The 144,179-nt window shown below is 34.3% G+C and overlaps 7 protein-coding genes, 1 long non-coding RNA gene, 1 other non-coding gene and 1 pseudogene across 15 annotated transcripts; 6 read left to right on the top strand and 4 right to left on the bottom strand.

Annotated features, from left to right (window-relative positions):
* Nucleotides 1–20,775: 20,775 nt before the first annotated feature.
* LOC121244778 (wall-associated receptor kinase 5-like) lies at nucleotides 20,776–21,942 on the top strand. Its single transcript, XM_041142988.1, has one exon. The coding sequence runs from the start codon at nucleotides 20,776–20,778 to the stop codon at nucleotides 21,940–21,942; it is 1,167 nt and encodes a 388-aa protein (XP_040998922.1).
* A 28,809-nt stretch (nucleotides 21,943–50,751) lies between these two features.
* On the top strand, nucleotides 50,752–69,960 carry LOC121244775 (annotated as a pseudogene).
* On the top strand, nucleotides 63,881–82,848 carry LOC121244116 (magnesium dechelatase SGRL, chloroplastic-like). 4 transcript variants are annotated; one of them, XM_041142165.1, is made up of 6 exons: nucleotides 63,881–63,933; nucleotides 79,956–80,182; nucleotides 81,036–81,212; nucleotides 81,327–81,485; nucleotides 82,001–82,147; nucleotides 82,439–82,848. In XM_041142165.1, exons 2-6 carry the CDS (start codon nucleotides 80,027–80,029, stop codon nucleotides 82,550–82,552), a joined length of 753 nt encoding a protein of 250 aa, XP_040998099.1. In that variant the 5' UTR covers nucleotides 63,881–63,933; nucleotides 79,956–80,026; the 3' UTR covers nucleotides 82,553–82,848. The 4 variants fall into 4 exon arrangements, with proteins under 4 accessions (XP_040998099.1, XP_040998098.1, XP_040998100.1 ...); XM_041142164.1 differs by having other exon boundaries at nucleotides 63,903–63,949; XM_041142166.1 differs by having other exon boundaries at nucleotides 63,915–63,939.
* LOC121244114 (probable methyltransferase PMT25) lies at nucleotides 72,446–78,491 on the bottom strand. Its single transcript, XM_041142161.1, has 9 exons — nucleotides 78,272–78,491; nucleotides 76,258–77,157; nucleotides 76,020–76,169; nucleotides 74,892–75,162; nucleotides 74,689–74,799; nucleotides 74,417–74,591; nucleotides 73,067–73,336; nucleotides 72,770–72,964; nucleotides 72,446–72,676 (listed from the first exon to the last, which is right to left on the bottom strand). The coding sequence occupies exons 2-9, from the start codon at nucleotides 77,119–77,121 to the stop codon at nucleotides 72,448–72,450; spliced, it is 2,265 nt and encodes a 754-aa protein (XP_040998095.1). The 5' UTR covers nucleotides 77,122–77,157; nucleotides 78,272–78,491; the 3' UTR covers nucleotides 72,446–72,447.
* Nucleotides 82,849–84,739: 1,891 nt separating the features above from the next.
* On the top strand, nucleotides 84,740–86,611 carry LOC121243900. Its single transcript, XR_005936322.1, has 2 exons — nucleotides 84,740–85,228; nucleotides 86,262–86,611. It is a non-coding gene; the product is annotated as an uncharacterized LOC121243900 (long non-coding RNA).
* A 2,348-nt stretch (nucleotides 86,612–88,959) lies between these two features.
* Nucleotides 88,960–96,230, bottom strand: LOC121244656 (TOM1-like protein 3). Of its 2 annotated transcripts, none has more exons than XM_041142818.1 (10): nucleotides 96,033–96,230; nucleotides 95,351–95,503; nucleotides 94,011–94,089; nucleotides 93,633–93,731; nucleotides 93,384–93,497; nucleotides 92,328–92,473; nucleotides 90,764–90,845; nucleotides 90,156–90,241; nucleotides 89,876–90,067; nucleotides 88,960–89,731 (listed from the first exon to the last, which is right to left on the bottom strand). In XM_041142818.1, exons 2-10 carry the CDS (start codon nucleotides 95,458–95,460, stop codon nucleotides 89,095–89,097), a joined length of 1,545 nt encoding a protein of 514 aa, XP_040998752.1. In that variant the 5' UTR covers nucleotides 95,461–95,503; nucleotides 96,033–96,230; the 3' UTR covers nucleotides 88,960–89,094. The 2 variants fall into 2 exon arrangements, with proteins under 2 accessions (XP_040998752.1, XP_040998754.1); XM_041142820.1 differs by having other exon boundaries at nucleotides 95,351–95,490.
* A 12,637-nt stretch (nucleotides 96,231–108,867) lies between these two features.
* Nucleotides 108,868–110,764, bottom strand: LOC121244957. The gene is made up of 2 exons (XM_041143210.1): nucleotides 109,732–110,764; nucleotides 108,868–109,182 (listed from the first exon to the last, which is right to left on the bottom strand). Exons 1-2 carry the CDS (start codon nucleotides 110,589–110,591, stop codon nucleotides 109,119–109,121), a joined length of 924 nt encoding a protein of 307 aa, XP_040999144.1. The 5' UTR covers nucleotides 110,592–110,764; the 3' UTR covers nucleotides 108,868–109,118.
* An 11,476-nt stretch (nucleotides 110,765–122,240) lies between these two features.
* On the top strand, nucleotides 122,241–123,598 carry LOC121244660. Its single transcript, XM_041142823.1, has 2 exons — nucleotides 122,241–122,885; nucleotides 123,166–123,598. Exons 1-2 carry the CDS (start codon nucleotides 122,528–122,530, stop codon nucleotides 123,246–123,248), a joined length of 441 nt encoding a protein of 146 aa, XP_040998757.1. The 5' UTR covers nucleotides 122,241–122,527; the 3' UTR covers nucleotides 123,249–123,598.
* On the bottom strand, nucleotides 123,498–123,568 carry TRNAG-GCC. Its single transcript has one exon. It is a non-coding gene; the product is annotated as a tRNA-Gly (tRNA).
* Nucleotides 123,599–135,157: 11,559 nt separating the features above from the next.
* On the top strand, nucleotides 135,158–142,023 carry LOC121244567 (ACT domain-containing protein ACR3). Of its 3 annotated transcripts, XM_041142693.1 has the most exons (9): nucleotides 135,166–135,378; nucleotides 136,033–136,138; nucleotides 137,621–137,805; nucleotides 137,906–137,951; nucleotides 138,589–138,703; nucleotides 139,189–139,256; nucleotides 139,405–140,022; nucleotides 140,667–140,771; nucleotides 141,553–142,023. In XM_041142693.1, the coding sequence occupies exons 3-9, from the start codon at nucleotides 137,735–137,737 to the stop codon at nucleotides 141,874–141,876; spliced, it is 1,347 nt and encodes a 448-aa protein (XP_040998627.1). In that variant the 5' UTR covers nucleotides 135,166–135,378; nucleotides 136,033–136,138; nucleotides 137,621–137,734; the 3' UTR covers nucleotides 141,877–142,023. The 3 variants fall into 3 exon arrangements, with proteins under 3 accessions (XP_040998626.1, XP_040998627.1, XP_040998628.1); XM_041142692.1 differs by lacking the exon at nucleotides 136,033–136,138 and having other exon boundaries at nucleotides 135,158–135,378; XM_041142694.1 differs by lacking the exons at nucleotides 135,166–135,378; nucleotides 136,033–136,138 and adding an exon at nucleotides 136,173–136,627.
* The last annotated feature ends 2,156 nt before the right edge of the window (nucleotides 142,024–144,179 follow it).

The raw sequence follows: 144,179 nt of genomic DNA, 5'->3' as shown, positions 1-144,179 counted from the left end.
AAATTTGTTTGTTAAGACGTTTGTGATTGTTGGTGTTGTTGTGATCAAAAGCTATTTGTGTCCTTTGAGATAACATTATATTGATAAGCCACCTTTGTGGACTTATATGTTCTCTAATTTGTGGCACTTGTAGAATATAATGATGGGGTTTTATTTCCTTATGAAGAAATTGACTGCTTTATATACTCGTTGATAATAAACTACTTTGTGGATTAATATTTGGAAGGATGTACTACTTTTCGTGAGCTTTTACTAAGATCTTAACATTTTTAAGGTCAAGTCCTGCGGTGAGGATTGGTATGTTAGAATGGATTTGTTGCAGGTAATGCATAGTCTTATGAGCACAAAACTTGCCCTAATATTCTTTTAGCATGATAAAAAAAAAAAAAAAAAAAAAAAAACCATTTAAATGTGTCATTTGTAGTCCAGTAGATATCAATAGCACGTTTTCGTTGAAGATTTTGGTGGAAGCAGTGAGATGCTAGGAGAGCAGGGGTCTTTGTTTGTCATTAGTTGTAACTTCTAGAGCTTCACCGTTTCATCATTCTTTCTTGAACAAGGCTTCATCTTGCTACTAGAGCAATTTTCTTTTCACCTTACTTTGCACTTTATGTGGGAATTGACTCAAACTTCATCATGTTATTTTCACTCCTGAATTTTTTCGTCACTACTATAAGGAATGGAGAGAATATGAGGTCCTAGTGCCATCACATTCTGATTTCAAGGGTCTTAAGATTTCTTGCTACTCTCTTATTTTTTTGAAGGTTTTCTGTTTTGAGTTTTGTTTTGTTTTTTTTCTTGTGTTTAATTTCCATTCTAGTTGTTTTTTTCTATTGGTTCCCATAATTGCTACTTTTTTTTTCCTTGTTGGTTTTTCCTTCTTTGGTCCCAACATTTCAAGCACAGCTAACTGTTGTATGGCCTCTTGTTGACGTACTAAACTATATTGTTGTGAACAATTTCTCACTTTTTTTCCCTTAGAAGCCATGTCTAGATCATGGCTATTAAATTCACATGTTTGTAGTCGTGTTTACATCGAAATGTTTATTGAAAAATTATATTTGTCATCATTTTTCATTATTATCTCTTACGTCGTATTAAGTGATTGGAATATAAGTTTAATATAACACAAGCAAATAAATATAGATGGTTTATTTCAGGGTAATTAACAAAACCCACATCAATGACTTTCCTCTATATTATTAGTATACTTTTATTTCTAGTACTACTCAAGCTTTCAATTCTTTTTTAACTCGCCAGTCAGCTTAATTCACAGTTTCATTTTAAGTTGGGAAGAGATTTATAAATGCATCCAAACAGAATAAGACACTCTATTTCTTCAGTTTTTTTATTTTAAGAAATCGGATTCACCCAAAATTTATTTACTAAAAAAGATCATTCCTTTTTTTAAACTATTAATAATTTGTCAACTAATTTATAACAATATTTTTTATTTGCTACACTCCTCTGGACTATGATATACATGTATGATATCATTTTCACATGGACCCTGATTCATTTATCATTTTTGTTGCCACGTATGATATACATGTCTTTGGATTTCATATCATATTATTAGCATTTTTACATGGACCCCGATTCCAACATTTCACTCGTTGATCGAGAAATATGGGCAGATGGAATGGAGGATGTCTTCATTGACATGATGTTAATTGACGCCCTTAATGGTGCACTGAGGGCTGACAAGATCACTTCTAGGCACCACGCTTCCTATGTTGCATGCCTTACGGCTTTGGGCGTAAGGACGTATGATGCGAGCCAAGTGAAAGAAAAAATACATAGGTTCAAAATGATGCAATGACTTTTCACAGACCTAATGCACCAAACTGGTATGAAATGGAACCCTGATATAAAAACGGTTCTAGGGAGAAACGAACATTGGGCAAATGCCATTAGAGTAACGAAGCTCTAACCACGCCATTTATAATATTATACAATAATCCCTTTATGGATTAGCATTTTTTTCCGCCTTAATCCCTCTCTAATATATAGATATTAAAATTTTGACCAGGCCAAACCACAATTGAAGAAGTTCCGTACCTCGAGCTACCCACGACATGCAGACCTCTATACTATTTTTGGCGCTTCTGTTGCCACAGGCACACTCCACCACACGTCCACTGAACCACCACCAACTTCAGATGAGGAGGAGCGTCTTGACACTGAGATGCAGCGTTAGGGCCCGACACTTGGCACACAAGCCGGTCGGAATTTTGTTTATGATAGTCCGTCGTAAGTTTCCGTGGACATGGGAACACCATCGACTCGCCCATCCCAACGGCGTCAAAAAGGAGGGTAAAACATCAAGTAGGATGAGGAGATATCAAACATGATTGCAGCGATCACGCATTCCTATAAGGCACGCCGAAAGTGTTATGAAGGCAGATGGGAAGCATCAGGTGAAAGCGTAGTAGAGGATCCACACAAGCCATGGACAATGATGACTCTTGGGATCATTTTTCACACGATGTGGCCTTGTTACAAGCACTTCAACCCCCACTACTGGACGATGTTTTCTCCCATGTGTTTGATCGATTAATTAATCCCCTGGCTCAACAAGGATTTCTGACGATGGATGATGTCCATAGGCGAGCATGGGCTAATCATAGTTGATTAGTGACTAGCTTTTGCATTAGGCTATGCATAGTTGCTATGCTGAGTTGTAACTTTTCATTGGCGTTGTTTTGTATTTTTATTTCTTATGTGTGCTTTGTTGTTGTTAATATTTGTTGGTTTGGAGACATCTTTGGACATGATTGAATGTTATTATGTAAAAAACAGTTTGATATGTTGCTTTTACATCTTTTTTTATTAATAGTATTATGTTATGTTATTACCGTTTGCTCTATATCTTCACACATTGTGGGTATTATTTCTTTTTTGTTCATGTAATTGTTAATGTTATTAGAGTTTGTAGAGATTACGAAAGCATGCCTCTTGAAGTGATAAAATGCTAGATAATGACAACTTGTCTTGTGTCGTATCTAAATTTTGTAGTCTTACTTCTCCATTGATTGGCCAACGGGCAGCTGTAGGTTTTGAACGTGATCCAGAGGGCATCAAACGCATCAAATTCTATCAAAGGTAGTTGATGCAACAATAAGGTTATTCTTCTCCAAAATGCTCTATCATTGCTGTTTATTTTATCAAAAAATTACTTTAACTTGAAAGAAAGATAGGAAGGAGAAAGCAAATAGTGTCTATGTTAAATATATTAAATGAGTTTGTGTAATTGAAAATAATGCTTTTAAATTAAGGTTGGAGCTACTACATAATATAATATTACTTCTGTTCTAGTTTTGTATATTTTTTGCTTAAGTTTCTTTTGGGGTAATGAAATTCAATGTTTCTATGTGATCAGTTGACTTGAACAATGCACCTTCTGAAAGTTTAAATTCTCAGCAATGTTCTCTATTATTCTATTCACAAAGTGCTCTTCTTCCTCCTAGAATTTTTGTGGCTTAGGTATAACTGGAGATAACAAGATTTCAGACAATGTGGAGCAGGTTGAGTAGCATTGCTCTATTCTTCTTCTTTTTTTGATAGGAGACCAGAATATCATTAATCAAAAGCATTACAAGCTATTTTTATCAAGCCATATAGCTTGAGAAACTACAAGTGGGACATTATCCCACCACATTTCAATACTTTCTACATTCCAAGCATAACATGCTAAAGCATTTCAGTACTTGCTCTATTCTAATTTCACATCTGTCCAAATTTCCAAGACAACATCATAGACAAAAGGCCTAACTGGTTTCTTGACTAATTGGTTTATCCAGCCAAAGCAGCCAGCAATCCCTAGACATCTGCCTGTATGAAGCAACCTTGAGAAATAAACATTAGATTAGAATTCCCTTTACATAAGATTGCATTATCCAGAGCAGTCAAAATAAAGCACCTCATCCCAGCACCCAAAAAAATATAAATAAAACAAAATAAATAAAGAGCATTGTGTTAGGAATCTAAAGGAGAACTTGATTAAAGTAGACAAAGAAGCTACTGTTCATATAGCATCCCTTGTGAGAATACATGCAACCATGTAGATGAAGCAGTGACTATCACAAGTTTTAATACAAATTATTCTAGACTTCACTTCCATAAGGAAAACATTACATTCTCAGGAGCTTCATCCCATAAAACTGAAAGAGAGTTTAATACCACAAAAGCTCTACTTTTTCTATCTGCTCTTACCTCTAATAATCCTCCTTTCCTTCTGTGCTCATAAATGTGTTAATTTAAACTAAGAACATAAAAAATAAATCGATGAGGTATTACTGAAATATAAAATAAATATTGCAGTAACCTATGCCTTTCATTTTAATGATGCATTTTACTGACGAAAGACAAATAAAATCATGTGCAGAAAGTCTGGGCAGTCAAATAAAGCCAACATGTATCACTCATATTGAGAACATCAGTATGATCTATATATAGTTTTTGCCAAGATGAAAGACAAATACACTAAGAACATATGAGAAATCATATGTATATATATATATCAGATAAAATAAAAAAAATAATATCATGTGCAGAAAGTCTTACTAGTTGGATTCTTGATGCATGTTGTTTATGTCTTAACTTGATGCATCTTGGCAAACATGATGGTTTCATTTTACTGTTGCATTAACTTGAACATTGTGGATTGTTCTGAATTATAAAAGAATCGGGAGGCTAATTAACCTGTCATATTGGAATGCCAGTTGGAATGCCTTTTCACTGATGCTTTACTAGTTGGAATGCATTACAAGTAAGCTAATTAACAGATACATTACTGATGCATAAATAGGTTGGAAACCCATTTTTCTGATGCATTTTTTCTAATCAATACTGATGCATTTTACTGATGCATTACTGAAGAAAGGCTGATTAACCTTTCATTTTACTAATGAATAAATAGGTTGGAATACCATTTTTCTAATGTATTTTTTCTAATCAATACTGATGCATTTTACTAATGCATTACTGATGAAAGGCTAATTAACCTTTTCATTTTACTAATGCATTACTAGTTGGAATGACTTTTACAGAGAACTTGTCATATTGTTGCGGCTGGTAAGCCGTTCTCTGTGTGGAATATTTGAGTTCTCTCAATCTAACTCAATTATTGCGCTTACCTTTTCACCCATTAAAAAAAGTTGTCATTTTCTATTCTTATACATAAACCAACATCTCAAGTTGAAGTAAGGGCTATTTTTTTCTGATTTACAGCTTGGGTTTAATAATGTCATTTTTAAGTCTAATTTTGAAGTTTAGATAGTCATTGGCCTTATCAAAATTTTTCTCCATCTTGTAAATTCTTGGAGATTTGAATATGATTTTGAAGTATTGATTCAATGGCCTTATCACAGTTCTTCACCATACAACCTTTAGGAGTCCATGGTTCCTACCTTTTGAATCTTGTCTGGAGTTTTTACCACAGTTCAACATCTTATATTAGAGAATGGATGATAACAATATTTGGACTGAAGGAAGTGATACTGATGATCTGATGGAGGTAATGGATATCTTGAACGTAATTAGGATAGTGTCCCACCGACAGAGAAAGAATCGCCCAATGTCACAACATAAAATAGGCCTCTGCGGGCATGAATATATTCTAGGAATTTTAAATGAACATCCAGATAACTACAGAGATACATTTTGCCTAGAGGTACCTACATTCTGATGTTTATGCGCATTGTTACATAACAATCACTTGTTATGTGATTTTCGAAGAGAAGTGATGGTGGAGGAACCAGTAGCTATGTTTTGCCTCCTTGCAGGCCATGCAGAAGGCCAACAAATTGTTGGGGACAGGTTTCAACATTCGATACAAATAATTAATAAACACGTTAGAAAGGTGATTAACGCATTATGTGAGGTTAGGAGACATTTGATTGTGCCAACACACAGGGATAGCGTGCACCCGTATATTTCAAGCAACCATCATAATTACCCTTGGTTTAAGGTAAGAAATAAAACTCAAACTTCCTTTACAAATAACATGTAACAATCACTTCATCTAAGATGTAGTTGTTTATTGATAAATTTATTTATGACTTGATAGGGATGCATTAGTGCAATGGACAGTACCATGATACCAATTGTCGTCCTAGCTAAGTTGTGTGAGGTATATAGAAATAGATTGGGGTGAGTTGCACATAATTTGCCGGCCATAGTTGACTTCGATATGAAGTTTATATATATATATATATATATATATATATATATATACACTGGATGTGAAGGATCCGTGCATGACACACATGTATTCCATCATGCTGCTAGTGATTCACAAGCCCGTTGTCCATGGCCACTAGAGGGTAAATAGTAGTTTTTTTGGAATTTTTTCAAATATTTTAAAGTTGGAATTGATATTGTTTTTCTTGTGCATTAATTGAACCGTGTGCTTTGAATTTAAATGGACTTCCAAGTCAGTATTATCTTGTGGATTCAGCTTATCCATGCACCACAGGATTGCTGCTATCTATCCAAGAGAACGCTATCACATGAGTGATCGTCACAACTAGAGGCAATTTCAGAGGTATAAAGATTATTTTAATTACCGTCATTCAATAGTTTGTAATATTATAAAATGAACTTTTGGTGTTGTAAAAGAACGGTTCAAAATCCTCTCGTTATTGCCTGCATATTCGGTTGGGCGACAAGGACTCGTTATAGCAGCGTGTTATGCGCTGCACAACTTCATTAGAACGGTCATCCCCGATGACTGGATATTTCAGAAGTGGAGTAGGATGCAACTATCAGTTATTGAGCCTGCAGTTGGTGACGGGGCATCCTCATCTCGTAATGTAGACTTGACGACTGAAGCACAAAATAGTATGACTGCGATTAGAGATGAGATTGTCATTTCTATGTGGGAAGTAAGAGGTGGCCATTGATGAAGTTATTTAAGGATCAACGTGTATTTAATATTGTTATTTTATTGTTGGCATTGAAATTTCCCTTATTTTTTACAACTGATGTATTTTATGCGGGCCAGGAATTTAAATGTGTTACGATTGTTGCTATTGCTCAATATTTCATCATGCATCCTAGTTGATTATTTATCTAATGAGAAATGGTAGATGAATCGAAATTTTGGATTCAATTATTTATTTATTTTTACTTGATATTTTATGAATGTATTTTTTTAAATCTGGTTGTGTTTAATTTTTACAAAATATTAGGAATGACTCAGTAAAATATTTGAAAAAAATATATATTTTAGGAATATTTTAGCATAATGTTCTTCAACCACGATCCAGTCACTGCTCAAGCCCTTCTCAGTTGGTCTCACTGCCATGAAACACAAAAGTGTTTTTTCGTCCCATGCAACCCACCATCATTGTTAACCTCTTCTGCCTCACTCCACCACCCTGCACCACCGTGGGACAGTCCCACTACTGCTATAGCCTAGCCAAGGCCATGCCAAGGAGAAGCACGGTTTCATAACCAGTGCCTCCAGGTCCTAATCTCCAGCAAGCGCGGGTGCAGCATTGGGGTCGCCGCTTTCCCCAGCCATAAAGCCACCCTAAAACATTGAGAACCGCCACCATGCTACCCTGCACCTCCATGACCAACCACCGATAAGCTTGGACATGAAGCGCTCTGTTTTTATACGCCGAAACAGAGTGATTGTTTTGCCTACTTTGAGCCACCAAGCCACCCTCACTCCTCGCCATGAGCCAGGCCAATTGCACCAGCTTGCCGGAATCAACGACAAGGAGTGACGCTAGAAGCCTCCCTCCAGCCCATATCCTCTGCACTATTCTCTCTCGATAGGCCCGAGTTTCTCTCTGTCCCTCTCTCCCTCACGGTTTATCTCTCTCTCTCTCTCTCTCTCTCTCTCTCTTAGTGTTCAGCCACCACCTCACCAATGTAATCTCCGCCACCTCCCAGTCCTTGCATTGCTCTTCCACTTTCGATGAGTATGAGCGTCTCCGTTGCATGTGTTTAGTCTAAGTTTTTCTTTCCTTTTTGTGTTTTTTTTTTCCAAATAGCACATAATTAAGACTTTATTTTCCAAAATGCCCTCATAACAAGATAGTTCAGTGGACATAAGTTTGCTTTTTAAAAGTTGCTTGTAGAGTTTTATTTGAGGTATAAGAATATATATAGAAAATATTTACGTTTTTAAAGCAACTAGTTTAAACATTTTACAACCAATTTTAGTCGAGAATAATAAGATTTTATTTTTATTTTAAATACTTTAAAACTAATTAAGTCTATTTTTTAATTAGATGGATATTGATGAGTTTTGGGAAGTGATGAGATCTTAGGGTTATGAGAAGTTTATTTTTTGATGAATTAAAATAGGATATTTCAACTTTTCAGGTTTACGTATTGAGAATACGTGTTCGATAAAAAATTTATGGGATTTACGTGTTTATTTTATAGGTGACAATTAATTTTTGTTCGGCATTGTTAAGGAGATTTTCGAAGGCTAAGAAGTCTAGGTAAGCGGGGTTTATAAACTAGTTTTGCACAAAAGAAATGAAATGAGATTGACTTTGAAAACATGCATGTTTGTTTTTTAAAAGAAATCTGAAAACGACCTCAGATGTTTGTCCTGCATATGCATAAATTATATACAAGAGAAAGTATTTTCTGTCATGACTGATGTAGACATGAGCTAATTTTGTGCATTCTGTTTCTAAACTATGCAAAAGGAGCGAATATGAAAATTTAAAAGTTTTTGCTATGAATAAATAAAGATGTTTTGAGTCTATTTATTTTGAACACGTGAAATGATCTGAAGCTGTTCAATTTTTTGATTCTGATATGATGTGGCATCTGAAAACCTTGGCATGAATTTCTGATATTGTATCTGAATATGATCTAGTTCCGATGTTGTTTTGTTATTTTTTTTAAGGTCCTGTCACAGGTATAATAGTGGTGTATAGCCTTACCACGAGGGTGAAACATGGTATAATGGTAGTTTATAACCGTATAACGGGGTTGAAACATGGTATACGGCCCAACCACGGGTATAATAGTGATTTATAACCCTACCACGGGAGTTAAACATAGTATTTGTCCCGATGAACGCTCTGATATGATATGAAAAAAATATCTCAGTTTATGATATGCTGAAGAATTTTTGAATAAGAAAGATTTTATGAAAGTTTCGCTCTGATGTTTCGTAACAAGTTTTGTTTATGCATTCTGAAAGTAAATGTTTTGTTCTGCATACCGAACTTTGTAAATGTTCATGTTTGCATGCTGGTATAATTTCTTTGCTTACTGAGTTGTTAATAACTCACTCAAGTGCCCTTACTAGTATATGAATTCATCACTAATGAAACACATTTTGACCACATACATGATATAAACAAGTCATTTTTGCTCTCGTAAAAAAAATGTTTAAAGATAGCAACAAGAAGCTGCAGGATCCCTTGCATACCTAGTCATTTCCTAGTTTCAATAAAACACTTTTTAATTTTCATTATTTAACTTTTTTATCTAAAAATTACCTAGTCATTACAACTTTTCTAAACTTCTAAATAAAATACAAAACTCTATACAACTTTTTCAAACTTTTAAAAAAAAATTATATTAAAAAATTATACTCAAATAATTTTTTAACACTTGAATATTTTTATTCAAATTTTTTCTCTCATTTTCCAAAATTCAATAAAACATTTTAACTCAGACTATTTCACAATTACACACAAACTATTTTACTACTATTTATAAATATTCTAAAACATTCTTAATATCTAAATTGTTGCCCAGATGACTAATACAAGGGGGTGAATTGGGTTGTATTTAAAAATCCGCAATTATAAATTAAATACACAATAAAAAATATGAATAAAATACAAAACATCAGTAAATATAAAGAGCAAGAGTAAGAGGAAGCAAACTTAGCATTTTAACAAGATGCAACCCCATTGCCAACGTCCTCGCCTCAGGCTATCCCTTAAAAATTCTCAAATTCACTATCCAATCTCCTCCAGATGGAGATAGAAATGTATTATACCTTTGAGCAATACTGCTACAAAGAACATATGTAAAATACCCTCTACACTTGCAATCACCTTACACGTTGTAATTCAACGTTTATTCTCTATGTAAAACACCTTCTACATATACGAGGGTTATACATATCATTTTTCTGATATAAGAGTTGATAATGGGTAGATTATCATAAAAAACTTATCAATGAGTAAAATAAGAACAATACAACGTAAAACTATATCTTTATCAAAATGAACAAGATTAAAACTCAATGCTTAGAGAAGAGAGATTGAAAGTTTTGAATGGATGTTGTAAAATGTGCAATTGATGTGAATTTGCTCTTGTTGTTGTGTATATTTTTGTGAATATCTCAATTGAGCTATTTATAAACATATGAGATTTTATTTTTAAATTTAAAAAAATTCATATATCAAATAGAAGCACCACTCACTTTCTAACAATCGTCAAAGATAACATCATGCACTTTTCAAAATTTTCAAATCAAGATTTTACTTTTCACAATTATCAAAGACAACATCATTCACTTTTCAAAATATTCAAATCAAAATTTTACTTTTCGCAATTATCAAAAATAATGTCATTTACTTTTCAAAATATTCAAATCAAAGTTTTCCTTCTCGCAATTGTAAAAAATAATATCATTTACTTTTCAAAATATTCAAACAAAATCATTTACCTTTTGCAAATGTCAAAAAGAGCATCAATCACTTTTGAAAAGTTTCAAACAAAACATGCACATGTGAAAGATGACAATCATTCATCTTTCAAAAATTTAAATTTCAAATTTTTAATATTCAAATATGTCCTGCACACGTGAAAAATGAAATTTGATGTTTTATGAGAAAATATTAATTTTGAGCCTTAATCCAATTTCGAATTTCATCAAGATATGTACAAAATTACTCTAAAAGTTTTATTTGCGAACTTGTTCTCTTTCTTTCTCATGCTTGGTTTATTGATGTGCTTGGCTTCATTGTATAGACAATTTGAGCTTGGCGTTCCTTTATGCTTGAATTCATTTGTTATGCTAAGTAACCCAATGAGTTCATTTACTTCAAATTTCTTGAGATATCTAATTTCTAGAATCGTCGTCACTTTTGATTCCCAATGTTTTGACACAGAGTTGAGAATATTTCTTACTATCTCCACGTTGGATTAGACTTTGGCGAAAGCTGTCAAGCTGTTTATGATCATAATATAATAAATGTACATACTAGAAATATATTCATCACCATTCATTTTAAAATTTCATATTCATGAGTAAGAATATGAATTTTTGAGTCATTGACTTGCAAAGTTCCTTAATAAGTAATTTCCAAGTTATCCAAAAAAATTTTTGTTGTCTTATAAATCATTATTCCATTGAATTCATTCCCATCGAGAGCATTATATAGGAGATTTATAACCGTTGAATTCAATGTTGTAATTCTATCGTCTTTACGATCAAACTCTTCTTCTTCATTTTTGAGCTTTACTCCATCAATAATTTTTTTGGAATATAAGGTACATTTATAACGCATCTCCAAATTTCTCGATCTTGAGATTGAAGGAAATTCTCATTCTAACTTTACAAAGTGTGTACTTATCTTCACAAAATAGTGGAGGCCGATTGCTAGATTGACTTTTACCAAATGTAACTACAATGTTAACCATAAGATCTTAACTCAAAAAATAGTTAATCTTATAAAAATAGCCATCGCTCTGATACCACATTAAAAAAGAGGATTTAAAAGGAAATAACAAAATTTACCTTGTGAAAAACGAATGGCTACAACCAGAAGACAATCCTTCATGAATTGTGCAAGATATGTCTCCATAAATTGTGCAACAAATCATGCAATGGTTAACACTTTTACAACGGCTAATTATGACAAATATTTAGTAAAACTTTGAAGCTTGTAGTAATACTTAAGCTCCTCTAAGAATGTGCGTTAGTTTTTCAAGTAATAGATAAATATAATTCTAAGCATATATAAACAAGTTTATTAACTCAAAGGATGATAATTTAAAATAAAGTATGACAAGAACATGTTAATGTTCTAATCTAAAACTTCTTCCCCTTTTGACATAATCAAAAAGGAATCATAGTAAGCAATGCCAATAGACTGATGAAAACAGTGCATTTATAAAAACTATGCAGAGTTAAATAATTGGAGCCTTGAGCCGCCTGGATCCCGACAAGTGCTACAAAATCCCTGGCCCCACCTCGCGCCCTAGCTGAAATACATCCCCTTCATCCAACTAAACCATTGCCAAAAATTTTAGACACCCACAAAGCATTCCCTAATTTTAGGGACTCCAACCCCACCACTCAAGAGACCAATCCCTTAATTCTAAGAAACCCTCTTGACTTATTTAATCACTCCACTACCCAAAGGATTTCTTCTTCTTGCCATTGTCGTAACCCTACATTCTTAAATTGCCTCCTACCCCACCACCCAAAGTAAAGCCTCGAGCCCCGCCCGATCTCGACAAGTGCTATAAAGCTCGAGCCACCTAGGTCCACAAAGATAGTGCAAAAAAACCATCATTTCACTCACTCCCATTATTTTTATCCATCATTTCACTCTCTCATCTCATGAGACTCCCTCTCTCCTCAAACTCTATCTCATCTCATCGGTCCTCTCACTGTCTCTTCAAATTCTTTTCAATTTTTTTCTTTTCTTCTCATTATACCACCTCTCTCTTTCTCTCATCATTTCATTCTCTCTCATCTCATAAGATTCCTCTCTCTCATCAAGCTCTCTCTTATTTTTTTTCAAGTTTTCTCTCATTTTTATTAATAGTAAAAAGAGAAAAAATAAATAAATAAGAACGTCATACGTCATACGTCATAAATAAAAGAGAATATTTTATACGTGATACGTCTTGGCTTTTTCTAAAGTTTAGTTTCAAACATCGCGTGACTCCTTTTCGTCCCTCGTGCTTTTGCCTCGAGATGTGAAATTTCCTTGGTCGGACCGTAGTCCTCATGTTTTCACGGTCCAGCACCTTTCTTCCGTGTTATAGTCTTTTTTTATTATTATTATTATATATCAGATTTGACAGAGTATCATTATTAATCGTCCGCATGCTGTAGTTAGTGTTCCATCTTATCCCGTTCGTACAGGCATAGATAAGACGAAAATAAAAAATTTAAAATGAGTTTGAAGGGACGGTGACAGCTGGCCTCCCATGGTGTAAATTTGTAATTCTTATTTTTATTATATATAATTTTATTAATAATTATTTCTTTAATTATTAAATAAAAAAATTAAAATATCAAGTCATAACTTTAAACAGTAATATTGAGCTTTCATCCCTTCACTCGAGCTTCATCCAAAAAAGAAGAAAACGAAGCGAATACTTCCTCTCTCTCACTCATGGACGAAACGAACATTTCACTCACCATCACATTTTCCTTTGTGAGGTATAACGAAATTGGACTAAAAACTCATTAATCTTCTTCCGTATGCTGTAGCTGTCGTTCGATCTTATCCCGTTCGTACAGGCATAGGTATAAGGGACAAGCTTTTATCAAGGGACGTGCCAGCGTGCCTGTAAATTTGTAATTCTTATTTTTATTATTTTTTTTTATAAATACTCTTTTACATTCTTACTCATTACAAAAATTAAAAAATTAAATCTTATTAATACGTATAAATTAAAACACTCGAACGATAACTTTAAAGTATAATATTGAAGATACTAAATAACATTTTCTTTTAATAATTGATATATAAAATATTTAATTAAATGAGTAAAACGTAAAGTTATATTTTTCTAACAGATTTTTGTATAACAGTTTTTTTGTTATAACAGATTTTTCTATAGCATATCTTTTGTGGTAGTAGAATTTTTACATGAGAGCAGTTTTTTTATGAGAGAAGTTTTTTATAATAAATGATTAAAACTGAAAAATCAGACTAAAACTGATAAAATTAAAAATATCGATTTAAAAAAATTATCAATACGTAATCGATATTTAAAAATATAAAATTGATTTATTGATTGGATCTTAAACTTTATTTAAAATCGGATCGAATCGATTATACCTTTAATCGATAGCTCTGGCTCAGTACTTGTCGGGGTAGCCCCATAAAGCCACCCCACAATAGTTATTTTAAGTAACTATTTGTTTTATTTAAACATAGATAATTAAAATATATATATAATTTGGATGGTTGTCAATGGTGGAGTTCATTCGGAATTATTCCTCGTTGAATCTTTCCATCAAAGAATCCAATGCCTTTTGTACCCATCATCCGCATATCCCTTAAAACTTTATACAGAGACATGTATGCACATTGGCGCCATATTCAAGATTTCTTGCTTAAAAAAGAGCCCTAGACTGACATATCGATTATCGATTGTGGGGTGATGATTTCTTCTTCGATCTATTCGTCTGCATTTAAAATGTTGAACAGAGTTAAATTGAAATAAAATTTAAATAAAATATTATTTTTTAATATTATTATTATTTTAAGATTTAAAAAATTAAATTATTTATTATATTTTATATTAAAATTTAAAAAAATTATAATAATTAAATAAAATAAATTGAGATTAATCAAAGATGTTTTTGTCCTGTTTTATAACAGTTAGGTTTGAAGAAAAAGCAATGTGGATACAAGTACTAATATGATAAATATATACATACCTGCAGTGAGTATTAATAATTTAGTTTTATTACCCCTTCGATCAGAATGATGTTTTGGAAGAAGATGAAATTATTTAGGCCACGATCACTTCAACAGTCCTCACCCTACATGCGTCACACGTCTATATATTGTTAGCCCCTTATTTTGACCAATATATATATATATATATATATGATTGATCTGCATTTTTGAAATAAATTATAGAATAATGCTATATATAATCGTGGAGTTCGTAAACGTCATATAATTATTTTGAAAAAAAATAGAGTTCACTATTAAAAAATTTATTTATTTTCATGTGGGGTTCTGTAATTATTTATTTTTTTTCAAAATGATTGCATGACGTTTGTATACTCACGACTGCAACTATCATTTCTTTAAACTAAAATATAGAAAATAAAAATCAATCACAAATCGGCATTGCGCGCTTTGCAAGTTTCAAACCCATTAATCCCCCTCCTCCGCTTTCATAGCACAGAAATATCCAAAGATCACAAGCGTTGAGCAGTAGTAGAGATGAAATCAATTTGGTTTTTGGAATTTTAGTTGGATGGATGCACAGCGGTTTTCATTGTAGCATCTAATCCAACTCACATTCTCTTTAGTTTCCCACTTTAGTTTAGCTTTACACATAATCCAGACTGAATTTAAAGCTAGCTAATCTTTTTTTGTTTTCTTTTTTAGGGTGGCTTTAACTAACTAGACACGAATGATTATAGCACCCAAAAGCATTGCAGCCCTTCAGGATTCCTGCAATTTCTCTAAACAAAAACCATCTTGGAGGTCACTCCCACCCTACCTTTCACCGAAAAGTGCAAGCACACCTGCATTTTTTTAATCTTGACTTTAGATTTAGCACATTATAAACACTCATTAAGGGATGGTTTAAAGTCATCACCACCCCTTGATCCAGCATGATTTCCTGTGACTTTAACCTCAGTGCAGATTTCTTTCTAGACAGAGAAGGTGGTCCTTAAAGAAACTATATTCCCAGTTTGTTGGTTTGTGACTGGAACGACAGAGCTTCTTGTTGTTAGGAGCTGAAGCAATTATATTCTTGAAAGAGTGGCAATTATTTGGGTGTTGGTGGGAGTTGTGCAGACATGGGTGTCGTTACTGCTGGTGATTTGAAGCCAAGCATGTCAGGGAAGAGGTCGTTTCGTCCAAGTTCCAGTATAAGGCATGCTGCTGAATGGTAATCTCCTCTCCTTGACTCTTGACATGTGATTATTTCTCTTCCATCTTCTCCTCCTTGTGGTTAGGCTTCATTTTGTGCAACGTTTCCCCAACAGTAGGTAAATATTATGATAAATCTGCATAGGAGTAATGCAAAGCCTAGAAGAAAAGCAAAAACCAAACATGTTATGGAATTTGTCGTTTTCTTCTTGGTGTTTTTTAAATACTTTACATAAAGAATAATGTTTAATAAAAAAACTAACGATAAAAAATTATAAAGTATAGTGTTATAAAATATATTTTGCTTTGACATCTCCAAAATATGCAAAATAATTAAATAAGTTATAAAGTGGGCTCGAGCTTCGATGTTTCACGTGATTCATGTCAGTCTCATTATGTAGTATTTTAGGGAAATTTATATTTTAATTTTATTAAAAAAACAGAAATACTGCCCATTATTTTAAATTTTATCATTGATTATTATGTGATATATTTTAAGTAACCATCTTGCATAAGCGCCAAAAGGTGCAAATGATTATATGTAGAACAATCATATCCCATACATAATGTTTGCAAAGTCAATGGTCGTTAAAAAAGAAGAAAAAAAAGGTACACCGAGAAAAAAGTAACGTCCTATCTCTAGATCAGTACTTGTGGTGTAGCTCTATAAAGCCACTATCCTGGAAAAGAATACTAATTTATTTTTTTAGTAATGTTAAGAATATATAATTATTTTAAAAAATAATAGAATCTATTATTAAAAAATTATTTTTTTTATATATCCTATATTTATTCATACTAGCTTATCACAAGCTATCACATAGGAGATACAGCAAATTATAACATAGACTCATACATAGGTGATTATTGATGTTACTCATCATTTCACATTACATATTTATTATAAGAAAATAAAATTAAAAAAAGTGTGAATGGTGAGAAAATGTGGGATCCTAATTTTTTTTTTTTTTTCTTTTTGGTTCTCAGAATTTGTCCCTGCCCCGTGCTCGTGCCTCATAGATCTCATATAGCCCACAAAGCGAGAACATGTGAAATAAAAATGAGTTTTGTTATGTATAAATAAGTTTACATATTAATTTGCATAGTAGTGTTGTTATCTTCATATTTTAAATTTAAATTAATATTATTTTTAATAACATCTACTTTTTAATTAATTATATTGAATGAATATATGTATTAATATGCAGAATTATTTACAATTAGATTTTTTCAATAAAAATCTATAGCGGATTAGAAAAGCTGAAATGTTTGTAAAAAGAAACAATATTGAGCCCACCAACTTTTGCGTCCTTGGAAATTGATTGCTGCCTGCTATTATATATTGAGAAGTAAAACTAAAGATTGCTAATGCTTCGAAAGTCAGGAAATTATGGCTCTGCCTGGATTTCCCAAGTTCCTTCCAAATGCATGCTCATTAAAACTTCCGCATCCATCTATCGGGAGCACTGCTTCGAACAAAACAGATGAAACCTTTCCTCCTAGGAGAGAGAGAGGGGGTACGTGTTTTTCAAAGATGATGCTCTTACAAGTGATCAACATGACATGGGTCTCTGGTGTCATATTAATATTAGAAATGGTAGTTTCTGCAGCAATTCTAGCAGTAGCAGCATCAACTCCATTAGCAAAGCCTAACTGCAACGACCGATGTGGAGATGTTGAAATTCCATTTCCATTTGGCACTTCTGAAGGATGTTATCTTGATTATAATTACTTCGTCAACTGCACATACGATTCCTCCAGTAAAACCCGCCAACCAATGTATGGAAATTTCATTGTTCAGAACATTTCCCTCGACGGTCATTTTGAATTAATCTTTAGGGACCCTGTCTATGAATGTTTCAACGAGTCGGGTACCCTTGTGTCTCGAAGTTGTGGTTCATTTGTAAATTTCTCCAGTTCATTTTCTTACACCCACAACTCGTTCGTGGCCATTGGTTGTGACACTATTGCTTACCTTAATGGTACCAAGAACAATAGCAATTTCTCCACAGGTTGCCACTCTGTTTGTGAAAACACTAACGATGTGGCCAATGGGTCTTGTTCTGGAATTGGGTGTTGCGAGGTAGAGATTCCAAAAGGATTGGGGGAGTCTAGTTTCGAAGTAGGGAGCTTTTCTGGGCACAAAAGAGTATGGAAGTCCAATCCGTGCAGCTATGCTTTCATTGTTAAAAGAGATACGTTTCGTTTCTCCACCGAATATCTGATTTCAAACGTATCCAATATGACATTTCCTGTGGTCTTTGATTGGGGGATTAGATATGAAACGTGTGAATTTGCTTTCCTAAAGTCGGACTTCCTATGCGGAAGGAACAGCTTATGTTATAATTCCTCATATGGATACCGTTGCAGATGCATTCCCGGTTATGAAGGAAACCCATACCTCCTCGATGGTTGCCTAGGTATGTATAATTCCGAGTAGAGAATCTTTTAATTACAAAGAGATTTTATAAATGTAAATTTTTAAATTGGCGTGATATGATACGATATATTAGATTATAGATCTACGTGCTATTTTTGCTATAAAATAAACCTAACGTTATGAATACATGTGAGTTTGTTGGTTTACTTTTGTGAGAACTCTAATTATAGTTGTAACACTTCTTCTCAGATTAACATTCTCTCAAATCGTTGTTTGAATTTGAGGACTTAAATGAAAGAAAGATAAATACAGGAATAATGATAGGGTTACTACTCTACTACTACTTATTTACTATCTTTTTTATATTTGATTTTTTTTAATTTTTTGTTTTACTTAATGATTAAAGAAGTAAGTATTAATAAAGTTATATATTTTTTTAATTTTTTCTTAATGATTAAGGATGCTAAAAAAATACTTAAAAAATGATAAAAAAAAAAAAAACTTGAAATACACTTAGGTAGTAAATGGGTAGTAATAGAATAGTAAGCCTATCACTACCCTAAATACAGAGTAGATTCTATAACATATATTATCCCAACTTTAATAATGATTGAAAAATTTGAACGGATGATAATAAATGTAGGACCTACTTTATGTATGTATCTATTTCTTTCTCACTAAAGGTCGTCAAGTATTTGAAGAAATAATAAGTTGTTGCTCAACAACTTGAAGAAATATTTTTCAGTATAATTAAAATCTCATCTGCACATTAGATTGTAGGAAAATCTGGTTGGGGCACAGGAAGGGCAAAATGATCTCCACAAGTTCTTGCCTGAATTTGATAGCGCCTCAATTGAGAGAGAATGTGAAATATGACGTGAATATTACAAAATATATATATATATATATTATGAAATTTATGAAATCTAAGAACATTCTCAATGACTTATGTATAACATAAAAAATGTAAATTATTTGAATAATTATTCATAAAATGAGTTCCACCCGATTATGTAAAACAACGTATAAAATACAAATCACAATAGTAACCCACTACATGTAGTGGGTACTGTTTAACTTTTAAACAATTTTTTAATTATTTATACTTTATTTACTCTCCCATTTTCTTTTACTTTTTCATTTCAATACACAAATTTTTTTTATTCTTCATCATTTAAAACACTTTTATTTTATTTTTTTCTAAAAAATATCTTGGAAATATTATTTATCCTATTTTTTTATATTATGATTTTATTTTTTAATATTTATTTGGTTTATATATTTTTATTTTGTGTGTATAGATTAACTGAATTATATTACATTGTATATAATAATATGTTGCAACTATGAAAAAATAGATATGCGTATAAAATGAAATCCACAACATTTATAACTTCTCGATCGAATGAATTGCTCTTTCAAACAATATTAAATGCAAATCAATTTTGTATGTTTATTTCTTCGGTCCACTTTAAATCGTAGAATTAAGTAAAAAAAAATTCTAGAATTTCAAATATTGCATTAATTCGTGTCATTTTCTCCTGGCCATCACGTTTATTTATATTTTTTCAACTGAACTACTTACTTTAAGTTCCTTAAAACTCGTGCTTGATACGATGTTAAATTTTTCTACAGATATTAACGAGTGCAATTCAAGTACTGATAATAATTGCATATATCCTGAAAGCTGTAAAAACACAAACGGGAGTTATACATGTTCTTGCCGCAATAGGATCAATTGCCGAGGGGACGGAAAAAAGAATGGAACCGGTTGTTTTGTGAATCTACCACTGCTGATCATTGAGATTGTTGTTGGTAAGTACATTTCCTGTATGTATATGTTTATGTGTATACAGAGACGGAACTACTTTAAGGTTTGGGAGCTTTGACTCTCAAAATTTTTAAAATTTGATAAAAATTAAGTTTTAAAAGGTGTTTTCATAAAGTAGACTATATAAAAATTAATATTTAACCTCTTCAAAATTATTTTTTTTAAACTTGGTCCTTCCAAACTAGATTTTTTGGTTCCGCCTCTGTGTGTATATATATACATACAATTCTTTTTAAAACTCTTTTACATGAATTTCATTTTAAAGGAAAGATTTTTTTCTAAAATTATGATACCCTATTATCATTTTACAACTCATTTTATAAAAGTGTTATCCATTTAAAACAGAGATAAAAGAAAGTGTAGAAAGAGTTATATATCTATCATTAACTCGTAGTTCATTTATATTTTTAATTTTAAGGCGAACAACATTTAGAAATATTTAATTCTTCTACAAGCTTACATTAATTGATGATTTATTCATTAGATGCATCTTGTTAATGGTTACGATCTATTCATTTATTCGCCTCAATTGATCTCGTCTTTATATTTACATAACAAGATGTCTATTGTCTCCAATGATTTTTTTACTAGATATCAGCCAAATTTCTAGATATGCTGTCTTAATCCGGAAACCAATATAACATATGTTACATATTTGGTTCTTTAATTTTTATAACAGTTATATATTTGCTAAAATTGGAATAATAGAAATATTTTTATTAGTTGATCTCCTTGGTCAACCATGTGTAGGTGTCGGCGCAATGCTAGTTGGAAGTGCTGGGGTATATTGGGTAATACGAACAAGGATAAACATTAAGTTCAGACGGCCGAGATTCTTTAGAGACAATGGTGGAAAACGACTCTCTAATCATGAAGGATCGAAGGAGGTTAGAATCTTCAGAGAAGGAGAACTTAAGAAGGCCACTAATAATTATAACAAGAGTAGAAAGCTTGGCCAAGGAGGCGATGGAATGGTTTATCGAGGAGTATTAACAGATAATAAAGTGGTTGCTATTAAAAAGTCCAAAACTGTTGATAAGAACCAGATTGAACACTTTATAGATGAAATGGTTGCGCTTGCTAAAATAAACCACAAGAATGTGGTTAAACTATTGGGTTGTTGTTTGGAAACAAAAGTGCCATTGCTAGTTTATGAATTCATCTCAAATGGGACACTTTCTGACCATATCCATGATAAAGACAAGTCATCTTTGCTCTCATGGGAAAAGCGTTTGAAGATAGCAACAGAAGCTGCAGGAGCCATTGCATACCTACATGATTTGGAAACTTCCATTATTCACAGAGATGTGAAATCTGCAAATATACTTTTAGACGAGGATCATACAACAAAAGTTGCTGAATTTGGAGCTTCAAGACTAGTTCTTCTTGATCACACACGATTAGAGGAAGGAACATTTGGGTACTTGGACCCTGAATACTTACGCAGTGGCCAATTAACAGAAAAAAGTGATGTCTATAGCTTTGGTATTGTTTTGGCAGAGTTACTAACGGGTGAGAAGGTAATTTCTTTGGACAGGGCAGAAAAAGATAAAAATCTAGCAACATACTTTGTTTCTGCTCTAGAAGATGATCGCCTACTAGAAATTATTGAGTGCCACATTAAAAATGAGGGCGATATTGAAGAGCAAAAGAAAGTTTCGTATATTGCAAAAAGGTGCTTAAGCATAAATGGAAAGGATAGGCCTACTATGAAGGATGTAGCAATGGAGCTAAAGGAATTAAGAATTGAGGAAAAGCATTCAAATGAGAAGGCCGATCTCTGCAGTGAAGAAACCAAGAGTTCACATAATACAATTACAATCGATTTGAGTCTTGATGCTAACACTGCCAATTCTTCGACCAGTACCACCATTGATAGCATCATGCAATTTATACCCACATGTTGCTCCAGGATTCCTATGTTATGAAGACAACCTCTTTCTCCGCCCAACGTCATGGCTCTTCCATCGCTACCCACCACTGAGTACTTCTTCCAAATCTTTATGTCCCTTAGTCCACACCATGCAGTGCTTCCTTGCTCTCTGATCCATAGAATTCTCTCTCACAGACTCTCAGCCACCATTGTCCTCCAAACTTATGACTTTCATTCTCCATTTTTTCTCTCACACTTTCTTTACCATCTTTTTCTTTTCACTCACCTTTTATAGATCCTCATGAGAGGCTACGCAAGTGTCCAATTTGGTCTCTGCTTTTGTGAGAGCTTGATCTTTTGTATGTTCAAGATCGATTTGCAGTATCTTAATGTTTGAGTGCTTATAAAAAAGCTATGTGTTTCTTTTTCACTTTTTATGCCTTTGTGTGTAAAAATACTTGTAGTATCTTAATGTTGACTGACTGTAATAAAGCTGTGTGTTTCTTTTGCACTCCCACTTTATAATTTGCCTGCCTATTTTTGGGTTTCTCAAATATCATGGAACAGTCCCTCCTAGATATCACATATAATACTTTTGTAACTATGCATCAAAATCAAAAGGGCCAATTACGACACATGATGCTGGCATTGCATCTTAATTATCTAGGATGCACTCAGGCAGGCCATCCTCAGAAAGTTTTCAGTCATTCAGACTTGCCTCATCTTGACGCACCCCAGGCCAAATAACTGTGTAAATCAGCTCAGCTAGTTTTTTATATCCTTCTACCATAGGCTCCGCTCTAGTGATTCTTGTATATTCCACCACTACTTGATCTTATTCAGGACCTAAACAGGGAATAACTAAATGATTGTCGGTTGTTGCATGAAAATTAACTCTATTTCCCTCATACATCATGTCAAGGTCCTGGCGTCTATACTCATGCAGGGGCAGAGAGCTAGTGTACTTTATTGTTGGGTGTGTCCACGTATCAATCTCTCTGATTCCAAAATAAGCTTGCGGGGTGCGGTGTTGAATGTTATAAGAGACTTGATTGTGTTTTTCCTAACATCAATTAGTTCGAGGTGGATTAACATCCGATAAGTGATATCAAAGCTAAAGGTTATGGGTTTAATTCACTGGAGTTTCATTGCGAGGGAAAGATTCATGGGGTGTATCAGTCGAACAGTGCATGCAATTAGGACCACGACACACAAGCAGAAGAGGTGCGAAAATGGACAGAAACAGCTGATCACCTGTATAGAAAATAATGCAAAAGGGTCATGCTACAGTTACCAATACCTTTTACCGTTTTCCCTCCCTGCTTTACGTGGCATGCCACACTTTATAATTTAAGGAGAAAAAAAAAAAAGACAAAGCCTGTCTCCCTCTGAACATCCCCTCCTCATTTCCTCTTCAGAAACTAGCAAACCCCAATTACCACCGACGAAAGCCAGCATTCATTTCGGACAGGGTAGAAAGCGAGAAAAATCTAGCAACATACTTCATTTCTGCTCTAAAAGATGATTGCCTACTAGAAATTATTGAGGGACACATTATCAAGGAGGGTAATGTTGAAGAGGTAAAGGAAGTTTCTTATATTGCCAAAAGGTGCTTAAGCATAAAAGGAGAGGATATGCCTACTATGAAGGTTGTGGCAATGGAGCTAGAGGGATTGAGAATTATGGAAAATCATTCACATGGGAAGGCCAATCTTTACAGAGAAGAAACCGAGTGTTCACTAAATGCAATTACAAGTTATTTGAGTCTTGATGCTAGCACTACCAATTCTTCGACCAACACCACCATTAATAGCATGGGAGATCAAGTTTCGAAATCAACAATTGTTTGCAGATAATTCCTCAGTTCTGAAGACAACCTCTTTCTCCGCCAAGCATCACTGCCTTTCCATCGCTACCAACCACCGAATACTTCCTCCAAATCTTTTTCTGTCCACACCCTGTGGTGCTTCCTTGCTCTTGCTTGAATTCTCTCACAGCCTCTCACACTTTCTTTACCATCTTTTTCTTCTCACTCGCCTTTTATAGACCCTCATGAGAGGCTACGCAAGTGTCCAATTTGGTCTCCACTTTTGTGAGAGCTTGATCAAGTATTTAATTTTCTATGCATTTGTGTGTAAAAATACTTGTAGTGTCTTAATGTTTGAGTGCTTGTAATAAAGCTATGTGTTTCTTTTCACCCCCACTTTATAATTGCCTACCTGTTTATGGGTTTCCCAAATATCATGGAAGAGTCCCTCTTAGATATCATGCTCACATCAAAATCAATGGGGCCAATTACACATCATGCTAGCATTGCATCTTAATTATCAAGGATGCACTCAGGCAAGCCATCCCCAAAATATTTTCAGTCATTCAGACTTACCTCATTTTGAAGCACCCAGGGAAAAATAACTATGTAAACTAGCTTAGGCTAAAGTTTTGCATTACTAGTCTTATTCAGGACCTAAACTTTGAATATATAACTAAATGACTGTCAGTTGTTGCATGGAAATTAACTTTGTTTCCCACACATGATGTCAAGGTCCTAGCGTTTGTACTCGTGGGGGCAAGGTACTTTATTGTTGTGTGTGTCCACGTATCAATTTGATTGCTTTGAAAATAAGCTTGCGGTGTATGATGTTGAATGCTATAAAAGAATTGATTTTTTTTTCTTTTTTTTTTTTTTTTTTTGGTCCTAACATCAATTAGTTTTAGGCCGATTGGCCCCTCATGGTCCAGTAAGTGATATCCAAGCCAAACGTCATGAGTTTAATTCACTAGAATTTCATTGTGAGGGAAAGATTATTGTGGTGTATCAGTCGTATAGAGCATGCAATCAGGACCACCACACAAACAAGCAGAAGAGGTGGGAAAATGAAGGATTGTGAAATTGTTTTCCTTTATACGAAGACATGGATTCAGAGAATACAGTATATTAACTCCATATAGACCAACTTAACAATTGAAGATAATAAATATCGTAATTTTATTTCATTATTTTTGGAGAAAAATATGGATTACAAGAGGCATTACAGAGGAGAAGAATAAAAATAATCATTTCCCTGATAAGTGATTGAAATCACATGGAACTGATCACTTACAAAAGAAGATAAGATTTGTTATTTTCTTCCTCAAAGGTGTTGCTGTTGGACAATGTTCAGTAATATGGGTGGATCTGACAACAGGTGTGGAAGTGAACTACATGGGTTCATCTCTTGCTCTAGCTGAGAGGGAGTTATTGGGTTGGACTAAAGGAACCGTGAGAGGGAAGGAGTGTGGTAGTTGGTGTGATTGCATGGGAGGTGGATTCTGAATGGGAAATATGGACTCCGGAAAGACCACGTACAGTAAGATATTAATTTTCTTGGTCAGTGGGTTGTAACATTTGTACCCTTTGTGTTTGAGACTATCCCAAGGAATATACAACGTGTGGAGCGTGGTTGAAGTATGCGTTTGTTGTATGGGCAAAGATTTGGCCAGCAAACACAACCAAAACTTTTAAGATTGTGTATTCAGGAGTAGAATTGAATAATAGTTCATATGGTGATTTGTTATGTAATAAGGGTGAGGGAATTCGATCAATAAGATAACAAGCAGTGTGGAAGGCATCATCCCAAAAGTGAAGAGGAACGTTATTGTAATGAAGAAGTGCTAGGTCTGTTTCAACTATATGGTGGTGTTTGCCTTCAATCGCACCATTTTGTTGATGTGTATGTGGACATAATAGGTGATGAACTATTCTAAGGGAAGTGAGTAATGTTGACAGTGGGCGAAATTCCCCCCGCCCCCCCCCCCCCCCCAATCGGATTGAAGGGATTTTATTTTATAGTTGAAATAGCGTTCCACATGGGCTTGAAATTGACATAAAATAGTTGTGACATCACTTTTACATGAGATGAGATATAGCCAAGTGTAACGACTAAATGAATCAAAGAATGTAATATGATATCAAAAACCATTTTTTCAAATAATAGGGGAAGGACCACAAACATCACTAAATATTAATTCGAGAGAGGTAGATGCTCGCTTACAAGTAACTGAAAAAGGTAATTGTTTACTTTTGGAACTAAGACATATAGAACATGATAAATTAGACTAACTAGAGAAAGTGGGTAGGGAGAAATGTGACAAGACATGACGAACAACTTTAAAGGCTAGGTGACCCATTCGTAAGTGCCATTGCGAGACAGATGTGCGTTCACTAACAAGGGCAATGGGTGAGTTGGCATTGGTAGAGGTGGCAAGGGTGTAGAGGCCATGGTTACTCGGCTCGCACAACAAAATTTTCCCCATGGCTTGATCCTTCACAAAAAAAAAAAAAAAACAATGTGGATGAAATTTAAAAAATGTATTAGTGTTAGTAGTGAATTTTTGAACAAATAGTAAGTATTTCTAGATGTGAGGAACATGAAGAACTTTTTTTAATAGAAAGGAAATATTAGGAGCATATAGTCGTGTAGTGCCAAAGTGTTTAATGGGTAAGCCAAAACCATTGCCAATCTGTATTTGTTCCGAACCAATGTATTCTACAGAGTTTATGTTCAAGTTAGCGAGATCAAAGGTAATGTGATGCGAGGCACCTGAATTAGGATACCAGTGACCATCAGTTTACTGGGAGGGGGCTGTGAAAAAGTCCTGGACTGCAGATGGAGAGTTGCTTTGATAGGATTCTTCGAATATGTGATAACGTTGAATTGACGTGTGGCCCTGTGATTACAAACTTGACAAATAGGATTTGATTGTGCAGGATTTGAGGAAAAGCCTCGACCACAACCTCTGCCTCGATTCAGTCGATATGAGCCAGAGTTTGAACCTTGACCACCATAATTGGAGAAGCTACTGCCACGGCCACCTCTTCCACCTCAAGTGCATGACGCAACATTGGCTTCTGCATGGGATAAATCAACTAAGGGTTGGTGTTGTTCCAACCAAAGTTCCTGGGCTAGCATATGGCGGTAAAGGTCTTCCAAAGATATTGGATTGACTTTTATTATGACTGACGTTACGATGGACTCGTATTCGGGGTCGAGACTAGCTAGTAAAAAGGATACAACCTTGAAGTTATTCAGAGGTTGATCTGCAGCAGCAAAAGTGTTTGCTAGAGTTGTGACCTTGGGGAAATAAATCTGTAATAACGATGTCCCCTTTTTCAATGTAGCCAATGGAGGTTCATAGATTGAGCACAAGATGTAGATGTGAATATACGTTGTAGCGTGGTCCAAACCTGATGAGATGTGAAGCACTTCATGACACAAGCAAGAACAGTTTCAGAGAGGCACTGAGGATTAACTAGTCCTGCAAAGTCCAGGTGGGGAATAAACTGAGAACCATTTGAGGGGGCCTATACATAGCCCTCCATGTGCATTTCATACAGCTGGCCTTAAAAGCTAGCCTTTAAACCAATAAAGTGGTTGTTTGCCATTTTAACTCTTAAGCATGTAATGCATGGCATTTACATGCCATTATGGCACAGGAGAAGGGATTTGGGTGCCCCTCCATCTTACATCTCCCACTCTCACATAGTAAGCATGACTTCAAGCATGCATCTCTCTAATGTTCTCAATTTTGTTCATACAAGCAAATAGGATGTGCGACCATCAAGCACACTTGCAAAAAAAAAAAAAAAAAAGGTGGGAGCACAATACCAATCTCTGCCAGAGAAGACCAGCATAGCAACATCCCTAAAGTGTCTTGTCATGTCCTAAACTCATTTGATTGCATCAGATCAAACATTTTCGAACCCTCTTAAGTTGAACAAAAAAAAAAAAAAAATCAGAACAATCCTTGACTACCACCAAATCGTTTCGATGAGTTCACAACCTTAGTTGCTACCAATGTGTAGCGTCATAGTTCGACATCGGCAAACGCCATCGAAGATACGATGTCAAATAGTCTTCCATTTGCCCTCATGTCATTCAACTTTAATCGAACCACTTTCCCTGCAATGCCTCTTTAGATCATATCAATCATGATCATAGACAGCATGCCAAAGTAGTAGACGTCACAACCTCCATCTTATGACAAAGTTAAAGGTAAATAATGAACACTTGATAAAATATAAGACTCATAAAGTGAGAAAGAAGTGAACCATTTACTCATTTACTTATTTGGTCAAATAAGCACATGTATAATGAAATACATGCTACAATGGGTTTCTCTTCCTCAAAGAGCATATGTCTATATCAATACCGTACAAATCTTAATCTACCTACTCCTTAAGCATCTAACCCGAGTTTCTCCATTAGCTCTCCTCCAAGGCATCAAAGAGGATCTCGCATCTGACTAACCACAGACTACATGGATTGTGGGGCTACCCATGCCTGGTCCTCTCAATACAATAGACATCATCTTACCTCCCACTAAGGCGACATATTTTTGTGTCAACCAACTTATCACTTTGGATAAGTACTTAGCGACACAATGTCTCATCTCCACTCGCTATTTAAGCGCCAGAGACGATCGCTCATGTGAGTGAGCCGATCTAAGCTTGTTGACATAACTTGTGCGTATATATCTGTAAAACAATACGATAAAAATAAGAACTGAATAAAATCATATTGCATTAACATCCCAAATGAGATTTTACATCTCAATGTTAACTGAAACATAAATTATATTCATAATCTACGCAGTCTTAGATTCCTAACATGAACCATAAAAATATTTCTTACTATAGGTTTTGTCAGGGGATCAGCAACCATGCGACTCGTCGAAAGGTGTGTCAAGATCACTTCATTTTGCGTTATCATGTCTCTAATGTAGTGGTATACGATATCTATGTGTTTGGTTCTTCCATGATACTAGTCTTTAGCGTATGCGAGAGCTACCATGCTATCGTAGAATATTGTCACCAGATCTAAAGTATATGTGCCAATGTCTAAATGCTTGATGAACCTCCATAACCAAACAGCTTCTTGAACTGCTACTAAACAAGCTATGTATTCTGCCCCCATGGTAAATAAGGCTAAACAAGGTTGTTTATTATCGCTCCATGTAATGGTGCCATTGTTGAGCAAAAAAACATCTAGTGGTTGATTTAAGCTCATCTAGGTCACTTCCCAATCAGTATCACTATAACCTCTTAGCTGCAAATCCGAACTTTGATAGCATAATACATAGTCTGCAGTTCTCTTGAGATATCTCATAATTCTCGTAACTGCTTTCTAGTAAGCCAGTCTAGGGTTAGATTGGAATTTACTCACTAAGCCAATTGCATAGCATATGTCTAGCTACGTACACATGATTGTGTACATCAAGTTGCCCATAGCATTAGCATAAGGGATACGAGACATCCTTTCTATTTCTCTTTGAGTTTTAGGACACAAATCTTTGGACAAGCTATCGTCTTGTCTTAACTTCTCAATAACTCTCTCCTAACAGAGAAAACACTCTATAAAAATAAAACTAAATAGCCCCTTCTGTCCTCGTAGGGAGGAGGAGTACGAGACACTGCTGCTATAGACACTAAGTCCAATAGCCTATTTCTTCTTTATTAATAACTAAACAACAAAAACTACAATACTAAACACAACAAAACAACAGAACCACAAGCACCAGCATGAGCCCAGACGGCACGAGCAACGAGCTCTTGCATGTACAACAGCCTCCACTGCATTGCGTCAGCAGAAGGCTCCTCGGTGGCGCATGATGACCACGGGCCAACGAGCTCCAAAACTTCCCCCTCGCGTGCTGGTTACGCTCCACTCCGGTCGACATCGCTCTTGGTGGACGAGTAGATCGGCGGCTGGGCAGCTTCCAAGTGGGGTGCGTGGTAGCCAAAGGCCATTGGAAAGTCCCGAACGATGATCCGCCCTTATTTCTCCTGAAAAAATACAAAATTAAAAATTAAAACACTATATAGGAAAAGAAAACAGACATAGGAGAAGGGAGGGGGGAAGGAGCCGAAGGAGCCGAAGCTCCCACCCCCTTCAGTCAGATCTAGAGTTTGGGAGTTTAGAGAGAAGGGGGAGCATTTTAGAGAGAGAGTCGATGCCTTATTTTTGTGTTCTTAATAGCAAAATAGTTAATGCTATCAATCATGTGTTTATTTCATTTTCTAAGATGATATATCCCTTTCAAAAAAAAGAGAACCATACAAAATAAACTCGTTATTTTTAATGATGATTGATGGATCCTACTCTTTAATGCTACCAATCATGTGTTTATTTCGTTTTTAACCTTGTATTTAGCATTATTCCTCTTTGAACAACCCACCTTTGGGATACACGACGCGCGTAAGATAAAGTATCACCGATCAATAACACTTTTAATTTGATACCTGACTTGATATATTTTATTGCTCTGTTTTTATAGTGGGTTGCATGAGCAGTTCACGATTACGACTAACATCAGAAGAGATCATGCATAAAGATGCATAAAGATTAGTTACAGCTAATCATGATAATCATACACCCATTGCTTATCTACAAACTCATCAAGTTCAGCATTATGAACTTAGGTTACTCTTGGGTGCGTTATCTTCAATTAAATTATTCTGAGTTGGTTGCTGAGGTTTCACCGAGGGTCTTAGATGCTATATATGTCTAACATCAAACTTTCATTATGCTGGATCATCCCATCGAGCAATCCAAATCTTAGTTGAGAATAAGAGTTATTCTATTATCAAGTTGGTACGAAGAACACACCATTCACATCACTTTAATGAAAATATTTAATTTTTAAAATTCAAATTTTAAAATTTATTTTCTCAATCAAATAATTATATCATGTAAGTATTTTTGTAAGTGTGATCTACACACCGATTTTATAATAGATTTTTCTGAAAATAACAAAGATGTTTTGTATATACCTTTTTCTTATATATTCTCTCTTCAATTAGATTATATCATATATTAATTCATTCTAATTAAGAACAATAGAGGGTGATGGGGCAGATTGGTCGATGGGAGGTTTTACCAAATATATAATTTTCGACAAAAAATGCTTTTTTTAGCTTTTAGCTTTAATTTAATGCCAGAACAAACACAACGTCCTAATTGAGATCAAAAGGGTTTGCTCAAAAGTTAATTAAAACTAAGAATTCTAGACAGAAATTACATTAAAAAAAAAATCTCAAAACGAGGCTTTTAGACAAACTAGTTATTCCCGCAACTAAAGATCATCGAATGCCAATATAGCTAGTTTCTAAATTTGCTAAATGCCAATATATAGCTAGTTTCTAAATTTGAAATGTCCTTTGATTTTTCTCATTTTAATTTTTACACGTTTGAAGGGCAAATGACATACTTCAAGGATACATAGTTTTTAAAACTAGATTATATATATTAAAAAAAGAAACTAGTAATTCTTGCGTATTCAAGAATTTCTTAGTACCATATTGGATATCAAAGATACTTTTTCATCATTCTTATTTTATATAGGAAAATGATTTGTACAATCTTATTAAATGCAAATATCGTGCACTTCATCGAAAAGAATAGAAAAAATTTAGAATCCATGCTAAAAAAATTAACTTTTTCATGATGTACTCTTTTTTTAAAGTACGTGATATTTACACACTTTAAAATTGTATGTAACATTACTCAAATATTTATATATAATTCTTTTGTTTTCTCAATTTGTTCCCTGTTTTGTGGTTGTAGAGAAACTAAGGGTTGGTTTGTTTTCACAAACCATTTCATCTAATCATTATAACTTTTTTAAACTTAAAAAAATACAATAAACAATTCAAAAATTTCAAATTATAAAAAAAAAAATTATATCTTAAAAATATTTTATTCAACTTTTAACTTTTATTTTATGTGTAGCCAAATTAGCCTAATTCCTTATACTCATTCCGATGACTAGGAATACTTGGAGAATGAGCATCCCGCTGATGTCAGCAAGTATATTATTAAAAAGAGTTTCTCTTTGGAACAAAAATTCCTACGTTGTGGGTTAAGCGGCAACTAATAATATTTTGACACATTAGACTCCCTTATAATAAACTTATGCACTGCATCACAGCATATCAAAACAAAACTCCCTCCCACCCGTGTATGGGGAAGTGGATATGCTCATTTACTTCAATTAATTCCTTTCAGTCTGTTCGAGTTTTCGATGATGGCTTCGATTTTATTATCCTCTCCCCTGCTACATCTCTTGCGTGCTCTACTTCACTATTTTTCATGAAAACACATAATCCTCTGCTTCGGTCTCTGAGCAGTATGTGAAAAGAGGTCCTATAATTTCCTTTCATTTTTATCATATGGATCTTTCCCTTTTCTCTAAGCCAAGTTTTATCATTAAGTGGGTTTCTCGTGCAAAAGGTTGCTCTATTTTCCTCTGATCAAAACCATATGATCAGAGTACGTGGAAAATAAGGACTATTTGATTCCGCATTAAATCCTATTGAAATGAGTTTTTGGCCTTTGGAAATGAAGTTTGTCAAATTTTCGCTGAAAAGTTAAATCTTAGGCTCACTGTGATTTTATTGATGCGTGCTTTTGCTTTTCTTTTGGAGATTGTGTTTGGACTCTAAAAAATGGGATATATTTTGTTGACCTCGCCTCAAAATTGTGGTAAAAATGAGTTGTGCGAACTCTAAAACTAAGAAAAATGAAGCCATCCATCTCTGTACAAAACAGAGGAGACTCATCAAGCAGGCCATTGATTCAAGGTACTCCCTTGCGGCTTGCAGCTGCTGAACATCGGATTTGGGGGGGAGAGAGAGAGAGAGAGAGAGAGAGAGAGAGAGGGAGAGAGGGAGGACGAAAGTGGGGGATAATTTTTTTTTTTTTTTTTTTCCTCTGCAGTGCGGTCTACCATTAAGAAAATGTGGGATCCACATGGATGGCCCCCATTGGATGCTGTTGTTTGGAGTAAATCGGATGTACCCGTGGGAAGATATTCTCTATTAAAAAAATGTAACAATCGGGCCAGGAGAACTATGAGAAGAGGAAGAACACTTGAGAACCATGCGAAGAGGAAGAACTCATGAGAGAGGCCTGGATGTGCGAAAGGAGGAAGACGAATGGATTTAAGGTTCCAGAGGAAAGTACTTTGTCGGGTAAGTGTACTTACTGTTGAAGAGAAGTGATCTGAGGTCTTATTGCTGCGTGGGTTTATTCACATGAAGACGAAGGCCTGGGATGGGCCATGGTTATGAAGGGCTTGTTGTGGGCTATAGCCTGTTTGAAGTCATAGTAGTTTAGTAATCCTTATTTAGTAGTACTGTAGCTAGATTGGGCCATAGGCCGTAACATTGGATTTGTTTTTTACTTAATTTACTGCTTTCAGTCCAGTAGAGTTGGCCCATGATGAGGGCATCATTATGTAAGGGTTTCAAAAATACTATTCTCACCGTGCCTTTCTATTGCTGTGATTTTTTATTTATTTAGTGATTAAGTAAGTATTTTTTAATAATATTGTATTTTTTTATTTTTTTAAAAAATATTTAAAAGTATTAAAAAAATACATGTATGAAAAAGTTAAAAAAGAAGAAAAAAAAATCTTATAACCAATGCCTTGACTGCTCTGAAGAAAGCGACTAATGCCCAGTATGGCAGGAGGGTGAATCAGTTCCACAACGGATGGCTCTACAAGATAAAGTATCACCGATCAATAACACTTTAATTTGATATATCTTATTGCTCTGTTTTTATAGTGGGTTACATGAGCAGTTCACGATTACGACTAACATCAGAAGAGGTCATGCATAAAGATTAGTTACAGCTAATCATGATAATCCTACACCCATTGCATAAATATTTTGAAAGTACCCAATATTTATACATTTTAAAATTGTAGGTAACATTATTCACATATTTGTATATAATTCTTTTGTTTTCTCAATTCGTTCCCTATTTTGTGGTTGCAAAGAAACTAAGGTTTTGTTTGTTTTCACAATTTATTTCATCACATCTTATCTAATTATTATAAATTTTTTAAATTAAAAAAAAAAATACAATAAACAATTTAATTTTTTTAAATTCTAAAAAAAAAATTATATTAGAAAATTATATTATAATAATATTTTATTTAATTTTCAAATATTATCTTATTTTATCTGTGTAACCAAATTAACCTAATTACATACACTCATTTCGACGACTAGGATATTTGGAGAATAAGAGAAGATAAAAAATCTATAAATTATAATAAAATAATTTATAAATAATAATAAAATAATTATGCTAATTTGTACCTATATACGCACCCTATTGATATCAGCGGGTATATTATTAAAAAAAAATGAAAAAGAAATTCATTCCCTATTCCCTCTATCAAGGTCTCTTCAATCTTTTTTTTATCTCATCCGACCTCTCACTTTCTCTCTCTTCAAATTATTTTTTATTTTTTATTTTTTCTTTATCAGACTCCCTCTTTCTCATCATTTCACTAACTCTCATTAATTTTATCCATCACTTCACTATCTCATCTCATAGGACTTATTCTCTGTCTCCTCAATCTCTCTCTTTATCTCTTCAAATTCATTTCATTTTTTTTCTTTCTTCTTATTGGACCACCTCTCTCTCTCTCTCAATTTTTTCAAGTTCTCTCTCATTTTTATTAATAGTAAAAAGAGAAAAAATAAATAATAAAAAAATTCATACGTCATCTATCATACGTCATACGTCATACGTCATAAATAAAAGAGAATATTTTATACGTAATACGTCTTGGCTTTTTCTAAAGTTTACTTTCAAACATCTCGCGACTCCTTTTCGTCCCTTGTGCTTTTGCCTCGAGTTGTGAGATCTCCTTGGTCGGACCCTAGTCCTCATGTTTTCACGGTCCAGCACCTTTCTTCCGTGTTATAGTCTTTTTTTTTATTATTATTATATATCATATTTGACAGAGTATCATTGTTAATCGTCCGCATGCTGTAGTTATTGTTCCATCTTATCCCGTTCGTACAGGCATAGATAAGGAGAAAATAAAAAATTTAAAATGAGTTCGAAGGGACGGTGACAGCTGGCCTCCCAGCGTATTGCTGGTGTAAATTTGTAATTCTTATTTTTATTATATATAATTTTATTAATAATTATTTCTTTAATTATTAAATAAAAAAAATTTAAAAAATAAAAATAATCAACTGATAACTTTAAACAGTAAAATTGAGATGGAGACAGCTGATGTCAGCGAGTATATTATTAAAAAAAAAAAAAAAACAAAGAAACCAGGTAGAATTTCATTCGATCTTTCGTCCCTTCATTCGAGCTTTATCCAAAAAAATGAAAACGAAGCGAATACTTCCTCTCTCTCTAACATTTCACTCACCATTATATTTTCCTTTGTGAGGCATAACGAACAAGTTTTATTACGTACAATTAAATTTACGTACTAATTTATATATTAATATTATCATTTTCATATTTTAAATTTAAATTAACACTATTTTTAATAAAATATACTTTCTAATCAATCATATTAAATAGATATACATATTAATACACAGAATCGTTTAAAACTAAATTTTTTCATAATGAAAATTGGACTAAAAACTCATTAATGACGTCAGATTCAAAAGCAACTTACAGTCCCATTACATCCCCACACACATATAATATAAAAGAAGAACTTTTTTTTTTAGGTCGTTTTGTTTTTCTAAATAGTATTTTTCTTTATAGATTTTCTTAGCCTTCTTTGTAGGGGTAAGAGTTCCATCTGTTTGGGGTTATTACTAGTGGTTACCATTGTGGATGAGATAGATCTGCCTAGGGTTTCCATGAGCATGGTAAACACAGCGAGGATGAATCTTCGGGGCCGATTTATGATAAGCTATCGGCGCGAATCTGGCGGGGGTACCTATCGACCACTAGCATCTAAGATCAAGAAGCGGAATCGTGAGACGACAAAGACGATCTTGATAAAGATGAAGCTAACGACGATGAAGGAAGTGGAGAAATGCTTTTTTTGGGAGAATTTGGCCAAAGATAGGAATGCTCTGATCTTCAGAGACAAAGGTGGCAATGCCACTCAGTCGTATTCCTCGATTAGGTTAGCGAGATCCTCATCGGACGTGATCGATACTAGAGCGTTAAGGTCCTCCGAAGACAATCCATGACGAAGGAGGAAGGAATTACCGTCTACCAGTGGTACCAATCTTTAGATGCTCACGATGTAATGGTTCTAAATATACGATGTATACAGCAGGCTGAATATGGAAAGAGGGAGGTGTTATCAATGGAAATGGGATGAATGCAGGTTATGTGTTGATGAAAATGACGAAAGGAAGTTCTGGAAATAGTAATCATATTAGGGTTCTTTCGAAGGAATCCCTTAACCTCCTAGCAAGAGTCCAAATTCATGAAAAAAATACCCTCTGCATCTGATACTGCAGTCCGTCCTTCATATCCACGCAGAGATACAATATAAGCAAATAACATAAAGACACGTGTAAAGAGAAATAACTAACTACGGAATAAAAAGAAAAACAACAAGGAAGGAAATAGTCTTCTGGAATCTTCAACACCAGGATGAAACGGTGCGTTTTAGTAACCTTCAGCTATGCGTTTTGAGTCCCTAACTCCTTGCTCAACGGTGCGTTTCATTAGGCTACAGCTATGCGTTTTGAGTTGCTTCTTGCGTTTAATCCCCAACTCTTCTGACTTCAAGTTCAGTTCTCGTATCTTCTGGCTTCCACTTCTCTTCTTCTCCCGTGCGAACCCTCACCCTCTTCTCTTCTCCTTCTTGTCATCACAGAGGTTCATAACAAACCCCCCTGTTAAAGAACCTTGCCCACAAGGTTCGGGTAGAGCTCCTTCAACCTCCAAAGCAGTTCCCAGCTATTATTCTCCGAGGAAGCCCCGATCCACTTGACTAAAACCTCCGTGAGAGCCCTGTCTCCTTGTCGTTTAATTCGTCTGTCGATGATGGCCTCTGGCTCTAGTAGAAGTTCCCCGTCGGTGTTGACTGGAGGGAGTGTAGGAAGCGGACAGATCTGGCTTCCTAGCTTGCATTTCAGACATGAAACGTGAAAGATCGGGTGGATCCTTGATGATGGTGGCAGATCAAGCTTGTAGGCAACCCTTCCAACTCGTTGCATTACCTGAAATGGCCCGTAAAAGCGTGGGGATAGTTTGAGGTTGTGCCTTGCCGAGAGTGAGTGCTGTCTATACGGCTGTAAACGAAGGTAAACCCAGTCACCCTCCATAAACTCTCGTTCTGTTCTCCTCTTGTCAGCATAAAGCTTCATCCCTTGTTGCGATGCTTCCAAATTTTGCTTGAGCAATGCATTGATCTGATCTCTTGTGTGCAACTGTGTATCAACTGCATCATTGATTGTTGTGCCTGATATATATGAACTTAGTTTCGGAGGACAATACCCATAGAGAACCTCAAATGGGGACATCCTAGTTGAAGTGTGGTATGAGGTGTTATACCACCATTCGGCCAGTGGTAACCACTGCACCCAGCCCTTAGTTTTAGCTCCTGCATAGCAACGTAGGTATCCTTCGAGAGTTTTGTTGAGTGCCTCCGTCTGACCATCAGTTTCTGGATGGTAGGCTTAACTGTAATGTAAGGTAGATCCCTACAACTCAAATAAAGCCTTCCATAAAGTGCTTAGAAAAATAGGGTCACGGTCAGAAAGCATGATCTTAGGAAGACCATGTAATTTAAGCACTTCTTTGAGAAATAATTGGGCTACCCCAGCAGCTGTGTATGGGTGTGCCAAGGTCATAAAATGGCCATATTTTGTTAATCGATCCACAACCACTAATATTACACTGACCCCTTGGGACTTAGGCAGTCCCTTCAATTAAGTCTAGTGAGATAGCTTCCCATGCTTGAGCTGGAATGGGAAGAGGTTGAAGAAGGCCAGGGGGTAAAATGTGTTCTGTTTTATTCACCTGGCATATATCATACTCCCGTACCAACTGTTTGATGTCCTTTTTCATTCCCCGCCAAAAGAAATCTCTTTTTGCTCTCTGGTATGTCTTCAAATACCCAGAGTGACCAGCTTGAGGGTCAGAGTGTATAAAGTTTAGGACCTTGGCCTTGAATGATGATTGCGGATCTATGACCAGTCTACCCTTCTTCAAGATCAAACCCTATCGTAGAGCATATCCTTTAGGCCCTTGCTGACTTGTAGTTAGCTGCTGTATGATCTCACTTAACTCAGGTGATGCTGCATATGTGATCTTGAGTTCCTCTATCCAATCGGGTGTGGGGAATGTGATAAGACCCAAAAACCCCTGTGATGTCAATTCTGGTTCATGCTTTCGTGAAAGGGCATCAGCCACTTTATTTTCTTTGCCCTGTTTGTACTGGATAGAGAAATCATACCCCATCAGTTTCGTGATCCATTTTTGTTGTTTAATCGTGCCCACCTTCTGCTCAAGCAAGTACTTGAGTGACTGTTGATCTGTTTTCACAATAAAAGTCTGGCCCAACAAATAGGGCCTCCATTTGTGGACTGCCGTGACAAGAGCCAGCAGTTCTTTTTCATATGTAGAAAGGTCAAGAGCCTTCCCCTTTAATGCCTTACTTAAGAAAGCAATAGGTTGTCCTCCTTGCATTAGCACTGCCCCAACTCCACATCCACTTGCATCGCACTCAATGGTGAAGTTTTGTATAAAATCAGGCAATCTTAGAACTGGTGGTTGTGAAACAGCAGCTTTAAGTTCCAAGAATGCCTAATGAGCCTTGTCATCCCACTTGAACGAATTTTTTTTTAGGAGACTCGTGAGTGGGGCTGCTATAAGGACATAACCCTTAATAAACTTCCTGTAATAGCCCGTCAAGCCTAGGAATCCCCTTAAGCTTTTAGTGTTACTTGGAGTAGGCCATTCAATCATTGCTTCAACCTTCTTTGGATCAACCTTAACACCCTACCCCGACACAATATGACCCAAATAATCGACCTCATGCACCCCAAATTGACACTTGGACAGCTTAGCAAACAAACAATGCACAGATAGGGTTTGAAGAACCTGTTGTAAATATCCAATATGTTGCTCCATGGTGCTGTTGTACACCAAGATGTCGTCAAAAAATACTAAGACAAACCTCCTTAAATAAGGCCTAAAAATGGTATTCATTAGCCCTTGAAAGGTGGAGGGGGCATTGGTAAGTTCAAAGGGCATTACCAAGAACTCATAGTGGCCCTCATGAGTTCGGAAAGCCATTTTAGGAACATCTTCAGGTACTACTCGAATTTGGTGATATCCGGACCTAAGGTCCAGCTTGGAGAATATTGCTGCTCCATGTAATTCATCTAGTAATTCGTCAATCACCGGTATGGGAAATTTGTCATTCACTGTTTCCTTGTTTAAGGCCCGATAGTCACACATAATTGCCAACTCCCATCAACTTTTCGGACCAGTAGGACGGGGGATGAAAATGGACTTGAGCTTGGCCTAATAACCCCTGTTTTAAGAAGATTTGCCACTATTTTTTCAATCTCTGTTTTCTGGTAGAAGGGATATTGATAAGGTCTTGTAGATATAGGGCTTGTGCCTTCCCTCAGCACAATTCGATAGTCGTGAGACCTCACAGGTGGCAACCCAGTTGGTTCCTCAAAAACATTTTAAAAAGCTGTTAGGACCTTTTTTATTTGGGGATTCTGCACCTCACTAGTCACTAGTGCATATTGGGCATACAGTTGTAAGATTAGGCCTTTTCCCTTGTAAAGAGAATTTATAAACAGCTTGTGGCAATCACCAAAGGAGGTTTCTTCCAATTTAAGGCCCTTTAGCTCCATTGTTTTTCCACACCATTGGAACTGCATGTACAATGCAGAAAAATTCCAAACAATATATCCAAGGGATTCCAACCACTGAATCCCTAATACAACATCACAGCCCGCTAAGGGTAACACAAAATAAGAAGGTTTAAAACAAGCCCCTTGGATCTTAGTGACAACCTCACTACAAGATCCCAAAGTTTTAACAATATCACCATTTGCTACTTGCACTTTTAGATGCACATCCCCATTAACTCGGAACTGAGTTCTTTTAATTATAGATGGGTCCAGGAAGTTGTGGGTACTTCCTGAATCCACTAAAATAATCACAGACGCAGCACCTATATTTCCAAGTAATCTCATAGTTTTGGGACAAGGGGTACCTGTTAGGGCATTAAGTGAAATGACAGGATCTTCAGCTGGAGCAGTTGGTGAAGCAGTCTCACCCAAATCTGTTGTGTCATAGAACACCTCCTCTCCTTTGTCTTGGCAAATCTGGTCCGTGGCTTGTAAGAAGTAAATCTTTGGGGCTTTGCACACATGATTTGGATATCATTTTTCGTCACAGTGGTAACATAAACCATGCTTCCTCTTTTCATCAATTTGGCTAGAGGCAATCTTCCTTATGGGGATAGGGGTTCTTGGAGTGTGTGCTGTAGTAGCATTAGGAACTGACCACTGACTGCCAGTGGTAGTTTGTTGGCTGTTTCGATCTCCCCATGGTTTGAGATTTTTTTTCTTACTAACACAATATTCCTCTTGTATTTTTGCGAGGCCACATGCTGCGTGTAGGCTCACTAGATTCAATAAGCGAAGAAGAAGACGAATCTCATCTTTGAGTTCGCTTAAAAAGTAGCTCAACTTGTGGTTTTCGGACAATGCTTTGAGTCGGTTTGAGAGAGCCTCAAACTGGCCCTTGTAAACAGCCACTGTAGACGTCTGTTTCAGCCTGGTTAGAGCTTCCATCAGGTCATTATACGCTGTGGGACCAAAACGCTGTTGCAGGGCCTGAGAAAAAGTCTGCCAGCATGTAAACTGCCCTGTGTCAAACGCATCCTGGTACCAAATGAGGGCCTCGCCCTCCATGTGATAGGAGGCCATCATTAGTCGCTGCGCAGGAGGTGTTTGATAGCATGTAAAGTAATGAGACACCTTGAAGAGCCAAGCTGCTGGGTCTTCTCCCCGGAAGTGAGGAAAGTCTAGTTTGACCCCCTGGGTCCTTGCCTACGGTATTCATTTTCATGCTCTCCTTCCACTTGTTGTTCACGCTGATGCTCCTGGGTTTGGTTAGCTAGGATTGTTCTCATCATGTCTGTCATTTGGTGCATTTGCTCCCTAAGATCTTGGATTGCTTGTTCATGATGAACTAGCATTTCTTCTTGTTGTTGTTTGGTTCTTGGATTTGGATTTTCAGCCATTAGGAACGTAGGGCTCTAGATACCACTTGTAATGGTTCTAAATATATGATGTATACAGCAGGCTGAATATGGAAAGAGGGAGGTGTTATCAATGGAAATGGGATGAATGCAAGTTATGTGTTGATGAAAATGACGAAAGGAAGTTCTAGAAATAGTAATCATATTAGGGTTCTTTCGAAGGAATCCCTTAACCTCCTAGCAAGAGTCCAAATTCATGAAAAAAATACCCTCTGCATCTGATACTGCAGTCCGTCCTTCATATCCACGCAGAGATACAATATAAGCAAATAACATAAAGACACGTGTAAAGAGAAATAACTAACTACGGAATAAAAAGAAAAACAACAAGGAAGGAAATAGTCTTCTGGAATCTTCAACACCAGGATGAAACGGTGCGTTTTAGTAACCTTCAGCTATGCGTTTTGAGTCCCTAACTCCTTGCTCAACGGTGCGTTTCATTAGGCTACAGCTATGCGTTTTGAGTTGCTTCTTGCGTTTAATCCCCAACTCTTCTGACTTCAAGTTCAGTTCTCGTATCTTCTGGCTTCCACTTCTCTTCTTCTCCCGTGCGAACCCTCACCCTCTTCTCTTCTCCTTCTTGTCATCACAGAGGTTCATAACAAACCCCCTGTTAAAGAACCTTGCCCACAAGGTTCGGGTAGAGCTCCTTCAACCTCCAAAGCAGTTCCCAGCTATTATTCTCCGAGGAAGCCCCGATCCACTTGACTAAAACCTCCGTGAGAGCCCTGTCTCCTTGTCGTTTAATTCGTCTGTCGATGATGGCCTCTGGCTCTAGTAGAAGTTCCCCGTCGGTGTTGACTGGAGGGAGTGTAGGAAGCGGACAGATCTGGCTTCCTAGCTTGCATTTCAGACATGAAACGTGAAAGATCGGGTGGATCCTTGATGATGGTGGCAGATCAAGCTTGTAGGCAACCCTTCCAACTCGTTGCATTACCTGAAATGGCCCGTAAAAGCGTGGGGATAGTTTGAGGTTGTGCCTTGCCGAGAGTGAGTGCTGTCTATACGGCTGTAAACGAAGGTAAACCCAGTCACCCTCCATAAACTCTCGTTCTGTTCTCCTCTTGTCAGCATAAAGCTTCATCCCTTGTTGCGATGCTTCCAAATTTTGCTTGAGCAATGCATTGATCTGATCTCTTGTGTGCAACTGTGTATCAACTGCATCATTGATTGTTGTGCCTGATATATATGAACTTAGTTTCGGAGGACAATACCCATAGAGAACCTCAAATGGGGACATCCTAGTTGAAGTGTGGTATGAGGTGTTATACCACCATTCGGCCAGTGGTAACCACTGCACCCAGCCCTTAGTTTTAGCTCCTGCATAGCAACGTAGGTATCCTTCGAGAGTTTTGTTGAGTGCCTCCGTCTGACCATCAGTTTCTGGATGGTAGGCTTAACTGTAATGTAAGGTAGATCCCTACAACTCAAATAAAGCCTTCCATAAAGTGCTTAGAAAAATAGGGTCACGGTCAGAAAGCATGATCTTAGGAAGACCATGTAATTTAAGCACTTCTTTGAGAAATAATTGGGCTACCCCAGCAGCTGTGTATGGGTGTGCCAAGGTCATAAAATGGCCATATTTTGTTAATCGATCCACAACCACTAATATTACACTGACCCCTTGGGACTTAGGCAGTCCCTTCAATTAAGTCTAGTGAGATAGCTTCCCATGCTTGAGCTGGAATGGGAAGAGGTTGAAGAAGGCCAGGGGGTAAAATGTGTTCTGTTTTATTCACCTGGCATATATCATACTCCCGTACCAACTGTTTGATGTCCTTTTTCATTCCCCGCCAAAAGAAATCTCTTTTTGCTCTCTGGTATGTCTTCAAATACCCAGAGTGACCAGCTTGAGGGTCAGAGTGTATAAAGTTTAGGACCTTGGCCTTGAATGATGATTGCGGATCTATGACCAGTCTACCCTTCTTCAAGATCAAACCCTATCGTAGAGCATATCCTTTAGGCCCTTGCTGACTTGTAGTTAGCTGCTGTATGATCTCACTTAACTCAGGTGATGCTGCATATGTGATCTTGAGTTCCTCTATCCAATCGGGTGTGGGGAATGTGATAAGACCCAAAAACCCCTGTGATGTCAATTCTGGTTCATGCTTTCGTGAAAGGGCATCAGCCACTTTATTTTCTTTGCCCTGTTTGTACTGGATAGAGAAATCATACCCCATCAGTTTCGTGATCCATTTTTGTTGTTTAATCGTGCCCACCTTCTGCTCAAGCAAGTACTTGAGTGACTGTTGATCTGTTTTCACAATAAAAGTCTGGCCCAACAAATAGGGCCTCCATTTGTGGACTGCCGTGACAAGAGCCAGCAGTTCTTTTTCATATGTAGAAAGGTCAAGAGCCTTCCCCTTTAATGCCTTACTTAAGAAAGCAATAGGTTGTCCTCCTTGCATTAGCACTGCCCCAACTCCACATCCACTTGCATCGCACTCAATGGTGAAGTTTTGTATAAAATCAGGCAATCTTAGAACTGGTGGTTGTGAAACAGCAGCTTTAAGTTCCAAGAATGCCTAATGAGCCTTGTCATCCCACTTGAACGAATTTTTTTTTAGGAGACTCGTGAGTGGGGCTGCTATAAGGACATAACCCTTAATAAACTTCCTGTAATAGCCCGTCAAGCCTAGGAATCCCCTTAAGCTTTTAGTGTTACTTGGAGTAGGCCATTCAATCATTGCTTCAACCTTCTTTGGATCAACCTTAACACCCTACCCCGACACAATATGACCCAAATAATCGACCTCATGCACCCCAAATTGACACTTGGACAGCTTAGCAAACAAACAATGCACAGATAGGGTTTGAAGAACCTGTTGTAAATATCCAATATGTTGCTCCATGGTGCTGTTGTACACCAAGATGTCGTCAAAAAATACTAAGACAAACCTCCTTAAATAAGGCCTAAAAATGGTATTCATTAGCCCTTGAAAGGTGGAGGGGGCATTGGTAAGTTCAAAGGGCATTACCAAGAACTCATAGTGGCCCTCATGAGTTCGGAAAGCCATTTTAGGAACATCTTCAGGTACTACTCGAATTTGGTGATATCCGGACCTAAGGTCCAGCTTGGAGAATATTGCTGCTCCATGTAATTCATCTAGTAATTCGTCAATCACCGGTATGGGAAATTTGTCATTCACTGTTTCCTTGTTTAAGGCCCGATAGTCACACATAATTGCCAACTCCCATCAACTTTTCGGACCAGTAGGACGGGGGATGAAAATGGACTTGAGCTTGGCCTAATAACCCCTGTTTTAAGAAGATTTGCCACTATTTTTTCAATCTCTGTTTTCTGGTAGAAGGGATATTGATAAGGTCTTGTAGATATAGGGCTTGTGCCTTCCCTCAGCACAATTCGATAGTCGTGAGACCTCACAGGTGGCAACCCAGTTGGTTCCTCAAAAACATTTTAAAAAGCTGTTAGGACCTTTTTTATTTGGGGATTCTGCACCTCACTAGTCACTAGTGCATATTGGGCATACAGTTGTAAGATTAGGCCTTTTCCCTTGTAAAGAGAATTTATAAACAGCTTGTGGCAATCACCAAAGGAGGTTTCTTCCAATTTAAGGCCCTTTAGCTCCATTGTTTTTCCACACCATTGGAACTGCATGTACAATGCAGAAAAATTCCAAACAATATATCCAAGGGATTCCAACCACTGAATCCCTAATACAACATCACAGCCCGCTAAGGGTAACACAAAATAAGAAGGTTTAAAACAAGCCCCTTGGATCTTAGTGACAACCTCACTACAAGATCCCAAAGTTTTAACAATATCACCATTTGCTACTTGCACTTTTAGATGCACATCCCCATTAACTCGGAACTGAGTTCTTTTAATTATAGATGGGTCCAGGAAGTTGTGGGTACTTCCTGAATCCACTAAAATAATCACAGACGCAGCACCTATATTTCCAAGTAATCTCATAGTTTTGGGACAAGGGGTACCTGTTAGGGCATTAAGTGAAATGACAGGATCTTCAGCTGGAGCAGTTGGTGAAGCAGTCTCACCCAAATCTGTTGTGTCATAGAACACCTCCTCTCCTTTGTCTTGGCAAATCTGGTCCGTGGCTTGTAAGAAGTAAATCTTTGGGGCTTTGCACACATGATTTGGATATCATTTTTCGTCACAGTGGTAACATAAACCATGCTTCCTCTTTTCATCAATTTGGCTAGAGGCAATCTTCCTTATGGGGATAGGGGTTCTTGGAGTGTGTGCTGTAGTAGCATTAGGAACTGACCACTGACTGCCAGTGGTAGTTTGTTGGCTGTTTCGATCTCCCCATGGTTTGAGATTTTTTTTCTTACTAACACAATATTCCTCTTGTATTTTTGCGAGGCCACATGCTGCGTGTAGGCTCACTAGATTCAATAAGCGAAGAAGAAGACGAATCTCATCTTTGAGTTCGCTTAAAAAGTAGCTCAACTTGTGGTTTTCGGACAATGCTTTGAGTCGGTTTGAGAGAGCCTCAAACTGGCCCTTGTAAACAGCCACTGTAGACGTCTGTTTCAGCCTGGTTAGAGCTTCCATCAGGTCATTATACGCTGTGGGACCAAAACGCTGTTGCAGGGCCTGAGAAAAAGTCTGCCAGCATGTAAACTGCCCTGTGTCAAACGCATCCTGGTACCAAATGAGGGCCTCGCCCTCCATGTGATAGGAGGCCATCATTAGTCGCTGCGCAGGAGGTGTTTGATAGCATGTAAAGTAATGAGACACCTTGAAGAGCCAAGCTGCTGGGTCTTCTCCCCGGAAGTGAGGAAAGTCTAGTTTGACCCCCTGGGTCCTTGCCTACGGTATTCATTTTCATGCTCTCCTTCCACTTGTTGTTCACGCTGATGCTCCTGGGTTTGGTTAGCTAGGATTGTTCTCATCATGTCTGTCATTTGGTGCATTTGCTCCCTAAGATCTTGGATTGCTTGTTCATGATGAACTAGCATTTCTTCTTGTTGTTGTTTGGTTCTTGGATTTGGATTTTCAGCCATTAGGAACGTAGGGCTCTAGATACCACTTGTAATGGTTCTAAATATATGATGTATACAGCAGGCTGAATATGGAAAGAGGGAGGTGTTATCAATGGAAATGGGATGAATGCAAGTTATGTGTTGATGAAAATGACGAAAGGAAGTTCTAGAAATAGTAATGATATTAGGGTTCTTTCGAGGGAATCCCTTAACCTCCTAGCAAGAGTTCAAATTCATGAAAAAAATATCCTCTGCATCTGACACTGCAGTCCGTCCTTCATATCCACGCAGGGATATAATATAAGCAAATAACATAAAGACACGTGTAAAGAGAAATAACTAACTACGGAATGAAAAGAAAAACAACAAGGAAGGAAATAGTCTTCTGGAATCTTCAACACTAGGATGAAACGGTGCGTTTTAGTAACCTTCAGCTATGCATTTTGAGTCCCTGACTCCTTGCTCAACGGTGCGTTTCATTAGGCTACAGCTATGCGTTTTGAGTTGCTTCTAGCGTTTAATCCCCAACTCTTCTGACTTCAAGTTCAGTTCTCGTATCTTCTGGCTTCCACTTCTCTTCTTCTCCCGTGCGAACCCTCACCCTCTGCTCTTCTCCTTCTTGTCATCACAGAGGTTCATAACACGATTTTGAGAGGGTCATGGAGGTTCAAAAGGACGTAACAAGATTCAGAGGGCTTAGGGTTCTGTAATGGAAAGGAAAATAGAGACTTTGTGTGAGAAGGAGGCTGGAGGCCACATGGTGTTTACATGAAACACACCGTTTCATGAGGCATTAGTAGTGAGGAACCCGACTGTGGCATTTTGGCATGAAATGCTTCGTTTCATTAAGACACCCTGGACGGCGTGGACTGGGCCTCCCCGTATGCACGACTTTAGCATTTTGCATAAAATGGATTGAGTGATGAAGTTTTGAAAAATATTTAAGAAAAAATTAAGTAAAAATATTGTAAAGATAAAATATTATTAGAATATAAATTTTTAATATAATTTTTATTTTTAAATTTGTAAAATTAAATTATATTTTATTTTTTATTTAAAAATTTAGAAAATGTATAATATTGAAAAAATAGTAATGATTAATTTGAAAGTATTTATATTTAGTGATATTTTAAAAAATGAGATAAAATAAAATGAAATATAATGAGATGAAAATTACTTCTATATATCCCGTGAATTCTTAAATTATTACAGGATAAGGAAACATACCGGAATAAGTAATTCTGCGTTTCCATCACTATAGACATTTCACACCCCACACCGGCATCTTTTACAAAATAACAAATCATTTCACTCTCTCTCCTCAATCTCATTGAATTCTTCTCTCATCAAGTTTTCTCTCCTCAAACTCTCTTACATCTCATCGGATCCTTCACTCTCTCACTCTCTTTAAATTCTTTTCAATTTTTTTTTCTCCTCGTTGGATCCGGTCTCTCATCAAGCATTATCCATCATTTCACTCTCTCATTTCATAAGACTCCTCTCTCTTATCAAACTCTCTTCAAACTTTCTCCCATCTCATCCGACCTTTCTCTCATTTTGTCAATTTCTCTCTTTCATTGAATGAAATCAACGTAAGACGTAGGGCGTAGAAAGATAATAATTGTTGAGAAGAATATTTCATGTGAAACACGTACTTGCTTTTTCTAAAGTTTATTTCCAAACATCACGTGAATCCTTAAATCATTGATTTCGTCCCTTCTACTTTTGCCTCGGAATGTGAAATCTCTTTCGTCGGACCCTAGCCTTCATGTTTTCACGGGCCCCGTTTCTTCCGTGTTATTGTGCTCTTTTATTATTGTTATTTGTTTATAAGAAATGCTTTAGTCTCGAATTTGAGATATAAAAAGTGTACTGAATGAATTTTTTTTTATTTAGTAATTAAATAAGTATTTTTTAATAATATTATAAATTTTTTTATTTTTTTAAAATATTTATGATAATTAAAAATATATACAAAAAAATAAAAAAGTAAAATGTGCAACTATTCGAAATATTTTTTCGAAAGTGTAGTGCTGCACTTTGTTTATTATTATATATCAGTTAATGGTATATACTATGGGCAGATTATCATTATTCTTCTTCCGTATGCTGTAGCTGTTGTTCGATCTTATCCCGTTTGTACAGGCACAGGTATAAGGGGCAAACTTTTATGGACGTGCCAGCAGGCCTCCCAGTTACTGCTGGTGTAAATCTGTATTTCTTATTTTTATTATTTTTTTCTATATTTTTTTTTTTACATTCTTAATCATTAAAAAAATTTTAAAAAACAAATAATTTTATTAATAACTATTTCCTTAATTAAATAAAAAAATTAAAATACTCAAACAATATCTTTGAACGATAATATTAAAGAGGTTAAATAATATTTTCTTTTAATAAGGGATACATAAATTTAATAATATTTAATTAAATGAGTAAACGTAAAGTTAAATTTAAGATTTATTATGATAAAATATAAAATTATTGTTTATTTTAAAATTTTAAATTAATAAAAAAATATATTTAATTATTATATTTATTAACATATTACTATATTTTAAAATGTTTCTTTATCGGCCCACCAATCTATTTTGGGCCTGATTTGATCAGTAAAATGAAATTATTTATAAATAGTAAAGAAATAATTTTTAAATAATAATGAAATGATTTAAATTATAATATTTTATGAAATTTTGGAAAGTGAGAAAAAAAATTGAATAAAAATATTATAAAATTAAAATATTATTATAATATAATTTTTGTTTTAAGATTTGAAAAAAGTTGAATTATTTTTTGTAGTTTGTTTGAAAGTTTAAAAAATTTGTAATAATTAGATTAAAAAAAATTAAATATTTGAAATTAAAATATATTTATATTTATGATTTTTAAATATTAAGATAGGATGAAATGAACGGCTTTCATATGCAAACCAAGCATAAATGGATCCCTCATTTTTTTTTTTATAAGTACTGGACCATCAAAGCAAGGCATCCACCATGAGTTACTAACACCTTTTAAGATATCTAGTATCTGCAGAATGGGCAATGCTACACTCACTCACTCACATATAGCTCTCACCCAACCTTTATAAAATAAATAAATAACTCTCACCCAACGTGCATTTTTGGCTTTTTTTTAATGTATTTTTTTAAAACAATTCACAAAATTATTAAAAGAAATACTTTTTTAACCATTAAGTAAAAATAAATAAATAAATCATTTGGTAGATTTCTTCGATAGCCCTACAGAATTACACAGCGGATGCGAATATATAGTATCTGCTAAATGAATGGCCGTTTAAAAAAGTGAAAAAAAGGTTGCACTGAGAAAAAAAGTATTTATATATATATTATGAAATCTAACAGCATTCTCAATGACTTCTGTATAATACAAAAAATATAAATTATTTAAAAATTTGTTCATAAGATGAGTTCCATCCGATTATGTAAAATAAGATGTAACATACCAATCGCTACAGTAACCTGCTACATGTAGCAGTTACTGTTCATCTTTCAAACAATTTTTTAATTATTTATACTTTATTTACTCTTTTATTTCCTTTTACTTTTATATTTCAATACAAATTCCTTTTATTGTTCATCATTTTAACACCTCTATTTTATTTTTTTCTAAAAAATATCTTGGAAATATTATTTATCCAATTTTTTCATATTTTGATTTTAATTTTTAATATTTATTTGGCTTATATATTTTTATTTTGTGTGTATAAATCAACTGAGTTATATTACATTGTATATAATAATATATTACAAATATAAAAAAATAGATATGCGTATAAAATGAAATCCACAACATTTATAACTTCTCGATTGAATGAATTGCTCTTTCAAACAATATTAAATGCAAATCAATTTCGTATGCTTATTTCTTCGGTCCACCTTAAATCGTAGAATTAAGTAAAAAAAATTCTAGAATTTCAAATATTGCATTAATTCGTGTCATTTTCCCCTGGCTATCACGTTTATTTATTTTTTTTCAACTGATCTACTTACTTTAAGTTCCTTAAAACTCGTGCCTGATACGGTGTTAAATTTTTCAACAGATATGAATCCCCCCAATGGGAACGGAATAAAGCTTGGTGCTGGTAAGTACATATCCTGTATGTATAGGTTTGTGTGTGTATATATATACATACAATTCTTTTTAAAACTCTTTTACAATTTCATTTTAAATGAAAGAATTTTTTCTAAAATTATCATAACCTATTATTATCATTTTACAACTCGTTTTATAAAAGTGTTATCCATTTAAAATAAAGATAAAAGAGAGTGTAAAAAGAGCTATATATCTATCATTAATCATAATTTTCTTTCATAACTCGTAGTTCATTTATAGTTTTAATTTTAAGGTGAACAACATTTAGATCTTTAATTCTTCTACAAGCTTACATTTGATGATTTATTCATTAAATGCATCTTGTTAATGGTCAAGATGTATTCGTTTATTCGCCTCAATTGATTTTGTCTTTATATTTGCATAACAAGATGTCTCCAATGAGTTTTTTACTAGATATAAGCCAAATTCCTAGATATGCTGTCTTAATCCGGAAACCAATATACATATGTTACATATTTGGTTCTTTAATTTTTAAAATAGTTATATATTTGCCAAAATTGGAATAATAGAAATATTTTCATTAGCTGATCTGCATGGTCAACTATGTGTAGTTATTGGCACAACCCTCTCAGTGGTTCTAGTTGGAAGCGTTGGGGTATATTGGACAATAAAAACAAGAAAAAGCATTAAGCTCGCACTAAAATGCTTCAAAAACAAAGGTGGAGAACAACACTCTAATCACCAAGGATCGATGGAGGTTAGAATCTTCAAAGCAGGAGAAATTGAGAAGGCCACTAATAATTATGACGAGAGTAGAAAGTTTGGCCAAGGAGAGGATGAAACGGTATATCGAGGAGTATTAACAGATAATAAAGTGGTTGCTATTAAAGAATCCAAAACTGCGGATAAAAACCAGATTAAACTCTTCATAAATGAAATGATTGCGCTTACTCAAATAAACCACAAGAATGTGGTTAAACTATTGGGTTTTTGTTTGGAAACAGAAGTGCCCATGCTAGTTTATGAATTCATCACAGATTGGCCAACACTTTCTGACCATATCCATGATAAAGACAAGTCATCTTTACTCTCATGAGAAAAGCGTTTAAAGATAGCAACAGAAGCTGCAGAAGCCCTTGCATACCTACATGATTTGGAACCTTCCATATCAATTATTCATAGAGATGTGAAATCTGCAAATATACTTTTAGATAAAAATCATACAACAAAAGTTGTTGACTTTGGAACTTCAAGACTAGTTCCTCTTGATCACACGCGATTAGAGCAAGGCGATTAGAGCAAGGAACATTTGGGTACTTGGACCCTGAATACTTACAAAGTGGCCATTTAACAAAAAAAAGTGATGTCTATAGCTTTGGCGTTGTTTTGGCAGAGTTACTAACGGGTGAGAAGGTAATTTCTTTGGACAATGAAGAAAAAGAGAAAAATCTAGCAACATATTTTGTGTCTGCTCTAGAAGATGATCGCCTACTAGAAATTATTGAGTGCCACATTAAAAATGAGGGTGATGTTGAAGAGCTAAAGGAAGTTTCGTGTATTGCAAAAAGGTGCTTAAGCATAAATGGAAAGGAAAGGCCTACTATGAAGGATGTGGCAATGGAGCTAGAGGGATTGAGAATTAAGAAAAAGCATTCAAATGAGAAGGCCAATCTCTGCAGAGAAGAAACCACCAAGTGTTCACTTAATATAAATACAAGCTATTTGAATCCTGATGCTGGCACTGCCAACTGTTGCTCCATGATTCCTCTGTTTTGAAGACAACATCTTTCTCCACCCAGTGTCACGGCTCTTCCATCGCTACCCACCACCAAGTACGACTTCCTCCAAATCTTTTCTATCCCTTAGTCCACACCATGCAATGCTTCCTTGCTCTCCGATCCCTAGAATTCTCTCTCTCTCAGCCACCATCGTTCTCAAATCCTATGACTTTTGTGCTCCCTTTTTTCTCTCACACTTTCTTTACCATCTTTTTCTTCTCACTCATCTTTTATAGACCCTCATGAGAGGCTATGCAACTGTCTAATTTAGTCTTCACTTTTGTGAGAGCTTGTTCTTTCGTAAGTTCAAGATCAAGTATTTAATTTTTATGCCTTTGAATGTAAAAAAACTTGTAGTATCTTAATGTTTGAGTGCTTGTAATAAAGCTGTGTATTTCTTTTTCACTTTTTATGCCTTTGTGTGTAAAACTACTTGTAATATCTTAATGTTTGAGTGATTGTAATAAAGCTGTGTGTTTCTTTTTCACTCCCACTTCATAATTTGCCTGCCTATTTATGGGTTTTCCAAATATCATGGAACAATCCCTCCTACATATCACATATAATATATACTTTTGTAACTATGCATCAAAATCAGAAGGGCCAATTACGACACATCATGCTAGCATTGCATCTTAATTATCAAGGATGCACTCAGACAGACCATCCCCAGAAAGTTTTGGTCATTCAGACTTGGCTCATCTTGAAGCACCCTAGGCCAAATAACTGCGTAAACCAGCTCAGACTAGTTTTTTATATCCCTCTGCCATAGGCTCTGCTCTGTGACTCTTGTATATTTCACCACTAGTCGATCTTATTCAGGACCTAAACTTGGAATAACTAAATGACTGTCGGTTGTTGCATGGAAATTAACTCTGTTTCCCTCATACATCATGTCAAGGTCCTGGTGTCCATACTCGTTGGGGTGGAGAGCTGGCGTCTATACTCAAGGGGGTTGAGTGCTATAAAAGACTTGATTGTGTTTTTCCTAACATCAATTAGTTCTAGATGGATTGGCATCCGATAAGTGATATCAAAGTTAAAGGTTATGGATTTAATTAACTGAAATTTCATTGTGAGGGAAAGATTCTTGAGATGTATCAGTCGAACAATGCATGCAATTAGGACCTCCACACACAAGCAGAAGAGCCTAAGAGGTGGGAAAATGGACAGATAAACAGATGATCACCTGTACAGAAAATAATGCAAAATTAAATAATGACAAGATCGGCCCCATTAATTTCCTTCTGCACTTTCTTCTAATTGGCACAATATACGTTCTACGTTCTTTCAAAAAGATTACTTTGCCTGGTTTGGATGGTAAAGCATCTCAGGTTGTACGGTCTTACAGTTTTACCTATCTAAATATTATATTTCAACTCAAGTTTTGAAAACATCAACTTAAAACAGTGAACAGTTTAAAAAAGTAAATAAACAATACAACCTGACTCGAACAGTGCGTGAATATTACAAAATCTCAAGAATTTGAATACTTTGTGAGATCCCACTTTTTTCAAATCTCAAAAAATAAACAATAGCTCATCTCATCTCATTATCAAAACATACATTTTTTACAGATTATTTGATCTCATTTTAACTCAACAAATCTCATTACTATTTAAAATATCTCATCTCATTTCATCTGAATTAGGTCTAAAATTGTATGTAATATTAATCACATTTATATATAATTTTTTTTGTTTTATAAATTTGTTCCCTATTTTGTGATGGCAGAGAGTGGTTTGGATTTAGAGATGAGTTGAGATGATTTGTAAATAATAGAATAAAAATTGAATTATTTATTATATTTTATGTGTAAATTTAAAAAAATTATTTTGAGATTTGAAAAAGTTGAATTGTTTATTATATTTTATATGAGAATTTAAAAAAATTATAATAATAAAATGAGATGAATTGAAATGAGTTGAGATAGATTTTAAATTTAAAGGAGGCCATCTTTTGAGTCATTCCGATGGCTGAATCCTTAAATTATTGCACAGGACAGGGAATATGTTTTTGCTTTTCCTAAAGTTTATAACGGACCATGGCCTTGTCCTTAACTTCTACTTTTGCCTCAGGATGTGAAATCTCTTTCGTCGGATACTAGCCTTCACGTTTTACACGGACCACGTTTGTTCCTTATCCTTATGATGTTGCTCAAACTTTTTCGATCTAGACGAAGGTAATAGGGACAGTGCCGTTTAGATGATTTGAGATGAGATGAATTGAGATAAAAGTTGAAAGTTAAATAAATATTATTTTTTAATATTTTGATTGTTTTAAAATTTAAAAAGAAATAAATTGTTTATTATATTTTGTATAAAAATTTTAAAAAATTATAATAATAAAATGATATGAGATGATTTTAATATAAAAACCAGGTTAGTGTTTCAAATATTTAAAATATTTAATTAATTGAGTGAAATGTAAAATCGAATTCAATATCTTTACTCTAATACTATATAAAATTATTATTCATTTTAAATAGTTAAATTTAATCATTTATATTTATTAACGTATTGCTATGTTTTGAAGTGTGAGAGTTCCCAGCTTTGCCAGTCAACGAATCCATCCCTAAAGGGATCCTCTTTCTCTGATAAGTACTAAACCATGAAAGCAAGGCATCCACCATGAGTAATTATCAATTAACACCTTTCAGGATATCTACAGGACTACATAGCGGACGCGAGATACATAATATCAGCTGAATGAATGGTCGTTGAAAACACAAGGAAAAAAAAAAAAAAAAGTGCACTGAGAAAAAAGTAACGTCGTAGCTTTGGAGTACTCGTGGGGTAGCTACGTAAAGCTGCTGTCCGAAAACGAAAATAAATAATTTAATTTTTTTCAATTTCAAAATAATAATAATAATATTAAAAAATAATAATATTTTAATTATATTTTATTTAACTTTCAACTTTTATCTCAATTCATCTCATATCAATTCATTATCCAAACCTCATCTAATTATTTAGTTGATTAGGTCTAATTGTTCTATCAATCAAATTGTAAGGCATTCAAGGCTGATCTCCCCGGCCGGCGCAAACGAAAGTTACACATCATGGTTCTACATAGATTTCCTAAGTTCCTTCCAAATGCATGCCCATTAAAACTTCAGCATCTATCTATCGGGAGCGCAACTTCTGTGAACAAAACAGACAAAACCTTTCGTCCTAGAAGAGATTATAGAGGGGGTACGTGTTTCGCAAGGAGGATGCTCTTGCAAGTGATTATCATGACATAGGTCGTTGGTGTCATATTTTCATAAATTCACATTTTTAAGATAGTTTAGTGCAATTAACGTAGAATTTATACCAAAATACTCATATCAATTTGGGTTTGTTGCGTTTGCATCACATGTCAAATGATTTTTTAACTGAATATAAGCCAACTTCCTAGAAATCATGCTGCCTTAATCCGGAAACCAATATACATATGCTACATATTTGGTTCATTAATTTTTAAAAACATTATATATTTGACAAAACTGGAATAATAGAAATATTTTAACTCGTGTAACTGCTTGTTTAAGTATTTGTGTAGGTATCGGCATAACCCTCTTAATGCTACTAGTTGGAAGCTTTTGGGTATATTGGGGTCTAAAGAAACAAAATCTCATTAAGCTCAAAGAGAAATTCTTCCAACAAAATGGTGGCCTAATGTTACAACAACAACGATCTCTAATCATGCACAAAAGGTCGATGGAACCCATTAGAATCTTCAGTGTTAAAGAACTTGAGAAGGCCACTAATAATTATGACGAATAGAATCCTTGGCCAAAGAGACAATGAAACGGTATATCGAGGAGTACTATTGGCAGAAAATAAAGTGGCTGCTATTAAAAGGTCCAAAATTGCCTATCAAAACCAAATTGGACAATTTGTAAATGAAATGATTGTGCTTACTCAAGTAAACCATAGAAATGTGGTTAAACTAATGGGTTGTTATTTGGAAACAGAAGTGCCCTTACTAGTTTATGAATTCATCACTAATGGGACACTTTCTGACCACATACATGATATAAACAAGTCATCTTTGCTCTCATGAGAAAAGCATTTTGAAACTTTCATACCAATTATACACAGAGATATGAAAACCGCAAATATACTTTTAGATGGTATTCATTTAACAAAAGTTGCTGACTTTGGAGCTTCAAGACTAGTTCCTCTTAATCACACACAATTAACCATATTAGTGCAAGGAACATTTGGATACTTTGTAATAGCCAGAGCCTAAGCCCAAACCAAAAGGGAGGCTAAGCCCACGACGAAGCTAGCCAAACCCACGATGATGTCGTTTTGATAGGTGTCTTCTTTCCTGTTTGCAGTTTTCTTGCCAAGCCGTATTTTTTTTTTTGTTTATTTTTTTCCTTTTCTTTGCTTTCCCTTCAGTTTCTTCACTTTTGAAAATCCCTCCACCTCAAATCCATTTTTCTCCACGTCTCTGTAGTTTTCTTTTCTTTTCCATCACACACTCAGATTCGCACTCACCCACGACACCACTCGTTCGTTTCTCTACCAGATGATCAAGTCATCCTCCAAACTTTCTCTCTCGCTCTTCTCTTTCTCTGTAAGTTCTCACCACCCCACAATCCAGTCATTGTTCAAGCCTTTCTGGGTTGGCCTCACTGCCATGAAACACAGAAGTGTTTTTCATCCCATGCAAACCACCATCACTGTTAACCTCTTCTGCCTCACTCCACCACCCTGCACCACTGGGCACCGTGGGACAGTCCCACTACTGCTATAGCCCAGCCGAGGCCACGCCAAGGAGAAGCACTGTTTCACAATCAGTGCCTCCACGTCCTGGTCTCCATCGAGCGCAGTTGCAGCACTGGGGTTGCCGCTTTCCCCAACAATAAAGCCATCGTGAAATGTCGAGAATTGCCACCACGTTGCCCTACACCTCTATGACCAGCCACCGATAAGCTTGGATGTGAAGCGCTATGTTTTTATACACCGAACAGAGTGATTGTTTTGCCCACCGTGAGCCACCAAGCCACCCTCACTCCTCCTCGTCTCAGCCATGAGCCACCCAGTTGCACCACCTCATCGGAATCAACAATAGTAAGCGACGCTAGAAGCCTCCCACCAACCCATATACTCCCCACTATTCTCTTTCAGTAGGCTCGAGTATCTTTGTCCCTCTCTCCCTCACGATTGATCTCTCTCTCTCTCAGTGTTTAGCCGCCACCTCGCCGACATAATCTCCACCACCTCCCAGTCCTAGCGCTGCTCCTCCACTCTTGGTGAGTACGTCTCCGTTGCATGTGTTTAGTCTCAGTTTTTCTTTCCTTTTTGTGTTGGTTTTCCAAACAGCACATAATTATGACTTTATTTCCCAAAATGCCCCCTTATTAGGATAGTTCAGTGGACATAAGTTTGCTTTTTAAAACTCGCTTGCATAGTTTTATTTGAGGTATAAGAATATATATAGAAAATATGTATGTTTTTAAAGCAACTAGTTTAAATATTTTACAACCAATTTCATATGAGAATAATATGATTTTAATTTTATTTAAATAATTTAAAACTAATTAAGTCTATTTTAATTAAATGATATTTTTGTTTTATCTACTCTTATAGATTTTGATATAATTATGTTATCCAATTTCATACTGTATAATTGGACCTCGTTAATAAATAAATTAGAATTTAATGTTTTAGTCGGAGAAGTTAAATGGATATTGATGAATTTTGGGAAGTGATGAGATTTTAGAGTTATAAGAAGTTTAGGTTTTGAGGAATTAAAATAGGATATTTCAAACATCTCAGGTTTAAATATCAAAATACGTGTTCTATTGAAAATTTATAGAGGTTACATGACTATATTTTTATAGGTGACAAGTAATATTTGTTCGGCATTATTGGGGAAAACTTCTGGAAAGCTAATGGTAGTTTAGCTTTTCAAAATTATGACTTTATTTGTTCGGCATTAATGGTAGTTTATAACCCTACCACGTGGGTTAAACATGGTATTTGTCCCGATGTGATGCTATGAGATGATATGAATATAATGTTTCAGTTTAGATATGCCAAAAGATTTTCTTTTTGGGAACAAGTTTGTTTCACTGAAAATTTCGCTCTGATGTTTTGTACCAAGTTTGTTTATGTATTCCGAAAGTAAATATGTTGTTTATGCATTCTAAAAGTAAATGTTTAGTTATGCATATTGAACTTTATAAATGCTTATATTTACATACTAGTATATGATCTCTGCTTACTGAGTTGTTGAGGATCAAGATTATGAGCATTGGGTGAGATGATTTAAGTATAGTATATTAAACATAGAAAGTTTTTTTTATGAGTATTGGTGTTTTTTTTTATTAATAAATTTTATCGTGTTATGACGAATTGGCATTTTGAAAAATTAGTTATATTGAGGAAATTAGTTTGAATCGAAATTTCTATATGATATTGGGATTTTGGAGTTTATTATTATATTGTTGAAATGTGAGTTTAAGTGATAAGAAGTAACTCTCCGACCCCTGCGAGACTGGGGTGTTACATACTTAGACCCTGAATACTTACACAGTGGCCAGTTAACAAAAAAAAAGTGATGTCTATAGATTTGGCGTTGTTTTGGTAGAGTTAATAACGGGTGAGAATGAAATTTCTATGGACATGGCAGAAACTGAGAAAAATCTAGCCGCATACTTTGTTTCTGCACTAAAAGATGATCGCCTACTAGAAATTGTTGAGGCCCACATTATCAATGAGGGTAATGCTGAAGAGCTAGAGGAAGTTTCTTACATTGCAAAAAGGTGCTTAAGCGTAAAAGGAGAGGATAGGCGTACTATGAAGGTTGTGGCAATGGAGCTAGAGGGATTAAGAACTAAGGAAAAGCATTCACATGAGAAGGCCGATCTCTATAGAGAAGAAACTGAGTGTTCACTTAATGCAATTACAAGCTATTTGAGTCTTGATGCTGGCACTGCCAATTCTTAGACCAGTGCAACCATCGATAGCATGGGAGATCAAGTTTCGAAATCAACAATTGTTTGCAGATAATTCCTCAGTGCCCTTATTAGTTTACGAATTCATCACTAATGGGACACTTTCTAACCACATACATGATAAAACAAAGTCATCTTTGCTCTCATGGGAAAAGCGTTTGAAGATAGCAGCAGAAGCTGCAGGTGCCCTTGCATACCTACATTTTGAAGCTTCCATACCAATTATACACAGAGATGTGAAGACTGTAAATATACTTTTAGACGATAATCATATAACAAAAGTTGCTGACTTTGGAGCTTCAAAACTAATTCCTCTTGATCACACACGATTAACCACATTAGTGCAAGGAACGTTCGGGTATTTGGACCCTGAATACGTACGGAGTGGCCAATTAACAAAAAAAAGTGATGTCTATAGCTTTGGCGTTGTTTTGGCAGAATTACCGACGAGTGAGAAGGCAATTTCTTCGGACAGAGAAGATAGTGAGAAAAGTCTAGCAACATACTTTATTTCTGCTCTAGAAGATGATCGCCTACTAGAAATTATTGAGAGCCACATTATCAAGGAGGGTAATGTTAAGGAGGTAAAGGAAGTTTATTATATTGCCAAAAGGTGCTTAAGCATAAAAGGAGAGGATATGCCTACTATGAAGGTTGTGGCAATGGAGCTAGAGGGATTGAGAATTGTGGAAAATCATTCACATGGGAAGGCCAATCTTTACAGAGAAGAAACCGAGTGTTCACTAAATGCAATTACAAGTTATTTGAGTCTTGATGCTGGCACTACCAATTCTTCGACCAGCACCACCATTAATAGCATGGGAGATCAAGTTTCGAAATCAACAATTGTTTGCAGATAATTCCTCAGTTCTGAAGACAACCTCTTTCTCCACCAAGCGTCACTGCTTTTCCATCGCTACCAATTATACACAGAGATGAGAAGACTGCAAATATACTTTTAGACGATAATCTTACAATAAAAGTTGCTGATTTTGGAGCTTCAAGACTAATTACTCTTGATCACACATGATTAACCACATTAGTACAAGGAACATTTGGGTATTTGGACCCTGAATACTTACAGAGTGGCCAATTAACAGAAAAAGTGATATCTATAGCTTTGGTGTTGTTTTGGCGAAATCATTGATGGGTGAGAAGGAAATTTCTTTGGACAGTGCAAAAAGTGAGAGAAATCTAGAAACATATTTTGTTTATGCACTAAAAGATGATCGCCTACTAGAAATTATTGAAGGCCACATTATCAATGAGGTAATGTTGAAGAGTTAAAGGAAGTTTCTTATATTGCAAAAAGGTGCTTAAGCATAAAAGGAGAGGATAGGCCTACTATGAAGGATGTGGCAATGGAGCTAGAGGGATTGAGAATTAAGGAAAATCATTCACATGAGAAGGCCGATCTCTATAGAGAAGAAACTGAGTGTTGTTCACTTAATGCAACTACAAGCTATTTGTTTATATAAAAAAAAAAAAAAAAACTACAAGCTATTTGTTTATCAAAAAAAAAAAAAACGACAAGCTATTTGAGTCTTGATGCTGGCACTGCCAATTCTTCGACCAATACCACCATTGATAGCATGGGAGATCAAGTTTCAAAATCAACAATAGTTTGAAGAAAATTCATCAGTCCTGAAGACAACCTCTTTCTCCGCCAAGCGTCAAAATAAAAATACTTGTAGTATCTTAATGTTTGAGTGCTTGTAATAAAGCTGTGTGTTTCTATTTCACCCCTACTTTATAAGTATGCTACAAAATAAGAAATTCCATATCATGCTAACATTGCAGCTTAGGCAAGCCATCCCCGGAAAGTTTTCAGTCATAATTCAGACTTGCCTCATTTTGAACATTGAAGCACCCTGGGCAAAATAACTGTGCAAACATGGTCAAGCTTAATTGTTGATATCCCCCTGCCATAGGCTTTGCTCTGGTGACTATTGTATTTTCAACTACTAGTCTTCAGGACCTAAACTTTGAATATCTAAAGGATTACCGATGGTTGCATGGAAGTTAACTCTGTTTCCCATACACGTCAAAGTCTTGCTGTCTGTACTCGAGGGGCTGGGGAGCTGGTGTGCTTTATTGTTGGGTGTGTCCAAGTATCAATCTCACTTCTTCGAAAACATGCAAGTAGAGTGCATGTTGAATATTAAAATATTTGATTTTTTTTTTCCAAACATTAATTAGTTTCGGGTGGATTGGCCCCTCGTTGTCCGATAAGTGATATCGAAGCTAAACGCCATGGGTTTAATTCACTAGAATTTCATTGTGAGGGAAAGATTTTTTGGGTGTATCAATCGAACAGTGCATGCAATCAGGACCACCACACAAATAAGCAGAAGAGGTGGGAAAAAATGAAGGATTATGAGATTATTTTTCTTTATATGAAGACATGGATTCAAAGAATGCAGTATATTAACTTCATATAGACCAACTTAATAGTTGAAGACAATACAATATCGCAATTTTATTTCATTATTTTTGGAGAAAAATCTGGATTACAAGAGACATTACAGAGGAGAACAATAAAAATAATCATTATCCTGATAAGTGATTGATCACTGGTATCATACAAGTATGAGGTGTGAGAGTGATAGTGGCTGATATATAACATTCCTCCTGCTTAAATTACCGAGAGTTCTAAAGTATGAAAATCTAAAACTTCAATATAATAAACGAGTTAATTTAGAATGTGAATCCTGACAAAGTTGTGGTGAGGTGGTATTTGATTACTTACCCCCAAATAAAAGTTAAGCCTTCTCATGCTATATATATTTTTTTAATTACTTGGAAGTTGGAACTGATGTGATATATTTGCCTGTTACACAATGCTTTTGTCATGTGAATCTCATTGCATGACAAGAAAGCACATTTTTCTTCAACAAAGATAACTGGTAGAGAAAGGTATGATTTTAGATGGTACCACTTCAAAACAACATAGCACCTGACTTGATATATTGTATTGCTCTGTTTTTATAATGGGTTACATGAGCAGTTTAGGATCACGACTAACATCAGAAGAGATCATGCATAAAGATTACTTACAACTAATCATGATAATCCTACACACAGTACTTACCTACAAACTCATCAAGTTTAGCATTATCGACATAGATTACTCTTGCGTGCGTTATCTTCAATTGTTGTGATATCTTCAATTAAACTCGGAGGTGGTTGCTGAGGTGTCACCGAAGGTCTCATGAGATGCATATATACATATATATATATATATATGTATGTATGTGTGTGTATATATCATCAAACTATCATAGTTGGATCACTCCACAACCGATTCAAATCTCAGTTGAGAATAAGAGTTATTCTATTTTTAAATTAGTGTGTACAGTACAATACTACAATCCATATCACTTAAATGAAAATATTTAGTTTGTAAAATTTAAATTTTAAAATTTATCTTCTAAATTAAATTATGTTAGCATTCTAATAGGTGTGCTCTGTCTATCAATTTGAAAATAGATTTGTTTTTTAGAATAATAAACTTATTCTCATTCTCTCTTCAACGACTGAATCCTTAAATCATTGCCGACCAATGGATATTGTTTGCTTTTTCTAAAGTTTTTAACAGATCATGGCTTTCGTCAGTTTTGCTTTTGCCTTAGGATGTGAAATCTCTTTGGTCGGATGATCGGATCCTATATATTCACATTTTCCACATACCACTTTTGATCCTTTCGCTGTTGTTCGATCTTTTTCCGTTCCCCAGCCACAGGTACTATTACGGCTATATTTTGAAATGTCTAGAGAGTTTCCTTTACCAGTCTACGAATCCATCCCTAAATGCATCTCTCTTTTCTAATGCATCCACCATGAATTAAGGAGGGCATCCACCATGAGTAGAAACTCTTAGGATGGCTAGCTGGATAATTACGTGGCGAATGTGACATATGGATAATGATAGGTATGCCACCCTCCTACTACATTTTTACTACTTTAAAGTGTATTTGGAATTTTTTTTTTTAGTATGTTTTTAACATCCTTAATCATTAAAAAAAATTAAAAAATATACAATTACACTAATAGTCACTTCCTTAACAATTAAGTAAAAAAATTATAAAAAAAAGTAGTAAATGAGTAATAGAAGGTAGTAAGCCTATCAGTATCTCATACATAATATCTGCTAAATCAATGGTCGTTTTAAAAAGAAGAAGAAAAAGGTGCATTGAGAAAAAAGTAACGTCGTAGCTCTGGATCAATTATTGTGGGGGTAGCTGATGTAATACCCAGAGCCTAAGCCCAAACCAAAAGGGAGGCCAAGCCCACGACCAAGCTAGCCAGACCCACGACGATGTCGTTTTGGTAGGTGTCTTATTTTCGAACTGTAGTTTTCTTGCCATGCCCTTTTTTTTTTCTTTTTTTTTTTTTTTTTTTTTCCTTCAGTTTCTTCACTCCCGAAAATCCCTCCATCTCAAATCCATTTTTCACCATGTCTCTATGGTTTTCTTTTCTTTTCCATCACACACTCAGTCTCGCACTCACCCACGGCACCACTCATTCGTTTCACTACCAGTTGATCAAGTCATCCTCCAAACTTTCTCTCTCACTCTTCTCTTTCTCCGTAAGTTCTCACTACCCCCACGATCCAGTTACTGCTCAAGCCCTTCTCGGTTGGTCTCACTGCCATGAAACACAGAAGTGTTTTTCGTCCCATGCAACCCACCATCACCGTTAACCTCTTCTGCCTCACTCCACCACCCTGCACCACCGTGGGACAGTCCCACTACTGCTACAGCCTAGCCAAGGCCATGCCAAGGAGAAGCACGGTTTCACAACCAGTGCCTCCAGGTCTTGATCTCCAACAAGCACGGGTGCAGCATTGGGGTCGCCGCTTTCCCCAGCCATAAAGCCACCATAAAACATCAAGAACCGCCACCATGCTGCCCTGCACCTCCATGACCAGCCACTGATAAGCTTGGACATGAAGCGCTCTGTTTTTATATGCCGAAACAGAGTGATTGTTTTGCCCATCGTGAGCCACCAAGCCACCCTCACTTCTCCTCGCCTCAGCCATGAGCCAGGCCAGTTGCACCAGCTAGCCAGAATCAACGACAAGAAGTGACGCTAGAAGCCTCCCTCCAGCCCATATCCACCACACTATTCTCTCTCGGTAGGCCCAAGTTTCTCTCTGTCCCTCTCTCCCTCACGGTTGATCTCTCTCTCTCTCTCTCTCTCTCTCTCTCTCTCTCTCTCTCAGTGTTTAGCCACCACCTCACCAACATAATCTCCGCCACCTCTCAGTCCTTGCACTGCTCTTCCACTCTCGGTGAGTATGAGCGTCTCCGTTGCATGTGTTTAGTCTAAGTTTTTCTTTCCTTTTTGTGTTTGTTTTCCCAAACAGTAAATAATTATGACTTTATTTCCCAAAATGCCCTCATAAGAAGATAGTTTAGTGGGCATAAGTTTGCTTTTTAAAACTTGCTTGCATAGTTTTATTTGAGGTATAAGAACATATATAGAAAATATTTATGTTTTTAAAGCAACTAGTTTAAACATTTTACAACCAATTTCAGTTGAGAATAATAAGATTTTAATTTTAGTTTAAATACTTTAAAACTAATCAAGTCTATTTTTTAATTAAATGGATATTGATGATTTTTGGGAAGTGATGAGATCTTAGGGTTATGAGAAGTTTATTTTTTGATGAATTAAAATAGGATATTTCAACTTTTCAGGTTTACATATTGAGAATACGTGTTCAATAGAAAATTTTAAGGGAGTTACGTGTTTATTTTATAGGTGACGATTAATTTTTGTTCGGCATTGTTGAGGAGATTTTTGAAGGCTAAGAAGTCCAGGTAAGCGGGGTTTATAAACTAATTTTGCATAAAAAAAAATGAAATGAGGTTGACTTTGAAAACATGAATGTTTGTTTTTGAAAAAAAAATCTGAAAACGACCTCAGATGTTTGTCCTGCATATCCATAAATTCTATATAAAAGAAAGTATTTTCTGTTATGACTGGTGTAGACATGAGCTAATTTTGTGCATTCTGTTACTAAACTATGCAAAATGAGCGAATATGAAAATTTAAAAATTTTTGCTGTGAATAAATAAAGATGTTTTGAGTCTATTCATTTTGAACATGTGAAATGATCTGAAGCTGTTCAATTTTTCGATTTTGATATGATATGGCATCTAAAAATCTTGGCATGAATTTATGATATCGTATCTGAATATGATCTGGTTCCGATGTTGTTTTGTTCTGTTTCTGTTAAGGCCCTGCCACGGGTATAATGGTGGTTTATATCCCTACCACGAGGGTGAAACATGGTATAATGGTAGTTTGTAACCCTATCACGGGGTTGAAACATGGTATACGGCCCAGTCACGGGTATAATGATGGTTTATAACCGTACCACGAGGTTGAAACATGGTATATGGCCCAGTCACGGGTATAATGGTAATTTATAACCCTACCACGGGATTTAAACATGGTATCTGTCCCGATAAATGCTCCGATATGATATGAAGAAAATATCTCAGTTTATGATATGCCGAAGGATTTTTGAATAAGAAAGTTTTTCTGAAAGTTTCGTTCTGATGTTTCATAACAAGTTTTGTTTATGTATTTTGAAAGAAAATGTTTTGTTCTGCATACCGAACTTTATAAATGCTCATGTTTACATGCTAGTATAATTTCTCTGCTTACTGAGTTGTTGATAACTCACTCATTATCTCCACAATATTTTTAAGATATTTTGATGGTTCAGCTGAAGAACAAGATTATGAGACATTGAGTGAGATGATTTAAGTATGGTGGATTAAGCATAGAAAATTTTTCTGAGTATTGGCGATTTTTATTAAGAAATTTTATTGTGTTCTGACTTGGCATTTTGAAAAATTGGTTATATTGAAGAAATTAGTTTGAAACGAAATTTCTATATCATATTGGTAATTAGAGTCTATTATTATATTATTGAAATGTGAGTTTAAGTTATAGGAAGTAACTCTTCGACCCCTGCGGGACTGTGGCATTACAGTAGCTCCATAAAGCCACTACCTTGGAAAAGTACACTAATTACTTAGTTGAAAAGGTTTAATTGTTCTATGATCAAGTAAATGTAAGGGAAAAGTACCTCTCGTTTTATAAGGAGGCCAGAGGCCATTCAAGGCTGATCTTCCCGGCGGGCGCAAATAAAACATATCATGGCCGCTCTGCATGGATTTTCTAATTTCCTTCCAAATACATGCCCATCAAAACTTCAGCATCTATCTATTGGGAGATCTACTTCTGAGAACACAACAGACAAAACTTTTCCCCTATCAGAGAGAGAAGGGGTGTGTGTTTCCCAAGGACGGTGCTCTTGCAAGTGATCATCATGAGATGGGTCGTTGGTGTCGTATTAATATCACAAATGACAGCTTCTGCAACAGCAGCTCCAATAGCAAAGCCTAACTGCACCGACCGGTGTGGAGATGTTGAAATTCCATATCCATTCGGCACTTCGGAAAGGTGCTATCTCGATCAAAATCACTTCGTCAACTGCACAAACGATTCCTCCGACAAAACCCGTCGGCTACTATATGAAAATGTCGTTCTTCTGATCATTTCCTTCGAAGATGGTCATTTTGAGTTCTCAGGACACACTGTCTATGAATGTTACAACGAGTTGGGCACCCTTAAGCAGGACAAAAGCTATTACTTTGTAAGTTTCTCCGATTCATTTTCTCACACCCAAAACGTGTTTGTGGCCGTTGGTTGTGACACTATTGCTTACATTAATGGTACCGAGAACAACACAACCTTCTCCATGGGCTGCATGTCTATTTTTCAAGACATGACCGATGTGGCCAATGGGTCTTGTTCTGGAATTGGGTGTTGCCAGTTAAACATTCCAAAAAGATTGAGGAATTTTACTTTCGAAACAAGGAGCTTTACTCGGCACAAAGGAGTATGGAAGTTCAATCCCTGTAGCTATGCTTTCATTGTTAAAAAAGATGCTTTCAGTTTCTCCACCAAATATCTTCACGATCTAGATTTGGTTAAAAAGACGTTTCCGGTGGTCTATGATTGGGGGATCCGAGATGAAATGTGTGAATTTGCTCGCGCAAAGTCGAACATCATATGCGGAGGGAACAACACATGTTATGATCCCGTCAACGGGTATGGATACCGCTGCAGATGCAATCTCGGTTACAATGGAAACTCATACCTCCCTGATGGTTGTCAAGGTATATATATGTGTGTGGAAAATGATAGAGCTACCGAGAGTTAGGTCCCGGCATGGTCCGGACAACTTTTTTTTTGCTTAGTGGTTAAGAATCTATTTTTTTAACGATATTGCAATTTTTTTTAAAAAAAAATTATCTAAGGATATAAAAAAAAATATTAAAAAAAGAGGATTTGGCGGCCTTCTTGGGACTAATGCTCGGGCTACATGACCCTCGGTGGGTGTAGCACTACTATATAGATATAATTAGGATTAAGATTCTCTATTATCGTTATCCGAATTGGAGTGTCTAAAATGGAAGTAAAGAAAGATAAACACAGAGTTGATTCTATAATATTATACATTGCTCATTTAATGTGGTTTGAAAATTTCATTGACAATAATAACTGTTGTAGGATCCATTCTATGTGTCTATCTTTCTCTGATTTAAAATTATCAAGTTCGACCAACAACATGATAATATATTTTTCAAATATATAATTAAAATAACATCTAAACATTAGATTGTCAATGAGGGAAAAAATATCTCATCAAGTTCTTGTCTGAATTTGACAACCTTAGGTGAGATCGGAAAGTTTGAAACATGAATTGAACACTACAACATTTATCACTCATTTAATATTATCTGAAATATTTATACGAATAGCAATAAATATTACAGGACTTACTTCATATGCCACTCTCTCATACTTAAGGCCCACAAGTTAAAATAAGAACTTGAGGGGACCTTAATCCCAGAGAGGGAGTTTTGGGCCCCGCACCTCTAGACAGCTATTCAAGTCATTTTGCCCAATCTTGTCTAGAGTTTTTTATTGAACTCTAAGTTTTAGAGTTTAAGAGAGATATATAGATGCATGAAGTGGATTCTATAACATTATTTCTCAACTTTAAATCTTAGAATTAAATTTAAAAAAAAAAAAAAAAAAAAAAAAAAAAAAAAAAAAAAAAACCTCTAGAATGTTATCATCTCTATCCGCCAACAAAATATAGAATATAGATAAAGGCAAAAGCTATTCTTCGTGAATCTCAAATATTAATTGTAATTCGTGTGATTTTCTCCTTGCATACATAGTGATCACATTTATTTATATTAACTAAACTGCTTACTTTAAAATACTCGTGCTTGATATGATGTTAAATTGTTTCACAGACATTAACGAGTGCCATGATACAAGAGATAATAATTGCACACAGCCATAACACTGTATAAACACAATCGGGAACTATACATGTTCTTGCACCAAATGGTACCAAGGGGACGGAAGAAATGATGGAACCGGTTGTGTTGTGAATCTCCCACTGCTGATTAAGATGGTTGTTGGTAAGTATATTTACTATAAGTATTTATGAATGTATGTTTTTATATATATATATATATATATTAATACATTAATTCTATGATTCAAAAAAAATAAATAAATAAATTCTTTTACAATTAAATTTTAAGATGAACAGCACTTAGAAACCACCCATGCAGGTAGATCTATGAATCTTCTAAGATCCCAAAATATGGAGTTGGCCTTACATTCGATGATTTATTCATTGGACATCTTCTTAAAATTTGAATAGTTGAGATCTACTCATTTATTCACCTCAATTGATCGTCTTTATGTATGCATAATAAGATGTGTCTAATGATTTTTTTTTTTTTACTGGATATAAGCCAAATTCCTAGATATGTTGTCTTATTATACATATGTGACATATTTGGTTCTTTAATTTTTAAAACCGTTATATATTTGACAAAATTGGAATAACAGCTTTATTTTAATTTGTGGAACTGCATGTTCAAATTATGTGTAGGTATCGGCATAACCCTCTTAATGCTACTAGTTGGAAGCTTTTCGGTATATTGGGGTCTAAAGAAAAGAAACCTCATTAATCTCAAAGAGAAATTCTTCCAACAAAATGGTGGCCTTGTGTTACAACAACGGGTCTCTAATCACCAAGGATTGATGGAACCAGTTAGAATCTTCAATGCAAAAGAACTTGATAAGGCCACTAATAATTACGACAAGAGTAGAATCCTTGGCCAAGGAGGCAATGGAACGGTTTATCGAGGAATATTAATAGACAATAAAGTGGTTGCTATTAAAAGGTCCAAAATTGCTGATCAAATCCAAATTGATCAATTCATAAATGAAATTATTGTGCTTACTCAAATAAACCATAGAGATGTGGTTAAACTATTGGGTTGTTGTTTGGAAACAGAAGTGCCCTTATTAGTTTATGAATTCATTACTAATGGGACACTGTCTAACCACATACATGATAATAAAAAATAAATAAAAAAAAAATTATCTTTGCTCTCATTGGAAAAGCGTTTGAAGATAGCAATAGAAGCTGCAAGAGCCCTTGCATACCTACATTTTGAAGCTTCCATACCAATTATACACAGAGATGAGAAGACTGCAAATATACTTTTAGACGATAATCTTACAACAAAAGTTGCTGATTTTGGAGCTTCAAGACTAATTACTCTTGATCACACATGATTAACCACATTAGTACAAGGAACATTTGGGTATTTGGACCCTGAATACTTACAGAGTGGCCAATTAACAGAAAAAGTGATATCTATAGCTTTGGTGTTGTTTTGGAAAAATCATTGATGGGTGAGAAGGCAATTTCTTTGGACAGTGCAGAAAGTGAGAGAAATCTAGTAACATATTTTGTTTCTGCACTAAAAAATGATCGCCTACTAGAAATTATTGAAGGCCACATTATCAATGAGGTAATGTTGAAGAGTTAAAGGAAGTTTCTTATATTGCAAAAAGGTGCTTAAGCATAAAAGGAGAGGATAGGCCTACTATGAAGGATGTGGCAATGGAGCTAGAGGGATTGAGAATTAAGGAAAATCATTCACATGAGAAGGCCGATCTCTACAGAGAAGAAACTGAGTGTTGTTCACTTGATGCAACTACAAGCTATTTGAGTCTTGATGCTGGCACTGCCAATTCTTCGACCAGTACCCCCATTGATAGCATGGGAGATCAAGTTTTGAAATCAACAATTGTTTGTAGATAATTCCTCAGTCCTGAAGACAACCTCTTTCTCCACCAAGCGTCACGGCTCTTCCATCGCTACCCACCACCGACGACTTCATTCTCCCTTTTTCTCTCACACTTTCTTTACCATCTTTTTCTTCTCACTCACCTTTTATAGACCCTCATGATCAAAGGCTACGCAAGTGTCCAATTTGGTCTCCGCTTTTGTGAGAGCTTGTTCTTTTGTATGTCCAAGATCAAGTATTTAATTTTCGATGCATTTGTGTGTAAAAATACTTGTAGAATCTTAATGTTTGTTTCTGTTTCACCCCTACTTTATAAGTATGCTCAAAATAAAAAATTCCACATCATGCTAACATTGCAGCTCAGGCAGGCCATCCCCGAAAAGTTTTCAATCATAATTCAGACTCGCCTCATTTTGAACTTTGAAGCACCCTGGGCAAAATAACTGTGCAAACATGCTCAGACTTAATTGTTGATATCCCCCTGCCATAGGCTCTACTCTGGTGACTCTTGTATATTCCACTACTAGTCTTATTCAGGACCTAAACTTTGAATAACTAAAGGATTGCCAGTTGTTGCATGGAAATTAACTCTGTATCCCATACACGTCAAAGTCCTAGTGTTTGTACTCGTGGGGGTGGGGAGCTGGTGTGCTTTTATTGTTGGGTGTGTCCACGTATCAATCTCACTGCTTCGAAAATATGCATGCAGAGTGCTTGTTGAATATTAAAATACTTGATTGTTTTTTTCCTAATATTAATTAGTTTTGGGTGGATTGTCCCCTCGCGGTCCGATAAGTGATATCAAAGCCAAACGCCATGGGTTTAATTCATAAGAATTTCATTGTGAGGGAAAGATTATTTGGGTGTATCAATCGAACAGAGCATGCAATCAGGACCAGTACCACACAAACAAGCAAAAGAGGTGGGAAAAATGAAGGATTATGAGATTGTTTTCCTTTATATGAAGACATGGATTCAAAGAATGCAGTATATTAACTTCATATAGACCAACTTATGAGTCGAAGATAATAATACAATATCGTAATTTTATTTCATTAGTTTTGGAGAAAAATATGGATTACAAGAGGCATTACAGAGAAGAAGACTAAAAATATTCATTATCCTGAAAAGTGATTGATCACTGGCATCATACGAGCAGTGCCTCTCAAAGAATATGAAAGTCTATCTGTTGAAAACTGTCTTTTTTATCCTCCCCATACTGAAACTATCCTCTATAAACTCATTATATTATTGAATGCAACTCGATTGGCTTTACATATGACTATTATCTGCTGAAAGTAAGCAAATCTACAAGTTTGTGAGTCTGTTCAGAGCCAAATAAGATTGACACAAGTCCCTGTAAAGACTAGTTTGCAAAGTCCTGCATGTTTCCTTCCTTCTCATCAGTGCAATTCCAAAACTGCATTTCATACGCTCAACTGAGAGACGTCGAATTAGAGTTCTTCAGATCACAACTAGACCTTCCCATCTGATGAGAGGAGGTCCCCGTCGGCCTTCAAGGTGTTGGAAGATGATGAAGTTTGAGAATTGGTGCCTTTGGAGGGGGATGAGGAAGGAGAGGGAAGCTTCTTGGGCAGCATCTGTTCCCAGTATTCCTTAGGCAATCTTGATGCTTCTGAAAGGACAATGAAAGCAAGAAGAGTTATCAAGATCAAGCACTTGTGCCTCCAAGAACCTAACATGTTGAATACTCTGGAAATGGTCATGATGGTGCTCCTTTAACTTTCAAAATCTGCAGCTTTAGAGTGACTGTTGCAGCAGACATGTTGAGTAATGTATGGAGACTGCCAACTTGGTTGTTTGAGGAAAGATGACTAAATGGCAGACAATGTGGTATTTGATAATTCTAACCTTTTTAAGCAGCTCAAGTTGTTGCTCTCATTATCCAATATACAAGTATAGAATTTGGTTGAGTGGTGTAGTTGTTTAATCTTCTGTCTAGTAACAAATCTTTGCTGTCAGACCTACTGAAGTGATATAATTTCTAATGTCACTTAAGCAATATGTGATGTTTATTAAAGAAAATTGTACCAACTTGGTCTGCACTTTTTGTATGGATGCATTTTCCCTTCTCGGTTCTTAGGCTCTCAGCCATGTCTGGTTAAATTACCGAGAGTTCTAAAGTACAAAAATCTGAAACTTGGATATAATAAACAAGTGAATTAAGAATGAGAATCCCGACAAAGTTGAGGTGAGGTGGTATTTGATTACTTACCCCCAATAAAAAGTAGGCCCTTCTCATGGGATGATAAATTTTTTTAATCGCATGGAACTGATCACTTATAAAACAAGATAGGATTTGCTATTTTCTTCCTCAAAAGTGTTGCTGTCGGACAATGTTCCGTAATTTCATACACCATTATTATCAGCACACGCTTTCATGATTAAAGAGGGAGGAGGAGGTGTTTCTTCTGTTGAGAACTTGGCTGAGAAAACTATTCTTTCAATAGCCTGTGCATAGCTTCTTCTTCTTGCCATGCTTAAGCAATAGCTGACATAATTGTATCCATCTCTGTGGGACGCCACCATGTCTTCTGAACACACAGCAACCCCTCATTGTCTTTTGAATAACTAAATAGGATCTCCCACTGTAAAGATTTAGCCATGTTCTCCACTTCACCAATGGTTTCATCATTGTCCCGTACAATCAGCTTTCCTACTGGCCTAAGGATCCTGTCAACCTCTGCAATCACAGCCGTTAAGTTACACCTGTGACCAGAAAATTGAGACATTTCATCAGATAAACATAAGAGGTCTGCTTTGATGAATAAAACATCCAATGATTTACAAAACATAACAAACCTCTTTTTAAGACTGGAGAAAAGATGATCTGCATGGAGAAGATCGTAAGATCTCGGGTAGGTGTTAAATGATTCGCACCAGTCATGATATATTCCGAATAGACCACGCTCATATATTATTGGGAGCATGTCTGGAGAATCGATCGGGACTACATTCATAACCCACACTTCCAAATCCTTCATTGCCGCAGCAAACCTAAAAGAATTACCCATTATAGAAATCCACTCTTTTATAAGCGCCTGCGAGGGATATTGATTTTCATGGAAATGAAGTTTTCAAGAAAAGTATGCCGCTTACCCTCCATATGCAGCTTTCATGTCCATAACATTTCTCACAGAAGACCAGCTGATTCCCATCCCTTTCAAATATGATTGGGAGACAACAGTTTTCCAGTGATTGTAGTCAGCAGTGAAATCCTCAGGAGTACCCTTGCCATGGACTCCAACCTGAGAATGCAACCAGTAAGGTGGTTTCTCCAACCTTTGAGGCCATTGCTCAGGCCAACGAGACCCCCGCTCTGATGCATTGACTGGCACTCTGTGCATGCACGCTTGCATTGCTACATTCCTAAAAAATACACTTGTAGAAACACTAAGTGACAAGTACTCACCATTAAAAATTCCAATTGTATTTTAAATACAGAGAGGTTGTTCTGCAGAAAAGTGAAGCAAATTCTGGAGCCAGTGATCTTGCTTAGATAAATAAGATATCAATAAAGATAAACATATTTTGGCAGATGTAATCACCCATGCTTTGGTAGTTTCCTATTCTCATGTTTTTAACTTTTCCCATAACCACTACAATGAGAATAATATTTTAAACGCAAAACATAATGAATGTTTAATTTATGAAACTACAACTTCTAGCATTCAACTCAGTGCATGTAAATTAAGTAATCTTCTTCCCATGTAGAGAGTGAAGGGGAAAACCATAAATATCCTTAAATCTTTCTCAAATGCTTAGTCAATAACACACTACTCAATTAATATCCAAACACCAATGGTAAAATTGTTTTTAAAAAACCATTTTGTCTAATAGAAGTGAATTGCAGAAAAATACAGCCATGTAATCTTAATGGGCGGAAATGAATCTGATTTGCAAACGCCAGAGCATATAGGTATGAAATCAATAACACGATGTTTCATCTGATACCCACCAGAAATCCATAGAACCTCAGCCTAATTTATTACATATATATGGTGAAATGGTACTGCCTTTCATCTCCCATAAGATTTCATTTTTGTGCAAGATATAATCTATTAAAAGAAATTTAGAGTAGGTCACAAAATAGCAATATAAACATAACAGCTTGTAATTAGAATAATTATTTGTCAAAAGTATGAAAAGCATTACTGTCTCCACCTAAATTAAAGAAAACATATTATTTAAGTGTCTTTTGTTCACTTATAACAGGGACAATGTAATACCCCAATGGAAGGTCAAAACCACATGGCCTATACTCCAAAAGAACTAGTCAATGATACAACTGGAGCCTCATTAGAACCTTATAAAGAGAACGAACTTCTCTTTTCCAAGCAATGTGGGATTTCATACACCACCTACCTTTAATCTTATCATATGAGGTATCATAGACGACAACACCACTATAAAACCAATATGTTAAACCATGGGGAAAAGAGGTGTTACCAGGCTGCATCTGGATCATCAGATTCGTTGCAAAGGGGAGGCTCATTTTGCAGTCTTTCGTCATAGCACTCATTGGAAGTGGGTTTTCTGTATATTGCCGCACTGACACCATTTAATTTGTCCTTTCCAATCACCACCAGATCCCAGCACATTGACTTTGTTAGCTTAGACATTGCTGCCATCAATTACCACGGTAAGAAAAAATAGAAAGGCTTCTAAAAATCAATCCCACTGTCATTACAAGAAACCTCCGTTAGAAAGATATATTCTACCTTTCCAAATGCCAGAATCTTCAGGATTCTTTCGATACACCGGAGTAGCAGACCAGACAAAATAACCACCAGGTCTCAAGACACGATTCAGTTCCAAGAGAAGTTTACCGCCTGTGATGTACCTCAATATTATTTTAGACGACAAAAGATATATATCTGGGAAAGAGAGTAAAAAACAGAAGAAAGTGGAGGCAAAATGTTACCTTCAATGTGCCAAGGGACCCTACAGCGTGAACAGTGAACAAGATCAAATACAGCACTAGGGAAGGGAAGTCTTTTTGTGCCCATAACTGACAATATAGCAGGGATTCCTCGTTCAAGTGCAAATTGTACTTGAGCTTTGTGCTCATCTTTGGGAGCAAATGACATTGCAAGAACATCTCTTTTGAAAAGATAACCTCCAAAACTCGCCACTCCACACCCAACATCCAATATCACATGGCTTCTTTTCCCCCATGCAATTGCAGGAAGAGACTGCATTATCATACCAACATCCATCTTATCCATTAAACTTGTCAGATAAGAAATAGAATCTCAACATGACATGCAAACTGGACTTAGAGAATAAGAGAAATTTCAAAACAAATGGTAAATAAACATAAGTAGATTACACTTGATGGATGTTCAAGATTGAGAAAAAAGATGATGTCAAGGTTATATAAAATTGGTGTCACGATAAAATAACAGAACATCACTTGTGTTGAGTATTATGGAGAGAAGAAATACAGAAAAGTGCTTGTTTCTATATCCAGCCCTCACTCTATCCATTCCATATATGAAGCAGGAACATTCACAAAAGACAAATATTTTGGAAAGGGACAGCTGGTTGGGACACCTCATTCTGCTCATCAAGACTATCTATTAGTACAGTGCAGATGATCCAAGAAAGTCCAAAGAGGCCACAGTTTCTTTGGCAAACTTGTGTATGCATATTAATAAGAATTGCACTAGTGAAAACTTATGTAGTGTACAACAAGAGACATACATAGCTCCAGGTCAAGTTTTAAAGCTTCCTCTTGTTAAGCACCCAGCCATGAGCTAAGGGAAATAAGAACTGGACTAGTTTACAATCTAAAAAAGGAAGATGGGGGGGTTTCTGAGGGTTTTTACACAGAATGAATATATAAATAGGTTTGTATCTGCACCAAGATAGGAGCACTAGAATATCTGACATGAGCTACAAAGTACCTCATTTATGATATATCACAACACTATCTCTGTCCCTGATACTTTTTAGACTTGTATACGTACTTTATGAAATTAGATTCAAGAAAACAGATGGTTATCCACAAGATGCAGGTACAGCATAAAAGAAAGCTGACAGGGCTCACTTTTTGGATCAAATCAATGTAACGAAGAGCACCATGTTTGAACTGAGTTCCACCGCCAGGAAAAGTGAGGTATTCACCAGTAACTTTAACCCAGTTTTGGCCCCCCTTAAAGTCTGCGAGCTCTTTGTGGGGAACATTACGATACCATATCTGCATCAGGAACCAAACAGCAATTTTCAACATCAGGTAAATTAGTTTTTCATTAATGCATTAGATGACAGATGTGACGTTATAATACTTGATCCCTGCTTTGAGGCCACTTAATCGGCCGTCTATATCCTTTAGGGAGAGGAACAAGACATGTTGGAGCTTCATCAGGACAGTGCCTTTCTCGATGTTCATAGTGGCTCGTACTTGGAAGCTTTCTAATAGCTTGCCAATTATCAAGGCAAGGGATGTAGTCTGGCCCAGTGGTTGCATTACAAAGTTTCCAACTGTAGCCGCTGAGGTCCATAGTTATTGAAGATTGTTGTGATTCCTTCTCATTCTCTAACTCTATTACTTGGGTCGACCAAGCCCCATTTTGAGGGGTAGTATCATTCAAAAGTTCCGACCGAGCACCAGAATGGAGAAGCTCAGAAGTATTCTTTTCCAAATGCTTATCATGATTTTTATCAATCATTTCCCCGATGGTCTCACTAAGCACTTTATCTTCCTGCTTTATTCCATCTTGACTTTCCACTGTCTTCAGCTTCTTTTCACCCTCAACCCAATCTGATTCATTCTCATCCCGTCCCTCCTCTGACTCTGTCTGCTCATTGTCAGGTTTCTCTATTGTAACCACTTTGTGCTGATTATTCTTGGAAATATTCCCAGACTCCATTTCAACTATGTCTTGGTCATTTCTGGTATTGCCATCTCCATTTGTAGAATCCTCTGGAAAAGAACCAGAACTGTCCTTAAATTGCCTATAACTATTTTCAGTCATCGTTGGATTTACGGCCTCCTGATAAATCAAGTCCGAATTTTGAACTGGAACAATGGATGACATTAAAGTCCAAATCCCAACAAAACAAAATGCAATGAATATCATGATAGGTATGGTCGAACAGTAAGTTGAAGACTTCCTCCCGTCAACTTGGGAATACCTCCCCCGAACCATGTTTTCTAGGTGCAGATATATCCCTATTACATGCACCTAGCGGGCAATAACACAAAATCAGCAAACCCAAAACAAACCCCCTGAAACTCAACCTCAGTTTAACTCTGTTTTGAAATCTCTAATTCTTCATTTATTTTTCCAGATTTCTTTTCTGTAAGTACTTTTTTCTAGAAACCTATACAACCGGATGGTCTGGACTAGCAATGAAAACCAAGAACCTTTCAACAGAAAATTCAGAGGGCCCATTCAAATTTGAATATAAGGTACTATTTGTGAAAGTATACTTAAACCTCAAGGAAGAAAAGAAAATCACAAATAGGGTTCAAAAGATGGTAATTTGCTAATGAATAAACAACTTCTGTAGGAGGTTCCTCAAAACATAAACTGAAATAAAAGAAAGACTTATATCTAATATGAGACTTCAAACCAAATGGATTATAACAAGAGAACCACTTCAAGTGAATTTTCATCATTCAAGTTTAGCCCAAATCTTTATAAAAAAAATAAAAATAAAACTTTGATTTTGTAATTTTTTATCCAAAAAAGTTCCCAAGTGTAAATATCTATCTTTTCTTTTTAATTAACGATTTATTACCTTTGTCAATTCAACCCATTTCTTATTCTTTTCGATTCTCCACAATCATGATTTTGATCAGGAAATATTAAGTTTTCGGTTGAAGAGAAAAAAAAAAAAATACTATTTGTAATTCATTCATGACCTATAACTGCTATTGACACACACACACACATACATATATATATATATATATATATATATATATTATGAACAAAAAAATTGACCATCTAAACATAAGGTTGGCCCAGAAAGATAAAGTAACACTCCCCCCGCTAGTAAGAACCAATCTTTCAATATTAACAAGACCGAACTTCACCCTCAAAGTTCAATATAACATTTCCAAATCAATACTCGAGAGCAAACAATAACTTCCGAAGCACAGAGTGTAATAAGAAAGTTGAACTCAGAAAAAGATCACGCGCACTACATTACCCTCCAAATAGTTCTGGAATATGAAGCAATACAAAAAGAAAGTGAACGCGATCACATCTAAACTATATTGGCTACTAGCAAAAAAAGGTGATAAAATGAGGGAACGTAGATACAGAGAAGGATTGTTTTCTTGAACTGTACCCTTTTTTCCAATGCGTGATTGGAGTGAAAAGATCACGAGTCTTGCGTCGTTCTTTTGTTGTTCTAATGATGAAGAACTGAATAGAGAAGTAATGAACTGAGAAGCAGAGTTGCCATTGTGACCAAGTACAGAGTACAGAGAGAGCTAGCCTGAGGCCTTTTAATGGCAGACAGATTACCTTCCATTTCGGTTTTAAATTTTCATTATTTTCCTTTCGCAGTTTCGCGAGTGCCCAAAGCAAGGAACCTCGTTGATATATCAATAACGCTGTGTTTGGATGTTAAATTAAATTGAATAGAATTGAATTGAGATGATAAAATATTATTATTATTATTTTAAAATTTAAATAAATTAAAATATTTATTATATTTTATGTTAAAATTTAAAAAAATTATAATAATAAATTAAGATGAGTTTATGTATCAAATGAAACTTAAATCTTCGACGATTTATTATTATTTTATTATTAGTAAAATAAAAATTTATTTTTAGTTATTTATTATTGAGTTTGAAAGAAAAAAATATAAGGGTAACGTGAGGTTTTTTAAGAATAATGATTTTTGCAGACTTAAGTATACAAATTTTGGGTAGACCATTTGTAAAAAAGTGAATCAATCGAAAAAACAAAGCAAATAAAAAATCACTTTTTTTTAGTAGAGTCAATTTTTTTTTCGCAAAATACCTATGTGAGACTTACATACCTAAAACTTATACTTGTTATTATTCTTGTAGTCTTTTGTTTTACTTCTTAATTGAAAAAACTCATTCTCTATTTTAATTATGTATTTTTTAAAATACCATAAAAATTATTATTTTTTATTATTTTCTAATTTATTCAAATATTTTTTTGATGATCATGTTTGTTATACTTTGATGTTTGGTTTAAAAGAATTATTCTACTTTTAAGTCGGTGTGTACAACATACCATTTACATCACTCAAATTATAAGATTTAATTTGTAAGATTCATATTTTAAAATTTATCTTTCAAATCAAATTATATTTTATTAAGCATATAGAACATATCTAATAAAGTGATTACATGTCATATTTTGATTTAGAAAATAAATTTTAAAATTTAAATATTACAAATCAAATCTTATTATTTAAATAATGTGAATAATATATTTTACACACTGACTTGATAATAGGATAACTCGTTTGAAAATTAAGTTACGAGTCCTATTATTGATGTACACTCCAAATGGAGGTCTGTGATTTTCTAATGTCATAAAACATTTTTATTTAAAATAAAGTTGTAAAATAATTATACACGATGTCACGAACCATAATTAAGCATTTCTTATTTAAAAAACTTGCTTGATTGCCAAACAAGGCCTTAAGTCTATTTTCTAATGATTTTCCTTTATGGGCTGGTATTTCTGAAAAAAAAGGGTTTGGACCTTAGCAGAATACTCGCAAAGGCTATAGACCCAACAAAAGCCACGTAGTCGCATTATCCATCCATAACTTATCAAAATCTGAAGAATTGATGATGACGTGTCATCAACCATTTTGCTCCACCACCAATCAAATTGCTCCAAACTTCTTTTCAATTTTTAAAAAAGGGAAAAAACAATGTGTGGATGGAACGTTTTGACAGAGATTTTGGAACGTGGGTCATTGAGAAAACTGTCCACATGACTCAAACTATGAACTACGTTTCTTCACACCATTGTTTTTATGAGATGAGCTTTAGAGAAGACAATGGTGGGGTGTGAATGATGAAGAGAAAGATTGTGTTATGCATCTTCCATGGCCTGCCATTGTGCTTATTATGCTTTCTCACTATCTCCACAGAGGGATTTCCTCAACAAAACAACAAAGTTAAAGCCATCAAGTAGATTCAATCCTGTTCTCCTTTCTTCCATAAGCAATGCTGGAGCCTCCTACAACACTCTTGTTTCTGAGGTGCTTTTTCTTTCCTATCTCTGTGTTAATATACAATGTACTTCATGTGATGGCAATTTCACTGGTTTTGGACATGGGCATTTTGATGTTTGTGAGCAGTAATTTAGTCAGCAAAATTGGGCTCACTTTTTTCACGTTCTATTCCTTTAGAGCTCAAATTGCTGCCCTTTAAACCAAGAATTAATCATATCTCTGCTAATTATACTATTGTACACCATGTTTCCTTCAGAATACAGACTAAAATCGTCTGTAATGTCATACTTGTGTCATTGAAAGGTAGGAATAAGATTGATGTCATTGATCTCAGTAATTCTGTTAAGCCAACTTGCATTGTTTCTTGTCTTTCACTTGCACTTCATATAGAATTTAGCTCCACAGTGAGAATAAAACTATTGTGCTACTTTGCAAGTTTCTTCAGTTAGCTTTGCTTTCATTATGTTTTAGGAAGTTAAAAGAAAAGAAATTCTTGGAATTGAAAGGTTTCACATTTATACTCTCTTTTTTGTTTTCTCAGAAAGTAATAATAGAATTTTTCTTTGGAGAATAAAAATGAAAGCTAATGAATAGGGTTCTTATTCACCCATCCTGCTCGATATGTTTCACCAAAATCATGTATTCTATATCAGTTATGGTATATTAATTATGCAGATCCAGTTCCTTTCATGTTGCATGCCCCATAAAACAGCTTAATAATTTGAAAAAATCTCTGAATGCATATTGAGGTTTGTTATCTGTTTCCAAAACCTTGATTGCTTGTTGAAGCAGCGCAGACACAACTTGGTTAAGTTCATTTTGCAGAAGTTCTCACTGTTGTTCTTAGTTGCCTAATTGGGTTATACATTCTTAATAATAGGCTGTTAGGCTTTTGGGCCCTCCAGCAAGATTCGAAGCATCAAAGCTGAAAGTTGTTTTCATGGGAGAAGAGTTGAACAAGTATTCGGGAATTATTCCAAGAACCTACATCCTATCCCACTGTGACTTTACAGCTAACTTAACCTTAAATATCTCTAATGTCATCAACCTTGATCAGGTATGCACTGTTATTACTTACTAATTTGGTATTTAAAATTTGCACTTGATGTCTAAACTGCACATAAGCAGACATGACGACTTGTAACTTTGTTTGCCTTCTTGTCCATGGCAGTTAAATGGGTGGTATAATAAGGATGATGTAGTTGCAGAATGGAAGAAAGTGAACAATGAAATGTGTCTCCATGTCCATTGCTATGTCAGTGGTCCCAATCCCCTGCTGGACCTGGCTGCTGAGTTTAGATACCACATATTCTCAAAGGAATTGCCTTTAGTAAGTCTGGCTTTTATGACTTCAATAACAGTATCCCATTTGTTTTCGAAGGGGCTTCAGATTAACTAGGATATATCTAGTAGATGTTTGACATGGCAACCACAAGAGAGCAAAAAGTGTAATGCCAATCTGGCTGAGCCAATAGGCATTGCTAGATATGATAGAAATGCTATTCTCTCTCTCTTTTTTTTTTTTTTTTTGCAGTAATTTGCATATACTAAGACCGATGTCTTATCCATTTTTAATGAGAGATTATCAACAATTGCCATGCTTTATATTAAAATTCCCCATACCACAATTCCCTACAACAAGAATTTTATTGAAAAAAAAAAACCAGAAAGTAGGTGATATCGGCATAGACACCATCTATCCTGTGCCTCGACACAAATTCATTACAATCACTGCAGAAATGAATATATCTTTCTCCTCCTCTGTTTATATATAGGGTAAAATGTATATGGCTGAATGAACTTCACATTAATAGTGGGTATGATTTTCGTTTTGATGCAAAGCAGGTACTTAAAGCAGTGCTACATGGAGATTCAGAACTTTTTGGAGAGCATCCTGAGCTATTGGATGCCTTGGTTAGGGTATATTTTCATTCTAGTTCGCGAAAGTACAACCGTACAGAATGTTGGGGGCCTCTCAAGAATGCTGCAGAGGTAAAATCACACATCACATTTAGTACTCATTTTAGTAGCAGTGTCCATTGTGGAGTCTAGTTATTAGCTTCAATCTCTTGAATCTGTAATTGAGTATCCAATTGTTAGAATCAAATCAGCATTCTTGCCTTATTTTGCTTCAAATCACCATTGAATGTTTCATTTGCTTCTAACACCAATAATTCACACTTTCTTTGGAGTTACTAGGATTGTGGAAATCAAAGTATTTCCTTTGACACGAGAAGAGAGTGAATCATCATATCATATCCAATTTTTTAATCAAAATTTCAGGGAATGCAAGGGGACCAAATCCAAGGTTTATTAAGTGGAAGAGAAGACCGTTTTAGGCAGAAATGGAGATGCCCAAAATCCATCTTCCAAGCTCTTTTTGCCTTCCTTCTTTGAAGTGCACATAATAGGCAACTTAACATCAAAGGGTTTTCTAATCTTTCATGCAACAAGGACTACAAATTTTCAGGTGCCAGAGCCAAAAAAGCAGGATTCATCATTCTTAGTGAAACCTTGAGAAGCTCTTTGGGAAGTGAAAAACGCCAAGCTCACATCACATAAGAAATGTGGTATCACTTGGTTCTTTACAATTCACACATTTGTTCAAATGGAAATATCGACTCACAATTGATGTGTTGCTGAGACCATTTCTTTCATTTGTTGAAATAGAAAATTGCTGATGTTTCTGTGTATGTGTTATTCTATCTCAAAGCCAGTTCAATGGGTACAGCATAAATAAGTTAGGCCTACCAGGCAGCTCAGGATCTGATTATTAGCCAAGCCTATCCCATTTTTTAGGCTTGCATGTGCTCAGTGTTCAAATCCCAGCATTTTATCTGTTTTTCTCTGCAAATGCGATCATACCATTAAAGAATAAAAGGTTCAAATAGCAAAATTCAGAATGTTCTGCAGATTAAAATAAAAGGATGTATGGAGTCAACTGGAATAGAGCCCGAAAGATCAGTGGAAGATTCCCACTTTGACAACCGATGAGCCATTTTGTTAGCAAAGCGGGGTATCTTCTGAGCTATCTAAAGCTGAAAATAAGGTAGGATAGCATGAATGCCCCAACAAGAATGAGAGATTCCCCAGCCCACCTAGGCTGGAGAATGTAATGCAATATACTACACTCTTATTCTATTTTTATCTTATCATGTTGACGCGACATTGTCCATGACGCTCAGATCATCTATTTCTTTTTTTGAGGCAAAAAATTCGAGAAGAGTTGATGAATAATGCTAATATCATGAGTACAATGGGAAGAAATACCATAACTCAATAGAGATAAGAAAGGCAAACGAAAACAGAGTTAGAAGAAAAGATGATCACATCCCCGGCCATGATAAGCTAGCTAGCTAGCATGATAATGATCGATCGCCTATTTTCTTCACTGATTTTTCATTCTCCTTGTTATCGCTAGGTCCATGGAGGAACTCGACATTGTGGACATTCTTGAAAAGCCACAGTCTAATATAATGCTATCCACCATAAAAAGGTTCCATGATTTGATAACCTGTTCTTGAAGTATAATTCCTGCAAGGAAAGATTTTGTCGCGCAAATGCAAGAATTAAATGAGGCAACATATGCACTGAAAATGACATGGTCATGACCCTTTTCCTACTAGCAGCTACCATGATATATACTTGAGGGAAAGTGTTTATAGTTTTAGTAAACACAAAAATAGTTCCATATATACCAAGAGTTAAATAATATTTCGGAGAGATTAATTATATAACCAATAACTCGCAAGGCAACAAAACATGTATCTCAATATATATCTCACTACAATATATCTCACTTTTTTTCAAAAGGAATTGTGGTCGGAAAAAGTGTATACTTAGTGGAAAATCATCTTTTCTCACCAATATGAACCGTAGGACACTCATGGCATATAATCGGTGGGAAAAAGTACTTTTTTCACCAAATTTTGAATTCATGGAAAAAGCTATCTTTTTGCCATGACATGAACGGCGAATAAAATATTTTAATTTCATGGCAAATAAGTCTACTAACATGACCTCGTGCTAAATATCAATCAAAGGACCCAATCATGACATGTTAGAATACAATTTAAATAATTAAGCTTCTGAAGAAGTGGTATTTTAACAGGTATTATATTCGAATTTTGACTGTACATGCACTTTATTTCAGTTTTTAATAAAATATTTTACTTATGTAAAAATTAAACTTCTAAAATGGGTGATAATTTAATATGCTATAAGAACAGAAGTCTCACGCAGATTCAAACTCTGGCAGATCAATAGTACTACGTACTTTATCAAAATTTAATGAAATATTTGTTGAATAAACTACATGTTAAATAATTAAACTTTCACGACAAGTAATTTCACGTACCAAGCATGAAATAAATGTCTGTACGTACCTACGTAGACGAGTACTGTGGAAATGTAGTGACACTGCTATCTTCCTGGCCTTTAGAGAATCGGAAAACACCCATCTTGATCATCAAAGGAAGGTACGGAATTTCTTGCTGGCCAGTAAAAATTGGCAATATCTTTAGGAACATGTTGAGGCTATTTAGTTGTAACAAAGTGCATGAAGGTCGCGCGAAGGTTCCTCGATCCCGGCTGGCCTCTCTCTCAACAGTAATTATTAGTTGCCACTCTCTCCCATCTGCCTCTCTTTCTTATAGATCTTTCTTATATATATACTCGCATACTTCTTCGATCTCATGCAATTAATATTAGTTGCAACTCTCTCCCATCTGCCTGATCTCTTTCTCTGATATATACATATATATATATATAAACAAGAAAATGGTGGAGGCGAAGAAGTTGGAGTTGGCAACAAAAATGGCGAGTAGTAGTACTACTACTACTGCAAGCTGCACTAGGAAGAAGAAGAAGAAGATGAGGAGCTTAGTTCCTCCAGTTAGAGGAAGTATTAAGCGCAGGATCTTCACCATCTTATATCAGAACTTGAAGCTCGCAAGCCAGCTTGCCGTACATTACCTGATCATGAGCAACAACGTCAACCACAACCACATGAGTAGTACTTAGCTGGCCATCCTCTTCTTTTCATGATCGTGTACAAGTTACATACTATAGGTGGTAATATATTTTATCTGAAACAGTCTTTCATTTTTTTTTTCCTTTACATTATTGATACCCATTTTCTTCTTTCCTTGATGATCTCTTAATTCTCTTTCTTTTCAGGCTATGAGGGAATATATATATATATATATATATATATATATATATATATATGTATGTATGTATGTATGTATGTATACACGCACACTTGGCCACAACAGATCCATCATACATAGCAATATAGCATGAAACGATTTAGGAATCATTTGAGAATTATATTAATTTGTTCTTATAGAGAAGGCCTCAGTAAAATGATCGTATATATATCTTCATTTTCTACCTATTTTTAATGATTTTTTTTTTCGATCTTCTTTTATATATGCAACCCACAGCTACCACGATATATCTTTATCAATTCCTTTCTCAAGGCCCAAAATTACAAGAAAATTAAATAAATAAATAAAAAGGAATACTAGCTAGTTATATATACTTGTAATTAAGTAGCTAGCTAGCTAGTGCCACTAGTAATATAATATTGTGCATGATTTTTTTTTTTTAATTTTTACTTGCATTTAATGTTTGATAACTACTTGGATGTTTGCTAAGCTATGATCGATCATGGACGTTTTGACCAAAATGTTTATATCAATTGCTTATTTTTGTTATCACTACTTAACCATGTGAGTTTCATTCACTTTATGATCATGGTGAAATATCACATGATCAGGGGCGGAACTAGAAAATCTAATTTGGGGGGCTAAGTTAAGAAAAAATAATTTTGGGGGGATTAGATATTAATTTGTATATAATCTACTCTAAAAAACATATTCTAAAACTTAATTTTCATCAAATTTTAAAAAATTTGGGAGGGCCAAAGCCCCCCAAGCCTTAAGGTAGTTCCGCCCCTGCACATGATGACGTACGATTTAATTTAATATAAGGATACTTGATAAATGTTTCAACTAAAGATTGATTGAGCGCTTAACATTTTTGCAGCTTGTCAGATGTCCATGCCGGTCTAATAAGTTGTGTCTTTAATTTGCTTGATCAGGTGATATTGGAATTATTAATATAATTACGATGCTTTATCGAAAGACCTTTGACAAGAAGAATTGGAGTACCCAATCAATTGAGCATGCATGAAGAAAGGCACCAAAGAGGAAGACATGAAGAGTAGCATCACACATCATCCTGCATTGCAGTGACGATATAGTCTATGAACTATAATAATATTGTAAGAATAAGAAGGATCCCAAAATCAAAATCCTCAAGAGTTTATAATAGGGTTAATGTGATGTCTAAGGTACTGTTGTAACGTTAATGTTTTTATTCTCACACCCTTAATTAAATGATAGCTTTTGTTTTGTTTCAAAAAAGAAAAATTAATTAAGAATTCATATATAGGCCGGTATTGATCTTTCATCGAATAATTAACTTAATTATTAATAATATCAAATTAAATATATAACAAATTTCCACATCAGCATTTAATACTTTTATCAATACAAGATTTCCACTTATTATATATTAAATATTAATATCATTGTTGGCTAGGTATAATATTGATATGTGTGTGTAACTAATCATGATCTTATCATATATTTTTTTGTAGAGATAGAGATACTCTATCCACAAAAGGATTACACAAAAGTAATCTTACAAATTAGTGACGGGATTTAATGTGGTTCGTCAAATTATAAAATTATTTTTATTGTAAAGTAGATCTAAGAGATCAGATAAAACTACGTCAATTTATGTAATTATTTTTGTATAATTCTTTTGTGAATATAACAAAATTCTTTTTTGTAAGATTTTGGTGGTGTGCATGATGAGTACCATTGGTATGATCAAGCGCCGATGGAGAGGCAAATAGATCACCTTTTGCTTCAAAATATAAAGAATTGAAGGTTCTCAAAATCAATAAATTGATCGTTTCCTTTCTTTTAACAACATGTGTCTCGGAATATCATCCACCAATGTCCGGGAAGAATGATGCATTAATAGAAACCACCAATGTCTCGGAATATCAGCCAATTAAGTAGTGGTTATATTTAATTTTCCATAGAATCATGCATGAAATTTCATTCAAGCGAATGAAAATAAAAAGTGACATGTGTGGTGTTAATAAATAGTAACTGATGTATAAAAAAATTAATGTGAAATATTACGGTTTCAAATTTGAAGTTGTAAGTTGTTAGCTGTGACGAGGTTTAGTTGACACAAATATTAAATTGGAACAATTGCGGCTAATTTATTGCAGCGAGGTGTTAATTGGACATAAATAGTTACAATTTGCAACGATTTTTAGCTCCCCACAAATACTTTTGTCAAAATTGGTCAATTCTGACACCGATTTTGCTGCAAGGCCAAAATTGTTGCAATAGGTCATTATTTATGACGGTTGATCTCTCCGAAAATAGTTTTGCTGCAATAGCCCATATTTGTTGTAGTGCACATGCACCTTCTGCATGCAGGCTTGGAGCCATTAATAGGGTTTTTATGTTGTTGTAAAATGAGAACAAGTACATGCATGAAAGGTAGACGGCGGCAGCGAAGATATCGCAGTCGTTCGATCTGGTATTTATTTGGACATGCAGACATACATGCTGTAACACACCTCTGATTACTTAAAGAGTAATATATAAAAATTGCTCACTTCGTGCTCCACTGAAGGAAGGAAGGAAGAAGATGATAGAAAAGGAAATAATATTTGCTTTAGCTTTCTGAATGAATAAATCCTAGAGCCTTGGCTCTTACATAAAGAAAATGACCTCTACGTGATCCCAGACTAGCACACTAAAAGCATACAAGAAAAACAAACTAAGGCTCAAGGCCCACTAATTCTATTGTAGTCCAAACAACATGTAGCATTAAAATAAATGAAGTTGTAAATGAAGATAAACTGGCCAAGGCCCCTGGCCCATATATTCTATTCATGGACTGTGACACATGCGCATCGTTCTCGTCCTGGACTAATTCCAACTCCTATGATCAAGACAAGGAACATCTGCTAGCTAGCCATATAAACCGACCGGCAGAGAAGGAAAGCAATAGAATTCTAAAGTATACTGAAGAAAGAAAAAATGTAGATGATCGATCGTTAACGACGGCATCGGCATTAATGCTCCATGTCTAGAAATTTATGTTCCTCGTTGCACACCCGTGCATGATCTCTTATCTTATGGAAATTGAAAATGGGAAGTGAAACTCAAAAGATCTTTGGGAATTTACAAACGGAAGATCTTCTGGCCCATTGTAATTGGTAAACCTCTTTTTTTCTGCTTAATTATGAATTAGATTGTAAATTATAAATTCATATTATCGAACTATAAACCATGTTATACCATTAAATTAATGTCCTTGGAAAAACAAAGTACTAGATCTTTTCTGTACATGCAAATTTAGGACAAGCCCAAGTGCTCTCCATCGGCTTACCTTCATGCTCAGCATTCAAATTTCTAATCCAGCAAGAAAGAAAAAATGAACCTCGACTGGGCAGTCACCGAGAGAGGAGGGGTGGTGTTGTTTGGTTTGTGTGTGTAAACCCAAGAAATGTTCAGAAAGTAGCAAAAAACCAAAAAATGGAAGGCAATTGCTCAAAAAGAGTCACCAGAGAATAAGGACCCATTTGGATTGATAGATGAGATGAGATGAGATGGTTTGTAAATAGTGATAAGATTGGTGAGTTGAAATTTGTGAATAGGACTAAGATACATGATCGATATATGCGGATATGTGCAATAATTCAGTTCATCTTCAATATAAACCAGCTAGGCATCATAGATAAACCATAATCCAAAGTCCGATCCCTAACAACAAGAATTGAACAAGTAATCTCATGGTCTAATGCCAAAACCTGATAGAATAAAAATATTCATAATTGCTCAAAATGACCGATTGGGTTTGGACGGGGAGGAAGAAGAAGAAGAAGAAGATTTGGCTCTTGCAAAATCAACCAGATCTTTGAAAAGAGCATCTTCCGAATTCGCTTGTTTGGTTGGAGCAGATGGATTAAGCGAGAGATTCTGGGTATGCCCCACTAAACTGTCATAAGAGGAACCTGATCCACTATCTGAATGAGATGCACCACCTGAATTTTGCTGCTCGAAAAAGTGTTGTCTCTGATTATACCTGGACGGTGGGGGTGGAAGGTTTCCGGGAGACTGAGTATCCCAAGGAGTTGGAGGAAGATGGTCTCCAGATTTGCTCGCGGAAGCTGGTACATCATATACAGGCCGTCCTGTAAATATAGGCTTTGCCGCAGTGGGATTAATGCTATCGTTTGTAGCGGGAGAGGAAGAAAGTATAGGAGAAAACAGTGGTGTGGAAGTCTGGTTGGAATGTTCTGAGACTGCAAAGGGTGTTGGTTCTGATGTTTCACGGGATCTTTCAGATTTGTAGACATCACCACTGAGATAATCAATCATGACAGAATCTGTGGCGACTGGCTTCTTTGATGAAGGGGGAGGAGGGAGAACTGGACTAACTCGCACAGGTTCAGTCTTTGTGATGGCTGGTTTCCTGCATAGTAAAATCAAAGTTACTTGCATATAAAGTGAGTGGCCCCGTTTCTGCCCTACATAAGTATGACTGTAAGGGTTAACAAATTCAAAAAGATAGGCAAAAATGCATATAATATAGAAGAGACGCTTCTAAAATAGTCACCTATGAGCTAGCTGTGCAAAATCATCTTCTGATTCATCATCTTCATGGCTCACATTCAAAACTGGCACAACTGGTGTTTCAGTTTCTCTTACTCCTACAGTAGACATCCCATTGACAATATCATCATGCTGACGAAGTACACGCTGCAAATTATCATTCAATGCCAATCCTTGACAAAGAAGCTCCTCATCTCTGTAAGGGAAAATACCGTGAGTCAGAGTCATTGGTTCAACATAAAAAAGAACTAAATTTCCTCCTTTTTTTTTTATCAAACACTTACACAGTATTATTCACAAGAAGCATAACACGATGTTGGTAAGAACGGCACTGATCGGCAAGGTCTACGATTACTTCTTGCTTCACACCCTGCCACATTAGATAGAATTATGAGATCCCATAAATGATTGACCGGTCAGGCACAATCCAGAAGCTTGGAATAAGAATCAGTCAGTGTTATCTAAGGAAACACAAACACGGGCCCCTCTCTTATCCCTACCAGTTAGATGCTTTCTCATTAATATTTTCCTTTGAGCAAAATCTCTCTTTTCCTCAAGATTGCTTTTGCAGTTACTAATAAAAAAAAAAAAGGCTTTTACAATTGTTTTATTCAAGTGTATATACACAAAGTGAAACACTATCATGAAAACCTCATGTGTTTGAGATCTAGATTTTTATTGCGGTGAGTCTCAAATTAAATATTCAGGTAACAACACATAAAAAGAAAGCATAATGCAAAAGCATATTGCATGTTGGAGCAAATGATTTATCAACACCTCAGCAAAAGAAAAAATAATAATTTATCAACTAGCAACTCATCAAATATTAAGAAAGAAAATTGCTAAACAAGAATTACTTTAATCCTTTGGCAAAGGGAAAAGAAGGCATTACCTCAGGATGATGGGGATCCAAAGCACCAAGCATATCATTTAACACATCAGCCAGTCCCTGAGCATTTTGAATCTCGGACAAGCTATTGATAAACAAAGTTAATTTTAGATGAAATCTTGCATGGATTAACTAACAATGAACTGGGCAGTGTGCCCCATCTAAACCAACAAAATAAGATGACAGAGAATACAAGAAAAAGAAAGGCATCTATTACACAAATTCCATATTACTTTCTTAATGATGAACTTCAGCATAGACAAATATTGTATTGGTCCACATCTTTTGCAAATAATTTTGACAGTGCATAGGTACAAGATTAGTGTATATGCAGATAAATATTGTATCGACCAAATGAAATCTTAAGCCACATCTAGGCTTATACTCCACATTTTAAACCTTTGTAATAGTTTTTTTATAAGGTAAACACTGAAAAAGAAAGAACAAAAAACTTTCTAATAGTAGAGGCTAGCCTTGTGTATCTTTTGCATATAATTCCCATGGAGGAGAACCAAGCCTTCTCTAAATAATAAGGCATCATTTTTACTATAAAAGAAACAAATCCACCATCCTATTCACACATACTTATGCAAAAGTAATTGGAGGCTAGCTGCAGCAGTGAAAAGGCGGTAATAGGGCTTGGAGGCTGAGATGGTAAAAATAATGCACGTGTTTGTGCTGCGTCTATGGACTGACAACCAACATTCAATCACTGGTAGTAGCCGAGAAAAAAAAAAAAAAAAACTAGTAATAAATCCAACAGTTTTTCTTATTAACATTTATAAACCACAACCATAACCTCAACTCACTTGGTAAGTTACAGATAAGTACCATTTGTAGGAATGAAATTACAAGGAAACTACCCTTAGTGACTACAATTTTCATCTAAATTAGGACCTACAAACTGATAGGTTCTTTCAAAACAACCGTGTAATAGTCAACACAATTGGTTGAGCTCTACTGGCTCGTTTCATTGACTGGAATGAAGTAAAATATTTAGTTTCTTCCAAAATACTAACTGTTATAGGAGATTGACCAAGTCATATGTTTGGAGTCATCCAATTATATTGAAGCTGTACATTATAATTTATATCTTGGAACTAGAGCCCAACACGTATGTAGTTCATTATGTTTGTGCAAACTTTCAAAGAATAATGCTAATGGATGTAAGACAAGAGTATTATAAACATCGTCCTTCATACTTAAAGGTAGAAGAAAACTGAAGAGGTGGCCACTCATAAACTCATCTTTAGACTTGAATATGTAGGGGAGTTCATATGGTAGCATGCACAATTGATAAGAACATCAATTATTCACAAACCATGAACAAAATAAGAACTGATACTATGATATAACTAGCAGATATGAATGTCTTTCAGATTTTTAATTTGTTGGATGTGCCCAGAATGTATTCTAGGTGTCTTTGATACAAATTAATGTAAAAAGAAGAAGGTGAAGACAACCCACAAGGGAAAATGAAAAGTTCAATTATAGAATCAAGAATATATCTAAATGATAAATAAAATATTTTTGATAGGTAAACGGGGCAATATCATTCAAATACTACCTGAGGCCAGACACATCAGACTGTAGAGAGGTCTGAATAGCAGCATCCTCATATGCTGAAGCATGAGGAACTATTGGCAGGGTTTGGGGTGGAGTAAATAATGGAACACTGTTCTCTTCTCGGGGAGGAAATTCAATTCCAGCAGACTGTCAATTACCAACTTGAAGTAAGTTCAAGAAAGAATACACGTTAAAGAATATGTGAAAAATGAAACACAAATCAAAGCAGCAACCTATTGTCAGCTAGGTTCCATCGAGGATAGCAACAAACCAAGTGACTATATGTGTTAATGAATTTCATAGCACGAAAACCAGTCCTTATAACATCAGAAGCACTCACAATAAACCATGCCATTATATGTGTTAATTTGAGCCAGAAGTATAAAGTCTGATAGATACAGACATAGAGACAATTCCGTTCATAGAAACCTTGACATATATTAGTTTTCTGCATTGCTGTAAAAACAATGGAACGCGTACCGCACAAATCACCCAAGGGAAAATGCTTCTTAACCCAGAAATGAAATGCAGGTTATTAAGCGTACTAAAAAATGCACACTTTATTATTGTTGTTAAAAAGCATGTACTTGAAGTAAAAATAACTGATGGATCTGAGATGATTAGTCATACCAAATTTAATCTATGAGATAAAGTCTAAAAGAAGAAGAGAAACTCACCCACACCTTTTCTTGGGAGGTCAAAAAGAAAGCAAAAATGATATGGAGATTAGAATATATGAAATGTGTTGTTTCAACCAAAAATAACATACTGTTTTCTTTTTCTCGTTCTATAGTTTAGCAGTTTTGTTGTGCTAAATATGTTAGCTTTATACTAGCATTGACTTACTATCGTCTAGCAGTTTAGTTACATGGTAGGTCATCAATGATTCATAAAAAAAGATCTTGCATGGTAGTATGCCTATCTAGCAGACCCAAAGAACAAAGATAAATTATAAAAAAAAAAAAATGTGCTTTACTTTGATCCAGCATGCAAATGATTTTCAATACAACTAGGTGTTGCAGTATATACACACGAGCTTGACACGAAAAGCAATCACCTTCAGTTCATTATATGCTGCATAGTACTGGGGATACCTTCCTCTTGGTCCACCGAAAGCTTCTTGCCATGCATCTATCAAAATTAGTATCTTTTCCCTCACATGCAAGTCTGGCTGCAAAATTGTATTAGAAATACGGTAAACCATAGGTGTCCAAGATACAGGGGCAAAGGTGTTGGGCAACAAGTCAAGGACGGGCTGGAATAACAGAATTAAGATACAAATAACCAAACAAAAAATATTGTGCACCTTCTTCTTCACTATCTTAACCATTTCATGCAAGATATCATGATCAATTATCTGCTGAAATACATTCTCACCACAATTCTTGCTGAGAGCCTCCAATGCCTAGATCACAAATCCCGATACAAAATATAAAGTTAGGTGTGAGACAAAACATTATATATACTTAGGTGATATGTTTGTTATCTTGACATAACACATTTAAGCAAACTGATCAACAACTTTTGTTGGCACTGCAGATTTACCAAGAAATAGTGACTTCAGATCACTGAATTTATATGTATATGAGCCAGAGAGAAGCAATATCTTGCAAATTTTATGACTTCAAATAATCATGCACAAAATGTGTTTCTAAAAAGTCTGAAAGAAAATATAAATACTAACAACAAGAGCCAGAAGTTGTATTTTAGGATTTTTACTGCCTAGGCGCTTCTTGAGAATCTTTAAGGCCTCCTTCGCTTGCCTGCAATGTTCAATAAGATTCCAAAACATAAAATAAATAAAAAATCTAAAATGTACTGTAAAATCATGATGACAAACTCAGATGATTGATAATGGAGATCAAAGGCAGAAGAGGAGAGCTGTAGTGATGGATTGATTTTACATGTATAGGAAGAACGAGGAATCACCAGATCACATATTGCCACAATGTGATGAGGCTAGTTGTGTCTAAATTTTCCATTGCCTTGGGATAAAGGGGTTATGCCTCAAAGGGTGGTGGAGCTCATGAACTCTGGGTAGGAAAGCAAGGTAAGCCATGTCGACTAGACATTTGGCATATGATCCCACTTTGCTTGATATGGTGTCCTGTGTATAAGGGTTGTGCCCCTTTGCACTTTTAATAAATTGCATTTGCTTATTAAAAAAACTTCAATGGCCCTCACAGTATCATGGGAAGGAAGAGGGTGTTTATATATATTCTGAGAAACAAAGAGAGATCTTGAAATACTTATATATATATATATATATATATATATATATAGAGAGAGAGAGAGAGAGAGAGAGAGAGAGAGAGAGATCTAGAAACAAAAAAGAGTTCTTGTTTGATGTTCCATGCTAAATTATACTCTATGGTCTAAAACCTCATAAAATTTTAACACCTATGGAACAAAATCAATCTATCTACAAACAGTCTATAATTTGTACCATTGTCAGGTGGGCAACTAATTGTAACAATCACTCGATTGCACTAACCAAAACATGCTTTGTAGAAATTTAGGTTATCCCATATTCGCAACAAGAATTGTAACGCCCCAATGGAAGGCCCAAACCACATGGCCTATACTCCAAAAGGACTAGTCAATGATACAAGCGGAACCCCATTGGAACCTTATAAAGAGCAAGAACTTCTCATTCCCAAGCAATGTGGGATCTCATACACCACATACCCTTATCCGGATATCACAATCTACCCCCTTAAATTCCCGACATCCTCATCGGACCTGTCCATTGTAGGTGGCATGGCTCAATTCCCACCTTTCTAGTTGGGATAGGCTCTAATACCATTTGTAAAGCCCCAATAGAGGCTCAAACCACATGGCCTATATTCCAAAAGGACTAATCAATTATGCAATTGAAGCCCCATTAGAACTTCATAAAGAGCAAGAATTTCTCCTTCCCAAGCAATGTGGGATCTCATACACCACCTACCCTTATCCATATCATATGGAGTATCACAAGAATGCCAGCTGAAATGAAAAACAAGGAAAGCATGAGAATGATACCCAGGGTCCATGTTAATGATATCGCACAACTCGATATTTATTGCCCAGTCGGGACCAATTAGCATATCGCTGGTTGCTCTCTCGGCACAGGCTGCTGCATTACTAGCCATGACCAGACAAGTCCTTTGTCCTCCAGATTCCTAAGAACAAAAACTGTCCAGAAGCTCAATCATATGATTCAAAACTACACAAATTCCGTCCACAACCATTAATTAGCCAACATAGCTAAAATGCATAATATAACAAATTGAAATAAAAAAAATAGAAATTAAGCACGAATTGGACCAATTTGACCAAGAAAAAGAAAGAATTGTAAATCACATAGATTAAAACTGAAGCCAAAAAAAGTCCTTTATCCAAGCTATCCTAGGAAAGCCCACAAATATGATGAGTGAAAAAAAAAAAAAAAAAAAAAAAACACATTGATTAGAGCACAATAAGGTTGGATCATCATCACATTACAATTAAAACCTGACTAACTCAAATATTAGCTCCAAACAGAAAATCCACTAGAATTCCAGAAACCAAAATCCGATTAAATGATTACCCAGATTGCAAATCCTTTAAAAGCGGTAAACCCTCAAACTAAAACCCACCAAAGTTCACATAAAGATCAAGAGGAAACAAAGGAATTAGAAGTGCAATCTGGAAGACAATGGTCTAGGATCTTAGAACAGATTACCTGTCAAAGCCAACGAGAATGAGAGACAATCAAAAGGTGTTGCGATGGTGTCTATATTCAGAATGGGTCTAGAAGAGAGAGAGGGGAAGAGAGAGAGAGAGCGCAAAGAGGGAGAGTGAGTGTGAGATTTTACGAAGTGAATTTCGTTTTCTTTAGTTCGGTTTGCCGTGCTCTGTTGACGGTTGCTGCTATTTTCTTTTCCGTGTCAGCTCCATTGTTTAAAACAAGAATAGAAGCACTATAGCTTTTACTTTCGAGATTTCTGAATTAAAAACAAAAACCAAAAAACTAAAATGCTTTTAGGATTAAATCGGATATAGAAATAATTTTATCTCATTTTATTTTATTTTATCTCATCATCATGATTTTTTAAATTTTTATACAAAATGTAATAAAAAATTCAATTTTTTTAAATCTCAAAATAATAATAATAATATTATTAAAAAATAATATTTTAATAATATTTTATTCAACTCATCTAAAACCGTCTTGTCTCATCTCATCTTACTATCCAAAAAGCCCTAAATGTTGAGCTTGAAATGCTAATACTTTATCAAGAATTGTTAGAAAGCACAGCAGAAAAAATACCTCAAGCTCAGCTTATAAAATTGCTCCACAAGTTTTTCTAGATTGACAAATCACAAACTTTTCTTCTTAGTGACGAAGTGTACTACGTAGTATAAAACTAGAGTAACACTTAACAAATTCACAGCCTAAATATCTTATCAAGAGAGAACAAAAAGAGAGATTTTTATGTATTTGTAATCATCACAAAAAAAAACAATTGACACACGGCTGGCCTTAAAGGCCAACCTTCAATTGTCGTAACGCATGACTTAAGCCATGTGTTATAAGCAAGTAACGCATGGCTTAAAGCCATGCGTTACACTTTGCCTTTAGGAGGGGGTCAGCCCCACGTGGGCGCCCCTCCATCTTACATCTCCCACTCGCACACAGTGGGCATGACCCTAGGTCTACATCTTTCTAATGTTCTCAATCTTGTTCATACAAATAAATAGGCCGTACGACCACCAAGCACATCTGTAGAAAGGTGGGAGTACATATACCAAATCTCTCCCAGAGAAGACCAGTATAGTAACATCCCTAAAGTGTCTGGTCATGTCCTGGACTCATTTGATCGCATCAAGATCAAGCATTTTCGAACCCTCTTGAGTTAAAAAAAAAAAAACTCAGAACAATGTTTGACTACCTCCAAATCATTTCAATGTGTTTACAACCTTTAGCCGCTACCATCATATTGCGTCATTGTATGACATCAGCAAACACTATCGAAGATACAATATCGAAGAGTCTTCCCTTTGTACTCATATCACTCAATTTTGGTCGAACCGCTTTCCCAACAATGCCTCTTTAGACCGTATCAATCATGGCTATAGACAGCATGCCAAAGTAACAGACATCACAACCTCCATCTCGTGACATAGTCAAAAGTAAAGGACATTTTTAAAAAAATGAGACTCATACAGTGAGAAAGAGGGAAACATTTTACTCACTTCCTCATATGGTCGAATAAACACATATAATATGAAACACATGTTACGGTAGATTTCTCTTTCTTAAAGAGCATATGTCTATATCAACACCGTACAGATCTTAGTCTAGCCGCTCCTTAAGCGTCTAACCCGAATTCTTCTATTTGCACGCCTCCAAGACGTCAAAGAAGAATTCACATCTGGCTTACTACAGGCTACATGGATGGTGGGACAACCCATGCATAGTCCTATCAATGGACCTCATCTTAGCTCCCACTAAGACGACATAACTTTGTATCAACCAACTTATCCCTTTGGACAAGTACCTAGGGACACAATGTCACATCTCTACTCGCTACTTAAGCGCTAGAGGCGATTGCTCGTGTGAGTGAGCCGATCTAAGCCTGTTGACATATCTTGTGTGTGTATTATAAAACAATACGATAAAGAAAAGAACTGAATCATATTGTATTAATATCCCAAAGGAAAGGTTACATCTCAATGTTATTTGAAACACAAATTACATTTATAGTCTACGCAGTCCTAGATTCCTAACATGAGCCTCAAAGACATCTCTTGCAATAGGCTTCGTTAAGGGATCAACAACCATGCGACTCGTAGAAAGGTGTTTTAGAACCACTTCCTTTTACGCTACTATGTCTCTGATGTAGTGATATCTGATATCTATGTGTTTGGTTCTTCCATGATACTTTGAGTCCTTAGCATATGCGAGAACTGCCATGCTATCGCAGAATATCATCACTAGATCTGAAGAATCCGTGACAATGTCTAAATGCTTGAGGAACCTCCGTAACCAAACAACTTTTTGAACTGCTGCAGAACAAGCTATATATTCTGCCTCCATAGTAGATAAAGTTATACAGGGTTGTTTCTTGCTTCTCTATGTAATGGCACCTTTATTGAGCAGAAAGATATACCCAGTAGTTGATTTGCGCTCATCTAGATCACTACCCCAATCGGCATCACTGTAACCTCTTAGCTGCAAATCTGAACCCTGATAGCACAACACATAGTCTGCAGTTCCCTTGAGATATTGCATAATCCTTTTGACTGCTTTCCAGTGAGCCAGTCCGGGGTTAGATTGGAATCTACTCACTAAGCCAACTGCATAGCATATGTTAGGCCGAGTATACATCATTGCGTACATCAAACTACCCACAGCATTAGCATAAGGGACACGGGCCATCTTTTCCTTTTCTTTTTAAGTCTTAGGACACAACACTTTAGACAAGTTCTCGCTTCTTGCAACAGGGGTGTCAATAGATTTACATTCATTCATTAGGAAGCGCTCGAGGATTTTTTTTATGTAAGTCTGTTGGGACAAACACAAAAGTCTCTTTGAGCGATCTCTATAGATTGTAACTCCCAGAATGTATTCTGCCTCACTCATATCCTTCATCTCAAAATTGAAGGATAACCACTCTTTTGTGACGACTATCATCCCTTTATCATTTCTAGCTAGTAGTATGTCGTCAACATACAATGACAACATAATGAAACTCTTTTTAGATCTTTTGACATAGACACAATGGTCCTCTGTGATCATCGTAAACCCATTCGAGAGAATGGCTCAATGGAATTTGAGATACCATTGTCTAGATGATTGCTTTAGGCCATATATAGATCGTTTGAGCATGCACACTTTGCGCTTGACCTTTGACCACAAAACCTGTTGGTTGATCCATATAGATCTCCTCATCTAATTCTCCATTGAGAAATGCTTTCTTAACATCCATTTGGTAGAGTTCTAAATTCATATTTGCTACTATAGCTAGAATTAGGCGAATTGAGGCAAACCTTACCACTGGTGAAAAAGTTTCCTCATAGTCTATACCCTCCTGTTGGGTATATCATTTCACCACTAAGCGAGCTTTATACTTATCTATTGATCCATCCGACTTGCGTTTGACCTTAAGAACCCATTTGTTCCCAATAGTCTTACGCCCTGTCGGTAGATCAACCAGATCCCAGACCTGGTTTGTCTTCATAGACTCAATCTCGTCATTAAGAGCTTTCATCCACTCATCTTTAGTAGAAGATGAGAGAGCCTCATGAATCGTCCTAGGCTCATCATCATCATGCGGAGCTACCATCAAAGCTTCCCCTTCAATCTCAAAATGATGACGGGGAATACTTTCACGTGTGCTTCTACGCGGCTGAGGTTGTTGTGATCGATTAACAAGTGGTATGCTCCCACTCGGATTCAAATCCTTTTTATAATTTGTAGGAGTTTGAAGAATTTCTTCCTCATTCTCAACTAAATTCCTTGGAGCACTTTCCTCTTGTTCTACAATCTCATGAAGTTCTAAACTCCTATCAACCTCACATCTACTTAGAAACTCATCTTCAATAAAATCTACATCTCGTGATTCAATCTCAGTCACATTTCCATCAGATTGTTCACCTATTAACACATACCCTTTAGAGTGTTCTGAATACCTTATAAAGATACACTTCTTCCATCTAGGACCTAACTTCCCATATTTATGAGAAAGATTGTGAACAAAACCCGTTGAACCCCATGGCCGCAAATTACTTAAATTGAGTTTCTCGCCGGTCCATAGTTTATATGGGATGAAAGTTACTAATTTGGAAGGTACTTGCTTAAGAATGTAGGCAGCAGTCAAAAGTGCATCCCCCCAAAGAAATTGGTAGGTTTGTTTGCGCCAACATTGACCTAACCATCTCAAGCAGTATTCGATTTCTCCTTTCTGCCACGCCATTTTGCTGCGGCGTGCTTGGCATCGTCAACTGTCTTTTGATTGCTTTTTCATCACAGAGCCTTTTAAATTGCTCAGAGAGATATTCTCGTCCTTAGTCAGTTCTTAGAGTTTTTAAACTATTGTCTAACTGATTCTCAACTATTCTTAAATATCGCCTAAAGTATTCCAATACTTCAGACTTGTGGGAGATTAAGTAGACATGACCGTAACGTGAAAAATCATCTATAAATGTGATGAAGTAGATACCTCCGTGTCTTGCCCTTACACTCATTGGAACACAGATGTCTGAGTGGACTAATTGCAGTGGAAAAGATGCCCTAATGGCTTTTCCAAACGGTTTTCTCTTAGATTTTCCCATTAGACAATGTATAAGGCATTCTCTAGCTAACCTAGCCATTCTATCTTGCCCTATATGGCCAAGCCTAGCATGCCATTTATATGAATCCAAATTATCAGATGTAGAAAGAAAAGCAATAGACTCATTTATATTTGAATAATCCAAATTCAATATCATAAAACCGTCTTGAAGAAAAGCATTGCCATAAAACACATGGCCCAAATAAAAGGAAACATAATTGTTTTCAAATACAATTCAAAAACCAAGTCTTAATAGAGTGACTACAGAAAGTAAATTTTGTCGGATCTCGGGAGCGTATAGCACATTGTGAAAGGAAAAAAGTGCGGCCACCCCGCAAGTCCAGCTTATAGGTACCAAGACCCAGTACCTCCACGCTAGCTCCATTCCCCACCTTGATATCACGGCTCCCAGCTGGAATCCGGCGATACTCCACAAATCCGACTCTATCTCACGCTATGTGTTCGGTCGCTCCTGAATCAACAATCCACACAGGATAGGAGTGAGCAACCATCACATTGCTAGTTACAAAAACAATGCGAGAAAAGTCAGAGTGTACATTCTTCGGCTCAGTGCAGTCACGAGCGAAGTAACCATTCTTTCCACAGTTGAAGCACTCTAATTTTGACTTGTTCTTACTGCGCTTGCCCCTCTTGCTGCGCTGAAAAGTTCCTGACACCTTCTTAATTTGTCCAGCAGCTACCCCATTCTTGGACTTGCGGTGGTGCGCGCAGCACCACTGCGTTGGTGCTCGCAGCACCTTGCAGCGCTGCCATGGCTTCCCTTTTTTTTTTTTTTTTTTTTTTTTTGAATCTTAGATTAAAAAAAAAAACATCAGACAAATCTCAATGCATATGCGAGAAAAAGCTATAAACTGGAAGCAATTTAAGAAAGCTCTGATACCAATGTTAGAAAGCACAGCAAAAGAAATACCTCAAGCTCAGCTTATAAAATTGCTCCACAAGTTTTTCCAGATTGACAAATCACAAGTTTTTCCTCTTAGTGGCGAAGTGTATTACGTAGTATAAAACTAGAGTAACACTTAACAAATTCACAGCCTAAATATCTTATTAAGAGATAACAAAAAGAGAGAGATTTTTATGTATTTGTAATCATCACAAAAAAAACAATTGAGGAGGACTATTTTATAGTCCTCCTACACACGGCTGGCCTTAAAGGCCAGCCTTCAATTGTCGTAATGCATGGCTTTAAGCCATGCGTTATAAGCAAGTAACGCATGGCTACACTTTGCCTTTAGGAGGGGGTCGGCCCCACGTGGGCGCCCCTCCATCTTACAAGAATAAATCCACATTCCATTCCGTATTTTACATTTACATTTTAAATTATCTAAATTATGTATTACACTCTCAAATTATTAAAAATTGACAAGTAACATCACCAATCAAATTTTAACCTTTAAAAAATAAAAGAAAAAATAATATTGGACAATCTTGATAGTTGATTGTTAGCATTCTCCAAGCAAATATATGTTCTATCAATAAACCATGATGTCCCACTTTTGTGTTGAATGAGACTGATAAAATCAAATGAAATATAATAGATATGAGAGAAATGCCAACATTCTCGTCTTGATCGAGTTCTTGGTGATTTGGTTCAATCGAGATTTATTACATCTATAACATATGCATCAATATGTGATTTGTCATTTTTACTCTTCTATTTAGATACATGTATGTACACATCAATATGTTTGTATTTAAATAAAATAATAAATATGATAATTCACATATTAGCGTATAGTGTAGGAAATGGCAAGTAAAATTTTTCTTGTTAATAAATATCATATCACTAAAATTTAGTATTTATTAAAAATATCGTATCATTTATTTTGTTAATAATTTTTTGTGAGCCAAAATGTCTATAGCTGACCATGTGACAATTTGCCCACAATCGTCATTCAATGGTTCTTCCGTGTCAAAAGAAACCAATAGACTTCTTGAATAACTTTTTTTCCTCAAAAATTAAGGATCGATATAGAAATTATTTTATTTTATCTGATTTTATTATTATAATTTTTTTAAATTTTTATAAAAAATATAATAAATAATTTAATTTTTTAAATTTTAAAATAATAATAATATTAAAAAATAATATTCTAATAATATTTTATTTAACTTTTAATTTTCATTTAAAATTATCTTATCCCGTGTTACTGTCCAAATGAGGCCTAAAAGCTTTACTTTGACGTTTGACCTCAACAACTACAATGTTGTTCGCTTCCATCAACTGCCTTTTATAAGACAAAACAAAAGGACAGAAGAAAATTTGATGAGTGTGTGCTGTATGACCGTTTCCGTTTCCATTGCCAAAACATTTTGTTAAGGCGACTATCTCCATACATCTCCACTGCCATTGCTTTTGCAACGACTTGTTGGGGACTTGGAAAGGTAAAACGAAGACATGGACTCAGTCGCCTTGTTAGTGTAATGATAAACAAATAAATATTTTAGTCATTGTATAAAAATAAATTTACAAATGGATGATATAGCTTAATGTGATATATTAGATTATAAAATTATTTTATTATAAAATAGATCTAACATATTATATGAAAATACATTAATTTATAAATTTAATTTTATAAAATAAAAAAAAAATTGTGGTGGTAAAATTTCTCATCATAAAATATGAAGGCCATGATGACAGCAATTGTACGTGCTCGTCAAGTTATAAGTGGACCTCTTCTAGCTCACATATATATATATATATATGTAGTCATAGAATAAAGTGCATGCATCTAAGATCATTGTAATAAAACAAATTATGTAAGTCAATTAATTAAAAAGTATTAAGTCTAATAATAAAATAATAAATAAAAATTACATTATAAGTGAGATTTATCTTATAATAAAAAGAATCATATACACAATCTGATATATCATATTAAATCATATCATATTAAATCATATCAGTATATAAATTATTTTATTGTAATTATTTTATAGGCTAAGCATTTTTATTTAATTATTTGCGTTTTGAGAGATTTTATAACGAAGCTGCTATGGATTTGTACCTGAAACTATTGACTGAGAAATAGTTAGGTAAGAGGAGGAAATACAAAAAGTTGAATTGTTTTTTGTGTTTTATTTGAAAGTTTGGAAAAATTGTTATGATTAGGTAATGATCTGATGAAAAATTGAAAAATATTTGTACTTAAGTGGTGTTTAAATATGTAGAAGAAATGAAATAGATTGAGACGAAAAACCAAATGTGGCCTTATTATTTAGTCAGTTCAAAGAATAAATACAAAGATATACACATACTAATTTTATGATATTTATGCAACTCTTTAATAAGATATTATTAATTTTTTAACTAATTTGAATGTTATTTGAGTTTGATGAATTTGAATTCGGAAAATAATAGTATTTTGTTGAAGAGTTGTGAGGCTCCGTTTGGATATAAGAAGTGTTTCATTTCATCTCATCATTACAACTTTTTTAAATTTCTACACAAAATATATATAATAAATAATTCAATTTTTTCTAAATTTCAAAACAATAATAATATTAAAAAATAATATTCTAACAATATTCAACTTTCAACTTTCATTTCAACTAACTATCCAAACGGCACCTAAAACTTGTAAAATATTACATTTATATCATTCTCTAAAGAAAATATAACTCGTACCAACCATGAAAATTAGCATCATAGCTTCAACTCCAAAGCTGAAAACTACGATTATGATAGCTTCAATATATATTTATATATATATATATATATAGAAATATACTAAATCATGTATTTAAGAAAAGATTATAAAAAATTTATTTCTCCACATGTCAGTTAATGATATACTAAAAATCATGAAATACAAAATTCAAAATTTAAATTAAAAAAAAAACTAATAAAATGAGTCTTGTAAGTAATAAATATAGGTATATGTAGCACTACTCGTATATATAATAAATATGGTCTTAAATATTATGATCTTACATAAACGTCTCTCATTTAAAACAGGTCAGGATTGTGAAAAATGTTCATGTATATGTATCATTTTCTTTAAACATTACATAATTGATCGAGACTTGTTAACTTTGAATATTTCAATCCTAGCTTTGTCACCAGGAGGAAGTTTCGAACTGCTGCATGTCATGACTATCTTCTTTGCCAAGTAATTACGGGTTGGCCGGTATGCCACAGTCAAATAGAGAAGAATTATCAATTTGTTTTTTCAAACGGAGGTCATGCACTGATTGATCCAGTCTCCCATTTCTATTTTCTCCACTTGATCTTGTTTCCAATGCACGAATTAAATGTCCACCAAAGTCGGAAATTAAATTTGAAACAACCATATATTCCAATGGTGCCAGCCTAGTATGATAGAGAAGTTTCTGTCCTAAAATTAACTTCTGTTGAATGGGGCCGGGACATGCGATGGATACAGCCCAATAAATACATATATAAAACGGGGCCGGGACATGCAAGAAGACTTTTCCTATTGTAAAACGGTTCAATAAAAGATGATTATTCATTCTTTATAAAAATATCTAAGATCTTATCTACAGATAATGTGAGATTATTCCTCAACATTCTCTGTCACGTGCAGACCAGTATTTTTCTTAATCTTTGTCACATGATAAGTAATGTGGGCCATTATTCATTCTAAACTTAGCTATGATATCATGAAAAAACTTATAGACCTAATTCATCTCATAAAACCGGTTCAACAAGAGAAGATTGTTCATTCTTTATAAATATGTCCAAGACCTTATTTACAGGTAATGTAAGATTATTCCTCAACAAAATATAATGGAGTCCGTCTATTGAAATCTATTATCTTGCTTGCTAAGGTCAAAGAGAAGTTTTCCCTTTCTCAAAATTATCAATATTGCCAACAGTTACTTTAGAGTGCACAATAGAAATGGTTCTTAAGTCATGAAGATAATTTCTCAACTCTTTAATTACTTACACATGCTGTAAATGAAATGAGATAGTTTGAATTTCATACCATACTTTACTATCGTGCGTGGAAGAGCAAAACCAAATGAAGAAAAGTTAGCGGAACAACTGCAACTCATGGAAAATTGCCGATTGAGGTGTACTCTATAATATATTCAGTGGAAATTAACATGTGGAGAAAAGAAAATCTGAGCCTTGCACCAGGAAAATGAACCATGATTCTCAATATATTATAAGATGATGTAGTCTTAAACGGATATTCTGGGATTGGATCAAAGACCAATAGCCCATTGTGCATATTAATTTGGTTTACATTTTTCTTTTTTGTTTATGGGTTGCAAGGTGCCATGCATGCAAGCAAATTATGTTTGGTCATGATGCTCTAATAGAGAAATCGTTAACTTAAAAAAATAAAAAATAATAATAATATGACAAATCCCTCTAACTTAAAATGTGCTAATTTAATACTGCGTTTGAATGTTGAGTTGAGTTGAGTTAAGATAATAAAATATTATTAAAATATTATTTTTTAATATTATTATTATTTTGAGATTTGAAAAAGTTGAATTGTTTATTACATTTTACGTTGGAATTTGAAAAAATTGTAATGATGAATTGAGAGAAGTTGAGAAGAGTTTAACATTCAAACGAAGCCTTGTCGTATACATGATTTTTGTTTCTTTATTGTTCTATTAGTAGTTTTTGTGCTTATGGTCCATAAAATAAGAGAAAACTCGTGAGTCTTGACCCAAAATGTAAACTGATAAACTGATTTTAATCATTATTTTCTTTTTCTATTCCTTAATATATATATATATATATATATATATGTTATCAAATTATTGGAGAATTGTTTAGTATTTTTTATTTATTTACTGATTGTTTAATATCATGTCAAAAAATAATAAATATTATTTTTTTCAAACTAGTATTCTCTACTCTCTATTAATGAGCTCCTTAAATTGCATCAAAACAATCTACCCTCTTATAACCAAGGTGGTTGAAAGAAATTCGAGAGACTCTATAGACTGTATATGTTATCTATTCTTTGAGTAATTTTTAGGTAGTTTTAGAATACGGACACGGGATACTCCGATCTTATTATAAGATATCATGTCAATTAAAATTGATAATTACATAATTAGTTTTAATTGGATGACATGTTGTAATAGGATGAAAATACCATTTTATCTGTATTTCGAAAATATCTGAAATTTTATTATACTCCTTGGAGTTGATTAATGAGTCTGGAGATGCATCATACCTGTTCAAAGGCAGAGCTCCGGCCCAACCCATTGGTCTAAAGTAGCCACATGTAGATGTAGGTCTAAGAACAAAGACTTCACCTTTTGTTTTATCTCTTGAAAGAAACAGAACTTCTTTTGATTGAAAGACTAAAAACAGAACTTCATTGCTAGTCGATAGTTTATTTAAAATTGGGGTTTTTCATTTTCCTTTTTGTGTTCATCTTTTTTCTTTATTTATTTTATTTTTTATTTGCTATGCTTACAAAGTACGACAGAACTTGGCTACTGGGTAGTCATTATTTATTTCAAAAACTTAAATTTATAAAAAAGAGATAGATTTTATTATTTATTTTATATCCTAACACTCACAAGTGTAGATTTTATTATTTATTTTATATTCTAACACCCCCTCACGTGTGGGCCAGACTCTCACTCAATGAGTGGTCCAATACGTAGCATATTTAATTAATTAGAATAGAGTGTAGAGTTAGGATTCTAATTCAAGATTTCTGCTCTGATATCATGTATAATTACTACTTATACCAAAAGTTTAAATTTATGGTAAGAGGTAAATTTTATTATTTATTTTATATCTTAACAAGTATCACTGCAAACTTTATAGATTTCAATTCACAAACTAATGTTCCTCTCATATTATGGGTGTTCTTATATATAAAATTACCGTTTGTTTCAAAACGTGAAATATTTAATTAAATTGGTGAAATATAGAGTTAGGATTTGAACTCAAAACTTCTGCTCTAATATATTATGAAATTATCACTTATCCTAAAATTTCAAACTCATAAGAAAATATAGATTTAATCATTTAAATGTCTTAACATTATCTATATTAAGTATCTAGAATGTAGATCACATTATGTATGTTGTTGCCTTTGAAGAAAATTAGCTTTACCTAAAGAACGTATAATCCATATGAATAATGATATATGTACAATATTAATTAATTATAACTATTTTTAAAAAACAATTGTATTAAAAGTTGTAAAAATGATTGTCGGTTGCTGTTTTTATCATTTATGGCTTCTTTTTGTCAAAGAGATGGATCACCAATAGCTGAGGTGGAAATTAAAAAGGTAAATTAATAGGAATTAAACAAGATATTTTTGGAACGAGTGCACTTTCTTGACGTCATTACTTGAAACACGCCATTGTTGGTCTGCAACGTATATATCTTCAACTTTTTTAAAAGCTTCTTTTGCTGGAAAAGTTAAAAGCAACTTTATTAGGCTCCATCCTTATCGTTTAAGCTCTATTTTTTCTCGACTTTGGATGGAAAAGCTAAATCAAGAATGAAAGGCCTCCAGCTAGCCATCACCTCGATTCTGCAATAACAGTGCTATGAAGAACTTTGGATATAGGTGCTCTACAAGCCAAATAAAATTTCCCAGAAAATTTCGGAGAAAAGAAAATGATGGGCATGGATTTTGGGAAGTTTCCATGAACCAATTTGGCTGCTAATGCTTCATTCAGTTCATCTGCTTAGTCTTATGCACTGACCTAGTCTTGTTCAAAGCATGGCCAAGAGTTTTCCAAGCTTCAATTTTCTTTATATAAATTATAAAAAGAAAAGGAAAAAGAAAGACCTGCTGAAGAATCTAGAAACAGACAATAACGTTGCAGTCAATTACTTTTGGCTTATTCCATTGACTCTGATATATATTAACACAACTTTTGCATCAAGCAAAATTATAAGCTGTTGTTATGATATCGAGAGTTTAATCAGGTTAGTATTTAATAATTTTATAATTTTTAAATTAATGATTGAATATTTAATAATTGATATCAAAGCAAGATCAGTGTCAATAAAGTGAACCGTTACGGACATCGGATTCGAAAATGTGATGGAATGTTATGATTTTGAGGGTTAAAAATTTAATCAAATTAAAATACAATAATCTCAAAACTTTTAGATCAATAAGTAGGTCTTTAATATTGACGTATATGACACATCCTCTGCTCTTGATAAGATCCGAGAAGCAAGAAAAATTTATGGTGCGTCTTCCATACGGTTTAAGATCTTTTTTTGATTGGCAACAGTTTAAGATCTTCTAAATCATGTAATCAAACCACTAATGTATTGGCAAACAGAGGGTGAATAACATGGGAAACTCTTGAAAAAGGGAGAGAAAAAGATGGAATCTTGGAAAGTCTGCAAAGCATATAAAGATACTAAAGCTGCAGACTTCCTTTGTGATAACCTTGTATACTCTACTGTGATTACTAAACATTATTACAAGAATAATTACATGAAAACTTAAATCATTTTACTCCCATTTCAATCAGGGGCAGCTAATTTGCTCCTAATTTTGCTTTTTCTTGGCGCGGAGGAAAGACCAGCAGCAGCCACCATTCCCATGCCTGCTGCTGCATTACATGTTCAGAATTATTTGTCAGCATTAAACACAATTAATAATGAACAAAAATTTAACAGAAACTGCTGAAAAAGTGATCACCAACTCTTGCTTGGTTAGCATGAAAAACCTGTAATTAAAACACATCATAATTTTCTCTCTGCCCTTAGTTCTGGGTTTGACCAAAGCAGAATGATCTAAGCGCCTGAGCATAAGATTCTTAGAAGTTGTGCGTGTAGAAAATTTGACCCATATCTCTAGAAAAATCTCAGATTTAATAATGAAAATTTGATTGTTGACTGATAATTGTTTAAAATGCAGAGGTTTTCTTCGTTTTTCTTCAATGGGATTTTCTTTTCCTGCCGAAACAGGACTTCTCTGTTTTCACTTTCACACGAGAACAGGTTCACCAAAATTGTGAGAAAACCCAGAACATAAACGGGTTAATTTATACCATTTTCGAAACCATTTAATCAAAAAAAAAAGAAATCAGATTACTTCTAGAGGTGTTGCTAAAAAATGAAAGTAATATTTATTCAAATTTCGAGTAATTTTAACATGCCTGCTGTTGGTTCTCCTGCTTCTGCTTCTGCTGCTGTTGCTATTGGTGCTGCCGGTTGTACTGCTTCTGCTGCCGCTGCTTTTCATGCTTCCGCCATTGCTACTCGACCTCCCACTTTCACTCTCCGCAGAGGCTGTAATTCTCTTCTTCCACCACTCTTTATCCACACCCTTTGCAGATCCGTCCGGTACCGGAGGCTTCGGAGAGACTTTTGCACTTGTGTTTGTCACAGACTGATTATTTTTCTTGTTGTTTTTCTTAGACCCTAAATATAAAGGAAAACCCATCTTAAGATAGAGCCCTCCTCTATCCATGGCTCCAGAACCTCTTCTCGCGAGTGCCCTATTCTCACTCATCTTCTTACTGCTCTCCCTTTTGTACAAAACTTCATTGCTCGAATTCTTCTCTTCCGACATGGTTTCTCGTACTGGAGCTTCAACCAAGGGCTGCTCCAGCTCCACGATATCCTTCAAAGTTAGCTCGTAGCAGGACTCGGGCATGTTGCGTACCATTTCCATGAGCTCTTCCTGGCCTCTGGCAATGACTTCCGTTCTTGATCCCGGAGACAGGCTACGATAGTGCTTTGCCCGACGCTGCGGGCTTCTGGGTGGACTTGTTTTCCGCAAAGGCGGAGGACAAACATCAGATTCATCATCATCGACCGCCTTCGTTGACGGTGCAGACCGCACTTCCATGCCATTCCAGCTATTGTGCTTCGTGCAGTACTTTTGAGCTGCTTTTTCAACCCGGGAACCATAGTTCCGGGTGGCTTGATGACTATCACGACTGTCACTTCCATGTCCGATGCGATCGGGGGATGGTGCAGAATTTTGGAGCTGTTTAGTCCCGGAATTAAGCATGGTTGTTTTTTTTCTGTTGTTTTTTTTTTTTTTTTCCGGGAAAACTGAGAGGAAAGAAATGAGAGAGATTGAGACAAGGGTGCGTGATAGTTTATAATTTGTATGAATTAAGAAGGAGAGGTAGGTAGGGAATGATTGCGTTATCAAGATCGACCCTTTTGGTCTTGATCACGTTATTTTCTTCGTAAGCACAGTTTTTAATGAGGGCCTCGTGGGGAGGGCCAGAAGTCAAGATGTTCTAGATGAGTTGATGAAATGACATTTGTTGTCCATTTTTTAAAATTTTATTCTTATTTATTTAATTATTTATTACTGTTATTTGGTTTTTTTAATATTTAATTTTATTTATATAGTTTTAAGATATATATCTTGCACAATTCTTTTTAGAATAAAATAAGATATATTTGAGTCGAATCAAATTATCCATCGGCTACTATTTATTATCACATACCTTATATCTTATATAAAAAAAAGTTGTCAAGTATAAAATATAAGAGTAAATAGTAATTAATATATAGTAAAACTCATCTGAGACTCACATAAAAAACTCACTTTCTTGTAATAGACTTAGAAAGATTTTTCAAATAAATTGTCATAGAGAGAAGTGTTGTTGTATATATTACATTTCTTATAGTATTGGCATTGGCTTCATCAAAATTTAATTAAATATAAAATATGATGAATTTCATCAAAAGAGAGCTGTATTAGATTAACCAAAGAGATAAATGTAAAATTTTGAGTTACAGTAAATGGATATATTTCTTTAAATTTAAAGGGCTACTGTTCACTCATCAAATTTATTTTTTATTCACTTTTAATCTCCAATAGTCTTTTTTATTTGTATTTAAAGATGAATTTAATAAGTTCATTGCTAGTACTCTTAGAAATGTTAGTACTGTTATAAAAAAATCTCATAAAAATAAATTACAGACTAACATAATTTTATATAATATATTAGATCTATTTTATAATAAAAATAAATTTATAATTTAATTATTTATATTAAATTATATCAATTTATAAATTTATTTTTATAAAATATCTTTTTAAAACGTTTCTACTGTTAAGCTTGCGTCTTTTTTTTAACGTGGATGGGAAAGCGTAGTATGTCTCCCTCCACGTCGTGGACTTTTTTCGATCTACTAAAGATCCGATAACGTATCTGGAAGGAGCTCGGTAACTTGTTGCTTAATCAATTGTTATTTACAGCTTGTCAGATGTGTTAGGTTATTTTTTAGGCATATCCATAGAAAGAAAATGCAAAGTTTAACTATTTTGCGATCCCATGATTTTTAATTATTCTTGCGTGATTGAGACTCAACCATTTTCGACTTTCAGACAGATTTTCATGTTTTTATAGATTTTTATTTGGATATGCATGCAGCACGTGATATTGTTAAGAAGAAAAATAGTTGTTACAATCGTGAATATATAAGTATCGTGTAATTATTTTAAAAAAATAAATAAATATAAAATTAATATAAAAAATTAACTTTTAATAATAAAAAAAATATTTTTTGTTAAATGATTGACGATACTTACACACTCTGTATTATATGTAGTATTACTCTGTCATCAATCATGATATCTGCCCCGCCCGTCTCTGATATCTTTTCATCGAATTAGCTTTACATCTTGGCCGACAGGATACAGAAATTAAGACAAATTATAAGAATGGGATTATTACAACATAGGATCCTCTGATTAAGATGAATCAACATGCCATTCAAGCATGTTATGTAGTTGATGGCTTGGCTAATCATCATGCATGGATGGTTGTCGGTCGTTGCTGTTAAGAAAATCAGCAAGTTTGTTTATTGAAACGACACCGTACTACTGATATAGAAGTAGTCTTTCACATGATCTGTTAATATAAAAATATATTAGCATTTTAATAATTTTTTATCATTCATGAACTGTATTAATACATCCCCACTACAAGAAAAATAATATTTGTAATTAATTATTTGGTGACGATAATGACTATTTATGACAAAATTCATTTTGATAGAAAATAACTGACTATAAATGAACAGTTTTCTTATTGTACTCGTAGTAATAAGTAATAGTGTATTGACATGATTCTGATTTGTAAATAATGTAATTTAATGAGTATAAATGTGTGATTATTATCTTTGTGAACATGATATATCACATATATAATCACAAATCTAGCTGCTTGATTCTCGCTGCCCCTTTTGATCATCCACTACCTTATGGAATATCTTACCAACTTTATATATGTGCCTTTTAGACTTGGTTGAAGTAGAAGTGAAGGTTATTGAGGTCCACTTGACTTTGAAGTTTGCTGTTTTTGATGATGATGATGATAAAAAAAAAAAAAAAAAAAAAAAAAAAAAAAAAAAAAAAAAACTCGAAACATAGGGTCCCATGTACACAATCCTTACTTTTTACTGTGTTTGATTTTTACCATTTCATGTGAGAGTTTGTTTACGCAGACTCTTGTACGTGTCTTTAGCTGAACTCTTTGATAATCTGGTTGATGTTTAAGCTATTTATATGCGAATCCTACTTATCCTCGCTCGTCCAATCTATATAAGAATACAATAAAAATGACTCACAGCCAATGTCTTAAGAAGAGAATATATCAAGAGGATTAAAAGATGTGAAAGCAAAGATGTTTTAAAATTGAAATATCTAAATATATATTAATGGCGATGGATGCATGGCGTCGTAAATTCTACAAGGAAAAGACCCGCAAGACACATGTACGTACGTCAGGGAGACCAAAGAACAAGGCCAATATCATGATCATCAAAAGTCAAGGTGGAAAATAATATTGTTAGGTACACATGTTATTAATTTTATTGGAGACAGGTGTTACTTGGGAATATTACAACTATATAATTCATGCAAATGGTCCCAATAAAATAAAATTCAGCAATAATCTAGAAGGGGCTCCTTGTCAAATTCTGAAGGCTAGGAAGATTCGATTCCTTAATTAATTTCTTTGTTTTTTATAACAATTATTATATGCATGGGTTGCTGCAACATTAATAATATATAATTCGACAACTATATATATAATTATTATTATTATGGTTCTTTTATATTCTCATGACCACTTTTAACGATCCAAACAAATATATTTTTGTCATGCATTAATTTCATGATGGCTACATATATATCATGACCACAAAACAAAGGATTAAATTGGGCAATTAATTTACAACATTTAATTTGTTTAAGATCAAGGTTGTTATATATATATATATGATCGACATTACAAAAAAAATTAATGTCTTTATTGGACTAGACTTTTTGTGGCAAAAATATTATTTTTGGTCTCAAATGATCTTGTCCAATAAAAATATATATTTCTGTTGTAGTTACGGATGGATGATGAAGAGGGATTCAAATCTTTTAAAGTTTTCGGTAACTTAGAGTGGGATAGAAATATACACATAAAATGGGATAACGTTATAAGATTTATAATTAGGTCTAGTTTGGATAATAAGTTGAGGTAATATGAGTAAAAATAGTTTGATTTAAAATGTTTCATGGAATTTTTAGAAATGAGAGAGAAAAAGTTGAATAAAAATATTATAAAATTAAAATATTATTAGAATATAACTTTTTAATACTATTTTTGTTTTGGGATTTAAAAAAATTGAATTATTTTTTGTGTTTTATTTATAAATTTGGGAAAATTTTAATAATTAGGTAATAATTAGATGAAAAAATTAAAAATTAAAAAGTATTTATATTTGTGATATTTAATATTGAAATGGAATGAGATGAAAGAATCTATCTATCCCAACTAGGCTAGTTACTTTTTTAAGTCTTTAACGTGTATATTTCTCTCTCATTTTAAATTTTAAAGTTCTAACAAGAAATCCAGATCGGATGACTGTAGTTAGACCGAATTCAAGGCCACGGCAAAAGAGAAGGAAATTAATGAAGTAAAAAATAAAATAAAATAAGAGAAATAAAACTGTTTGTATCAATTAATGCCAGGAACGTGGGAAGGACAAGGTTAGACGTAATGCCAGGAATGATAGAGTCCATTACAAGCTAGAATGAATGCTAACCAAGGATTCGATCTTTTGCCAACCCAAACACAAGAACTTGTTGTGGATCAAAATGAACATTATGGAACTATTTGAATTTGTAGTGTTTTTTAATTGGATTGATGATTAAATTTAGTGTAATATGCAAGGAAAGGTCAACAGTTAAAAAAAAAAAAAGTGGATTTAAAAATAAATTAAGAAAAATGACGAAGATTAAACTAGTTTTTTGAGGAAGCCACCAACTTATATACCTCCAAATCTAAAATTATCGTTGAGTAATATTAAATATAAGCTTAAAAAGTGTGCAAGTTCATTGTAAAAAGTAAATCCTAATAAAAATTTAATTTTTTGTACACATTTTTATGGTGGAGTCATTTTTTTTAACAAATGAATTACGTAAAATTTATATATTTAAGATTTGTATAAATCATTGTACTCATTTTTGTTAGGAAAATAATTTGTGTAATCTTATGATATACAGCTATCAAGCGTTGCTTTTAAAGAAAGCTAAACAAATTTGAAAAAAAAAATCATTTTATGGTGAATCTCATTTTATTTCTAAAAGAGTGTGTTTCATTTACATACTCTAAAATTAGATAAATTTTCCTTTTTATTAACTGTCCAAATTATGGTTTTATTATAAGACCCATGGATTTAAGTTTCAAATAGAAATTAGGAAAGAAAAAGCCAAAGATGACTCCAAAGTCCAAATAGAAAACAAATTGAAAGTTCCTGATCCATTTTGATAAATAAAAAAAAATTAAATAAAAACCATAACTACGATACACCATACTTTTATCCGACCTTATTTTGTCGATAAAAAAGTTTCGAGTAATAATATTTAAAGTTTTAAATGTATAAGTCTTATATAATTTTTTTTTATAAAAAAAAAAGATAAATATGTGATTTATATAAAAAATAATAATTTTTAACGATAAACTCTGTTTTTTTTTTTTTTAAATATGCAAAACTTGAAAACTATATATAACATTATTCAAACTTCTCTCACCTTTTCCCCTAATTTTTTTTTTCTCTTTACTTTGTTTTTTCCCCCCTTAATTTTTCTCCTTTTTCGTCTGGAAACTATATCAGCTGTGCTTCGGTCAGAACTAACCAGCACGCACCGTTCCTAAATCCGACCGTAGTGCTTGCCATGGAAGCTTCTCGCCATCAGTTCTTGCCACTAAGAGTTGCTTTCATACATGGATCCTCGCCACAAGATGCTGCTCGCCAATTGCTCACTCATAGGATACTCCTCGCCACTTACTCACCGCATAGCTAGAGCCTCCCTCGCCAAGCAAAGTCCCTTGCCACAAGGACTAATTCAGTCCATGCATGGTTCGCTCATTGGGAGGTGCTACTTGCCAATTGCTTAACCATGGGATACTCCTCGTCACTTACTCACCGCATAGCTAGAGCCTCCCTCACCAAGCAAAGTCCTTTGCCACAGGGTTTAATTCACTCCATGCATGGTTCACTCATCGGGAGGTGCTACTCGCCAATTGCTTAACCACGGGACACTCCTCGCCAATTACGCACTGCATAAAGTGTCTCTCGCCATACACAGTATTTTCCATGCCATTCACATGAATGCTACTCAGCGATAGTCCAAAAAGAAAAAGAAAGAAGAAGATATAAAGTCGAGCTAATTGACTCGAAATTGAACTCGCCAAAGACAAAGAATTTTCATTGCTACAAAAGCACTCAAGGATAAGCAATTTTCCCATGCAAAAATATTCAGCAGCAAATGATCTCAATTGGGACAAATTACTCTAACTGTTCGGTATCAAGGGCATCCCATGTCCTCATCGTTCCAAAAACATGGTGGCCACACTTTAGCAGGTTGACTCAGGTTCACAAATCTCAAACTTATAGTTTGTATTATACTTACCTATTTTGTTTTAATGAAAATATCTCAGGACGCGGCGCAATTAAGAAGGGCGTGGAGGTCAAAGAATCCCACGACCTACTTAGCAATCAAGAAGAGTGTAGAGGTCAAAGAACCCCATGGCCCACTCAATAATCAAGAAAAGGGTAGAGGTCAAATAACCCCACAGCCCACTCAGCAACCAAGAAGGGTGTGGAGGTCAAAGAACCCCACGACCCACTCAGCATCCAGAAGAGGACCCGCGCCCTTCGGCAAGCAACAAGACCAACGCCTTAGGCAAGTAAGTAGACCAACGCCTTAGGCAAGTAAGTAGACCAACGCCTCCACCATGCAACCACACCAAGGTCTCTCCATGGAAAGTATTGTGCAGGCCGTGCATAGGGTGCTCCTCACCAACATATGTTGCACATATGTCACCAGCCTTCACCACTCAAGCGAGATGGACAAGGTTTTGAAAATTCAAACTTGTGATTTAGATTATTTAACCTAACATGTTTTTTTTTGTTGATACGATTGATCTCTAGCTCTCGCCAATGTTGACGTGGTCGAGGGATCTCCCACTAGCCTAATATTTATTTACAAGGTAAAACGGTCAAGGTGATCTCCCGTTAACTCCTTCTCGCCAAAGGTGACGTGGTCGAGGTGATCTCCCACTAACCTCAAATTTACAAGGTAAAATGGTCGAGATGATCTTCCGTTAACTCTTTCTTGCCAAAGGTGACATGGTGGAGGTGATCTCCCACTAGCCTCATATTTACAAGGTAAAACGATCGAAGTGATCTCCCGTTAACTCATTCTCGCCAAAGGTGACGTGGTGGAGGTGATCTCCCACTAGCCTCATATTTACAAGGTAAAACGATCGAGGTGATCTCCCGTTAACTCTTTCTCGCCAAATGAGACGTGGTAGAGGTGATCTTCCACTAGCCTCATATTTACAAGGTAAAACAGTCGAGGTGATCTCCTATTAACTCCTTCTCGCCAAAGGTGACGTGGTCGAGGTAATCTCTCACTAGCCTCAAATTTATAAGGTAAAACGGTCGAGGTGATCTTCCGTTAACTCTTACAAGCCAAGGTGATGTGATCGAGGTGATCTCCCACTAGCCTCATTTTTACAAGGTAAAACAGTTGAGGTGATCTCCCGTTAACTCCTTCTAGCCAAATGTGACGTGGTCGAAGGATCTCCCACTAGCCTCAAATTTAAGGTAAAACGATCGAGGGATCTCTCATTAACACTTACATCCGAGTGTCTCCACTCGCTACAACTGTCGTCAGCGGGTTACTTTCGGGAACATGCTTACAAGCTCTATAACCGCCTCACGCGGGTGTCATTCGAGAACAAGTCGACGTGCTTAACAACCTCCTAAGATGGATCTAGGGGGTCGACGGACACCCTAACCACTTAAGCACTGGTTACTATGAACAAACTCTTACATGAACATTAAAACGGAAAAACACTAACAAAAAATCACACCATAGGCAAAATCTACTGGGGCAACCAAAATCGATCATCGAGCACAGAAATATACGCATTTACTAACGATAAACATTCACATAAGCAAACATTCTTACAAACAAACTTCACAAAGGCCCATCCTTGAAGGCCCTTATTAAAAATTTTACAATTTCTTCTTAAGGACCACTCATGGAGATCTCCATTGCATAACAGTGAAAAACTATGAACCAGCTACCAGAATTTCTTTTTCTGTAGGTAACCTTCACCACGGTTGACTTGAAGATTTTCAAGGTCTTCTTAATAAATAAGTTGACCTTAAAAATCGAGGGCATCTGTTAGGGATTAAATTGGCTGGGTCAAACCCATTGGAAATCTATCACTAAGGGAAGGGATAAAACCAAGGGATAAGGCAGGAAAAAGATAAAGTAAAGAAGTTAACTCAAACTCTTAAAAGAAAAAGGAATCACAAGTCAAGTTGGATTCTATCACTTTAAGAAAATAACCTCTATATAAGGAGCAACTCTCCTACAGATATGGTGGTTGACTCCATGCACTCTCCACCAATTCTCTAGAGTGACTCTTTTGAGACTAAATTCTCTCATTATATTGAGCGATATGTGGGGCCATGAGATATTGTAGAATCATCACATGATATAGTGGATTTTGCCCCAACAACCCTTGGACGTAGACTTTTATGCCGAACCATGTAAATTCATATGTCTCTATTTTATTTATTTTTATTTGCTTATTTATTATTTATTTCATGGATGAACGTAAAGAATACCGTATCGAAACCCGAATCACTAACGTGGGTCGGGGATGACTCTTTCCTCTATTCCGGCCTGTTGTGCAATTTTTTGTATTAATAGTTACAACTTTTCTAAATTCTCACATAAAAATATAATAAACAATTCAACTTTTTTAAATCTCAAAATAATAATAATATTAAAAAATAATATTCTAATAATATTTTATTCAATTTTCAATTTTTATCTAAAATTATTTAATGATCATCTTATCTCACTATTTAATTAATATTTTCGATTTGATCCAAAATGTTCTTGGATTTTTATACCATAATTTTGTATGTGATTTCTTAAATGTTAACCATATCGCCTAGTCCAATTACATAGCGGACTTTTCATGGGCCAGTCTTAACTTACTAGAATTCCTTAAGTATTCTTTTATGTATATTGGTTTTCTTTGGTTTTACGTATGCATATATGTATGTATATATCGGAGTTTTCAACTTGTATATATTATAAAAAATAGTCTTACAATTTAATGTATTATATCATAAATTTACGTCAATTTATAAATTTACTTTTATAAAATCTTTTTGTAGTTAATCTCTTTTAACAATATTGATAATTTTGAACTCAGAATCTAGGGCATGTCAAACAACTTTAGAGTAGTTCAATGGTTATAAGGACTCATTTAAGGAGTGAGATGCGATAAAAATTTTGAGAATAGTAATAACTAGTAAGATAGTTTGTAAATAGTAGTGAAATAGTTTGAGTTGAGTATTTTCTAAATTTTGGAAAATGAGAGAAAAAATTGAATAAAAAAATGTTATAAAATTAAAATATTGTTAGAATATAGTTTTATAATATTGTTTTTGTTTGGTGATTTGTAAAAATTAAATTGTTTTTTATTTTTTGTTTGAAAGTATGATAAAGTTATAATGATTAATTTAAAAAAGTTATAATGATTAGTTTAAAAATTTTATATTTTAATTATGTTCCGAAAGAGGATGAAATAAAATGATATGAGTTAGAATTTTGAGATGAGATCTATTGAACAAGATCTCGAGGTAAGTATTAAGTAAGCCACTGCCGGTTGATACCCTTTATTTACTTGTAAGAAAAACAGATATGAATCGGACAACCTCATTATTTAACAGGTCTCGATTTTAACGACTACCATTTTGTCTTCGGCTTCCTCAAACAAAAAGCCACTTATTTAATAAAGGTTTCTGGTCTCTAGGTTCCATAACGATCATCACCCAGTTAGGAAAACTATACACACATTACTTGTGGATTCCTGTAGAATAACATACAAATGTCCATGGATAGCCCTTTGTCTCCTCCATCTTGCGTTATTATTGCGTTGAATGCCACTAAGGATCGCAACCAAGTTGAGCTTGATCACATCATTGAAGGCGTGGAGGCGGCGGGTTGCATTCTCCGTGGCGGCGATAAGCTTGTCGTGCTAGGAGTCGTCCATAAGCTCCTCCATCCCAGTAAGTGTTTGGGTGGATTTAATATAATTATCTACATGTTTCTCAGGAATCAAAATTTTTATTGTTTTGTTCTGTATTGTGGCTTACTGTATCTTGAATTCAACATCTGTGGAGATAACACTCTGCTTTTGCTCCTTGGCTCGTCCATCTTCTTCCCTGTAAGCTTATTAAAAGGCATACCTTTTTGTTGAAAACTTAGTAAATAATATATGAGTGTTCTGCTATTAGTTATTATATTGGTCTTCATGCTACTCACCATATAAATAAATTTCTGTCTATTTTTTCTTTCATGTTTTGGCATATATATATATATATATATATATATATATAGTGGGTTACCAACTCAGAGCATACACGGATGATTTATCTTTAATGAGTACTCGTGCAATGGAGAAAGGAGTTTCAGAGAAAGTTGATTTGTATGTAGATATGCTCAAGAGAAGTGCTAGAAGGCTTGAAGATCAAGAGGTAATACATGCATGCTGTAAATTCATTCCTATTAACACCATATATAATGTTGTACTCTAAATGTAAAAAAAATTGGATGGCTATGAATTCATATAGAATAACGCTAGATACTATCGTGGAGTGTGTAAGTGCCGCACAATCTATTTAAAAAAAGTGAGGTCTACTATTAAAAAATTAGTTTTTTTCTTTTTTTATGTAGATCTCTTATTTACTCATTTTTTTCAAAAGAGTTTGCGTGACGTTTATACATTTCACGATTATAAATATCATTTCTCATACAGATAGCATGCATGGATCATACTTTTATTGCTGAAATTATTTTAGGACTCAATGGATTTAATGGTGCTTTTACCCATCGTCTTCATGGGGGATAAGGATCATCACTATTTCGAAGGAAACTAATACTATCTATGTGACGTTAAATAGATCATATTATCCAATGTAAAATGATTTTTCCCCCTTTTAAGTGCATGACTACTGTAGTACTTAGTGCTTAATTAGGTTGGCATATTTATGACACTCTAAACTCAAAAACAATGTATATGCTATACCTCCGATAAATTCTACGAGTTCTTCTACTTATAAGTCAATGTAAAGAGCACAATTGTCGACATGATATGAGTGGATTTGTGACAATTTTAAATATTTTTAATTTTAATTTGACACATTAGCAATATGGAAGACGTGCATGTCCTCCAAACTGACTTATAAATAGAATTTTTATACAAGTCTAGCATGTCATGGAACGGATTAATTCCATAGATGAGGTGCCTTTGCTCATATTCTATTTATAAAAAAGCCCACCTAAGCTTTGTAAACTGACAACGTTTGTGCACTTAAACAGGTTCTCACTTCTCACCATGTGACTCAACTCTCTTGATGATGATCAGGATGTCTATTGTTTTCTCTTTTGTTGTTCATATTGATATTTTCTTTTAATTTACAGGTCAGCATTGAAGTCAAAATTACGGCTGGTTTTCCAATTAAGCAGGTTGTTTTACAAGAGGGTGCAAGCTGTAATGCAAGTTGGGTTGTAATCGACTGGTATTTTATTTGTCATTTATATATATATATATATATGGTTATCACTTACTTCGAGCACTATCATTAGTTTCTCTATATGCATATGCAAAATCAATCTTCAAGCAAAATCATATCTTTTGAAGATTGATTTTGCATATCAAGAAAAACTCTCATATTAAATTATGCATCTTTGAACCAAATAATAATAAAATATTTTTTTTTCTTAAAATTATTTTTTCTTGATATGCTTCAAATAAGCAATTATCAATCTCGTTCAATCCTCTTTGTTTTTTTTGTTTACGTTGCTGTTGAGAGAGAGAGATCAAAGGGTAGGAGAGAGAAAAATAATAAAATAATATTTGGAGAGAGAACAATATTTCGTCAAATTTAAAGATATATTGTTTATAGCTATGTAAAATTTTGAAGATTCATAATCCAATGCAGACTAATTAATTTGAAGAGATATTATGCGAATATGAATATGAATATGAAGATAGATAAGCCATAACCAATGCTCAGATTGTCATTGATAGTTAGTTTATTAATTTTTAATGTTTTTCACTATTGTGAATTCTTCTCTATGCTAATGTTTTTCTTTCATCCTTCAGTCCAATTTGCTGCTCTAATGATCTTTTTCTTTTGAAAAAGATGAATATAATTTTGATAAGTGAACTATTCCCAAGTGGGATTCGGATCCCTAGGGGAACTCTAGGACATTTATGACTGTCTAAGAGAATTTCTCAATCGGCATTAAATGTTCGGTAAAGGTTGTGGGATTCGATTTATATGTCTATCTCTCTACTACTTAAATCATTTCATTGATATGTTTGTATGTCTTTTACAAGGAACCTTAGACGGGATTTAAGGTTTTACTTGAAACAGATATCTTCCAAGATTGCAATAATACGACATAGCATGTCTGTGCAAGTTTTGAGACCTCATACAAGAGATCCGCATGACATAGAACACATCCTGTTCTATTCTGTGTCCAAGCCTGTTCTAATATCAAATGATCATGACAGTGAAGACATGGAGTCTGTTATCTCTTATAGAAGCTTCCCCTCATCGAATGGCTCTTCTGAAAACTCCATCATGAGAAACATGACGATGCTTTCATCTTTTGCATACAGATCAAACGAGGATGAAACCTCCATGGATATTGGGGCTTCCTATGAACTACAAGAATCAGGTCAGAGATCTTTTATATATTATTTAAATGAGTAATGCTAGATACAAGTCTTGAATAAACAAGTTCCGCACAGACCCTTTATAAAAAAGTAGGTCTCACTTAATAAAAAAAATGATTTGTTTACACTTTTTCTTGGTGGAATTCACTTTTTTACAAAGAGATTGCACGAGACTTGTCTATATAAGACTTGTACAAATCGTTACTTTATAATTTTCTAATATTCTTTTTGCTAACTATTTATATGAAGATTTATAGTCTGTTTATTGATTTGGAGCAGAAGATGACAGCATAGATAGTGTGCAGCTTAAGGCAATTCTGCAGGCTGTTTCAGTTTCAGAAACTGGGAAGAAGACTAGCTTCTGAGAAGCAGAAGCACCAACAGAACCTGAAGGGAATGAGAATCCAACGAAGCCGTAGCTAAAGCTTAAGAGTCACAAATAGCTTTGGAAGTGTTCTTAGTAAATCATTAATAGCTTGTTGTGCTAAATAAGGTAGGATTGCATATGGACATGAAAGTTTGTAGCCAATAAAATTTATTTACATACCTTCTACGTACTTTCACGTAAAATTTAAAAAAATATATACACTTGCAAGCCGGTTTGTAAAAAGTATTGCACCAGCCGGGAATCGAACCCGGGTCTGTACCGTGGCAGGGTACTATTCTACCACTAGACCACTGGTGCTTAACGCAATTTGATAGAAACCTAAAAATCGACAAGCCCCAAAGTATGAAAAACCCTTTTTATTTATTTATTTATTTATTCTTTTTCGGTGGAATCCACTTTTTTTTTTTAAATATCTTGTCCAATACTTTTATATTCAGGTTTGTCCCTAACATTATTCATTTTTATAACTCTTTTTCATAAATTTTAGCCTAATCATTCATGGAGAAGCATCCTCTCATTTTCTCCCAATGATTCAAGTTTCGTTTGGATGTTGAGTTTAAGATAAGTTGAGTTATTTATAAATAGTAATGAGTTGAGATAGTAGAATAAGTTTTTGGAGCCCACTTAAGATGAATTTAGATGTATTTAAATGTTAAAATAAGTTTAAATATATTTATGTGAAATTGAAAAAGATTGTAATTCTCACGTGTAAAAAGGTTTTGAATTGAAAAAGATTTTGGGTCTTACGTGTAAAAAGATTTTGAGTTGAGATGAATTTAATGATTTAAAAGTTAAATATTTAAATGTTATACTTAATTTAAAATTAGACTGGACTGAGTTAATGTCAATTTAGTCCAAATTCGCCTATCATCTCAAGTTGGGATTACATTGTCGTGCTTGCTGGGGGGCTTCACCTAAAGGTTTGGGCTTTTGTACAATACTGTATATGTATCATTGGCCTCATAAGTCTAAAGACCCAGGATTTGCAAAAAAGTTAGGCTGCTACAGTTTTTAGATGAAATTTAAGTTCTGATTACAGAGCACCTATCTATGCTAACCAGTATAAAACTTTAACTGGTGTTTTCAGGGAGATTTCCATGCTGCTTTGAATTTTGCAGAAGTTCTGGAAGGCCGCAGTTAGGGCTGTAATCAAGCCGAGCTGGTCTTTGACTTGTCAAACTCAGCTCGACTCAAAAAACTCAAATTCAAGCTTAAGCCCGAGCTTGAGATTTTTATTTATTTTTTGTTCGAGCTCGACTCGATAAGCCAAATTTTCAACTCGGGCTTAAGTTCGAATTATTTATTTTTTTATTTTGTGAATAAGATTTAATAATTAATAAATTAGATAAATAAAAAATCTAATATTAAATTTCTACAACTAACAAGTAGAACCTTTATTAAATTATAAGATTTTAAAAATTTATAAATAATTAATATCTAACTAGTTAATATTTATCCATAATAACAATAAATTATATACTTACAAAAATTATTAATATATACACATAATATGATAGCATATATCTATTTCATATATGATTATCACATTCTAGTATATGAAATTATTAAATCTTATCGACTCATTATTATAAAAATTATTAAAAGTAGCTATGAAGTATATTCAATATATAGAGACATAAGTAATTAATTAGGTTACATATTATATATTTAATTATAAAAGTGTTATGTTTATATTATTAACTAATACACATATATATATGCATAAATACATATGTGTATGTATATATTTATTAAGATATGAATGAGCATTAATCAAGTCGAGTTAACGAATCGACTCGAGCATAAACGAGCAGACCTTAATGAGCTTTAGCCGAGTCGAGTCGAGTTTTATCAGTATGTGTCATTTACTAATCAAGTGAGTATCTGTTTTGCATGCGAGCTTTTTTTTCACGAGTCGAATTCAATTCAAGTTTAACCGAGCGGACTATCAAATAAACTGGTTCATTTTCAACTCTATCCTAGTCATTTCTCACTTGTTGAACAATGGTTGGGCCGTGAATAATTTCATGAAATAATAGGAATCATGTGCCTACTTGGTGGGACATCAATTGGTTGGGAACAGAGTGGATGTGGGTGGCTTCAAGCATAGGTTAAGAACAGGAGCAACAAAGTCTTCGAAACACTTGTTGGCACATGGAGAGTGAGACAGAGAAGTTGGGATGTGTAGTACAATTGTAATGTCAGTGAAGGCTCTCGATCCAGAGAAAAAAAGTTAATAGATTTTTTTTTTTTTTTTAATTTTGCAATCAAATTCTCAATTTAATCTTCCGAGTAAATACATATATAAAATAAATTCGATGGCCAAAAATAATATCCTCTTATTTATTATATGCGTACTATTTGAGCTCGTTTAGATATAGAGATGAGCTGATATCATCATCTCTTTTTAACTAATAATCTTACTACTATTTATAAATTATCTTAACTCATCTTAATATTTAAACGGATTCTTAGATAGAGTATCGCCACATATTATTACTAAGTTACAATACTATCCCTTTTATATTAAAAAAAATAGACATTTTAAAAATGCCTTTATTTTTTCAAGGCATAAGTGTATAACCAATTCAGATAAGAGATTCTAATCAAATAAAATCTGAATTACTGGGGATCAACAGTATATATCATCTGAAATAGTCAATGCTCAGGATATTCCCTTCTGAAAAACAAAGTCTCTCTTTGGCCATTATTAGATCTTAACAGATGATGGCCTCTACAGTCTACACTCACGATCAGCTGAACCTAATAGATTCAGTTCATGGCTGCAACTATTCCTCAAATTTCTGAGTGTTAGATATAAAGCATGAAGATGCGTCTTTAATAAGTAGGATGAGGTTGATTTTTTTTTTTTATTGGCACGTGTTTGGAACAGTGTTTCAATTAATTTTGGAACTGTTCAGTTCTTGACAAGGAATTTTTCATAGAGATTATAACGCAAATACTAAAGCCTTTACTGCTTGAACCAACTCCTGTGAATTAGAATGATATTGATTTTTATGGATACAAAAAAAACAAATTGAGTAAAGGTACGGTTATAATATTTTTTACAATCATTTAGGTCTCGTTTAGATATATAAACGGTTTCGTTTCATCTCATTTCATCATTATAACTTTCTCAAATTTTCATACAAAATATAATAAATAATTTAATTTTTTTAAATCTCAAAACAATAATAATACTAAAAAATAATATTCTAATAATATTTTATTCAATTTTTATCTAAAATTATTTCATCTCATCTCATCTCATCTCACTAACCAAACGGTGCATAATTAATTATATTTTTTAAAAAGATGATATTTCTGTAAAATGATATTTTTTTTTATAAGTTATTTTATAAAAATATACTTATTTAAAATTAGATTATATAAAATATTATAAAAATAATTGTACACATATTAACGATGGAATGATATTTCATGAGAAAAAAAGCTAAGTATCCAACTCTATATGGATAAGGCTCAAGCAACTGTCGTGTTGGCACGAATCAAGTCACAAACATTTCAAAACGTGACGCCAAACTTAGAATTGTACAACCATTTTGAGGTTGTCCAATCCAAATGGGAATGCCACTCTAATCTTGACATTGCACAATCATGTTTTAGATCCAAATTTTGTTACTGTTCATGAGCAACATCATCCATTTTTTCCATGCAATACATAAAAACTTTGAAATATATACGAGTTTTGTTCGAGTTGAGTCACATCATCTAATCACGTATAAAATTATGTTGAAAATTCATATGATGAAGAATTTTAAGTGATTTAAAATTCAAAAAAATTAGAACATTACACATTGTATACAATCAAATTATATTAATAGAGTGCGTAAGTAATATGTTTAAAAGACAGAGGTCAATGACTCATGGTACGTAATGTTGAGATCTTGGAGTGGTAATTCCAAAGGCATCTTTTAAGTTTGACCAAACAACAGTGTCCACCACAAAGTGAAATGTATGGAGGAATCATTAAGGTTTTGGCTTACTCCATACGTTAAAAGCAAGAATAAACTTTTCAAGATATATAATATATATAATAATACTAGATACAGTTTTAAATAATACAAGTCTCACGCACTTCTTTTAAAAAAATAATAGATTTATTCATTAAAATGAGTTTTTGATGTGAATCGTAGATTTACTTATTTTTTTAATGGAAATACGCAAGACTTGTATATCATTAAACTGTACAAATTATTTCTATATGATAATATCCATCTTCTAAAATGGGAGAAAACATCATTTTTAGAAACAAGAACAAAAAAACGATGTGGGAGTTGAAAATGCTACATTAGAATCAATTTATACATTGTCCTAATTAAAAAAATGTTAGAAAGTTAAAAGGAGTTATCACTTAATTTTATACCTTTCATTACAATTTCAACTTAGATGTGTGAGACTAATCATCATGATAATGCAATCTCCAAAAAATGATAATATCATTTAAAAAAATTCTTTTCAACGATCACTATTTATCACTCCATACCTTATGAAAAATATCCTCACACTCTATGAAAAGTATTCATACACCTTGTAAAAAAAAAAAAAAACTACAAGTGTGAGGTGTAAAAGTGAATAGTGACTGATGTAAATAATTCCTCTATCATTTAAACCATATAATAATATTAAGAAATTGAAATAAAAGTATTCCAATTATTCATATTATTATGGATTTTATAATAAACTTGGAGGTATATATAAGATCAAGAGATAATGGATAGAGGTAATTTAAATAGTTATTGGACATGAGGGGATGGATCTTAGATTTCAACACCTAATTAATTAAATTCAACTATTTCAAGATGAAGGGATCAATTTGTAATTGACTTGAAAATTTGAAAGAGGGAAAAATATCTGAGGGAGAGGATCTCCACATTTTTTAATAATTGATGGTAGTCAAATCCAGTATTTATCTCAGCATTAGTCCAGTTGACATGCAAGTCAGTTCAGATGTATCTCTCAAGCTAATATGGTAGTAGTCTCTATAGGCCTTATGTATTTGACTTTATTTTTTACACAATGAATTTGAAACATTTGAGCTAGTGGACTCAAAAAGCACCCCAGATATTGGAAGCGTGACAAAGAAAAAAGCACAAAAAAGTTGGGCATAATCATGAGAGGAAACTCTTTGTTTTTAAAATCAAGTATCCTTTGAGATAAGTGAAAGGTGAATCACTATCCCCTCGTTTGGAAAATAAGAACAGAAGAAAAATCTATAAATAGTAGTAAAATAATTTATAAATAATAATAAAATAATTTATAAATAATAGTAAAATAATTTGTATCAAGATATTTATTGGATTTTTAAAATAAGAAATAAAAAGTTAAATAAAAATATTATAAAATTAAAATATTGTTAGAATGTAATTTTTTAATCTTATTTTTATTTTAGAATTCGATCAAGTTAAATTATTTTTTATCCTTTGTTTAAAACTAAAAAGTGCAAACTCTAGAGATTTGAATAGTAACTTCTTCTTGATATAGAGTTGTGAAATATATTGTAAAAATGATTATCAAATATTTTATGTGAAGTTATTTTTACGTATTTTTTATACACTCTATTAATGTGATTGGTTGCGTTATTTTTTTAAAATAAAATAACTGCTTTAGTCAATTACATCAGTAAAGTACGTAATAAATATATAAAAGTAATTATATGTAGCAGAACTCAAAGATTAAATCTTAATTAAATATTTCTCTTTTCAAGATTGGCTTAAGCCTAGAGGTTATGCAACATGTCCTGATGAGATCGTTCTCTGCTGGAGTGCCTTTTCTCTTGTTGAAGGTATAATTCTATCCATTGGAGGGCTTCTTTGAGCCAATAAAATTATGATTTTTTTGCTTTCTTAGCATACTTTGTGGAACTAAAACCAATATAATCAACTGAATCATTACTCATTAGAAGCTGTATAAAATATTCTTTTGAACGATTGGATTTAATATATATCGCGTAAAGAACTAAATGATTTATATTAATTTATAAATATATTTTTACGAAATCTCTGTTTACTTAATCATTTCTCTCCTGCATTTTGTTGCAAAGAAAATAGAAATGAAAGCGAAGACTGAGGTGGGAAATTAATATGGAAAGTTGAAGTTGACGCACCCAACAATGCCAAACAGGGACCCAGAAAAACGTGTGGTCGTGAGCTGAGATGCATGCACTTTAGAAAAAGCAGGATACGGAATATTCCTTTGCAATTTGGCCACCTTTGCATCTTCTACAGTTCCCCATTTTCTTATTTCATTGAAATTTTCTATATATATTTCGTCAGATTTTGTTTGTTTCTTCTTCACCCCCGTACACGTGTATTCAAATGCGACAGAAGTTTATTTTAAAAAAATAAATTGTTTATTTTTCATTTTATTATTTGCGATTATACTCGCTAATGTGTGCATATTTAAACTAATTTAGTGATGTCATGCGACAATTCTCCCATCACGAGCTTTCAATTAAGAGATCAGACCTTAAGAAATCATATCAATTTTTTTTATTATTATAATTTTTTTTATATAAAATATAATAAATAATTAATTTTTTTTAAATTTTAAAACAATAATAACAATAATATTTTTTTTAATTTTTAATTTTTATCTAAAACTATATCATCTCATCCCATCTCATTATCAAAAGTTAAAAACTATCCTTTCATTTCAATTTATAAAAGCTTTAAAACCCAAAACAGACTTTTACAGTTAAAAAAAAAAAAAAAATCTCTAGCAAATTGGAATTGTAAAGGGTGTGAGACAATCGAGAATATGCTAATTTAGTACAACACGTACAAATTAAAATAAAGCATCATGCAAGTGTATCAGTGTATGTATGTGGCAAACCAAATGATCATTCATGGTGGTCCTCGTACGTCTAAAGTCACTTGCCAATTGGATCTCATCCATTACGTACTTACCTCGAAAGATCCTCCACCATGCTTTAGAGCCAAAAACACACGCTTCCTTTGCATTTCAATATTTTATACAAATTTAATTTTTAATCTTATTTTTATTTTAAAATTTAAAAAAATTGAATTATTTATTATATTTTATTTAATAATTTAAAAAAATTATAATGATTATATGAGATAATTTATATAACTAAACGAGATCTTCATGATTTACTTTCATCCAAAGATTTCTAATACGAGAAGTACAACATGTTTTCTGTGAAATATATTACCTACAAACTTTGTTAATGAAATGAATATATACGAGAATAATTATATGCAGCGAGAATATACATATTTTTTTTATAAGAAATTATCATTTTTGTAGTAAATAATTGATGAAAAATTATCAACAAACTAATATATATATAATATGAAACATTTTATATCAAGAAGGTACATTTTATTCTCAAATAATTTAAGCAAAGTGTGGACTAAATAATTACTAGTGTGCTATAATATTTTATGAACTTTAGAAGGAATCAAAATTAATAAAACATTATCACAAAGTCTTATAAGCATGTGAACCCAATTCTTTCGAAAAGACAAAAAGCAAAATCTGAGAACCTATGAGAATTAAAGAGAAAATGGGTTTGAGGTTTAATTTTGAGGAAATAGGTGGGAATTTGATTCCATTTCTCATGGTTCATATCATCAAGCAAAGTTAGATATATCTTCATCAGTGAGGTGAGTTTTGGTAAAAGATATTCCAACCTTCAAAAGGATTTTATCTTATATGTTTCACCATGACTAGAAGAAAGAAACTTCGAATGGAAACCATGTGTCTAGAAATTATGTAATAAAATTAGAGGTATCAAATCGTATTAGTGGATCGTATTCCTGTCATGTTAAAATATGTATATTATACTATATGAGTTAACTCTAACATAACCCATTAATATAATAGGTCGTGTCTTGTCAACCTGTTTTGACCCATGTAAATGGGTTGAATAGACCTGAATTAACCCATTTCATCTAGTTAAGGTTAGCATAATTTTATATAAATGTTAAAATTACAATATCTATAAAAATATAAAACTAACTATAAGTCCAAAATTACAATTCAGACAATAAAAATATTGAAATTAAAATCCTAACAATTTTATTTTTATATATAAGGGTATAATTGTAACAGGTCAAAACGGGGTTAACCCGTTATCAATCCATTAAGAAATCGTGTCTTAACGGATCAATCCGTTTTGACACAAACCCGTTAGGCTAAACCCCTGACCCGCTTTTATTATGTTGTGTTCATAATTGGTTAATAGGTTGTATCACATATTGACATCCCTAACTAAAACTAGCATTATATTTTAGAGTGGAAAAACCTCTCATAGCATAGTTTTTTTTTTTTTTTTTTTTTGAGAAAATGTTATAGAATATTGAGTCAATTTGTTATTTTAAAAAATAAGAACTAATCTAATAGTTGATGGACGATGTCACGCCAAAACAGTGATATACAAGTAGGATGAAAATGTATTGTATATCATAATTTTTTTTTTCAAAAATTTAGTATACAAGAAGGGGAATAACTCATACTTGTAAATATTGTCCTTTTTTTCAGCACTATTTTGGGATTAAGGCATGGTTTTTTGTACCGGTATATTGACAAATAAAAATTTAAAGAAGTTCTATACTTACAAATAAATCTAATAAAAAAATTTACAAACTAATCTAGCTTAATTTTATACATTATACATATATTTTATAATAATAATAAAAAATTTACAAACTAATATACCATATCAAAGCATGTCAATTTATAAACTTCTTTATATAAAATCTTTTTCAAACCAAGCAATATTAATATATGCCTGATCAACTTCAGTTATAGATTAAACACTATGAAATCTAGTCCTCCAAATAAACAGGAAACATACGCAAGAATGTTGGACATAATTCATGGATCATAGCTTACTATATTTGGATTTAGAGATGAGTTGAGATGGTTTGTGAATAGTAGAATAAAAGTTGAATAATTTATTATATTTTGTGTGGAAATTTAAAAAAATTATTTTGAGATTTGAAAAAGTTGAATTGATTATTATATTTTGTGTGAAAATTTGAAAAAGTTGTAATGATGAGATGAGATGAGTTGAGATAGATTTTGAATGCTAACATAAAACTGAAACTATTTACATATGACTAAAGTATTATCCATATCTATATATTGTGTGTGTGTGTGTTTATATATATATATATATATATATATATATATTATATAGCTCACCAAGATAAAGCTAAGTACTTGTGAAAAGTCTTGACAAATAAAGTTCCCCAAAATTGGCAGTGGCCCCTATTAATTAAGCAAGCATTTGGGTAGAACTAGGGGACTTAATAAATAAATATATATATATATAATATAAATATATATAATTGGTGCTTAGTGAATATATAAGCACTTAATTTCATTCATAATTATTCCACTTAGTGAAAGCTGCCTTTCCCAATGTCCATGAACCGCACCAACCTTAATGCTTCCCTAATTTAATCCCCAATATAAACCCTAAAAGTAAAATTGGGCATTCAAGGTGGAATTCTTAGTTTTTTTTTCCTAAGCACTTTTGGCTTTATCTACTTTGGACCTAGTAGGCCTCTTAGTGCACCCCCAGCCACCAAAAGGTGGCTACAGGCCCCTCTAATATATTTTATATAGGCAAATATTATATATATATATATAAGCAAATTCTTAATTCAAAAAAAAATATAAATTGATGTGATTTGATGTGATACGTTATATATAATTAATAAAAGAAGGTAAATAAGAGAATGCTTAGTATTTTTATTAAAATAATTTAACTTTAATAAAGTATAATTCTTGAATCTCATACTCAGAAAATATGAATTCAAAACATAAATTAGAAGAAGCAAGAAAAAGTGATTATACTAAAATTTGTATTGAAACATTTTTTAAGTAATTAAACAGTATATTTGAATGTGTTATTGATTTTTTTTTTTCTTTTATAGATCTAGCCTTAAGACTTATCCATATATCATCTTCTATTTTGTTACTAAAGCAAGGAAAAAAAACAACTATATGCACTTTTCCACCCATTCCATTGAAACAAAAAAGTAGGAGCCTCAAAAAGATTGGTTTTGAAACTAGACATGAAAAGTGAAACTCAAAATGAAGTTAATGAAATTCCTTCATTAATGGTGGGGAACCAACTACCAAGGCCTCTCTCTATTTTGCCTTTTCCTTCCATTTCTTTTTCTTATGTCAAGATAATTTTTTTTTTATGTAAAAAAGGAAAGCATATATATAAACAAAATAATATTAGATACAATATTAGGATGTATAATTCTTGCTCACTTTATTTGATAAAAAAAATAAAATTCGTTGTTAAAAAAAATAATTTTTTATGTGAGTTTCAGATTTATCTACATTTTTAAAAGAAATATGCGATGCTTATACATTCTAAAAAGGTTTGTTTGGAAATAGATTTTATTTTAAAATTTTCATCTCATCACATCTTCTTCCCAAATATAATTCAAATACAAATATTTTCAAACTAATCATTTCAATTTTTTCAAACTTAAAAAAAAAAAAACAATTCAACTTTTTCAAATCTATAAACAAAAATAATATTATAAAACTATATTCTAATGATATTTTAATTTTATAATATTTTTTATTCAATTTTTTATCTCTCATTTCCTAAAATCTAAAAAATACCCAACTCAAATTATCTCACAATTATTCACGAACTATCTTATTATTATTCATAAAATTATTGTCATATCTCACTCTCCAAACAAATCTAAAAATACAAATATCATTTCTCATATAAACATAGTGCTCTGACTATGTGGTGCATGTCGGTGGCATGTTCCCCTTAAATTATCCAAAGTCTTAAGGCTCCATCGTTCTATAGCTTGGTTGGGCATTAAAACGTGAATATTAGCATTCCTCTATCTCTTCCGTACTCCTTTCTTTATTCAAAATAATAATAATAATTACCACAGAAAGCTTTTTCATCACGTCCATCCCAACAATATCTTATGTCACGATTATTAAAGTCATACATCATGTCTATTTATTGAAACTAAAGGCAAGATATATATATTTGTAGTTAGCTATTTATAACAAGAGAAAATGATACTTTACTCGTTTACATTGATATTAATATCTCTAATCATCATATATGTAACATATATAAATCAGTTCTTGCTGAGATACATCATTCAATTTGTATTAAATGACTATAAATTTCATTATTTTATGTTTACAAATTTGGTATATTTTTTCATTTTTTTTTTCTTTATAACCCTCTGTATTTTTCCATTTATATAGAATTTATCACATTTATTAAACGGGTAATGCGACATTTAGTTTAAGAAACTCCACAATCAATTATAATCAAAATTAAAAATTTCAATTTTCTTTACGCAAATAGTATTGTCAAGAGTAATGTTATTTAATTTGTAAGATAATGAGTAATGTTAGATATAGTCGTAGAGTACGTCATGCAGCACAATTCTTTTAAAAAATAATGAGATCTATTATTAAAAAATTAATTTTTTTATGTGAATTCCTTATTTATTCACTTTTCTAAAGAAATTATGCAGCTTATGCACACTCTATGACTGTAAATATAATTTATCTTTTCACTATTTTTATAAATATAAAGAATGTGGTGTGGTATATAATAATTTAAAAAAATACATAGACACAACTATATATTCTAAGGTAATAACTAACATCCGTGATTAATAGAAACTCCAACATTAAATAGCTTGATGTGTCAAAAAAAAAAAAAACATTAAATAGATTGAGATTCACATAATCTCTTCGATTCAAAAAAGTTATAACAGCGACGGTACAGAAATGTGACGACTAGGCAGCTGACACCAAAAGGTAAGAACAAAGAAGAAGACATCCGAAATATTTAATGGACCTTCATTCCGCCATGACCAACGCTCACGATTCCTTGGTCTTTTAGAGAGCGAGCGAGCGAACGAGACACCAGCCTTATTCTCTCCGTGCGTGCTTGTGTGTGTGTGTGTGTGTGAGAGAGAGAGAGTGGTATTCCAACGTCGAAAGCAGAGCTACAAAAGTAGAAGAAAGATCCATCTTTCTGCTCTGCGCTCTCTGCTCTGTTCGAGAGGATGTAATTACTTCCAGTTTCAATTTGACCTTTCAAGGTAACACCTTTTCTCTTCTTTTTAGCACCCTCAATGGATTTCTCTGACTCCGCCGATGGACTCACTCTGTATCACTCTTCTTCTCTTTCTTTGTTTCTTTCTTTCTTTCTGCCCTCAAATCCAGAACCTTCCTGCCAAATTCTGGACCTGCTGTTTTTTCTCCGAGAATGGGTTTCTTTTCTGCCTGAGCTCGTGATCCAAAGCATTCTCCTTTTAATCTTCATCCAAAGAAGTTCCCGATAAATTATTCTCTCCGTGTACATACCCTGCATATTATCATTGTTCCACTTGGAAACAAAAATTCTGCAAACTTCTCACTCTCTCTTTATCTGTCTCCTTCAATCAAATTCACAGGTGTGCGCCTGAGATTCTGGTTCGCCATTTCCTCTCTCTCTCTCTCTCTCTCTCTCTCTTTCTTCTGCTGAAGTTGCAGCAGATTCTGGTTTACAGCTTTGGTTAATGAATTTTCTTCCTCCATTGATACAAGAGTTTCTTGAATTGCATGAAAATAAAGAGCAATGATTTGCACGAAAACGCAGCAAATTTCCGAATTCTAGTTTTGTTTCCACACTGCAGACTTTTGTCGGCATCTGCATAAGGCTTAAGCTGAGTTGTTGTTGTAACTATTATTGTTATAATTATTTTGTCTGGTAGTTGCTAGCTGAAAAGTAAAAGAAAATTTCACCACCATTGAATCAAGAAGAATCAAGGAGCTGATAAGACCGTTCGATGCTTGATTTGGGGCTACCAATTCTCGAAAGTAAAATGGACGGTCTGTTCTTTTGTTGAGTCACAGACACCCACGTGTTGAGTTTCCAAAACTCTTGGGTTTTATTTTCATTTTTTGTATTTTTTTTTTAATTTAGTTTTGTTTTTAAGATTCCGTGTCTAAATGCCTCTTTTACTGTGCATTCCTCAAGGCACCATTTTCTGCCATGGACTAGGCTCGGGAAGCCGAAAAGATCCCATCTTCTCTCATAATCTTTGAAGTCTTTTGAAGCCTTAAAGCTTTATGCTTTCTTAAAAGAAAAAAAAAAAAAATAGAATCTTGTAACTTTTTGGAGGATGTGATTACACTTTAAACCCTTTCATTCAGCTTTCTGCTCATGTAATTTTGGGTCTCTCTCTTTTGATACCCTTTATTCTTTAAATCCATGGAATGACCCATATTCGACTTCAGCACCAACAACACAGAACATGCCTTAACTAAGTTCAAAATAAGTTACAGGTGAAAGCCAAACGTGAAAAGGTGATATATAATACGTGGAACTTTTACGATCAATTTCTTACCTTAAAGCCTCTTCTTATACAGCATGCTTTCTAGCACTGATTAAAACACAGCACATACAAGCTAATATTTTAAGCAAAGTGGAGGGAATAGTTTCAATAGGATCCTCCATGGAGGTTGTGTGACAGCTACTGTTGTGTTTGAATGAATCTCAGAGTCATAAGTCGGTTTGTCTGCAATTGTTGCCTATCATAAGGATTGCTGGATTGGAATGACTTTGATCACTAGTTTTTTCTTTCTCAAGATCATCTCTGTAATACTGTAGAATGTGGTTGATTTTTTGAGAAAAAATTAGGTGCGTTTATTGACTATTTGCATTGAAGGTTATTGTTGCCTAATAACTGGTAAAACTTATCACCAGTTTGACTTCATCGAGTTACAACTAGATAGTAGCAAACTTCCTATCATTGGTGCAAACCCAGAATTTTTTCATTGGTAACACAAATCTTATCATGAGTTGTATATTATGAGCTCATAATATCACGAGTCTCACCTATTTTCTCTAGAGCTAGGATATTTGCCAGTTTGATGTGTAACATACCACTTATTGTGATACTCATTATATTCATAAAAAGGGTAAGAGTACTGATACTTTTTTATGCAAGCTGATGTGGCAGGCTTACACGTCAGTTGTGTTTGGTGTGTCGATTAAAAAGGTTACAAGTAGATTTATTCTTTTCCGTATGCTGATTTGGGTGTGTCTAGTGCTTGCTGGTGGAGCCATTAAGGATGAAAGAGCCAATACCGAAAAGAGTTTCTAGCTCATCTCCAAACTCTAGTGAACTTCCCTCTGTTCGGTTACTGTTTTTCCAAATCAGCGTGAGAGGGGCTAAGCCTTTAGGCTTGATGGGATGGACTTGTTTACAAGTCCTTCTTAATTGTTCTTCCTATAATGTTTGCCATACTCACTTTTATATGCCACGTCTGATTCACTAAGATATGGATTAATAACAGGTGGAAAGTCGTTGCTTTCAACGGTGGTGGACCTCGCCAGCAAACCGGGTAGTGTTGATCCTTCTGTGACACAGGAAAAGAGACACCAGCTTGATTGCCAAAGGTTTGAACTAGATGTCAAGAGTTTGTTGGCCATACTTTGATCCTGAATATGAGAGCTTTAGCACCAGAATCAATCCTCCAAGGTTCTCTTTCTCTTCTATTGACTGCATATGGTGCACTCCCTAAAGTTAGTTTCTGGCACCATTGTGTTGTTTTCATTAAGTAACTATTTTCTGTTTGCAGGGTGTCCGTAGACAACATTAGTTGCCATGACTGTACTCTAATCAAGGTACATTCTGATATATTTATGACTTATACTTCATTCTGTCCTCCACAATCAGCCATGATCAGGTCACTCTTGTGTATTGCAGTGCCATACGGCATGATATAAGGGTTTCAATATTTCTAATTACTTCATTTATTTATTTTAAGTAACGCTACTCTTCAGTCAAGATTTTAACAATCTTAACCATATTGACTGATAAGTGATATGACATTTTAAGTAGCTTTGTAATCCAAGCTATTTTAATGAAAATTACTTAAAATGTGACACTTCAATAAAGCATGATTGTGGATGACAAAATTAAAGATGAAAAAGAACATCTCGTTTTTTTTTCAAATAAAAAGAATAGGAAAAAATCAAATTACCTATTTGAAGTCACTCATAAATTCCTTAATTTTTCAAACAGAGCATCACAAAATTATCTACAAAATTTCGGCCCAAGTTAGTTCATATGGCAGGTGGATCATGCTTAACCCTACCTATGTTGCAACAAATTGTCTTTTTTTTTTGCGTGAAGGATTATCTTTGTTAGTTTACCTTATGCACAGCATACACTATCTCCACAATATCACATCTCTACATCCTCGTCTCTGCACTTTCCCTTACAAGAATATCATGAGGAGGTTATGACCATGATGTGTAGGTTGACAGCGTTAACAAACCAGGAATTCTGTTGGAAGTTGTGCAAATACTGATAGATCTTGACCTCATCATTACCAAAGCTTACATCTCCTCTGATGGTGGATGGTTCATGGATGGTTTGTATATGAATTTATTTTTGCTTGTTTGTTATATACTTGGACTATGAGCTTTCTCTTTACTTGGCAATGTTGGCTGATAAATGAACTTTTGTTCCCAGACCCCTAGGGGAGAAAAAAAAATGTCTCTCATTTTAGGCTATGTGAATGTACCGATATCTTTGTCATTCATATTAGTTAACAAAGAGTTCCTTAGCAAAGCATCCCGTTTGCATCTCTCTTTTGACTTACCGAATCTTTCGCACTATGAGAAGTGCTACCCATCATCCTTTTAACCATCCTCACATCATCTTTTAATGTGGCATCAAATTATTGGAAAACTATTTATCATTCTTTACTAATTTTCCAATCATTTGATATCATGTAAAGGGATGATGAGAGGATTGTAATTCAGAGGATGATGAATAGCATTTTTCTTTGCACTATACATGCCTGCACACACATTAAACAATTAGTTGACATGTTTTAGACTTTCAAATGGACAGTATTTCATGTCACGGATCAACAAGGAAACAGGGTAACAGACAGCAAAACCATCGACTACATAGAGAAGGTACACCAGTTTCTTCTTCTGGATATGCTTTCATGACTTAATTTATAAACCACTTACTTAAAAGGTGGCAAGTTTCCATTAAAATGGATATATTGTCTTTATATGACTTATTTATAGCAAATTTAATCAACTATTGTTGCTAAAATAGGCTTTAGGACCAAATGGACACGTGAAGGACAAGTTGAGGACTTGGCCAGGCAAAAGGGTTGGGGTACACTCTATTGGTGATCACACAGCTATTGAGCTCATTGGCAGGGACCGTCCTGGTCTCTTATCTGAGATCTCCGCTGTTCTTGCCAACCTCGACATTAATGTTGTTACAGCTGAACTATGGACGCACAATGGGCGAATAGCATGTGTTCTTTATGTCAATGATAACACCACAAACCGTGCCGTAGATGACCCGACAAGATTATCTGTAATGGAGGAGCAGCTTAAGAACATCTTGCGAGTATGTGAGGATGACAAGTGGGAGGGCTGCACAAGTTTCTCCATGGGGTACACCCATGTTGATAGACGGCTCCATCAGATGTTTTTTGCTGATAGGGACTATGAAAGAGGTGGAGTAACAACTGAGATTGATTATCCTCCTGCATTCAAACCAAAAATTACAGTTGACCGTTGCGAGGAAAAGGGGTACTCAGTGATTAGTGTACGGTGCAAAGATCGTGCAAAACTAATGTTTGACATCGTGTGCACACTCACAGACATGCAATATGTTGTTTTCCATGCCACCATTTCATCAGATGGCCCGTATGCATCACAGGTGAATGAATACTGACTTCATTTCTGATGAACAATTTAATGAAGTTGATTTCAACTTACACTTCGCATGATAATTGCAGATGCTCATAATAAAGCTCACTTTATAACATCAAATAGCTTCAACTTAAACACATATATGTTTGCAGGATATGTGCAGTTGCTCATATATATTTGACATTAGCTATGCACCACGAGTAAAAGCAATATGTACCATAATACCACTTCATTGGTTTTTTCCATGAACTATGCTGAAGATTCCGCACCTTAGCCACTGTAAACAATAAAATCTCTAACAGAATCAATGAGCATTCACATGTCCAAAGTCCAAATTCCAAATTGGACATTATTTTCACTTAGGCTTCCATCTTTTCCTTTTGTGGAAAAATAAGTGGCCTTAGGTTTTGGGTAAGTGCATTTCAAGGGTTCAACAAGTGACTTCTCTCTGTATTCTGTTTTTGCTTTTTGTGTGGACTCCAGCATTTAAAGTAATCCAGTATTTCTGATTTCACTCCATATATGTACTTGGGATTTCCTCTTTCAAAAAGGCAAAAAAAGGAAATGAAAAGCGTTACATTCACAAAGGATTTCCAACGCCCACGATAGGGATTTGGACATGTGGTCAGGCTAACCTTCATATACTTGTAGGAATATTTTATTCGTCACGTCGATGGGTGCACACTTGATACCGAAGGAGAAAAGGAAAGGGTCGTTAAATGTCTTGAAGCTGCTATTCAAAGAAGAGTAACTGAGGTAAGTGACGATTCTAACCAAATTTCTACCCTTACCTTTCTTTCTTGCCTAAAGCAGACAGAAATATACAGAATCGTTTACGTTTAATTGAAGAATCAGGCATGTACACTTTTCTGATTGAGAGTGTTTTGAACTTGTCATGATTATATTAATAAAAAGAACTTTTCATGATCTAGTTGGTTGTCACATGATAGATATGAGGGCAATAGACTGGCCTCAGTTCATTGTTTCTAAAAACCTATGTTCAATGCAATTTCATCTTCCAGCGATCAAACTCTATTTTTCTTGCGTGCCATGTAAATTACTAAAATGGAGAGGAGACCATTATGGCCTGACAATTTATGGTTCTTAAAAATTGAAGGGATATTAGACACCATCCTGAATTTGCTATTACTATAGATGGCACACATTCCTCTATTTGTTGTTATAGAAATAAGTCTCTGGCCAAAATAGACGTTAACACAACATGGGTTATAAACTGTGAAACCATGCTATTACGTGTCTTGCACTTAACCACACAAAAAGGACGGCAAAAATGGTCTCTGTCTTTGAAAGACCATCTTAATCAAGGGGCATTAAACTTATCTAGCAAATTGAAATTAACTGCAACATAAGATCCATTTTTCCTTTGTGAATACGTTGTCAATGAATCACACCATGAACTTGTTTTCACAGTCCATATAATTGTCTCATTAATACATGTTACTGGATCAAATACAAGAAAATTCATACAAAATTTCCAGCTTGAATTCAATTCATATGGTGTCGACCATGGATACAGGGTCTAAGCCTAGAGCTCTGTGCAAAGGATAGAGTAGGTTTACTATCTGAAGTAACAAGGATCTTGAGAGAGAATGGATTATCAGTCACCAGAGCGGATGTAACAACAGTAGGGGAGCAAGCAGTGAATGTTTTCTACGTTAGAGACGCTTCAGGGAAGCCAGTGGACACAAAGACCATTGAAGCACTTCGCAAAGAAATTGGACACACAATCAAGCTCAATGTGAAGAAGGTCCCAGCAGCAAGTGCAAAGGCACCTGAGGCTAGCGGATGGGCTAAAACGAGCTTCTTCTTTGGTAACTTGTTGGAAAGGTTCTTAGCTTAAAAAACTATATCCGTAAATTGATCCAAACAGACACATTGGCAGTGTACAGAATAATGAAGCTGTCTGTGATCATTGTGGGCAGGCCCTTGTACAATGGACATGAATGCTTACAATGCTATGCTGTCTGAACATGGTTTTTCTTTTTTACTTGTTTGTTTCTGTTTATGTATGTTTTCCAGCAATTCAACACTGATTTTATAAAACCAAAACTCGCAACTCTGGGTTGGACATAAAATAGAGCTTGCTCAATCCACAGGTTTTCCCCCTAATCAACTTTCATGATGCCCGCACGCAACAGCCACGAAAAGGAGGGCCTTGCTCTAGGTGTGATATGTTGACAATTACGCACGCGGGGAACATGGCCACATTAAAAATATAGTTAATAGTTTGACTACAAAAAAGAAAGTCACAAAATCTTTTACAGTTTAGATATATTATCTCTTTTTTTAGAAAATAAATATTAAAAAAAGGCCATTTCTGAAAAATAAAGGGAAAAAAATTAGGTCCGGTTTGGATTGAGAGATGAGATAAAATGAGTTGAAATGGTTTATGAATAGTAGTAAAGATTTGTGAGTTAAGATGAGTTGAAATGATTTTTGAAAATTTTGTGTGTTTGAATTAGAAATGAGATGAGATTGTTTTAAGTTGTTGGAGAGGAGATAGATGTGGGTCCCACAAATAATTCCATATTATTTATAATAATTTTGTTTTATTTATAAATATATTTATTTGTTGGAAAAGTTGAAGATATGAGATGTGTAGTGTTATTGATTTGAAAGAAAAGCTGAATGTTTTTCTCTTTTTTCGTTGGCCTTATGACTATTTGAAATTTTGTCGTCTTGCAAAGACATCAAAAACTATTTTCAAATCAGCATGTGATAACCGTTTGGATAAGAATTAGTTTTTTCATACAAAAACCATCTTACTCCTCAAACCATTTTCAATTTACCCTTAGCTGCCAAAGTAGTGTTGGACTTTAGTATTTTATGATGGAATTGCTTGACGAGCACGTAAGAGATTTAAGGAGAGATAAGTTGTAATATCTGAGTATAGAAAAGTGGTGAATAGATCCTACATTATTTAAAAATGAAAAGTTTTTATCTATCATAATAATTTCAGGAGACTCTAATTACAACCTTGACCTTTTTTTTTTTTTAAGGATGCTACTAATCATTCCATACCACATATTTTATATATTTTAAAATTATTTTTTATTTTTTATTTTTTTATTTTATTCTTGTTAAACTAATTGAATTGTTCTACTTATCATCCATATATCACATATTTGTTATAAGAAAAATGAAAAAAAAAAAAGTGAAGTGTGTGGTGTATGAGGATGATAAATAGAATTATTATTATTTTTTTTCTCAGTATAAGCCTAGATGTGGTGTAAATATTCTTGAGGTTATACAAGTGATTTTCACGAGAGGAAAAGAAGGTTTGGAAGTTCTTATATTATAAAATTCTACATTAATGATCTAGTTAGTATATCAATGATCCTTATTAATAGAAATTTTACTTAATATATCAAGAGTCATGATAGATATAAATCTTTTTACACAATCCTTTTCCCAATTATATTTTAAATTAAAGATGTTTTGATAAAATAACTTAAATAATTATAAAACTATAATCATTTTATCATGTTTTATCAAACCACTAAAATTATAAAATATAGTTGTAAAATGAGTCATGCACATCTAAAATGAGTTGTAATATGGGTTTGGACAATTATTCATCAGCCTATATGATCCAAATGCACATGCAGGATGTTAAAAGGGCGCTTGTACTTTGTACCCGTTGTGGAGGAACATATAGACAAAGTAGATACGATACAAAAAAAAAAAAATGCTTGGACTATAGAACTCTAAACAAACAGACACTTTGTACTCAAATCAACACATGACAACTCTGTAGGTGGTGGTGGCCTTAATATGGCTGGCAAAGTGGTTCAAAGCTGTAGATCTTAAGCTTCTACAGTAATGAAGTTTCCTCTTGGGAAAAAGCTATTTGAACCAAGAATACTTATTGACAAAATTGACCGATTGTTTTTTTTTTTTTTTTTTAACTTAATGGTTAAAAGGCTTGGAGGCCAGCTTGCAATCTGAGTATACTGAAGACGTGGACCTCCTAGTTGGAGCTTTCAGTTTGGTTGGATAGAAAAGAAAAACGCTTGGCCCAACAAACTAAACAAGGTTGGATTCAGAAGGGCGAAGCGAACTCTAATTTCTTGCGTGCTATCAGTCGTCGTAATCATAAAGAGGTGAAAAAGATGAAACTAGAGGATAGTACTATTCTCTCCT

The sequence above is a fragment of the Juglans microcarpa x Juglans regia genome, chromosome 8S (genome assembly GCF_004785595.1).
Source record: "Juglans microcarpa x Juglans regia isolate MS1-56 chromosome 8S, Jm3101_v1.0, whole genome shotgun sequence".
NCBI classification, from domain to species: Eukaryota; Viridiplantae; Streptophyta; class Magnoliopsida; order Fagales; family Juglandaceae; genus Juglans; species Juglans microcarpa x Juglans regia.
The sequence above is the reverse complement of the archived record's forward strand: the minus strand, read 5'-3'. Positions and strand labels throughout refer to the sequence as shown.

What these genes read in the sequence shown, in the direction of transcription:
- LOC121244778 (XM_041142988.1), top strand. Translation starts at nt 20,776, where the DNA reads ATGCTAGTTGGAAGTGCTGGGGTATATTGGGTAATACGAACAAGGATA.
- LOC121244114 (XM_041142161.1), bottom strand. Translation starts at nt 77,121, where the DNA reads ATGGTTCGGGGGAGGTATTCCCAAGTTGACGGGAGGAAGTCTTCAACT. An exon ending in AGATTCTGGCATTTGGAAAG is followed by an intron (nt 74,592 to 74,688) that starts GTAGAATATATC and finishes AATTGATGGCAG; the next exon opens with CAATGTCTAAGCTAACAAAG. An exon ending in TTCTCCAGTCTTAAAAAGAG is followed by an intron (nt 72,677 to 72,769) that starts GTTTGTTATGTT and finishes TTCTGGTCACAG; the next exon opens with GTGTAACTTAACGGCTGTGA.
- LOC121244116 (XM_041142165.1), top strand. Translation starts at nt 80,027, where the DNA reads ATGGCCTGCCATTGTGCTTATTATGCTTTCTCACTATCTCCACAGAGG. An exon ending in ATGTCATCAACCTTGATCAG is followed by an intron (nt 81,213 to 81,326) that starts GTATGCACTGTT and finishes TGTCCATGGCAG; the next exon opens with TTAAATGGGTGGTATAATAA. An exon ending in TCTCAAAGGAATTGCCTTTA is followed by an intron (nt 81,486 to 82,000) that starts GTAAGTCTGGCT and finishes GATGCAAAGCAG; the next exon opens with GTACTTAAAGCAGTGCTACA.
- LOC121244656 (XM_041142818.1), bottom strand. Translation starts at nt 95,460, where the DNA reads ATGGCTAGTAATGCAGCAGCCTGTGCCGAGAGAGCAACCAGCGATATG. An exon ending in ATCATTAACATGGACCCTGG is followed by an intron (nt 94,090 to 95,350) that starts GTATCATTCTCA and finishes TGAACATTGCAG; the next exon opens with GCAAGCGAAGGAGGCCTTAA. An exon ending in TTAAGATAGTGAAGAAGAAG is followed by an intron (nt 93,498 to 93,632) that starts GTGCACAATATT and finishes ACAATTTTGCAG; the next exon opens with CCAGACTTGCATGTGAGGGA.
- LOC121244957 (XM_041143210.1), bottom strand. Translation starts at nt 110,591, where the DNA reads ATGCTTAATTCCGGGACTAAACAGCTCCAAAATTCTGCACCATCCCCC. An exon ending in AGCAGGAGAACCAACAGCAG is followed by an intron (nt 109,183 to 109,731) that starts GCATGTTAAAAT and finishes CATGTAATGCAG; the next exon opens with CAGCAGGCATGGGAATGGTG.
- LOC121244660 (XM_041142823.1), top strand. Translation starts at nt 122,528, where the DNA reads ATGTCTTTTACAAGGAACCTTAGACGGGATTTAAGGTTTTACTTGAAA. An exon ending in CTATGAACTACAAGAATCAG is followed by an intron (nt 122,886 to 123,165) that starts GTCAGAGATCTT and finishes TTGGAGCAGAAG; the next exon opens with ATGACAGCATAGATAGTGTG.
- LOC121244567 (XM_041142692.1), top strand. Translation starts at nt 137,735, where the DNA reads ATGTCAAGAGTTTGTTGGCCATACTTTGATCCTGAATATGAGAGCTTT. An exon ending in CCATCGACTACATAGAGAAG is followed by an intron (nt 139,257 to 139,404) that starts GTACACCAGTTT and finishes TTGCTAAAATAG; the next exon opens with GCTTTAGGACCAAATGGACA. An exon ending in ATGGCCCGTATGCATCACAG is followed by an intron (nt 140,023 to 140,666) that starts GTGAATGAATAC and finishes ATATACTTGTAG; the next exon opens with GAATATTTTATTCGTCACGT.